The following is a 123,489-nucleotide window of genomic DNA, read 5'->3' on the forward strand; positions in this document are numbered from 1 at the left end:
CCAGTAATCCCACTTCTAGGAATATATCCCAAGAAACCAGAAACACCAATCAGAAAGAATCTATGCACCCCTATGTTCATAGCAGCACAATTTATCATAGCTAATATTTGGAAACAACCTAAGTGCCCATCAGCAGATGAGTGGATTAAAAAACTATGGTACATCTACACAATGGAATACTACACCGCTATAAAAAAAAAAAAAAAAAAGAAGAAACTTTTACCATTTGCAACAGCATGGATGGAACTGGAGAGCATTTTGCTAAGCAAAATAAACCAGTTGGAGAAAGATAAATATCACATGATCTAATTCATATTTGGGATATAATGATCAACATAATTTGATGAACAAGAATAGATCCAGAGCCCTGGCCAGTGTGGCTCAGTGGATAAAGTGCTGGCCTGCAGACTGAAGAGTCCTAGGTTCGAAATCCTGTCAGGGCACATGCCTGGGTTGCAGGCTCGATTCCAGTAGGGGGTGTGCAGTAGGCAGCTGATCAGTGATTCTCTCTAATTATTGATGTTTCTATCTCTCACTCTCCCTTCCTCTCAGAAATCAATAAAAATATATTTTAAAAAAATAGATCCAGAGACAAAAGGCAGGGGATGGGGGGTTTAGAGAGCAACCAAAGGTTTTGTATGCATGCATATTAGCATAACCAATGGACACAGACATGGAATAGTGAGGGCTTGCCCGGGGTGGGAATGGCTGCAGGGGGGCAGGGGTTTTAATGGAGGGGGAGGGGAGAGAAGGAGACAAACCATGTTTCCCCGAAAATAAGACATCCTCCGAAAATAAGACCTACTTACAGGTTTCCTTCTGAGTGAAATATAAGGCATCCCCCCCATAATAAGGCCCCCCCAGGCTAAACATGAGAGATTTGGTCCACTGATTCTGAAAGAAATGGAGTCACAAGAAATTCAGCAGGAAATTCAGGAATTGGATTGTTATGATGATGTTCCAAAAGATGATGACATGATTGTCATTGAATAAATGAGTAAATTCTTGATACTGTAGGATTCACAGTTTGTCTGGTTTGTGTTGACAACTACCGTACTACCGTACCATATACAGGTAATAAATTTCCTTTATTTTCATTTAACAATAGATGTGTACCGTATTCTTCTTCATGGAAAAATAAGACATCCCCTGAAAATAAGACCTAGCACATCTTTGGGAGAAAAAAATTAATATAAGACACTGTCTTATTTCCAGGGAAACAGGGTATGTAAAACTTTAGACAATAAATAAATAAATAAGCTCTTCCTTCTCAAAAGATTGCCTAGTTTTTCCCCACAATGTTTATTATTACAAAACAGAAAAGAAAAACCCTATACATCTTAAAGATGTACTTACTGGACCCATTCAAGCTCAAAACTAAAAAATGTCTCACCTACTATCTTCAGAGTAGATATTTTGGTTCATTTTAATTGCTGGATCCTCACTACACAGAAAGCTAAGTAGATTTACTAAGAGGCTAAATAAACATGGATCTCAGAAGATAAGGAAAATATTTTCTTCTTACTGCCATATATGATTTTTTTCTGATGTTACAGCTACCAATCCAAATATTTCTGAATCATGTATGCATTCCACAAATTTTTTAAATGCTCTAACATCTTGCTAAACAACATATATTCTTTGAATCAGCAACATCAGCATCATCTGGGAGCTTATTTGAAATGCAAAATCCCAAGCCCAACCCAAACCTACAGAACCTGCATTTTTCACAAGATTCCCAAGAGATTCAAATACACAGTAATATCTGAGAAACACTACTATAAGGTATATTTAGTCACACCCTTGCCTTCTTGTGCCTGTAGGGTGCATGTACATAATATGAAATCTAGCAACTATAGTACACTATAACTTGAGGAACCAAGAAATTAATATTATGGACTCAGAAAACAAAATTCTTGCCCATCTCTTATCTCTGTCCCATTAATCCAAATATCAAGATTGCATTTAAACTCATTGACTTATACATAAAAGATGCCAGAAAAATATCTGATCCGTTCTTCTGATCACATTGAAACTGTCTGGATATTTAGACATGGGTTTGATGGTACACAATGAAAAGATTAAAAATCAGAACTTGCTTGAAGTCATTTACATAAATGCTAGCACGATTTCCATCAAATAAGGATTCAGGACAATATGGAGGCCAACACACGACCAGTGCCCAGTAAATATCCGCACGTTAAGTGATAATTAGGCTAAAGTTACAGACTAAGTTTGTTTCTATGGCTAGAACACTTGGACAAGCAGAGTATGTTCAGGCTTATCTACCCCACATTTAGCACACTCCCCTTCTTGGCATTTCTCTCATTTCCTCGAAAAGCCTTTTCTGGAGAAACTTCAGATCAGAAGCCAAAGAAAATTCAGCTCAATTTGCCCTGCTCCCCGTGGAGCTCCCCGTGACTGAAAGCTTTCATTCCCTACTCTCCCACATTAATTCTGGCCATGCCACCATCAGCGTTTCTCTGGGTTTCATGATGAGAAAGCAGCGAACTTGCTGGGCTAGTCTAGACTAAGTTAGCAGACTGTTATTTTCATGGGCACTCATTTTGTTTTGCTTTACTTGTTGTTATAATTGTTTTGTGTTAGTGTACTCTACTGATAAAAACAACAACATATAGCCAAAACTAGTTTGGCTCAATGGATAGAGCGTTGGCCTGTGGACTGAAAGGTCCCGGGTTCGATTCCGGCCAAGGGCATGTACCTTGGTTGCAGGCACATCCTCAGTAGGAGGTGTGCAAGAGGCAGCTGATGGATGATTCTCTTTCATCGATGTTTCTAACTCTCTATCCCTCTCTCTTCCTCTCTGTTAAAAATCAATAAAATATATTTAAAAAAAAAAAACAACAATAACATATAACCTTAGTTGTATAAAGGTATGGTCAAATTTACAAATATAAGATTTAGAAATATAGAGTCCTCAACATCTTACCACCCCAGCCCTTGCCCTTTACTTGTTCTTTGCAAATTCTCCTTCCACACCCACGGCTTTTATATTTTTTTTTCTTGTACACTGAGGTCTATGTCTACTGAACAGATGACCTTGCCTCCTACTCCATAGAGAAGTTTGAGATTTGAAGGGGAGAACCCTTTCAGTTTCTGACCCACTCCAGCTTCTATACATCCCTGTCTTAACTTCCTTTCTCCTAGCTTGTCATATCCCATTTCCAGTTCCAGATGCATCTCTTTACTTGGACTCTTGATCCCTTTGGTGGTGGGTTGAATAGTGGCCCTTAAAAAGATATGTCCACATCTTAAGTCCTGTAACTATGGATGTTGCCTTATTTGGAAAAAGGGTCTTCAAAGATGTGATGAACTTAAGGATCTTGAGATTATTATGGATTATCCACATGGGCCCTAAATTCAATAACAAGTGTCCTTGTAAGAGAAAGGCAGAGGGAGATTTGAAACACAGAAGAAGAGCAGACATAAACACACAGAGGACAAGGCAATCTGAAGACGGTGCCAAAGGCTGAAGTGATGGGGCCACATATCAGAGAATGCCATGAAAAGCCAACACCCACCAGAAGATGAAAGAATCATATTCAGGCTCTCTCCACCACCCCCAGGCTCCAGAAAGAGGCAGCGCTGTTAATACCTCGATTTCAGACTTCTGGCTTCCAAGACTATGAAAGAAAACATTTCTATTGTTTTAAGCCACAAAGTGTTTGCTAATGTATTATGGCAGGGGTCCTCAAACTTTTTAAAGTGGGGGCCAGATCATGGTCCCTCAGAGAGCTGGAGGGCCGGACTATATTAACTACTAATTCCTACTGTAACACCTCGGCTGCGCTCACTGCCCAAAAAACCTGGCGGGCCGGATCAGACTCCTCTGCCGGCCGCATGTGGCCCGCGGGCCGTAGTTTGAAGACCCCTGTATTATGGCAACCATAGGAAATCAATATACAGTACCTACCTTAGCAAAGGAAGATCTTTCTCACATATTTATTTATTTATTTATTTGTTTGTTTGTTTATTTTTTGAGAGCGCTAGGTCCAATGATCACCAGCTGCCCAAGTACCAAAAAATTATGCTTCCGAAATGTCTTGATGTCATTTCTGCATGTAGAGCAATCAAGCTGCTCTATGTGTGCCACTCACTACAGAAGCCCTTTTTTCTCCTATATTTTTAATCTTTCTACTGCCACTTTTCCCTTCACCATTCATCCTTGGAACTTTCTGCCATCTTAAACACACACACACACACACACACACACACACGTATATAAATATATAGATAAATAGATATATATAGTAAATTTAAGCACTAAAAAACAAACAAACAAAAACTCACACTATGTGTAATGATCGACAACACAAAGAACACGAGTCCAGTCTGTGGCCTTCAAGCTGTGCGGGCTGTGCTAGATGGCACAGGATGAGCATGGCACCTCTTCCTGTTGCACCAATTTTACAGAATGGTAAGTAACTTAAGACATTTTAAATTAAAGTAAGCAAGTATTATAAGTTATAGTGTAAATGTTACATTAACATTGAAGGCAAGGTGTTCAAAGAAAATTGGAGCATGACTTGGACCACATTGGGCTAAAGTGTTAACTTCCCAAGGTGGACAGGTTTAGTGTTTGTGTTCTCTAGCTTGGAGGGCCCTTTAGTGAAAAAGTTTCAGAAGTGATGGTAGAGAGTGTATTCACTGTGGGTAATAAAATGGAACTCATGATATAGACAGCACTTGCTGGGAGGCAGGGACTCTGCATAAAAGGTGTGTGTCACCTAAGTCAACAAAACCCAAAATAGATTTGCGATAATTCTTTATGAAAGAGAGAGATTCACCATAGAATTCTTTTAAATATCAAATTCTATGACATTTAAAATACAGCTCATATATAAACATATGATCACATAATTTTTCATAAATCAGAATATTTTTATGCTTTTTGATTTCCAATCAAGTTTAGAGCAATGATGACAATTCAGAGACCAAAGTCTGTACTTTGCCTGCACACTTGCTTCTAAGCTGTAGAGAATTGTCATACAAACTAGAAAAGATGTTGAGCCCTAAAGTTTCTATAAATCCTAAGTTGAAACAGAGATTAGGTAAATTTTAACAATGGTTGACCCTAGTTATACAGAACAAAATACTTTTTTTTAAAAATTATCAAGGTTTGTCTACCACAGAAGCTTTTAAAAATATATTGATTTCAGAGAGGAAGGGAGGGAGAGAGAGAGAGAAACATCAATGATGAGAGAAAATCATCAATAGGTTGCCTCCTGTACTCCACACACCCCCACCCCCTGCAACTAGGGATAGAGCCCACAACATGGGCATGTACCCTGACTGGAAATCAAACTGTGACCTCCTATTTCATAGGTCAATGCTCAATCACTGAGCTACACTGGCTGGGCTATAGAAGCCTTTTGAAAGTTCTTTTTGCTAAAGGAAGAAACTGTCAAAACATGCTACAAGAGATCAACTGGAATCTCTACCTGCCACCTGGGAGTCCATTTGGAGATACATTTATGTGCAAGTGTATGGGTATAGATTTTATGTGTGTGTCAGTTATTATGTATAGCTAGCAAATAACTTCTCTCTTTTATGGCACTTCCTGAACCACCAGATAATAATTAAGTAGCTACAAGAGTTAGAAAACCAAGGCAATCTAAAAACACAGGGTGGAAACTGCTGGAAAATTATAAGTTGCTCAAAAGACTATCCTGGGTCGATGCAAGAGGAAAACCTGAGAACATTTTCTTTAAAAGAAACAATAAAAGGAAACAGAGCATGCAACTTCAGAGCTCAACTTGTGCCTAATCTCTTTGTGTGGGATTTTTTCATTCCAACACGGAGCTCCCAAGACAAGCACACAATAATCCCTAAATCATGCTCATCTTCTGGGGATAGTATGTAATAGACACAGCCTTCCTCAAGGAGACATGCAGGTCAGGTCACAACACAATGCGTATCTCCCATCCTGCAAATCTAAAGTGTTTAGACACATAATATCTAGTGAAAATGGACCCTAATGGCCACCTTGCTGAAAAGCAAGGATGCAGATGTAACAAGAGAACATGTGGCTTAGGGAATGTGAAGGAGGAAAGGGACTCTCATAACTGCTTGGAAATTATACAGACTTTGTGTGTGGTTCATTTTCCTTTTTACTGGGTGGCAGGCACCACCTTCTTTGCCCATGATCATGACCTCACTGAGGAAGTTCAGGTGCCTGGTTCTCATAGACACAGCATTTGAGCCCACCAAATTGTCAAGTCCCTGCTCTAGCAACGTCAGAAACTATTTTTGTGGCCAACATGGTATCTGAAGGGCACCTCAGATTTCTATTCCTATTTTCATTCTACATCTTTGGGTGATAAAATCTGTAATACTCTGTATGGTAGACAATACTGTCTTTGAAAAAAGAGTATTTACATTATCTCTTTCAGCACATTAATCTTCTGTAGATTGTCTGACATCTATTTTATCTTTTTACTTGTTATGTGCATTTTAAAGTAATTTCAGAACCCAAAAGGAGGAAGACAACGTTATCACTGTTGTGCCCTACCTTAGAGCAAAGACAAAGAACTGATAGAAACTTACACTCCCAGGCCCTAGGTGTTAATAGCAGCCAATCTGTATATTCTGGAAATCCTCTCCATGTGGTATGTATTTGAAGCTGTAAGGTGCAAGTGCTGGAGAAAACCCAGCTCTTTTCTCAGTGAAATGACCTGTTATTCTGTGGAAAGAAAGGAGGTGTTTCTCTGACCACCATTACACCTGCTATGCTTTGCTGAAACTCAAACCACCCTCCCCACCTTACCCCCACCTCGCACACCTGGGAGCTGGCTAGCAAAAACACAGTTGGGTTGGGTGTGGGGGAAGAGTTAAAATATAACCATCTTGGTTCCTAGTTAAATAGCTCTTGCAAATGTCAATGGTTTTCTATGCATAACTGAATTGGGGTCTAACTATACGGTAGAAGTATCCAAAACCTTGGGCTTTAATTGACACACACACACACACACACTTAGACACAAATTTAGAGCTATTTGGCAAGGTATTTTGTTTTTAACATTAGTGACATGCAGCCTAACAGTGTTCTTACTGTAGTCCTGCCCGAAAGTGATCGCCTTTCTGTACTTTTCTATGACAAATTTATTTTCCCTATATGCTTTTGTTGGCTAGCAGCTCTGGCATGACTTGACTGACAATGAGCCAGAAGATCTGAGTTTGGGGAAAATGCACAGCTCTCAAGCCTTGGCACATGGCAGATAAGTGTAGAGCAAATGCTAGGCATTCAGGCACAGCCCTGTGTGTTGGCCTCCTAAGCTCACCAAAGAACACTATAGACATCGGAAGAACATAACATACCACACAACTTGGGAACACAATGTGTGTGTGTGTGTGTGTGTGTGTGTGTGTGTGTGTGCACGAGCGCATTTCAACGTTAAAACAATGAAGCAATTACTAATGCTTCCATTAGCTTTGATAGGTAAGCAATGAGTCATATGTTACAGGTTTTCTATAGTCCATATAATTGCTATCCTGCAGAAGCTGAGAAAGAGTCCCTTTTCTCTATGAAGTGAGAAGGCAGACAATCACTATCAGTCAAAGGATGAAAGTGGTAAGGATTAAAAAAGTTTATCCTGAACCCTGGATAACGAAGGTATTACCAACAAATTCTTCAAAGAAGAACATATATGTAATCTGAGATGGCAATCTAATTAGGGTATTAGCATTTGAAATTGATCTTTTAATCTAATACTGTAGAAATTAATCACAAACAATGCAGGAAAGATAAGCACTAAATAACAAGTGATATCAAAATATTTTAGTATACATGACCTAGAAAAGAGATTCAAGGATTTCCAGTTCAATTAACAAAAGTGAACATGGGCATGCACGCATACACACATGAAATTTGTGTGTGTGTGTGTGTGTGTGTGTTTGTGTGTGTGTGTGTGTGTGTGTGTGTGTGTGTATTTACTCTTATTCTAGAATAGAGTTGTCTTCATCAGAATCTGAGTAGGTTTATTCAAAAGATGAATAGGTTTGATATCTGGCATGTAATTAAGCCCATCACTGCACCCATAAGGCAATGATTTGTAACACTTTTCTAGACCACAATTATCTGAGAATAGCAAAATGCTAAAAGTTCTTCCCAGAAAAACAAATATACACACCAAATTTTACACAGAATTTCAGAGTTCACAGACCGCCATAAAACCTTGCATTAGGTATTATTGGGTACATAAAAAAAACAACAACCTCAAATGGAAAAGCCTAAATTGATGTTACTTAACTCAAAATTCTTTGGGTCAACAATTTAGGTGAGACCCAGCTGAGCAGTTCCCCCTCCCCTACCTCTTAGATGAGCCATAGGACAATTATTTGTGTTGCTTCTGAGTGCTGGCTCCTAGAGGCTAGGACACCTTGGCTCATTTTCATGTGGTTTATCATCATTTGTCATCTTCAAGCAAGTTGCCTGAACTTATTCTCATGGTGGAGAGAGGTGTCCAAGAGAAAGTTGAAATTCTCAAACCTCCTCAGGCCTATTTCTCATAATTGGTGCTACTATCTCATTCTTTTGACAAAAGCAGCTCACAAGTTCAGCCCAGATTCAAGATGCTCAGAAATAGACTTTATCTCTTGATATGAGATGTTATAAGCATATTGCAAAGCTTGTTATTATGATAGATAGAGAACTGGGACCAATATTTCAATCAATTTATCATATTTATCATGAACCCAGCTTGGCAATTTTCTGCATTAAAAGGGGTTAATGTAGTAAATGTAGTAATAGGGGTTAAAAGTAAAAGCAGGAGCTATTGTCACTGTAATATACAAGTACAGAACTCAATAATTGTTTGAAATTCCAGAAACTGTCTTCATGCCAGGTCCAGAGCTCACAGAATACCTTTCCTAGTGGCAAGCAAGAAATTTTCAGTGTGGTGTGGTTGTGTGGTGTGTGTTATTTCTGAAAGATACGTTAGAAAATAAATATGCTCCACATTGCTGAAAGTTCTCACTTTGCTATTAATTATTGAAACAGGACATCATGGATCACACACATATTTAGTGGGTGAATGTTAGCAATATTGATGGACTAGCTGAGTAAAGAGGCACTGGATATTCTAATTGTCTGCGTCAGATGTTATGCCCAACTGGACTGAAGTGGTATCGGACTCCAAGTCTTTCATGCATGTCATCATTCTTTGGGGGATCTTACAGTGAATAACACTAACATATCTCACTAGCCAGAATGCTAGAAGTCAATATTTCCATAAATCTTAGGAAAACTTCAGGACAACTGAAATGTCAAATAGGAAATATTGAACTCATAATGTACCTTGAGTGTGTGATGATTCAACCGGTGATTGGCATGGCATCACTAGCTGTCAATAGGTCTGAATATGGTTATATTTTCCTCCCCCAAACAGAAGAGGGGGAAAAAATAACTGACTTTAGGAAATTGAGTAAATAAACTAAAAATAGTTAACTGAATTTAGCAAAATGTAAATCCTTCATTCAGGTACATTTAGTTTACATCAAGTCTCACTTTGCCATTACCAAAGGTTTAGCAAGTTAGAACAGTATATATGTCTAGTTAGAAGAGATCTTCTTTGGTATTCCAATGCTCTAATTCTTCATACTTTTTTTTTTCAATTATAAGCTATTTGGTGCAATGGCTGAATCCACTTGAATGAATTCTCCATCTCATCTCAAATCCCTCACTATAATCCTGTATTGGTTTCTGTTGCTGCAATAACTAATTACCACAGGTTTTGGTGGCTTAAAACAACACAAATTTATTATTTTATAGTTCTGGGGGTCAGATTCTGAAATGTGTCTCATTGGGTTAAAATCAAAATGTCAGTGAACTGCATTCCTTTCAGGGAGCTCTAAGCTAGACTCATTATCTTGCCTCTTTGAAGCTTCTCCCAGCTGCCTACATTTCTTGGCTTGTGGCCTCCTTCCATCTTCAGAGCTAACAATGGTTGGCTGTCTTTCTCTTATCAAACTACTCTGATACTGATTCTTCTTCTATCTCCCACTTTCACTTTTAAGAATCCCTGTGCTTACATCGGACCACCCAGATAATTCCAAATAATCTCCCAATTTCAAAATAAACTGATTAGGAACCTTAAATCTGTCTTCCACCTTAATCCTCTTTGCCACATAACATAACATATTCACAGGTTCCTGATTAGGACATGGATGTTATGGGGAGCCATAATTCTGCCTCTCACCCACTCCTTTTCTCAGGCTACATTAGATATTGATGCCTAGCAGTGTGAGCTAATTCTTCCCAAGAGAGGCTTTGTAGCTCATGCTTATGATATCAAGGAGAGTTTCTTTATGATGGCAAATCATATCTTTCCAATGCAGATTCTAGAAATATCAACTATATCATGATTGAAATGTAAATATATATATATATATATATATATATATATATATATATATCATGGTTTTCAACTATAAGAAGGATCATTTGAAAGAATATAATTGGAATAGTTTATATGTTTTTTATAAAGCACATATTACTGATAAACTATATATATAGTTTCTATATTATTGGTCAACTAAACTATATTATTGATAAGCTATATTCCATTAGAAAAAAACTGTCTCCATTAAGAAATGTTCTCTTAAAAACGATGTGGCATTTTTTAGCTATTCCCATTCAATGCACCATAGTTAATTGATAAATTCCTTGATTTACGTACTACAAATCCTCTGTAAATCTGCTTCTTGTTTTTACCTCTTTCTTTATCTGCAAAGTCTATGACAGTAATTGCTGCCTATTTTGAGGCAATAATCGATATCTTGGTTTAATTTTTTTCAAATTACTAAATTAAATTTAGCAAGATTAATTAGGTTTAGTTCTCAACTTATAATAAACTGCTACGAAAATGATCCTGCTACTCTTGCAAGCATGAGGATTATTTCTGGCCTGTGATCTAATTCTTGATCCTCTTAGAGAACAGCAAGCATAATCTAGTCCCATAGATAATAAATATCCTAGGATAAAGGCAGGCGCTCTAAAGCCTGAGAAAAAGGAAGAATGAATTATCAAATAAGAAGTTAGAAAAGAAAAGAAAATCTAGGAAGTAAGGAGAGCATAGCAATTGCAAATAAATGAGAGAGGATATTGATTTCCTTGGGATCTAAAAAGTAGTTATATAGTGGCTGCCTTGTTTTTTCACTAGGTTTGCCTTAATTTAAAATATTGGTATAAAGTAGCATAATGTGGTATTGAAAGCCCAAGGAAATATGAGAATAAATTAAAGCCAATTTGAAAGTAGAGTCATTATGTGAAGCAAAAGGTTTTTGTTGTTGTTGGGCTTTTTTGCTGATATTCCATTAGAAAAACTATGTCTCCATTAAGAAATGTTCACTCAAAAATGATGTGGCGTTTTTTTCGCTATTCCCATTACAAGTAGAAATTTGGGAGGAAAACACAAACAGTCATGAGTGTGGACAGTAACTATATTTATATAAGTCACGGGTGGTCTTCTAGTTTGTTCAGTGTCTCCTCCTCAAGTGAGTTCTGATCAAAGAGGAGAACTTTCCATGTGCTGAGCCATTTGAGTTTCCCCAGCCATGCCTTCTTTCATCCCACTCTTTTCACCCAGAATATCTTTCCCACTTTTTCTTCAGAATAATTCTGACTCCACCTTTAATCCTGAATTTAGGCATCACTGTTTCTGAAAGGCACTCCCTGGCAGCAATCCACCTATAAAGCTGTGCTCCCTTTCATCACTACACGTGCCTAATTGTGGTAGAAAGAACTGTCCCCTTGTCCTCACACCATCCCCCAACTCAGTCTTCCTTCTCCTTGAAGGTCAGGTCCTCACTGTTTTCATCACTGTTCTCTCACTGTCTGACACACAGTGCGTGATCCATAATTGTGAGTTGAATAATAGGTGATGTTATTTCTTACAATAAATGAAGGAAGAATAGTAGGAAGGGATGGAAGAAGTTTGGGAGAAAAGATACCAAACTATGCCCAACCATAAAGGTTTTCCGTGTCTATAAGAGAAGTGCTATTTCTCACCATCCATGTTTTATAAAAGAGGCATTTATTGACAGACCTTGACCATTCTCAGCATAATCCATTTTCACAAAATAGCACAGATCATACGGTGCTCTTCGGTGTGATTCATGAATAATTCCACTCAATCACTAGCAAGCAAGCAGTATGGCTGTGTGAAGAAAAATCTTTGAAAGACAATTAATTTGCTTCTACCAGCGAGAGATGGAATAAGCAGAGATGTGGTCTCTCCTGCTTTTGATAAGGCATTTTGATTGTTTCACATGACAGAGTTAAAATCATTTAGAAAAGTAGGCTTTGGACCACATGTATATTAAAGAAGTGAATAATTGTATAGCTTCAAAGAGCATTTATCAGTGAAACATTATTAATTTGGAGAAACCTTCCTACCTGTCTGTCATAGGGATAAACCCTACATTTCTTATCTTTACTAATGTCCAGAGTGAAGAAATTAAAAATATAGAGTTGTTTGTATTCCATTAAAAAGGAAGAATTTTTACCATTTGCAACAGCATGGATGGACCTGGTGAGCATTATGCTAAGTGAAATAAGCCAGTCAGAGAAAGATAAATATCACATGATCTCACTCATTTGTGGAATATAATGAACAACATAAACTAATGAACAAAAAATAGATCCAAAGAAGCATTGAACGGACCATCAAACCTCAGAGGGAAGGTGGGGGTGGAGGGGCAGGGGAGGAAAGAGATCAACTAAAGGACTTGTGTGCATGCATATAAGCCTAACCAATGGACATGGACACTAGGGGGGTGAGAGTATGTACTGTGGGGTGGCGATGGCCAGGGAGAGGTCAATGGGGAAAAGGGAGACATATGTAATACTTTAAACAATAAATAATTTTTTTTAAAAATGAACATCAAGTGCCCTCAGCAGCCCCAGATCTGTCTGTTGCTTCAACAGTGTTTGGACGGAACAGACCCAGGTTCTCTCCTTCTCCCAGCCTCCAGCCACTCTCATGCGTCTTATCCAGTCACTACCTTCAGGAACACTTCCAGGACCAGCCAACACACCCGTTTTTTGTTTGTTGTTTGTTTGTTTTTTCTACCTTAACTCCTTCTTGCCAAACAGCCATGAGCTCCCAAATTCCTCAGAATTATTCCACCGAGGTGGAGGCATCGGTCAACCGCCTGGCCAGCCTGCAGTGCGGGCCCCCCACACCTACCTCTCTCTGGGCTTCTGTTTCCACCAGGACCATGTGGCTCTGGAGGGTGGGAGCCACTTCTTCCCCGAGTTGGCGGAGAAGCCCGAGGGCTCCGAGCCTCTCTTGAAGCTGCACAACAAGCACGATGGCCGCTTTCTCTTCCAGGACGTGCTGAAGCCCCAGGACGAGTGGGCAAATCTCAGGCCCCATGGAAGCCGCCCTGGCCTTGGACAGGAACCTGGACCAGGCCCTTTTGGAGCTGCAGGGCCTGGGTTCAACCCTCGCAGACCCTCATCTCTGTGACCTCCTGGAAAGCCACACCTGACTAACATCCGCAGGCTGGGGGGCCCCCAGTGAATCTGGGTGAGTATCTCTTTGAAAGGCTCACTCTCACCCTGGCTGGTTTGGTTCAGTGGATAGAGCGTCCACCTGGGGACTGAAGGGTCCTGGGTTCAATTCCATGCAGGAGCACATACCTGGGTTGTGGGCTCGATTCCTATAAGGGGATGTGCAAGAGGCAGTCAATCTATGATTCTCTCTCATCATTGATGTTTCTATCTCTCCCTTCCTCTCTGAAATCATATATATACACATATATATATATTTATTTTTTATTTTAAAGAAAAAGAAAGAAAGGCTCGCCCGAGCTTTGGAGCCCAGAGGTCTTTGAGGGGCCCCTCTGCATTCCCTGGTGTCTGGCTTTTACCTGAGCCTCTTCCCAAAACTACTGGCCATTCTTTTAACCACCCTGAAGCCCTCTCCCATGCATTGGACCAAATTAAGCAATAAAGCTTTTTACATTAAAAAAAAAAAAAAAAAAATCAGCCCTAGCCGGTTGCTCAGTGGTTAGAGCACTGGCAAAGCATCCCAGGTTCAATTGTGGTCAAGGGCATGTACCTCGGTTACAGGATCCTCCCTGGCCCAGGCCCTGTTTGGGGGGGGGCGGGGGGGAGGGAGTGGCATGCAGGAGGCAGCCAGTCAATGTGTTTCTCTCACATCAAAGTTTCTCTTCGTCTTTTCCTCTCTCTAAAAGATCAATGAAAAAAAATCCTCAGGTGAGGATTAACAAAACAAAACAAAAACAAAAAAAATGAACATCAAATGACTTTGATGAAATGGGTGAATTTCCTATAAAACAAGATGAAAAATGTAAAGACAAAAAGTATGTGTTTAGAAACCAAAATAAATAATTCGTGTGCAGAATAAAGTACAATTGACAGGTAAAGTACAAAATGAAACAATGGGAGGTAAGGGGCAAGGCGAGATTTGACCTTGAGCAGAATGAGTTAGCAACATAATACCCTAAATCGGGCATTGTTTTGCTGCACAGGGACCATCTGGCAGTGCTAGAGATGTTTTTGACAATCATGTTGGGGAGGGTGGGACTGGCAGCTAATGGATTGGAGCCAGGAATAGTATTATTCATCTTACATAAAACAAAACTCCACAACAAAGCATTATCTGACCCAAATTTTCAATAGTGCTAAAGTTGAGAAACAAAAAAATGAAAAACGTATATGATATAAGACTGCATTAAAACGAACAATGATAAACATTTAAAAGTTTCCCCTCAACAATGTTCTGTACCAAATTCTTTTTTGGGGTCCTGCTTAGGGAATTACCCTTCAGGTCCTAAAGGGTAATTTCTAAAGTTTAAAAAGTGTAGGCTGTGAATGATTGGGAATAGATTCTGATTACTTTTGTGAGGAAACTTTTACTCTGTCTCTCACCTATTTAAAAGATCTGGAAATAATTGAAGCTGAGTTCTGCACCTTGAGTTACCATAAAGAAAAGCTAATTATTCCTAGATTTAAAATGCTCGCAATACACTGCCTGATAAACAGGCTAAAAAAAGAAAACTGAATTAAGTTTAAGTTGAATTTCCTGGAAAATTGAGAAATCGGTCCTCAATTATGTACTAAAAGAAAATCTCTAAAAGTTAAAACACATAGAAAAATATCAAATGCACTGAAAATACAAATACCACAAAACTCTAAATGAATGAGCCAAAAATCTTACATTACCAACATCAAACCATCCCAAAGGCTCAACATGTTTTAATAATATGCATTTTATAGTTAGAAGTGTGGTAAAAATGAAGAATGAGGGATTCCAAATCAAAATAAACAAATCTTCAAGTCACTTTAGAGTAGACAACGGTTAGAAAAGGGATAAGGCGCTGGAAATGAAGTTAGAAGTGATCATTTTAAATAGTGGGAAATGACAAGCAAGTTTTTGTGGTGAGAAGAGTTTATTTTCTTGAAGCCACATTGAACAAAACGACACAGTGGAATCGTTTTGTGTGGTCCTGTTCGTATTTCCATTGGATAGGCACCATGCTGATTCCACCATATGTTTTGCAGCCAAATATGACAAAATGTGACTTTAAGCAAAAATATGTATAATATACTGTTTATTATTTAAATTTAAAAACAAGTATTACATTCAGAATAAGAACCACACACTAGTTAAGCATTTTAAATACACCCTAAGTATGTATGGTCATAGCTTCAGTCTAAACGTTTTCTAAATGTCCTTTGATGAAAAAAAAAATTTGAATTTATAATATTACTTTGTTTATTTATCTGCTCTATAACACACAAATGTGGCAAATTCTACTTTGATGCTGTATCATCCAACAACTAAAAGGGCTACCTTGTATTACTGTAATATGATTTGATTTGGAAATGGAGGAAAATGTGAAATGTCTTCAGACAATTCTCTTTACCTCATAGCCAGTGGTTTTAACCTTTTCCCCAACAAAATCTTTTCCCAGAGTTTTATTTCCTGACCTAGGCAGTGAGGAGAAACAAGATCCAGTTGTGTCAAATCTTGATTCGGAATTAAAAACAGTCAGCATTATCTAAATCAATGTGTTTCTCAATTCTGAAAAATTATCTGTTCATATACAGAAATTGCCAGTTCTCTCTATCCCTCCCCCAAACCTCTTAAAGCCTCTTCTGGAGCTCCTTGTGAAGCAAATATTAGATCTCATTTTAATTTTTAAATTAAAAATGAATTAATTTTCAATTAAAATTATGTTTCTAAACCCTCTTTCTTACTTTTTTCCTTGCCTTTCTTCATTAACCCTCCTGCTACATTCTTATTATTTCCTCAGATCTTTCAGTTCACTAATTCTTTCTTCAGTTGTGTCTAACATACAATTTAACCTATCCTATGTTTTATATTTTCAATAACTATATTTTCCATTTCCAGGACTTCTTTAGTTGTTTTTCAAATACATCTTTTCTTTATTGATAGTATATTTTACAAAATTTTATTCTTTCTTTAATGCCATTATTTAATTTTCTTGTAAAAGTTTAATTGGTGATTCTTTTTAAATTTTTACTGACCATTTAAATCATGGAAGAACAAAAATCCAGCCAATATCTGGATTGTGCTGTTGTGGGACTTTGCCCCTTCCCTTCAAATATATACCTGTAATGAATAAAATAGTACATATGCTGAAACAAAATCAAATAGCTGAGATAAATTTAAAAAGAGAGATATGCAGCTGCTAGAAATGAAGAAGGAATTTGAAGAGTAGTATTATGGGTTAACTTGTGTCCTTCCTTATATCTGTCCCATTATTATATTTTGGAAGCACATAATTTTCAAAATTCATACATTTAAGTCCTAACCCAGTACCTCAGAATGTGATTCGGGAAAAGATTAATTGCACATATGATTAATTAAGTTAGGATAAGGTCATACTGGAGTAGGGTGGGGCCCTAATCCAATATGCTGTTATCTTTATAAGAAGGGGAAGTTTGGACATAGACACATGCATGCAGTAGGACATCATGTGAAGATGAAGGCAGAGATTGGTGTGATTTACTTCCAGCTTTTGAGATACTCTCATTGTCTTTGACTTTACAAGTTTGATTATAATATATCTTGGTGTTGATCTCTTTGGATTTATCCCATTTGGAATTCACTGAGTTTCTTGGAAATTTATCTTCTTCTTGTTCTTCAAATTTTGGAGGTTGTCAGCCATTATTTCTTCAAATAATGTCTCCTTCCCTTTCTCTTTTTTCCTTTTGGGGCTCCTACAATGTGTAAGTTGATCTACTTGATAGTGTTCATAGGTCACTTCAGCTCTATTCATTTTTCTCCAATTTATTTTCTTAATTTCAATTGCCCTTTTTCAAAGTTGGCTGAATCTTTTTTTTTTTTTTTTTTTTTGCCTATTCAAAACTACCTTTGAATCCCCCGAATAAATTTTTCATGTTATTTTTTGTACTTTTCAACTCTCCAAATTTTTGGCTTATTTGGGGGCTTTCTATATTTTTATTGGTATTTCCTTTTTTTTCTTTTTCCACACATTGTTTTCTTGACTTTTCCACATCCTCTTTTAGTTCTTTAAGAATTTTTATGATCATCACCTTAAACTCCTTATCTAGTAGATCTTCCCTCTGGTCTTGTTCAAGGATAGTCTCCACTGATTTGTTTCTTTCCTTTGAATGGGCAGTAATTCCTTGTTTTTTTATGTCTTGAGGTTGTTTTTTTTTTTTGTTGAAAAATGAATATTTGAATCTAATATCTCTTGAAATCAGATTTTTCCCCTTCTTCAAGGGTTTAGTGGTTTTTGTTTTTGTTTTGTTTTCATTGTTGTAGATTATTTCCTTGCTGAGGATAAGCCTGAAGTATAAATGTAAGGTCTTCAGAGGTCTGTTTTGAGCCTGGTCCTTTCCCTAGGCATGTGCAATGACTTCCTAAATTTTCCCAGATATGCAGCTGCTTTTGAATGTCCCAGTCTGTATTGTCTGGCTCCCAAAAGAGGAAAACGAAGGTGGAGAGGGCATAATAAAAAGGGAGTGCCAGCTCATCAAATCCCCTGAAAGTCACTTGAGCCGGTGCGAGAGAGGCTTGAAATAATGAAGGGTGGTGGTCAACAATGGCCAGCGACTCTATGTCTGTATTCCATGATCAGACACAGATGTTTAATATTTGAAGGACAGAGTCCTTAATGCCCATTCTGGATCCTGCAAGCTGTTCCAGGATCACATACACAGCTGCCTGCATTGGGCTAGGGAGTAGGAGATGAAGCAACTGTACTGTGCTTAGAGTTGAAATTTATTGAAATTAACTGTAATTTAGTGGCCAACCCTTCCTCTGGAAGCTGCAAGACTTCAATAAACTCTAAAATTCTAAAATGGTTTCAGTTGACAGATTCTGCCAGTGTGATTGCTATCTAGGTGAGAAGACAAATATTTGGTGCTTCCTTTTTCAGCATTTCCCCAGAATCATCCTCCCAGTTACACATTTTTAAGAAAGAGAATCTGCAAATATCTGTATTGCTGTGAACTGAGGTGTTTTCTTTTTATTAAAGTAAAATTTTTTTTAAAAAAAGTTAACCTAACCACCCACCTGTTTCTACTTGGAAGAAATTCTAGAGTGCAAATGCATTTATATGGAGTACTGCTTCATGACATCATCAAGAAACCATGTGTGACCTCACATCATTCCTAAAACATACAAATATTATTCCTAATGATGCCAAAATTTTGTGATTCAAGATGTGGAGTGAAAGGGGAGAGAAATGAGATCTTTATGTAAGAGAAACAACGCATGCACATGAAATCTGGACACTAAAAGAGCTGAAGGTCTTATTATATCTTGGAGCACAAATGAAATGTAATTTAATCACTCCTTCCCGCCTCCCTCCCTTGGTTTCTCCCTCCCTTCCTCCCTCCCTCCCTCCCTCCCTTCCTTCCTTCCTTCCTTCCTTCCTTCCTTCCTTCCTTCCTTCCTTCCTTCCTTCCTTCCTTCCTTCCTTCCTCAACAAATATTTATTGTGTGCCATTATATCCCAACACTGTCCTAGACATTAAATATACAACAGCAAACAAAAAGACAGAAATGCCTTTCTCATAGAGCTTGCATTCAGTCAGACGGAAAAAAAAAAAATAGTAGGTACAACAAATAAATTACACACTGTGTTCAAAGACGATAAGAGCTATGGAGAAACTATAAAGCAGAGAAAGGGAATAAGGAGTTTCAGGGTGGGGAAAAGTGCTCTTATTTCTTCTTTAGTGTTTAGGGAAGCCCTCCCCATAGAAAATAATCTTATATGTTTAAATCATAGTTATGTCAGTCAGTAGTCAAACCTTTCTTTCAATCAGTTAATATGCAATACCCAAATTAGCCTAACTTTCTCCACCTGGAGATTCTTTTGATCTTTTTTCCTTATTAAATTAAAATGTACCAAAATTCTGTGCTTGTTGCTTAGTGAGTCAGGCAGTTTGATGTACAAAGACCTGAATAAATAGCCCTCACTCCCACCCCAAGGTGTATGCAATTATTAGAGTGATTCTTTAAGGACTTGTAAAAATGCCAAAATAGTGCCACAGAAAACACGTCAAATAAAGATTTAAGTTTGCTTTATGAAAAAAAAAAAAGTGTTTAACGAGAGTTTATGGGGTTTTATAAAAACACCTTAACACCTTACAGACCTAAGGGGAAAAAGCTCTATTTAAGTATCATGCACCAATAGCAGACCACCCAATGCCGATGACTAGAAGCCTCAAACAGACCCATCCTTGGGAGCCTATGTGGAGACCCTAATTTTATGGTCATTTTAATTGTATTTGGGTTATTACCTCATGCCCCAGCAAACACCTACAGTATTTAATAAAAATGAGTGCAGAACACTGTTCTAGTTAAAGTATGTATTAACCAAAATCATAAACTGAGTATGCTTCACCATAAATTACCTGGGTGTTTAGTGTTTCTTTGCCTTTAAGTTCTATTTATTTTTCTTCTAACATGGTAGGCTTCACTATAAACAAAATCAATGTTAAGTGACTTAGCATTTAGACAGACTCTTCTATCTCTAGCTCATACATCTGCATATTCATCTGCCCTACATGTTATAAAGTAATAAGCACAGCTAATCAACCCTCCAGGTAGTCAAAAGAATGATTATAAAAGACACTGGGGCCAAAAGGCAAGCAAACCTGGAAAAGAAAAGGGAAGCACCTTGTTTTGTATTTGCCTAGAGTCTAGGTGTAGCGCTACTCTTCACATCAAAGTTAATTCACAAAAACTCGTGGCCTTTCTCTGCAGAACAAAAGGAAATGTCTTGAAAAGAAAAACTCAACTCCTTCATTCTGCATTTGTCTAGAGTCTAAAAAATAGATTCTTAAAATCTTCCTTCAGTACTCTGCAGAAAAAGGTTCCCAGATGAGGACAACACACAAAATTATAACTGATGTTCTTTACCACCACCATGGCCTATCTAGATATTCCAGCATAACTCCCCCCAGTTACCAAGTTTGTAGCTTCTATTTCCTTAACTAGTCATTCCCATAATCCATTACTTTCAGATCTTCAAAGTTTTCTCCCTGCAACATGACTCTGAAGGAGTTTTTATTGAAGTCCCCCCAAATCTCCTAACTGACAAAATGCTGGTCTCTTTTCAGTCCTCAGCGGACTTGACTTTTCTGTAATTTCTACCTTCTAGAGTAGGGGTGTTGAACTCAATCAGAGAAGGGGCCAAAATCTAAAATCCAGCCTAAATCGCGGGCCGAATGGTTTACTGAACAGTCATAAACTGACAATGTCATAAACTGACAGCGGAGTGCAGTGATGACAGCACGGTGCGGGCCACATTGCAAGGCCTGGCGGGCTGGATTTGGCACGCGGGCCGTGTGTTTGACACATGTGTTCTAGAGCATGTCTTCCTCCATGAGACCCTTTCCTCCTTGAGCACACCATCACCACCCTGGTTCCCACCCTTCAGCCTTCAAGCCCCTTCTCAGTCTCCTAATTATCTCAATATACCTTTCTACAAAACACTAATCATAAAGGGGAAATAGTAACTTTAAGGGCAGGAGTCTTGCAGATACCCTTCTTAACCAAGCGAACAAAAGTAACATCACCTGGCCCTAGCCGGTTTGGCTCAGTGGATAGAGAGTTGGCCTGGGAACCAAAGGGTCCCGGGTTTGATTCTGGTCAAGGGCATGTACCTCGGTTGCAAGCTCCCTTCTGGCACAGGTCCTGGTCAGGGCTTGTGCAGGAGGCAACCAATCGATGTGTTTCTCTCACATCGATGTATTTTCTTTGTCTTTCCCTCTCTCTTCTACTCTCCCTAAAAATCAATGGGAAAATATCCTCAGGTGAGTATTAACAACAACAACAAAAAAATTAACATCACCTGTACCGAGACAAATCTATATCATCTACCTCCTGATATGATGCATTGAGGGTATTACATCATTTTTATGGTATTCTTGCAAAAAAATGCATAATTCAACATGCATGTTTCAACATGAGGAAGTAGCAGACAAACCCAAACAAATCAAAAGACATTCTACAAAAATAACAGGCCAGAACTCTTCAAAAGCATCAAGGTCACGAGCAACAAAGAAAATGCAAAGAACTGTCCCAGATTAGAGAAAACGAAAGTGTTATGCCAATTAAATGCAGTGCAGAATCTTAGATTAGATCCTGGGCCATAAAAAATACGTTAGTGGGACAAATGGCAAAATAAGAATGAAGTTTGTAGATTAGTTAATAATATTGTTTCAGTGTTAATTTCCTGGTTTTGATTATTGTACTGTGGTTATAACATGTTTCATATTTGGGGAAGCTGAGTAAAGGCCATATGGAAACTCTATGATTTTGGTAACTTTTTTGAAAGACTGAAATTATTTCAAAATAAAAAGTTAAAATTAACAGGTGTGATATGTAATATAAAAATAAGTATATATTTTGGTCTGTGTCCCTGTTTCCTCACTTAAAGCTGTAAAACACTTGGAATTTTCAGAAGTGAAGTATCTTTCTGAATGCTAGTGAGATGACTGGTGGCTCGGGGCTCCTGAGTAGTCTCAGGATAGGGGCCAGGGAAACCAACCAGGTGAGGAGAGGGTTGGAACATTCAGCCTCAGCTCCCAGACCTCTGGGGAGGGGAGAAGGGCTGAAGGCTGATTAACCACTAATGGCCAATCATTTAATCAATCATGCCTACAGAAGAAAACCTCCATTAAAAAATGCTAACCACAGAGAGAGGTTCAGAGAGTTTCGAGGTTGCTGAAAACATAAAACTGCCCAGAGGTGGGGCGCCCAGAGGACATGGAGGCTCCACACCGCTTCCCTCAGACCTATGTACCTCCTCCATCTGGCTATTATTCCTGGGTTGTATCCTTTGATAATGAACCAGTGATCTAAGTTAAGCAGTTCCCTGAAATCTGTGAGTCATTCTAGCAAATTATCAAACCTGAGGTGAGGATTGTGGGAATCTGTGACTGAGAGCCATTCAGCCTGAAGCATGGGAATCAACCTGGACTTGCAATCAGCAGCGGAAGGGGGCGGGGGCAGTCTTGTGGGTCAGAGCCCTTAACCTGTGAGGTCTGCACAAACTCCAGGTACTTAATGTCATACTGAATTATAGGACACCCAGTTATTACCCAGAGGGTTGGGCAATTGCTTGGTGTGGAAAACCCACAGGTTTTGGTGTCAGAAGTGGTGTGAGTAGAGGAAACCGTTTTTTCCTTTAATAGGTTAATGGTTATGTCAAACATATACTTCTTTATGTAGACACTATGCTATTTATCTCTAATAGAATTGGCTATCTGTCTCATAGAATATGTCCAGAAAATATTTCTTTCACATAATACTTAAGTAGATCACTGGCAATAGGGATCTCTGAGTTACCAATGGTATCTTGTGGTCACAACCTTAGACCTATATATAAAATGTCCTGAAATAATATTAAACATTTTCTGGGGTGGGCAGTGGGATGATACAAGTAGAGACAAAGAAACATTTACCTAGCAATGGTAAGACAAAAGACTGGACAGAAGGAGGGGTGTGGCAAGGGAATGGTTTGATCTAAGAGAGAATGGATGAGGATTTAAATTCTGTCTGGCAGTAGGGAGGAAAGGGAGAATTGAAGAAACTCACATTTTAAAGTTCAGGATTTGGCATTTGAAAAGCAAGGAAGGAGCCACAGATGCTAGTTATCATGGAAAACAGTAGCATCTTGATAGAAATGAAGAATTTGGGAGGGCCATATGATGAACCCAGTTTTGGCCCTGCTGAACTTTAAGTAGTGACAGAACATTTGGAGATAAGAGGCTGGAACCCAGAAAAGAGATTCAAGCTGGAAGTACATTTGAGTGTCACCAGCAAAATGTTAATTGCTGAAATCATTAGAATGTATGCTCTCTTTGATGGAGAAATCTCAACAAAGAAAATCAGAGAAATGGGGGTTGCGGAGAGGTGTCTAGAAATACTTCTCATACTTTTATACCCCATCATTAGCAAAAAAAAATGTGACCAATTTAGTTTGAAAATTATAGCAGACAACTAATGAATGGTACCTGCCTCTCAATGATTCTCCATCTCTGGGAATGGCTTATGGTAATAGGGGTGGGGTCCAATATCCATGCTACTACCTACCCTTCAACTCTCCAATGCGCTCTCTCTCTCTCTCTCTCTCTCTCTCTCTCTCTCTCTCTCTCTCTCTCTCTCTCTCTCTTTCCCTTCCCCCCACCTCCGAATTTAAAACTTGGAATGCATACACATTGTGAGTAGGCATCACATAATCACAGTACTGGTATGGTACAGCCCCATAGGAAAGGTTAACCAAGTCCTATTTCTAAGATTCCTGAAGCTTAATCCCTAAAGTTTGGTTTTAAATTCTCCATAATACACCAGTCTGTTTTCCAACAACTGCTATCACTCCTGTTTCTGCTTTAAGGTACTTGGAGTCAGTTTCCATTGCTATAAACAGAAGACTTAGTACCACTGTCTTAGTCCCTCTGGCTGCTATAACAAAATAGCAGAGACTGGATGTTTCACAAACAACAGAAATATATTTCCCATGGATCTCCATCCTAAGATGGAGGTGCTGGCAGACTTGGTGTCTGGTGAGGGCCCACTTCCTGGGTCAGCCCTAGGGACCTTGTCATCTTCCGAAGACTCTCTTCCAAACACCGTCACTTGAGGGATTAGGTTTCAACGTGTGAATTTGGGAAGGGACATAAACACCATAACCACCACAAATAAATAATAGTCCTGCTCAAGCTAGTACGGATATGAATTGCTTAGGCATCTTCTTTTTTTTTTTTTAATATATTTTATTGATTTTGTACAGAGAGGAAGGGAGAGAGATAGAGAGCTAGAAACATCGATGAGAGAGAGTCATCGATCAGCTGCCTCTTGCACACCCCCTACTGGGGATGTGCCTGCAACCATGTACATGCCCTTGACCGGAATCGAACCCGGGTTCCTTTAGTCCCCAAGCCAACGCTCTATCCATTGAGTCAAACCGGTTTCGGCTGCTTAGGCATCTTCTTAAATGCAGATTCTGATTCACTGGGCCTGGGGTGGAGCCTGGGACTCTCCATGGCTACCAGATATCATGGCTACTAGCCTGGAGACATACCTGAATCGGCAAAGGCATTATGTCGCTCTGCCCTCAAGGAATGCATAGTCTGGTGAGGCAGACAAGCCATGTGCACGTGAAATAAATAATTCAGGTGTCACTGCACAGCAGAGTAACCTGAGGGACTAGCCTTGGCTCTGTTTCAAACCATTGTGCTTAACCTTGCAAATCACTGAATTAAATTGGACGACAGTTTTTGCATCTGTAGAATGAGAGTGGCAAGATGACTAGCACATCTCTCTCAACTAGTAAATTCTGTCCATTATTATGGTCAAAGTTAATTACACAAATGGGTGCAACATCGACTTACATGACTGTCCATTATACAAGAGAGGGGGTGGGGGAAGGTCTGGAAGTCTTTGAGTTCATGGCTAATCCTAACTTTTCCTCGTTATCCTTTCCTGTATTTTTCTACTACCAACAGGTATATTTTCATAAGAAACCCCAAGTCTAGCCGGGACCGGTTTGACTCAGTGGATAGAGCGTCGGCCTGCAACCTGAAAGGTCCCGGGTTCAATTCCGGTTAAGAGCATGTACCTTGGTTGCGGGCACATCCCCGGTAGGGGGTGTGCAGGAGGCAGCTGATCAATGATTCTCTCTCATCGATGTTTCTAACTCTCTATCCCTCTCTCTTCCTCTCTGTGAAAAATCAATAAAATATAAAATAAAATAAAAAGAAACCCAAGTCTATGAAAGACAGTGTCTGTCCCTGTTAATCTCTGACTATCCCAACCCCACCGCAATGCTCCTCACCTGAGTGTTGAGCTAGGGATGGCTCAGTCAGTCAATAAGTCAGAAACTTCCTTCTCATTAGTGAGCAGAATCTGGAAGCAGTTTGTCCAGTGTTTCTGGAGGTGAGTTGAGACCCCTGGGAATTGAACTGCTTTTGATCTGATTGGCCTTCTGCCCAGCTTCTGGTTTTCACCCTAGCTCCTGCTGGATAGGAACCCAGCCCTGAAACCCAGCCAAAAAAGCTCACTTAATTCTTGCAAGCCCAGGAGACAGACCCTGCTATGGTGCTATCACCACTACCATCCCAATCACCAGCTACTGGGTCGTTCCCTTTGGCCCCGAGAGACCTCCCAGGACTACAGCTCAGATCACAGCTCAAATAATGGGATACCCTGCAAAACTTGAGAAATTCTCCCCCGGGCCTGAGTCCTTAGCCTGCCAAAAGCCTTTTACAAGTGACTTCTTTACATTCACAAGTAGACTAGAAACACAGCAATGCATGTTGCAGGTTAATTCCTCGTATTGATAAAATAACAGCTGAAGCTGAAGAGGTGAAGTGTATTTGCTATGGAATTTTAGTTTGATTACACACTTTAGTATGTATCTATGCTTTCATTATGAATGAACTGTGACCATATAACATCTTCAGGACTTGGTTTCCTCATCTGCAAAGGGATTGAAAACTCTCAAGTCTTTTCAATTAAAATGTGAGATAAATTTTTTTACCAAGCAGTGAGATTCTCCCATTGTGTTCATACTACAAAGTACGGCCATGATCTCACACTAATTTGTGGTTAGTTGTGCGTGTGAGTTTTTCCCCTGTGAGGTCATTGAAGACAAGGGTTTTGTTTTACTTGCAGCTGAGTATCTTGTGCTGTGATCCACTCACAGAAGGCTCCAGCAAGCACTGGCTGAACTGCACACATTAATAACTTAGTCACAACACAACACCACAAATACTCCACACTTGAGCAAAATATGCAAAGTTTTCTTTATAATTCTGAACAACCCTTTACATCCTGAAAAAGTCAGTTTTTTAGATAAAAATAGTCATGTTGACAGGGGGGTGGAGAAGGCAATGGAGGGGGGGGGTGAGGAACATCTGTAATACTTCCAATACTAAAGATAATTTTAAAAAATAGTCATGTCAAAATTCATCAGCAAAACCTTTAGTTCCTTTGGTGATTTGATAGCAGAAAATGGGGGGAGGGGGTTTTATTATACAGATGAAGATAGCCCAGCTTCTCCAGAAAGAACCCAGGGCAGATCACAACGTGCCAGAAGAGGCAGGAACTGGGAGCTCCGCCTAGTTGATGCTCAGAAGCCCTGATGCCACACCACCAAAGACAGAATGCCCATGAGAACCTGGATGTTGGGAAGGAGGCACCAGAGAAGCACCAGAACATCAGCATAGATGGCACTGGGCTCATGGAGGAGCTGGAGCTAGGCCAGAGTCACTCTCCTCCTGACAAATTGGCCTCGGAGATTCCTTGGATCACTTTAAGAACACTTTGTAAAATATGTAAATCTTGTTTCTCTTATAACCCCTAGTAAAGAAATAGTGGTCTGAGAGCCTAGCAGAAGAGAGAGTTGTTAAAAGATAATGTTCAGCAAAAGGTAAAATCATAGCTCTCATACAGCTATAAAAAACTAGCCAGTTTGGCTCAGTGGGTAGAGCGTCAGCCTGCAGACTCAAGAGTCCCAGGTTTGATTCCAGTCAAGGGCATGTACATTGGTTGGGGGCACATACCCAGTGGGGAGTGTGCAGGAGGCAGCTGATCGATGTTTCTCTCTCACCGATGTTTCTAACTCTCTATCCCTCTCTCTTTCTCTCTGTAAAAATCAATAGAATGTTTTGTGGGTTAAAGAATTTTTTAAAATCATAAATAAGTGAATCGGGCCGATGTTGTAACCAGTTCAAAGGAAAAGTCAAATCAGCACAAATGTATAAGGAGTAAAGGAACACTGAGATGAACCGCACACGGGACAAGACTAGTTTATCCACATGGAAGATGTAAACTAAAATCACTACTAGCTGGGACACTTTGTATGGACCTGCCACTTACAGAGAGCTGTAAGCAACTCAAAGACAAGGAGTGGGGCTGGAATCTGCTCACCTGGACAGGTGTGCTATAGAGGAGGAACAGTTTCCACTGAAACACTCATTGTTTTCTAGTTTACTTCACCCTCAGTCCTATTGGATCGCTAAGCTAACAGACATTTATCAATATTTCATCATGCTTTGACAGCAAATTGCTGTCATTTCATAGTTGGAATAGCTCCTGGTGTCTAAGATGCTGACATTCCAAAGTGCCCATTAAAAAAGAACCATTTTTTATGTCCCAAATCTACATGTGACAGGGCACACCTTCTGCTTTTGAAATTCCTAAGAACTGGACATTCTCTACTCTGTGCAGAAATGGGCCATGAGGCTTTTCCTTATAAACAAAGCCACGTTATTATTTCCTCCAAGGATAATACTGACTGTGCTCACATACCCAGGCGAGTATTCGGTAGGAACCTGGGCTTCTGTGTCATGAAATGCAGAAGGTAAGTGGGGCCTGAGACGGCTTGCAGGCTGGCCTTACCTATTACCAGGCTTCACACCTGAAGTCATTCCTCCAGAGGTGCCGGGGCTTGCACAGCTCTAGCTCTCCTCTCAGAGGTGTCTCTGACCTGTTACTGCAATTGCCCAACTGCTAGAAGCACACGTTGATCCCTGAGAGTGAGACCTAGAGAAGAAGGCAGAGCCAAGTTAGGTAGCCAACTCTCGAAGCCATCCTCCCTGGAAGCACGCAGCCAACGATCTTGCCCCCTGCGATCCCCTCACACGCACCACCCTGGTGGTCTCCCCTGGTTTTCCCATCTCAACCCAGGTGCTGAGCAGCCTTTGCTCACTTATCTACCTTGTTCTATGGTGCTTCATCCCCTCCTCTGCTCAGGGAGCTCCACCTGGCTCCCTCCTACCCCAGGCCACTCTCTCTTCTCATGAATGTTCCAGGCAGCTGGCAGCTTTATTCAGCATCTAAACACTCATGTAATCTTGAGCAAGCCTGCTGTGAGAAGGGATTAGGATCCCCTTTGCTGAGCAGAAAGGAGGAGGTGGATTCTGGAGGGCCAGGCACGCCAAAAACTACCAATTGGCTGCCTGGACCATAAAAGCAGTTCAGCCTGGCCTTTGGTGAATGTCTCATTTTTTTTTTTTTTTTTTTTTTTTTTTTTAAGCAGAATGGTATCCCGATGGACCCACCCGGGTTAAGTTAGCTGCAACATATACATCCCAATAGCTGAATGAATTGACCTGTTGTATGGGGTTATTTAGTATTGTTCATCTAAATACTGGAGAATGTCTGTCAAATACAATGGTTTCCGTGGTAGCTCCGTTGACGTTAAACTGTTCTGACAGTAAGTAGGCAACAGGTTCAGCAAAGTCTAAAGGAAAATCCTGGTTTGTGTTCATAAAACCATGCCATCAGCTTGGAGAAGGGCGCATACTCTATTCACTGTGCCTTGCAGTGTTCTCCCCAGTTATTTAACGGCTGTATTGTTATATACGAGTGAGCTCCGATGCCAGATTAGGACACAACTCTATGTAACACATTTAGAATTGGAACTTACCCTCCCCACTACAAACTCAGAGTTATAGAGCTTACATCATACATTCATGTGAGAGGTATTTATTGAGTGCATCATTGTTCTATGAGCTGGAGATACGAAGCTGAATAAGATAGGTCTCTGTCCTGGAAGAACTGAAGATGCAGCAGAGAAGTAAACAATGCACATGAGTATGGCAACATTTTCACATGGTTGACTTGTGCCTATCAGCCACTGTCTATTCCTGGGGTCTAGGTTTCCTGAAAATGTACTAACTTAAGTAGAAATTAAATTCTGTAGTAGCATTATGACACAGGTGGTCTTATGGGAGCACTAAAAAATGATCTTGTCAGAAAATAAAATCACCATAAAAGTCATATTATTTTGTTTCTACTTCTGGTATATTTTTTTAATTTAAATAATAAAAGTAGCACATGCTTACTGTAAAAAAAAAAAAAAAATCCACGATCCCATCATTTTTTTGGTGGGAAGAATTTGCATAATTGAATACTTATGAAAAAGGTCAAACTCCATTGATTCATTCATCTATATTGAAGCTGACTGATACTACCTACTCTACCATCTTGGCTCTGCCCTCCCATTTTTTTGTTCCTGAATAAAGAGAATAATAATGGTCAGTAGTAGATTATACTTAAACTCATTCCTCATTTAATTAAAGCTAGTTGGGGGGGAAAGGGTTTGCCAAAGGGCAGTGGCCTTTGTTTTGTATTACTTAAGCTTTTAGAGATAATAATAGAGTTAACAGACCCCAATTTATTAATAGTAAATGACCTGAGTCTATTGACTACAAAGAGGTCACCATATGAATCTAAAACTGAGATAGACCACTTCTTTTTTCAAAATATATTTTATTGACTTCAGAGAGGAAGGGAAAGAGAGAGAGAGAGAGAGAGAGAGAGAGAGAGAGAGAGAGAGAGAGAGAGAGAGAGAGAGAGAGAGAGAGAAACATCAATGATGAGATGATGAGAGAGAATCATTGATCAGCTGCCTCCTGCAAGCCCCACATGGGAGCTTGAGCCCACAACCTGGGCATGTGCCTTGACTGGAAATCAAACTGTGACCTCCTGGTTCATAGGTTGATGCTCAACCATTGAGCCACTTTGGCTGAGCTAGACAACTTCTTACACTGGGTGGGAATTAGTACCATTATGGTTCCTTTCAAAGAGGTCTTTCTGGGACAACACTTTCCCTACATTCATATTCATTATTAGTGCTGTCACTTCAACCTTAAGTCTTCCCATGATGTCCTGGTTCATAGGTCGATGCTCAACCACTGAGCCATGCTGGCCGGACCAATTAAGTATCTTAGTGGCATATTTACTAAAGCACTTAATCTACTCCTTGGAGGTGAAAAGATCAAGTGCATCCTGGTTAAAGAGCAGAGTCTTGCTGAGACAGGAGCAAGGCTGCCACTGGCTGGAGTCCACAGACTCACCCTGTGGCTTTACTGATAACCTCAACCTGTCAAACTTAAAATTTATCACCAGGCATTCTGAATTAGAACCTGAGACATTTCATCAATACCTGTCAATCCACACCCAGCAAAGAAAGCAATGCAATGTCAAGCTTGGGGTCTACTTTAATGAGCTGGCCATAAAGCTGTCACAGGTTGTTTTTTTCTTAGCTTCCCTCTTTCACTACTGCCCAAGCCAAATTCAACCGAACACACAGGGTTCAACAGAATCACTCTGAATTGAGAGAAATCCCCACACCCACCTGCGTAACCTATTAGAGAACTGGCTGGCCAATAAGGCCCCGGTGTATTTGACTGTTACATAAAGAGATTAAACTAAATGGTTTTTTAGAGCTAACATTCCATAATTCTATTTCACGTCATTCTTTGGGTAACTGGTAGCATGAAGAATCCTGATTTCCAACTTTTGCCTCAAGGAAATGTGATTTCTTTTGTCCAGAATACAATCTCTATGCTACAAAAAAAAATCTGAAGGTACCTCTTTGAGCTTTACTCCTTTAGGGTGGTATTTAAAGAATGAAACCAGGAATGGGTGCTATTTAAAGGAGCAGTCATTTTAAAAGAGAATAAAAGCTATAATTTAGAATGGAATTGTTTTTAATGAAATAATGCCACATAGAAAGGCATTATCTTTTAACCTATCTTTGAAGGTATAAATGCCACCCCCCGTAGCCCTGTGTTGTAAATGGCCTCGCCAAAGAAGGGGGCTCTGTAAACTAACTGCTTTTATTTTGGTTAAGATGTTTAAAAAAGAAAAGAAAAGCCTAGTTCTTCTGCAAAGGACCTGGAAATGTACTACCTACAGGGAACTGTATCAGAATAAAACCACATTAAGCTTCACTGTGGGACACATAATTACTAATCATATAATTATTAGGCGTGTTGTGATTTCCACCACTTCCAGTGCACACAACAGAAAGAAGATTAAAATGTTCTTAAACGCTGGCCTGTGAAGCTGAAACGAAATGAAGTGTCGAGGCCAGATATTCATTCCGGCTTTCTCTATAAACAACACAAAGAATAACACATTCCATCAATCATTTCTGGGCCAGGCAAAAGAGAGGTAGTCCACAAGAAATCCGGTGTTAGACCAAGGTTCCAATGGGGAGAAGGAGTGGGTTGAAAGAACGGATTCTTTAACCGAGTGAAGTGACAACGTTTCATGTAAAAAGGACAGAATCGTTTAGCCAAATCGTGCAGAAGCAACTGTATACCTTCTCCATGAAGCACCCCACTCTTAGGCTGCAGGAGGATTAAACCAGTTATTTCTAAGTTTCTTCAAGTCTTTCTCTTTTTTTTTTTTTTTTCAGTGATTCCTGGAACTTTCAAAGACTTATCCAAATGAAACACATGCCCAGTTTGAAGGCAAATCTACCACAGAAAAAGCCTCCTTTCACACCTAGTTCTATCTCACCTCAGTCAGTTTATTCAAGATTCTGGCCTTTCAGGTTTCTGAGCTCAAATTTTCATTTCAACTACTCCACCTCCTCGAAATACCTAATGGACTATTAAAGAATTGGCAAAGCGTAAAAGAAATATTTCATAACTGGTATTTTTATTTTGGTTAGAAAAATTCACAGGTTATTTTAATTCACTGTTATAGTTCGCAGCCCATTTTAGAAGAGCAGTTGGGACTGGGATTTTTTTTTGTGTGTGTGTGTGTGGGGGGGGGCCTGTTTCTCTAGACTACCTGCAAATTATTAAAAATGCATCCCCAATTGGGCCCATGGTTAATTACTATTCTCTGCATAATCCATCTGTGAGGACTTGGTATGAAATATATTGTATTCCCCATTTTTCTTGTGTTCCCAGGTTATCTGGTCCCTTTGCTTCAGTTGATCTTGACCTAATTTTCATAAAAATAAACACGATGGTGTTAGAGTTCACAACCTTTGGGCTTCACGGTTGCTCGTGTGGACAAAGTTCTGTAGAGCATGGGAGTTCTAAAATGTGACTTGTGTGTGCGCGTCCCCCATTGCTTCCTTAATGGAGAAGGCATTTAAATCAAGTAATCCTGAATTGAGTGAGACTCTTCTTCGGAAACATGCTGAAGTCTTATTTACTATATCTTTACCATTGAGCAGCAATGCATTAGTGTTTGCTTAGTAGGAGGGCTCCATCTGCTACATGCACACTTGATCCTAAACTTCTAAGACTCAGAATACACACAAGAAGAGAAGGCAAAGCCGGTTAACAGAGGTAGTCTGAGAATTTATCAATTATTAATTGTGCCCCACCTCAGATTAAGTTAAAGTCCTAATGGGGGCATAAGTTTAATTTTAGATATGAAAACCCAAGAATCCATATTAAGTAAGCCTATTCATTGGCATCTGATAAAAACAAACAAACAAACAAAAAAAACTAGTGGAGCCCTGGCCAGTGTTGCTCTGGACACCAAAAGGTGGCAGGTACAATTCCGTCAGGGCACATACCAAAAGGTCGCAGGTTCCATCCCCGATTGGGCGTGTACGGGAGATGACAGATCCATGTTTCTCTTTCATCTCTCTCTCTCTCTCTCTCTCTCTCTCTCTCTCTCTCTCTCTCTCTCTCTCTCTTTCTCTCTCTCTCTCTCTCTCTCTCTCTCTCAAAAACAAAAAAAGAAAGAAACTATTAGAAATAAGGAAAGAGTACTACATTGAGAGTAAGAAGATCTGGGTCTTACTACCTCTGGTTTCAGTTTCATCTGTCTTGTGGGGCTGATACCAGCCTTATCTACCTGACAAGTTGCTGTAAGCATCTCAATGGGGATATGGGCCTTTGTGCTGTTTGCAAACAATAAAGGACTTTACAAAGTCCTTGAATAATTCATCTTCCTGTTATGTGTTCAGAAAATGGAATACATTTTCAAACAAAAATTCTACTAAAATGTTTCAAAAGGGACTGAAAAAGTCCCCCTTAAAATTATCTACTGTTCTTCTCAGAAACAGAAAAAAAGGGTTAGCCCGGTAGCAGCAGCCCAGGGAATCAGACCACAGAGAGTTCGACATCTGGCGTCAGGGGGGGCACTGAAAATACTTGAATCTTTCTAAGGAAGTTTGGGTAAAAGAGATCCACAATTTTCCACAAGACCTAATTTCAATTTAATTACTGATTTTTTAACTACAAAGCAGCCAAATATTCACACCAGCAGAGCTATTTATTGGCCACCCCGGGGCACTTGTCCTTAGATTGGCCCCTTCTTGCACTTTACAATGCCTTTGGACACCTGTAAAATTCCGAAGGCAAAAGAAAACATCTGCTCACACCCCTGCTTTTATGCCCCTGGGACCTATGAGCCAATGTTATTATTAATTTATTAATAATTATTATATTATCATGGTAGGATTCAGATTAGACCACATATACATGGCAACGGCAAATTGAATGGGTGAAGTATTATTTTAATTACAATAGGATTATAGTAATTCATTTATGATTTATTGCTAACCCAAAGAAGGGACCCTAAATGTCTAAGTGCCTGAGGCCCAGAGTTACTTAGAAAGGCCAAAATAATTAAACACAAGCCTCAGTATGAAGTAGAAACAATAGTTGAAGAAGCAGTTTGGAGATAACATCAGTTTCTCTAAGAAAGAGTGTTGGTTGGGGTGCTGAGCACACAATGCAATATACAGATGATGTATTATAAAATTGTGTTGTGAAAAGACTCGGGGGAAAGAGATGCCTTGCTCTTTACAAGGCTCAATTTAAATTAAATCACATCCATTTCTTTTCAAGCAAAGTTGTAAAGTTACAAAATAGTCATGCACCCTTCTCTAAGAAGTTACAGAGAGAAATATAAGTAAATACTTTTCTTCGTATTGACCAAGAAAATCTTTCCTCCATTCTACCTTATCCCTCTATCCCTCCCACCACTCTTCCTTCTTTCTTTCTCCTTTTCTGAAAGGCAACAGGCTTAATCTATAAAGAAATAAGAAACAATATAGCCTGGTCAAATTCTCATACTTCTTTATCTTTGTGTCAGCACCCTGCCCCATTCCCCTCTCTTAATGGTAATGATGTGGGGAGAGAAGGTTTTATTTGATTGGGTCAAAGGTGAGAATCCCAGGACAATATTGTCCTTTTACTAGTCTTTGGTATGACAGAAAACATAAAACAAGAGGCCACATACCTGTCTTATCCACACATACCATCAGCATCGGTAGGTATTCCACCACAGCCTTGGGCAGTCCATTCTGACAAGCATGCTGGCCCACAACCACTCCTGTGTCCTGAGACTCAGCTTGCTTTGATTGCTCACCCATTCCTTGTATTTTCCTCTTATCTACTGTTTGTAAATAGAAATCAGCTAAATCTGATATTTCATAACGTCTACATGAATCTTTCTGATGCTATAGTACCATTCAGTTATTTCTATGTGGTATCCAATACTGGATGATGTGATAGATTGAAGATAGACAGGTATCTAAAGTTACTTCAGAATAAATATTCAACAGGTGGCTCAGTTGGTTGGAGCATCATCTTGTGCACTGGAAAGTCGCAGGATCGATTCCTGGTTGGGGCACATATGGGAGATGTGACCAATAGATGTTCTCTCTCTCTCTCTCTCTCTCTCTCTCTCTCTCTCTCTCTCTCTCTCTCTCTCTCTCTCCTTTCCCATCTCCTCCTATTTAATATCAATAAAAAGTAAAATAAAATGTGGTACCATTTCATTATGGTGATAATTCCTTTTATAATCATTTTTACTATGAACTATTTCAATAACGTTTTTAAAATGTAGAGACTAAAACTCTGGGTATATACTACTTATCTTAAGAAATAAAACATTACAAATATATCAATAATTGACCTCATTTCTCAATTCTTCTAATCTATGGTGATTACCCCTGAACCCCAAGGTAATCACCATACTAAATTTGGTGGTATTTACTCACTTGGGGTGAATTATCAAGGTTACTTTCTCAGGACAAGATAAAAGGGCTAGTCTTCTATGAATCTTTGGATTTAATTATTCCCTTTGTGCCTCTAAACAGAATTTATAAAGTGGCAAGGCTAATGATATCAAAATTAGGTACTCTTCTTCTATTAAATCAAAAGGGAAAATATGCCATTTTAAGGCCACTCCAACTGTGAAATGTAACATCCTATAAAAAAACAAAAACAAAAAAAAAAACCTAGGATATTTAGAAACATAGGGAGAGAAAACTGTATAGATGTGGAAAGAATTCAAGATATGAGTTTGAACAATATGACGGACTATACATACTAGTAAAAACCCTCTTGCTAGATCAACTGGAAATGCTAGGGAAAATTACACAGACTTTTTAAAAATTCACAGCTAAGTGCAGATAAGAGAAAAATACCCAGAGGCCAGGAATAATGAAGTGACTGAAAACTAAATTGCCAAAAGAGTAGGCTACCCTGTGTTTGCCTCAATGGCAGGTGGTGAGCAGTGGTTGAGATCTAAAGAGTTTGGTTTTAAAGGACTGCAAAGGATAAGGGATGAGAACTTGACTCCTGCAAGGTGAAGAACTGAAACTCAGATCACAGCATAAAACTGGAAGGACTAAGCTCTCAGTTTGGGGAAGAGGAGGTAATTTGCCCACCAGTAAAAGACAATAGACAACATGGAAATCCGTTTACTAGTATTTGCACTTGGCCTCTGAGTGGGGAAAATAAATCCCTTGAGAATTCATAATACGACCTGCACAACACAGAGGATAGAATTTATATTACATGTGTTCTAGGAAGCCACAGTGAAGAAATTACAAAGAACTAAATCCTAAGCCAGGGATCCCCATTGAGTGTACAGAGAAGTAAACCCAAAACTAACTTGGAAGAACATTCTTAACCCAGGCTGCACAGAAATTTTATAGATAAAGCCCTACTGCAGATAAGCTCATAATCGAAGATTTAAAACAGAACAGAAAACAATCTATACTAGGTGGATTCAGCAGCCAAAAACAGCAGATGGAAACACCCAAAAAATTAACACAATAGAAATATCTGATAGGAACTACTAAAAATTTATGACTAAAAGAATTATCACATAATTTAACTTATTCTTCCAAAATTCTGATTACTACAAATTCTACATTCCTTAACATGCATAAAAATAAAATATGAGTAAGCAGCTGTTAAGGGAAAGATTAATAACTGTATTTGGAAGGAAAACCAGAAATAGGAAACATTGAATTATTTGCCACTGAATTACTTTGGCATCACATAATAATATAAAGTTGTGAATTCACTTACTGGTTAGCTGCTATAGGGAAACATGGCCTTCTTCTGGAAATGTGTAAATTGAGGCTCTTTCCTCAAAAGTACTTGCAAAAACATTGATGTAGAGCAAGCAACTACCTAGAGAAGATCTGCGGGATGTTGGCCGATACGTCAAAGCTAACATAGTGGCTTGAATGTGGGAGACATGGCGGTGAAGAAAAATGTTATACTCATCTTCTAATTGTTCCTATATTTAATTATTTGTAATGGTTTATAAATTAATGATCAATATATTCACCATTATCTCTTTACCTAATTTATTCTTCCGAGGCCCCATATTATAGACAGCATGGTTTCAATACCTATTTGTTGATTATCATGAACCTAAACTTAAACTTTCTGCTCTAGCACATGTATGCAGAAAATGAATTCTATTTTATATTTCCAGTCATTTATTGGTGTTTCCATTGCCACGTTCCTATCTGATCCTGGTTTTTTCATTTAGCCATCAAAAATTTTAGTGAAGCTTACAACGTACCCAGTACTGCTGTTCTAGAGGCAACAGCATTAAGGTGGTTTCAGGACCTTTCTTCATTGCCTCCAGTGCTTCCTGTTGCAGTGGAGTATCTTTGATTGATTTAACCGTCTTAAAACATGTATCACTCACCTACCTGTTCAAAACACTTCAATGTTTCCCTAAAAGATACAGCCCAAAGATTTTATCTTGATATTATAAAGCCCTCTAAAATCTGGCCTGAAATGACCTTTCTAAAATTTCTCTCACCTCTCTCCTACTCATTTATTTGCATTGGTTTGGGAGGCAGTATCTCCCAAATAAGCCACATAGGTTTCTTTCTCTCAGAGGGTCAAATGGAGAGAAGAGGAGAGAAGAAGAGAGGGGAAGGGAGGGGAGGGGAGGAGAAGGGAAGGGAGATCATTTCAGGCCAGCTATTTCTAGAGCAAATTGAGAATTGTTCCTCTAAATAACCCATGGGTCAAAGAGAAGCATTCTTTTTTTTTTTTTTTTTAATATATTTTTATTGATTTCAGAGAAGAAGGAAGAGGGAGAGAGAGAGATAGAAATATCTATGATGAGAGAGAATCATTGATGGGCTGCCTCCTGCAAGTCCCCACACTGGGGATTGAGCCCACAACCTAGGCATGTGCTTAACAGGAATCGAATCTGGGACCTTTTAGTTCACAGGCCGACGCTCTATCCACTGGGCCAAACTGGCTAGGGCAAAGAGAAACATTCTAATAGAAATTAGGAAACATTCTAACTGAATGATAATGATTAAGTATGTCTCAAATCATACAGGATCAATAAGAGCTGTACTTAGAGGAAAATTTATAGCTTTAAGTGCATGTTTTAGAGAAAAAGCATGATGAAGATTATTAATCTGAACATTCATCTCAAAAACTTTAAAAAATTAAATAAATTAAGCCCAAAGAAAATAATAAAGAACAAAAATTGGAAAACACACACACACACACAAATATATGCAATAGAAAGGATAAATAAAGCCAAAAGTTGGTTCTTAGAAAAGATAACAGAATTGGCAAGTTTCTGCTGAGACTAATGAAGAGGAAAAAAAGAGATATCATGAATGAACAATATCAGGATGATGAGAAATCTAACACTATAGGTTCTACAGACATTATAAAATGATCATATGAATTATTCTATACCAAAAATTTTTTAAATGTAAACAAAATGGATAAACTGTAACAACAACAACAAAAAATACAAATTGCCAAAACTTACAAAGGAGGAAGTATAAAAATATGAATATCTTTCCATCTGCTTCGAATTAGAAATTAAACCTATAATTATGTCTTCACAGTGAATCTCATTTATTTTAATCTCACACAAATTCTTCCAGGAAATATAAAAACAAAAAGCTTTCCCATTTGTTTTATAAATCCAAAGTAATTCCACTGCAAAAACATGATAAGGGCAGTACAAAGAGGTAATGTCATAGGCCAATCTCACTAATGATGCAAAACCATATAGTTCATGTAGATGAAAAATTTCTCCACTAATTTTCAGCAAACCAAACCCAATAAGTCATAAAAAAGGATAATGCCTATAACAAAATTGAATTTGTCCCAGGAATGACAATTCACTTAATATTTAAAAATCAACCAAAATAATTCAAAAACAATAATAAAATAAAGAAGGAAATCATATGGTTATTATAGGTGCAAGAAAAGCTTTTTATATACTCAATATTCACTCATGATTTAAAAACAACAAAAAAATGGTAAACTAGAAATAGAAGGGACTAACATAAGTTCTACTAAGTAAGGGTCCCTCTCTCCTGCTCCTGTGTGATCCTATTGGGATAAAAAAATAAGATAAGTATGATTGCTCTCAGTGTTTTATTTAACACCTCGGACTTCTGTAGGGCTTAGCTAATCCAATGAGGAAAGAAAGTAAACAAAGGGTGTAAGGAAAAGAAGAGAAGAAATAAATAGCCACCATTTAGAGATATAAGAAATCTAAAAGAATCTACAGAAAAAAATATTCTAATTAAGAGGAAAATTAGAAAGTTTATGGATATAAAATCAAAATACAAAAATCAATATTATTTCCACTAACCAAAACAAACATTTTTAAAAGTATCTACAAATATATAAAAACCTAATATGCAAAGTGTCCCTTAGGGAGTTCAACCGACTGGGAGTTACACCACTCGCTATGACCTGCCCTGACCACCAGGGGGTGGCGCAGAACAAAGGAAGGCCCCAGTAGGCAGCTGGGGAAAGAAGGCCCTGGACAACAGCTGGCAGCTGCTAGGGACCCTACCCATGCATGAATTTCATGCACTGGGCCTCTAGTTGTTCATAATAGCATTAAAAATATCATATTCTTAGGAATAAATCTATAAAAGATGTACAAGATGTCTCCCTAAAAAATTATAAAACATTACTGAGAGACATTAAAGACTCAAATACATGGAGTCTTCTGCAAATTAGAAGACTCAATATTGTAAGAGTCAGTTCTCAAATCAATCTATAGATTCAAAGTAACCCCAATAAAAATTCTATTTAGTGTATAAATGTGTATATATAACCTGATCAGCTGAATTTAAAATGTATATAGTAATGGAAAAGGCCAAAAATAGTTGAGACACTTTAAAAAGAACAAGCTGGGATAACTTGATCTGCCTGATGTCAAAATGTATTGCAAATAAAGACATTATAGTCCTGATGCAAGAAAAGACAAACTGAATTGAGCAGAGAGCTAAAAAACACATCATACACATAGGGATGCTTGATTTGAAAGAAAGGAGAAAGGTGGCATTGCAGAGCACTGAGAAAAGATGGTCTTAACAGATGGGTAAATTAGATATCCACATAGAGAAGGAAAAAATAAAATGTAACTCCTATCATCTAAGGTGGATTGTATACCTAAAATCTGTACAACAAAGCAAATACAGTTTTTATAAAATAAGAGAATATCTTCATAATGTTCTGGATGAAAAAGTTTTCTTAGCAGACAAGAAACACTAAACATCATGTAAAAGATTAATAAATTGGTTTACATTAAAAAATAAGAATCTCTGTCCATTAAAAAAAACACATTTTTAAGAGAATGAATAGGCAAGCCATACAGTGGGATAGTTAAAATACCACTGCCAACGGGTTTATATCCAAAATATATGAAGCACTTTTATAAATGAATATAAAAAATAAAGACAAAATTTTTAAATGAACAATACTACCTATAATACTTCACCCAAATTGCCAATAAAAATATGAAAAGTGAAAAAATACAAAAAGTAGCTTGAATTCATTAATTATTAAAAACAGGAAAATTTAAACTATAATAGATAACACTACATCATTAAAATAGCTAAAATTTAAAAGCAGCAAAACTAAAGACTGGTGAGTGTTTAGAGCAGCAGCGACCCTTAAGTCCTGCTGTTGAACTGTGAATGGGTGCATCTACTTTAGAGAGTGATTTGGCATTATCTACAAAAAATGAGTACACATATATCCCTTGAATGAGGTATTTGGCTCTTACATACATCTCTAACAGAAATACACATGTAATATGAGTCAAAAGATTGGTACTAGATTTCATAACAGCATTCTTTTTTTTTTTTTTTAAATCAATCTTTATTGTTCATATTATTACAAAGGTTCCTCATTTCTTCCCCCCTCCACCAGATTCCCACCCCACCCTCCGCCCCCTCCCCATCCCCCATTGTCCTCATCCATAGGTGCACAGTTTATGTTCAGTCTCTTCCTCCCTCCCTTTCCCTGATAGTAAATCCCTTTTCAGATAGTAAATCTGTTACTTAGCATTTTCTCATATCAACAACACCTCCACATGCCCAATGATACACTTCACACAAAAGACATTTCCAAATAGGTCAACCAGCCTCATTCAGGCCCCACCCAAGGCACCCACAGATCAACATCCCAGTGCTACACTAACTCAACACATCCAGATCCAAGCCCTCATCACCTGACTCAGTAGACCCTCAAGTTCCCGCAAAAGTTTCCAGCCATGTCTGAGAGGCAGCCGTGGGGCAGGGGCAGGCGAGGAGCGAGCTGTTCCAGGCCTGGCTGCTCCGGGCCTGGCCTCTGTTGCTCTGGTTCATTCCACAACCAGCTGCTCCGGGTCTGGTCACTGCCGCTCCCAACCTAGTTGCTCTGGACTTGGCTGTTGCTGCTCCAGGCCTGGCCACACCTGACCCAGCTGCTCTGGGCCCGGTTGCTCCGGGCCCAGCCACTCCGGGCCTGGCCGCTCCCAGCCTGGCAGCCGCTGCTCCGGGCCTGGCTGCTCCCAGCCTGGCAGCTGCTGCTCCTGGCCTGGCCACACCAGACCCGGCTGCTCCGGGCCTGGCCGCTCCCAGCCTGGCAGCCGCTGCTCCGGGACTGGCCGTTCCCAGCCTGGCAGCCATAACAGCATTCTTTATAATATCCTCAAACTGAAAATTCCAACAACCAACAATAGTAGATTGAAAAAATGATGGCATATAGAATACTATGTATACAATAAAAATGAAAAAACTATAGCTACATGCAGTAACATGGACACATATTACAAAAATCATGCTGAGTAAAAGAAAACCAACACAAAGGAAAATATATTACACTACATTTGTATGTACATATGTGAAACATAGGTGAAACTTAGTTATACCATTTAACCATGGGTAGAAGCTAATGTTGGAGAGGAGGAAAGGAATACTGGTTTAGATGGGACAGAAAGAGGGCTTTTAAGGTACTGAGGTGTTCTAATCTTTGGCATGTATAATACATGGGTGTCCATTCTGGCCTAATTCAATGAGATGGTGCTTGGTGTACTTCACTGTGTACGTATTATGCTTCACGCACACATACACACACTTAAATAGGAAAGAGGCCAACAAAGTTGGCCAAAGATTACAGTCGATAGAACTCAGGTATTCATATAATTTCTATACTATTGACTTACTTCCTCTTAGCTTGCAAATAATAGATGAAATTTTTCACATACAGAACTTTCTATTAAAATAATATTCCCTCTGATCATATTCACTAGCTACACAAAGAATATATGCAAAATGAAATTTATTAAAAACAGAAACTGTGCTTACACTATATTGTTTCTTCATGCCACTAGCATATTTCATGCTTTGGTTCACATTGTCTTTAAATGGATTATAATATGAATAACACTGTTTCAAAGACTTCTTCAGTTTGAAAAAAAAAAAAAAAAAAGGCTTCCTTATTTTGAACCCAAAAGTAATTAGATGTAAGACAAGCACAAACTGGACTCAAAGGAATCAAACTGTGTTCCTACTAAGGATGATTTTGTTTAAACACACAGCGTGCCATGTTGCAAGAATACAAATATTTTTGTAATGGCCATTTGAGAGCCTTATTTGGAGCTGTGTATGATTTCTGATAGTCTTGCTTATAAGTGGATTATTCTAAGAATTTCATTTATTATCTGAATCTCTGGAATGGAGGAGGAACCTGGAACGATGGAAACAAATTGGGTGGACATTTTTATGTCTCACAAGCATCACTAGACACGGTCAGGAGTGTATGCTCACTTCCTACTTCCAGGACTGAGGGTGTGTCTTAAAGGACTTAAAGGGATGCTCAGCATCTATGTCAGCTTGCAACATTTAGAAAGTTTTATCAGGTACCCCCTTTTTTTTTTTTTTTTTTTTTTTGTAAGATTGAAAAGTGCAAGATATAGAGTTTTGACATTTTGCATGGGTTCAAAAGGAAAAACAATGTTGTTAATCTGGCTCCCTTTCCTTGTAACAAAATTTAGAAATTCCTTCTGTTTTGTGTGGTAAAATTCTATGTGATTGCTATTATAGTGAAGTTTTCCAAGGTTGCCATATATGCATTAGAGTTCCAGATTCTTGCGTGAAGAGGGAAAAACAACCATTTCTTCCCTAGAGATTTCTCAGATCGATCTGCATGTTCCCAAGACAAAATACTAACTATAATACTAGGTACTTTTTATTGAATAGGGGCTATTTGCCAGGCACTGGGCTAAGTGCTTACATTTATTTTCTCCCATTATCCTCTGAGGTGTACTGCTATTAGCATTTCTGGTTTGCAGATGAGGATGCAGAGGCTTAGAAAGGTTGTGTGTGTCAGATATTGCTTATTATTTATCTAATGTCTATTCTCCCTTCTTCTGTGCATAGAGAATATATATATTTTTTAATTATTTTTGTAGCCCTGACCGGTTTGGCTCAGTGAATAAAGCGTTGGCCTGCAGAGTAAAAGGTCCCAGGTTCAATTCCGGTCAAGGGCATGTACCTTGGTTTTGGGCATGTCCCCAGTAGGGAGTGTGCAGAAGGCAGCTGATCCATGTTTCTCTCTCATCGATGTTTCTAGCTCTCTATCCCTATCCCTTCCTCTCTGTAAAAACTCAATAAAATATATATATATATACGTATTTTAAATATTTTTGTACAATGATGATGTGCTTAGCCCTAGAAAATAGTACTTGTGCTTTGGCCCAGTAGCTCAGTTGGTTAGAGCATCATCCTCATAGCCAAAGTTGTGGGTTTAATCTTCGGTCAGGGCATATACAAGAATCAGCCAATGAATGAGTCAATATGTGGAACAAGTCAGTTTCCTCTCTCCTCTCTCTCTATCTCTCTCAAAATCAATTAAAATATTTAAAATAAAATATTTGCATGAGGCATCAATCAGCTCCCTGATTTCCTAAACTTACCTCCCTTTCAGGTAGAGATATTCATGTGACCATAGAGATATAAGGATGCCGAAGAATCTGGGAAAATTTTCCCTTTCTGATAAAGGACATGTTAGTATTCTCCCTTCTCTCTGAGTGCCAATGTCATAGCTGGAACTATCTTTTGATCATGAGAGAATGACTTACATTTCCTCAGAAAGCCTATTAGTAAGCTGCTGGGCCAATAAGGCAACCATGGATCTTCAAACCTTTTAATAAACAAAAACAAATTTGTCATTGTGGTAGGGATTTCTATTATTCATAGCAAAATGTAACCCTGACACAGAGATTTTCTGAAAGTGAGATATAAGATGTGAAAGTATGTCAATGCAAGAGCTTATAAATGAAAAGCAATGCCTATTATGTTGAGAATTATAATAATGCAAATGTAGAAAATAAGATTGACTCCTGTCTTCAAGAGTTAGCAATAGACACAGTATAACATTAATCTGTTAATATAGAAATGGCAGGTTACGTAAATGCTGAGGAGATCTAGAATAAAAGGACAAAATATACAGATTAAAATCAGCTACGTATAGGCATTCAAGGGAGTGACTTTTTAATATATTTTTATTTATTTCATAAAGGAAGGGGAGAGGGAAAGATAAAAACATCAATGATGAGAGAGAATCATTGATCGGCGGCCCCCTGTACATCCCCCAGTGGGGATCAAGCACACAACCAGGACATGGACCCTGACTTGGAATCGAACCATGACCTCCTGGTTCATAGATGGATGCTCAGCCATTGAGCCACACCAGCCAGGCAAGGGAGTGACTTTTGAGCTAGTTCTGCTCAGGAAAATATTATCAATTAGTAGAATATAGTGACAAGACTAAAGGCCTGTAGATATAAAGAAGTAAAAATAAGAATGAGGGTGCATAAAACAGACTAGCATATTTGCTTGGCTAGAGCAAAAAATCTGAGAATAACTTTGAAAAGGTATTACAAGAGGCAGGAAAGAAGTATGGCTCTGAAGGGCTGTCAAAGGACTTTGGGTTCATATATTTGGTAAATTTATACAGGAAATATAGAATTAGTATACATATTTACAGGAAGTTATATGATGAAACATTGTTCATATACCTTTATTTAATATAAACTAAAGAGCAAGGATCTTTCCTGCAATTGGCCTAGAATGATGTGAATTGGGTGAAACTAAAAGTGATAATTAATGTGGAATCTGCAGGACTTGAGGTTACTGAGTATGAAAAGATGAGAGAAGTAAAAATTACACCAGTTAAACAACTGACAATTTCAAGAAAAAAAAATTACAAACTTTTTCTTAGCAGATCAGTTGACTTAAAAAAGAAAAAAACTTGAGAAGTAGGCTCCTTAAATATCATATTTGTCACAGAATACTACCTTAAAAAAATATGCAATATCTTAAAAAAAAATAGTAAAAATCCCTTTGCTTTGTCGTTGGTAAACACCTAAGTATAACAATAGTTGGATGGAGCATTATCATTCATTCTCCTTTTATTGAGAATACCCTCGATTACATGTCTTCATATCCATCTAACATGTGATTCTTATAAATGTTAACAGTTGAAAACAAACAGCTGGCTGAACTCTCTGCTTCAGTCTTTTGGATAGCTTGCTTCTCGGTGAGTGATCAGTATTTTGATACTGCCGTAGTAACAACAGGAAATGATCTGTTAAAATCTGGATGGCCAACTACTGATCAATGCCAGGGTAAAGAGGAGAGCTAGTCTCAGAATAAAGTCTATAAAAACAGTTTGGGGAACTATTTCCAGGACCACAGGGGAGAAGAATCGTTAATTTGCTCTCAACATCGGAAAAGCAAATGCCTAGTGGAAGAACATTTTAGGGTGATCACAGAACAGCATCAATGGGAAGCTGACGGCCAAAATGCAGTACTTAAAAAGACTGCCATGGTAAACGCTAGGGCTTCAATTACACATGATGTGAAATACCATTTTCTGAAAGAAGAATTCACTTAGAAAAAGATTTCATAAGCAGGTAGAACTCTCTTAAAATTGGTCTAGATAATAGTACTAAAAAATAATTTTAACTTTTCATTTGGCCATTGGTTATAGACTTTTTGTTAGATTTATAATTGGGGAGATCTAATTAATTACCTTTGGATTTGTCCTGATATAATAAATCATTATCATGGATAATGAATAAATGAATCCTCCCTCAAGGATTTCTTCTTCATCATCTTCCTCTTTCATTTTTTTCTTTTTTTTTTTAAATATATTTTATTGATTTTGTACAGAGAGGAAGGGAGAGAGATAGAGAGTTAGAAACATGGATGAGAGAGAGTCATCAATCAGCTGCCTCTTGCACACCCCCTACTGGGGATATGCCCGCAACCAAGGTACATGCCCTTGACCGGAATCGAACCCGGGATCCTTCAGTCCCCAAGCCGACGCTCTATCTATTGAGCCAAACCGGCCTCGGCCATCTTCCTCTTTCTAAGGCTTTCGGGACAGCACTGCATGGAAACAGACATGACTAAACAGCAGACCACAATGCCGTGTAGAAGGCTGGTTGGTACACAGCCTTCCCAGCAAACATTTCCAAACACCGTACTCTACAACAGCGATTTTCCACTTTATCTCATGGCACACATAAACTAATTACCAACATTTTGTATTTTTTTATCTGACCAAAAAAATAGGTCTAGTTTTGATTCACTCACACTAATCGGCCATTGTTGTGTTGGCAATGTCATTTTTATTACTATTTGATATTCCAAGGGAAAAGAGATCAGTGTCCTTGACTAAATAGTCAGCTATTGAATGTTTCAAAATTCTTTTGGCACACCAGTTGTGTCTGCCAAGGCACACTGGTTAAAAATCGCTGCTCAAGAGCATCACAGAAGTGGGGAATGCCAGAACATTGTGGACAAAAGAAGATAATCTTGATTTAAAAGATGCACAAAGCAAAAGTGTCCAGATAGAATCACAACTATAACACATTACTTCCCTGATGCTTTAATATAACATAGTTTTGCAAATTTAATCATTTTAAAAAGGTACCTGAATAAACCATTTATCAATAATTCAATAAAAAATAATAGATAAGCCATTTTATTAAGAAGTTTATAGTAACAATTTTCTGAAACACTGGAAACATATCAAATATTTGTATTTGAGTCATAAAACTTAGTTGTTTTTTAATCCTCACCTGAGGATATGATTTTCTTGATTTGAGAGAGAGAGAGACATTGATCTGTTGCCTCCTATATGAGCCCTGAATGGGATCAAACCCATAGGGACAACGCTCTAACCAAATAAGCCACCTCACCTGGGTAACTCATAAAAATTTATACTCATTAAATTTATACTGTTGTGTATTAATCTGTACTAAGTTAGTAGTCATAACGGCTAAAAGAACAGAAGGCATTGTGTCTAAAATTATTTTTCAAGATTTGTCCGTGTTTTAATTGTTGGAACCTTTTAAACAATAAATATATAAAATGTCACTTGATACCAAACATACAAATCATCTGTTTCAAATTAACTGTTGTTACTTACATATAAACAATGATAGTTTGGATTCAAGAACAGGCATGAAAAGTGAATAACTAGCTGATATTACAATATTCTTTCCAAAATTCCACCTCCTTCACAATGTGTATTTTGCTTCACCTCTAATTTCCTGGACAGAAAGTCAATTCTCTTCTCCTCTACACTTCTACTCAGCAATTTGAGATACTACCACTCTAATTTCTCATTTGGTTGTTTAGAGAACTATTATTTCCCCTAGTAGTGTTGTAAGCAACTAGCAAGCAAGGTCCACATGAGACTTATCTTATTTTATTTATTACATCTAATTCAACACACAGTATTTATTAGTTTGCTGTTTTTTTTAAGAGTTGCCTATTATGCCGGATCAGTAAGGCTCAGTGATTTGACCCCCAGCCAAGGAGTGCACAGGAGGCAACCAATCGATCGATTTTTTTTTTTCTTTCTCTCCCCACTCCTTTCCCTTCCACTCTCTCTAAAATAATCAATGGGGGGAAAAATATCCTTGAAGATTAACAACAAAAATTAGTTTAGTTGCCCTGGCCGGTTTGGCTCAATGGACAGAGTGTCGGCCTGTGTGAGGACTGAAGAGTCCCAGGTTCGATTCCGGCCAAGGGTATATGCCTAGGTTGCAGACTCCATCCCCAGTAGGGGGTGTGCAGGAGGCAGCCTATCAATGATTCCCTCTCATCACTGATGTTTCTTTCCTCTCTCCCTCTCCCTTCCTCTCTGAAATCAATAAAAATATAATTTAAAAAATTAGTTGTCTATTAGTGTTCAATAAACTTTTAAAATTCCAGTTTTATGCAGTTTCTTGTGACAATACTTCCTCAGCTAATAAACTGATTTAAAAGGTGTTTTATACTTAGATTAAATGTAAAATTTAAAAATTCAAATCTTATAAATGCTTTTAATACTAAAAAATGTATATTCATTACAAATGAATCAATGAATTTGTTGTTGTTTCATTAACTGTTAAAATGGCTTTTTAATCTTTGTTTTTAATTCTCAAATCCTATACAGTAAGAAAAAAATTTATCCATATTGTTGTATGCATTAATTGTTCATTCATTTTTATTGCTCAGTAGTATTCCACTGTATGGATATACCACAATATTTCTATTATCCTGTTGATCAATATTGTGCTATTTTCAGTTTTGAGATATTAAAAATAAACCTACTATGAATATTCATGTACAAGTCTTTATATAAACATATGCTTTCTTTTCTTTTGGGTAAATAACTAGGAATGGAATGGCTGGGTCACATAATTAGATGCATGTTTAAGAAACTACCAAACTGTTTTCCAAAATGGTTATGCATTACATCCTCCCCAGCAGTGTGGGGTCCAGTTCCTATCTTTGCCAACCGTTGTAATTGTCTTTTTAATTGCAGCACTTTTAGTGGCTATGAAATAGTATCTCATTATGGTTTTAATTTGCATTTCACTAATGTCCAATTAACTTCAGCACTTTTCACACGCTCGTTTATGTCATATGTATTCCGTGGTGAAGTGACTGTTCAAATTATTTGTTCACTTTTAACTGAATTGTTTTCTTACTGTTGAGTTGTAAGAGTTCTTTATTCTAAATACAAATCCTTTGTCAGATAATCAGTACTTTCAAAATAGAAATGCAACAGTTTCAGATAATTATGCTTTGTTATTATACCACATAGTCTATCGGTACTTTAAATAATCCTTATAGTAAGGGCAAGTATTATCTCTGTAATCCTCAGGTACCAAGTTTTCCCAAGTCTAATATTTAAGACTTTAATCTCTCCAGTAATGCAAGAACCACCATGGAATTTTTCCCAAGCAAGAGTCAATCTGGGGAAGTTCTTTGGCTAAACACCATCCTAAAAGTAATAGATATAGAAAAACAGTATGCAAAATAAAATCTCATTTTAAACCATGGACAGAAAACATATTTAAGCCCCTCTAATATCTCTTTTTTTAAATATATTTTTTATTGATTTCAGAGAGAGAAAAAGAGAAATATCAATGATGAGAGAGATTCACCAATTGGCTGCCTCCTACACGCCCCATACTAGGGATCGAGCACTCAACCCAGGCATGTGTCCTGACTGGGAATCAAACCATGACCTCCTGGTTCTTAGGTCGATGCTCAACCACTGAATCACACCGGCCAGGCAGCTCCTCTAATATCTTTTTTATTTCTTCCTCTAATATCTTTTTATATATAAAGAATAATTTCATATGTGAAAAAATATTTCCTTGATACATATTTATCCCTTGGAACGTGTAAGTGTCAAGACACAAATCTGAAACTAACTCATATAGCAGCACTAGAATTAGGATAACAGCAGATTATACTGGCAATCTCTGACATGGTTTCAGGATATAGACAATCCTAGGGTTACAAGTATTTCATGGAAGTAATTATGACACAATTGACAATATTCCCAAATCAGAACACTTTATAATAAGCTTATTTGACAGTTTTTTAAAAGGCCCAGTATTAAAAGAATAAGCTTCCTCTGGAGTTAAAAACAAGGAATAATTTTGGCTCATTAAAGATAGTATCTATTGATAAAACTTACGCTTATTCTCAAACATGAAGTAAAATTATTACTCTAATGCATGATCATTATATGAAATAATCACTTGGTTAGTAAAATATTATGTATATTCTAAAATTTTCAGTTCAACTAGTTTTCTTTTAGAATGAGGAAACATTTAATGATTGGCTTCAAATTCTTTTTATTTTTTAATTTTTTAAATTATTTTAGAGAGAGGAAGGGGAAGAGAAAGAAAGAGAGAAAGGGAGAAAAAAAACACACATTGATGTGAGAAATATCAATCAGCTGCCTCCTGTAGGATCATACCTACAGCCTGGGTATGTGCCCCGACTGGGAATCAAACCTGCAACCTTTTGGTGTATGGGACAATGCTCCAATACCAGCCAGGGCACAAATTCATTTTAAATATAAAATATGTGAGTGTTATTATATGATAAAGAAAATAAAGATAGTATGACCCAAATTTTATTTTTTAAAGCTAATATAAAATACTTTTCAAAGCATACAAAAATTGTGAAACAACTGAGGATTTTTCAATAAAGATATATTTACTGACCAGAGAAAACAAAGGTATGTTTAATGACTTCTGTTTCCAGGTCACCTTATTGAACGATACATCATGAAATCAATAGTTGTACATCTAGGAAATTTACCAATGGAGCTCTCTTCCACTGGTGTATATATTTTAATTTGTCTCATGTGGGTGTCTCTTCCATTTTGGTGATTGGCTAGAACAGCAATCTGTATCATGAATGTGCGAGTTGGCTTCTTATGGTTATCAGTTAAGGGAACATGAATCCAGCCACTTGGTTCCACCAATTCAAGTTGCTGCCAGGAAAAGAAAAGTCAGATTAGGTTTGCACCCAATGAACATAACTTACTATAATGAATACATTCTAAAGTTGACTTATCTGTGGATGGTGTCAGGTGGGTATTAGACCTATCAAGGTGATGATGTAAGTTATACAAATGCCACTATGCTGTATACCCGGAACTAATATAATATTGTATGTCAACTGTAATTGAAAAATTACAAATTTAAAAATAGAATAAAAAATAAAGTTAAGTTAAAATTAACCTCTTGCTCATTGAGAAAATGACAGTATGATAATAACCATTATCAGTACTGGAAACATTTACCATGTTCTATTTCTATAGTTGCTAAGCACATTACATGTACCATCTTAGTAGGCAGTCTTAGTGTTAGAATTAGACATGTGTAAATGTATACATCCAATGGAAGGTAAAAGCAGGAAAATAATCTAACATGCTTCTGACATTTTATTTCAAAAAATATGCCTAATACATCCAAAATCATACAACAATCAAAATCTATATAAATTATAAGAATACTAAGAGAAAATCAGTTATTAAATAAGCATCAAACAAAGCTTTCTTTCTTGGGGATAGTAAGTGATTTATCTAGTCTTAATGATGATCTAAACCTAAAATCTAGATTTTTAATGTTTTTTAATAAGAAATTACAGATTAATTTTTTTAATTTAAATTTTCTTTTAAACAAGAGTCCAAACTGTCCTTACTTCACAAGGAAAGGAAAACCATAAGTCAAGAGGTAAACCAATGTTTCTAAGTTTTCCTAAAGTACTTTTAAAACATATTGATATTTTAATTGCTTAATTAAATGGTACAAATGAACTACAGATGCATTACAAAAAAATATAGGTTTATCTTATCAAGACAGTCAAATGGCAATGAGTGTCAAAAACTCTAACTCGGGGTTCTGTGAGTTACTCTAGAAAAACAATTAAATAAATGCCATGATAACTTCCTTTTTCTTTTTTTTCTTCTTCTTTTATCTTCTTTCATTCTTTTTCTTTCTCTTCTCTTTCCTTCTTTATTCTTTCTTTGCATTTTTTTTTTTTTTTAAGAAAGAGGGTGGGTAGAGATGGGGCAAGAGAACCGTAATGGTATTTAATACTAAATTATTTCCCCCTTTTATTAGTAACTACAAAATATAAGAATAATTAAATTTATACTCCCATGGCATTTTGGTCAGTGACATTTTATAAACTTCCACTAGAACTAACTCAAAATGAGTACATCAGAAACCAGATATATCTGGTTTCTATCACTAACCTTTTATTCATTCAGGCCACAAATACTTATTAAGCACTTAAAATGTTCAAGATATTGTTCTAAGTACAGTTAAGCATACAAAGCATGAACCCAAAGCATATTTCAAATCTTTCAAAAAAAGCTTATAAGCATACAAACATCTATGGCTTCATTCAGGTTCTTCTTGCATAAAGTAAAGGGATTGGACAAGTTATCCAATATCCCTTCCAGCTCTGACATTCAATGAGTCTGATTAAAAGAAGAACGATGTAGTAGGAAGATACCCACATCATTCCCCCAAATCTGTGACCTATGAATATGTTAACATAGAAAAGGGACCCCGCAGGTGCAATTAAGGTAAAGATCTTGGGATGGAAAGATTCCCTGGACTACCTGGGTAGGCCCAAAGAAATCAAAAGGGTCTTTAAAAGAGGAAGGCAAGAGAGACAGAGATGTGATGAAGAAGTAACGGTAGGAGTTATACAACCACAAGCCAAGGAATGTGGGCAGCCTCCAGAAGCTGGAAAAGGCAATAAACAATTCTCCTAAAAAATCTCCAGAAAAGATTGTACCTTGTTGACACCACGATTTTAATCCACTAGACCCACTTTGGACTTCTCACTTCCAGATGTACGATAATAAATTTGTGTTGTTTTAAGCCACTAAGTGTATGGTATCTAACTGGTTATAGCAGAAATAGGAAACTACTATAATAGATATACATGGGAATTTAGAGGAGGGAGAAAGCACTTCTGGTTGAAATAATCTATTCTCCAAGTAAATGTACATAAATCTCAATAATGAGCAAAAAATGAAACCAAGATTCTAAATTCAGCTCCTTACTAATGTAATGTTTTTGACAAATTTAACCATTATTTCTGAGATACAATGTTATTTTTAGAGTATTTTAAACACTTTAGTGTTCAAAAAGCTATATTAAGATTTTATAACATATATAACTTTTGGCATGATATATTCAGAATTATGAATGTAGTAAATTATTCAATAAATGCAATTAATAAACTATTTCTTCCAAACATAAAATAAAGTTTATTGATCTCAATCATTAAAAGTACTATACATTACAAAGTATATATAGCTGTTAATGCCTCTCAGATGGTTTCACCATCAACTATATTGCCTGGTAGTCATAAACACCAATTCATGTGTCTACTTCACTTCTATTGTGCCCAGTTTGAATTCTCAGAGTCATCTCTATAAAGTTATTATTCTTTTTTTATTAAAGTTTACTATTCTGATACTGCCATATTTAAACTTATTACATAGATTTAAAACCTTACATGCCTATAAATTTAAATTTTTGAAAATGATTAAAAGATTAAGATATTTTATGCAAAAAAATTTTTTTTTAAATATTTTCAACAGAAAATTAACAAAAAGCAAAATTTTGCCACAATAACTTTCTTTTTTCCCCTTCCATTTCTGGTTGAACGTCAATAAATGAAAATCGCATCACCACTAAAATATACTTCTTTATTCCTCTTGTTCTTTCTGCCATCTCCCCCTTTTGGCTCCTTTCTCCATATAGTCACTCATTTGAAAAGTTGTTATTTTTTAATTTTTCACCTGCTAGTTACCTATATCCCATTACAATCTGAATTTTTCCCTACCGCTGAAACCAATCTTGTCAAAGTCACCTGTGACCTCTCATTTTGCCATATCAATTCTTTACTACAGCTTTATTCTGGATTTTCCTCATCTAATAATGTGCCTAAGCAATATCTATTTGTATTTAAAATTTTTAAGGCTTTTAAAGCTTTATGTAATATTATAGTTTAAACATAGTTTTGTGTACAAAAAGATATAACATGGTTTACTAAAGAGAATTTTGTTAATGACAGAAAATAAATGGTAGTTCTGTAAAGACATAGATTTAAAGACTCAAGTTAATAATATTAATGCTAAGGCAATACGATACCTGAAATTCTCCTACATAATTGTATCCAGACCCATGACTTCAGGCACCTCAAATGGATGTATGCTGGTAATTTAAAATTTTATATCTCCTTTTAAGAGGCAACTTCTTTTTCTTAATCCTCACCCGAGAATATTTTTTCAATTCATTTTTAGAGAGAGTGGAAGGGAGGGAGGGAGGAGAGAAACATCGGGGAGAGAGAGACACATTGATTGCTTGCCCTCCGAGTCTTCCCCAACTTGGGCAAGGTTCTGTGACCTTGACTGGGAATCTAACCCGTGCCTGTTAAGTTTCCAGGCAGATGCTCTAACCACTTAGTAAAAGTGGCCAGGGAAAGAGGCAACTTCGGAAGGTACAAACAAGGGAACAGCACAGCCCTGGAATTAATGCTCATCCCTGCTTGCCTCTCCAGTCTTATCTTGAGTGGTCTTTCATCTAATTTCAGTTATATAATCTGCAATAATGCAAAAATAAATTTATACTATGAAGGAAACTGACTCTGAAAATATTCCAAAGATTAGAGATGACAAAGAGATATTAACTGTATTTCATTTTTTTAAAAATGGGTCATCTGTTGTGTGTGTCTGCAAAAAATTTTTTTTATTGAATAATTAACTGAAATTAAATTAATTGCTTGAAAAATATAAGAAAATAAGAGATAGAAAATAAGAAATTTGGTAACTCGATAAAGGAGGTACTACAGCTAATAAATGTGAAGTCAGAAGAGAGAACAGAGAATAAAAATATGAAAGAACATAACAGAACCTCCCAGAACTGAAAGACAAGTGTCTCCTCATTGATGGGATCCACTGAGCACCCAGCACATGAAGGAAACATTACACACACACACACCACACACAAGCAGTTATGGCATAGCATCATGAAATTTCTAAACATCAAGGATAAAGAGATTATAAATGCTTCTATAAACAATAATAGGTGACATGCAAAGCATCAAAAACAAAGTGTTCCTTAACATTTACACTAAAAACTATGAGGCAATGGAGAATGTGCTTAAAATTGATGAAAAATTTCTTCCAAACTAGAATTCCATACCCAGCCAAATCATCCCTCGAGGGTGAGATTAAAATTAAGTTTTCAGTCATGCAAGGCTTCAACAATTTTACCTCCCATGTGGAGTATGCATTCCACCAAAATAGGAAGTAAATCAAAAAAGATAAAGACCTGGGATCTAGAAAACAAGAGATCAACCAGCCGAAACCGGTTTGGCTCAGTGGTAGAGCGTCAGTCTGCGGACTGAAAGGTCCCAGGTTCGATTCCGGTCAAGGGCATGTACATTGGTTGCGGGCACATCCCCGGTAGGGGGTGTGCAAGAGGCAGCTGGTCAATGTTTCTCTCTCATCAACGTTTCTAGCTCTCTATCCCTCTCTCCTCCTCTCTGTAAAAAATCAATAAAATATATTTTAAAAAAAAAAAAACCCTACTGCTTATCTATTAAAAAGAGAGAGAGAGAGAGAGAGAGAGAGAGAGAGAGAGAGAGAGAGAGAGATCTATCAAAGAGAAGGTGAAAGAAACTCCTAGGATGATGTTGAAGGGGTATCTTAAGAAGACAGCTGTTAGTTAGTCCAGGTCTTCTGAGAAACCAAGACATAAGTAGATATACCAGATATTTATAAAGGCAAATGTCTTTGACAGAAAAGGGGAGAGAGCCAGGGAAGGCTGAAAGAGCTGTCAGATAGTGATGCAGGGCTGAGCCCAGGGGAAGGGGACAGGGAAGGAAAGAAGGCTGGGTGGATCATGTTAGATTGCACTGCAGTTCCAGGGAAAGTTGGGCAAGGCTCTCAGGGACTGCTGGAGCCCAGGCTGCCTGTCAGGATTCCAGAGTCCCCGGGAGTGGGCCTGGTTTATTACAATACCCTGCTGTACTCTCTCAATGGCTGGTGGAAGGCCTGGTCTTGGCACTGTGGTGATGGATTTCAGAGAGCACTGGGGCCATCAGTAAGTAACTCCTATGGAACACACTTCTAAGAGGAACATTCTCATGGCCATCTATGGTAGCTTTGCAATGTGTTACCTTGGCCTAACCTAAACTACATTTCTCAGGGTTCCCTTTCTCACATGTTTCTGGTGAGATGGGACATGAAATATTTTCATACATGATTAGGAGGGCACAAGTGAAGTAGCAGCCATTTTGTTTTTCACACTCAAGTTGAGGTTAGGAGCTCTTGTTGATCACACATGTTGTCACTTTCTGCTGGCCCACTTCGCTGTCATGGGACAACAGCGGGGCCCACAGATTCAACCTCCCACATTATGACATGAAAACAGCTTTGCAGATTTATTTAAGCAATTCCTACTTGTGTAAGGTATTACATACTGCCACCCACCCTCCCACTACACACATATATACAAACAATTCTGTCCCAGGTCAGAATACATACTAGAAGCAACCAATCAATGTTTCTCATTTTCTCTCTCTCCCTCTCTCTTCCCCCCCCCCCCCCAACTCTTCTTCCTTCTCTCCTTCTCTTCCTCCCTCTAAAAAAATCAATTAAAACATATCCTAATAAAGATGGAATATGTTAATTGATCCTCATGTCATCGCAAAGATGGCAGCAACTGCAGCCAATAAGGAGGGAATATGCTAATTGACGGTCACACCCTCAAAGATGGCAGCGCCCACAGCCACAAGAGGTGGCGCTCAGTCCCCTCAGCCCCCCTGGGGCAGCAGGTGTGCGGCAAGGCTGAGCCCGCCCCCCGGCAGGCACAACCGCTCCACCCACCTGCCTCCAGAGTCCTCCAGTCCCCTCAGCCCTGGGCCGGAACAAGGCACAGGCAAGCCTCAGATGGTGACTGCCCAGCCGCCCAGGGCCACCCAAGGCTCAGGTAATCAGGGCTGGCCAAGGCTTGCACTGCAGGCAGTGGCAGCAGCAGAGATGTGATGGGGCATCGTCGCCTTACCCTGATCGCTGAGTCGCCTCCTGCCCCTGAGGGGGGGGTAAGCCAGGCTGTGGGGATCCCCCCTCCAATGTGTGAATTTTCATGCACTGAGCCTCTAGTTTTAAAATAAAGGGAAAAAATGTGGATCCAAGAGAGTATATGTGGCTGCTTCAAAGGGTATTTTATAGATCTGTCAGAGAATTTAGATAACTGATAACAATTTTTTTAATTAAGCAGGAAAATGAGGCAACCACTAATTCCAGAAAAATAATATTAGGTCTAAAAAGGAAATTTAAGCATAGAACATGACATGAATCAGCTATAAACAACATGTGGTCATAATTATGAAAATGTGCATAATAATTTCAGCAAATACCACAAAAAACTCTACTAGTAAGATGAAGAGAAGGAAAGTATCTACACTAATAAAAGAGAAACATGCAAACTGACTGTGACTCCGCTACACCCACCAGCCACGCCCACGATCCAATCAGGAGCAAGTATGCAAATTAACCCAACTAAGATGGAGGTGGCTATGGAGCTGGAGCAAGCAGGAGGCTTGGGTTGCCCCTGGCGATAGAAGAAGCCAAGCTTCCCACCTGCCCTGGCCAGCCCTGGCCTCCACTCAAGGCTACAAAGCTTCAATTATAAGAAGATAAATAAATCCCAGATACCTGCTTCCAGCTAGCCCTGGCCTCTGCTCAAGGAGGCGCTGAAAAGAAAAAAAGGAGGGGCTGGGAGCTTGAGTCACTAGGGGATGATCAGGCCAGGATGGGATGGCAGTTGTGGATGATCAGGCTGGTGGGGGTCGGGGCCATTGGAGGTAAGCAGGGGGGCCAGTTGGGGGCAAGCAGACTATCAGTGGGGGTCAGTTGGAGGTGATCAGGACAGCAGGGGCGGCAGTTTGGAGTAAGCAGGCCAGCAGGGGGTAGTTGGGGGCAAATAGGCCAGTGGGGAGGGGATGTGGGGGCGAGTAGACCAGTTGGGGGTGGGAGGGCATTTGGGGGTGAGAAAGCTGGCAGGCAGAGTGGTCAGGGGCAATCAGGCAGGCAGGCAGATGAGCAGTTAGGAGCCAGCAGTCCCTGATTTCGAGAGGGATATCCGACTGCCGGTTTAGACCCAATCCCTGTAAACGGGCAGCAGGACATTCTTTGAGGGAGTCCCAGACTGGAGAGGGTGCAGGCCAGGCTGAGGGACACTCTTTCCCATGTGTACAAATTTCTATACTAGTAAGATGAAGAGAAGGAAAAGTACATTAGAGAATAAATGAGGTTACAGAGCTAAGTCCTAATGTTTCACAGTAAGATATCATTAGATCATGTCTTTAAATATACATACACCTTATTTAGAATTCTACATTTCTATTAAAGATATCTATGTACATATGTTATTTAGAAATTAAAGCAAAGAAGGCTAAAATAACTAAGAAGATTGCTCCCAAAAAGCAAGATGGGGATGTTAGATAGAGAAAGAAGTGCTATTGTTATAAATGCTATTGCAGTCCTTTTGGACTTTTAACCTATGTGCATGTTTTATTGTATAAAAGTATATTTAAAACCTTAAAAATTAAACTTCAAAAGATTATAAAAATATTTTTTAAAACTAAGGAAATTACCACAAAAAGTTAGCATGGTGGTTACTTCTATGGGATATGGAAAGGATTGTGACAGGTAAGGAAAGAGGGTATAGTCCCAGCTTCTGGGATGCTCATAAAGTTCTATTTCTTACATTAAAAAGTTATATACACATATAAACTGTATTTGAGTGTTTTATGGACTTTGGGGAGGCGGGAGTGCTAAGTATACACACACACACACACACACACACACACACACACACACACAAATTGCAGAATCTCCAGCACACAGCTGCAGAACTTTTCATGCTATAAATGAGGTGTAGCTTTTCCCAAGTCACTGATATTCCAGGTAAATTATGATTTGCTATTAAATTGGCTCTAAAATATGTTTTTATTGATTTTAAAGAGAGAAAGGGAGAAGGAAAGAGAGAGAAACATCAATGAGAGACAAACATCGATCAGCTTCTTCCTGCACACCTCCTACTAGGGATCAAGCCTGCAACCTGGGCATGTGCCCTGATCAGGAATCGAACCTGCAACCTCTAAGTACATGGGATGATGCTCAACCAACTGAGCCATACTGTCCATGGCAAAATACATTTGTTTTAATCATCCCAACACCATATCCCTAACTCATAGATGAGCAACCTTAAATTCAGAGAGGTTATATAATATGTTGAGGGTTACCTAGCCAGTGCAGGATTAAGTTAGGATTTGAAAATAATTTCCAACCAAAACCCTGAACATCAAAGTAATAAAGTAGTCTTCAAGTATGTCTGCCTGAAATAAAAATAAAACAAGAATATATTCTGATATCATAAAAAGTGAATAAACATCAGAAATTCAAAAAGCTATAATCCTGCATATGCTTTAAAGACAGATGGTACTCTGAAGAGGATTGGGAAGAATCTCATGAACCTCATTGTTTCCTATTAGTTATGGGCCTAGATGTAAAGCATGACAATAACACACAAGTGCTTGTTACAAGTCCAGACAGAGGTGAAAACCCTGTTATAATAAAAATTACCCTGTTATATTAAAAATTAAAAGCAAACATCTCTGGTATTCTCAAAAACAAGTTTTCAAAACAGCTGAACTAACTACCACCTCCACCACCCCCCCCCCCCCCCAGCAAACACACACATTCTGCTTGCAAGATCTGTGATTGCCATCGGTCCCATAACTCATATTTATAATAAATTTTGTTTGTAAAAGTACAAAAAGCCACCTCATAATTTACTTTCAGTGTTTCTACAAATCTAAAACATCTGTCTAGAATAGTTAAGGTGGAATTATACAAAATGAATATTTTGGGAGTAAGAAGTAGTGAAATGTATTTAATATGAATTTTTAAAGTACTAAACTAGCTCCACTACTTATTACATAGATGTTGTGAAGTTTGACTTCACCTTGATTTAAATTACTATCATTTTGAGAAAAATGTTAACGTGTTTCCTCAAACTGCAATCAATGACAACTGAGTAGGAAAGTAAAGACATTCATTCCTGTCCTATTCACAAGCACCAGTGGACAGCCCGGTGGGGAAATGGCAGTGTGCCAAGCTGCCCTGTGAGCAATTAGGCTTCCTGACAATCAGAAGACGCAGGCGTCTTTGGCCCTTATAAAACTAGCAAGCTGAGGAACTGATGCCTTTCCTTCCCTTTCCTGGAGGCACAGGCCAGATAAAACTTGTTTAGATGACAATCTTTTCCATCCATAGGACTAAAAGAAAAGTTAAGACTAATAAAAAGCAAACTGAGGAGAATCATGTGAGAGATTAGCAAGTATCACTGCCTACTGGACCTATTGACTAAATGTAGTAACTGGTCCCACATAGATAGTAATCTCATTCTAATAATCAGAAGAAACAATAATTAAAAGATTGATATAACAATTATGAAATGTAAAAGTGCTTTTAATCAAGAAACTCAGAGTAAAATTCAGAAGCAAACAAACCTGAAATTATCTCTCAATGAAAAATAGTTCAAATGGGTAAAAACTAGTTTCAGCAAAAATGTGTATAACTTCTATGTGGAAATTTTCTAAGAAAAAAAACACAAATGATGTTGAATGATTCAAATAAACCTTAAAGGAGACTGGGCAACAACTTCCATTTCTCAAATTTAAACCTGAAATTCTCTATAATCTGGTAAATGCTTTCTCTTCTTGATGTTTTACAAGTTTGAGTGAAAGGTTCAGACTGCCAACACACTGGACTACATTTTGCAAGTATGCTGTGTGTCTAATATGATATCCAACAGCATAATAAGAATTAAAAATGAATAAAGTAAATAAGGTTAAAAATTTATGTAAGGATCTATAATATACTCTCTAATACATTCCTTGATTAACTAGGTAGGGCCAACTGAAAAAATTTACTAATGCAATATTAAGAAGCCATATTCAGATACATATTTAAGTATCTGAATTTCAAGTGAAAAACAGGACAATTTTATGACATTTTTATATTCACCTAGCCAAGATACACTTCACTTCATAAATAAAATATGTGAATTAATCCTCCAAATATCTCATTATTATCTCAATACTTTGAAATTTCATTTACAGTTTTTAATTATTTTATAGTCCATAAACATATAAGCCCTTTTTCTACTTCTTAATGTGCCAGTGACAATCATATAATATACACCTATGACAACTGAGACTATAAACAGAAATCCTTACAAATTTAAAATATAAGGACCAACAAATGTTTCTCTACACTCAGAAAACACAGAGTCTTTATTCCAGAAGGAACTTTCGGTAAAAAAATGATGTGTGAACAGCAGACACTGATGTTCACACAAGCACACTGCAGACAACCCAGCAGGCGGTTTTCTGTTTTTTTTGGATTATGCTCTGGAGGTGCTGGCACAATGGAATTTCAATACCATAATTGCTTATTTCTCTGTGTATCTTTAAAATAGCAGGTAAAGAAAAAAAAAATCAACTACAAAAATAACAAAACAAAATGTTTTTAATTCTTTTCAAAGGATGTAATTTATAACCATTACACAAATAGAGAAGAAGCACAAAAGGGGGGGAAAGAGAAATAAAGTAATGTTCCAAAGGTTCAGTTTACAAGGACCTCACACTAAGGTTTTTTTTTCTTCTCTCTGCAACCCTTACTAGAAACAGTATTATTTGCTAAAAATGCACTAGCTGCCAAGAGCCATGGTCCATCTAAAGCAAAATGCTTAAGATGGAAACAGAGTGTTAGTACAGAAAAAAGGGCACGATTCAGTGTACAGATTTCTGTGAAACCTACTTTAAAAAGAATAAAGTCTTGATTTGGATATCTTTTTGACTGAAAAATAATAGCAAAAATCTATAATATATGTAGCACTGTATTGAAACAATAAGTTGTAATCCAATTTAAAACTTTCTAATTAAACTTTTTTTTTTTTTTTTTTTTTTTTTTGTAAATCATTGGGAATTCAACACTAGTCTTGGTTCACATGATAGAACAATGGGAAAATTTTCCGAGTGGTTGAACACTAACCCTGACAAGTGTGGAGAGCCAACTACAATACATTATATGGTAGCATAACCTGCCACCCACGTTGCTGAGAGAACAGCTTTCAAACACATGCACTGAGCTGTAAAACCACAAAATCCCTTATTACACATTGTCTTTCTTACTCTAGGTGAAATATACCATCAATTCTTTCCGTTATAAATCTTTTTTTATTACTATTTTTGAAGCCCACTTAACAGTTTGTCTTTTTCTTACAAGATAAAAGATGCTTTAAAAAATGCAACAGCAATGTTATCATCCTTCTACTGTATTACAATGATATCTGCTGCACAATTTCTCTAGCTCACTTTTGGTGACTCATATCCCCCAAATGAGTTTTAAGCTAAAGTTATTTTTTTTCCCTTTAAAAGACCAAGCCCTAATAATGGTTCACTAAATTTGTTAAAGCATTTGAAAACATTTGCTTTCTTTAAGAAAGACTAATATACTGCTCTGGGGGTTCTTTAATAAAATATATGGATTGGAGGGAGGGGGAGAGAGAGAGAGAGAGAGAGAAATTATGTTGTCTCTGTCTCTTCCAATATTTCTCCCTTCCTCCACTCTGGCACAATCCAAACCTCAACCAACCAACCAACCAACTAACAAACAGCCATTTTTAGGTTCAAGAATATAATGGTGTTTCAGACAACATTTGTCATATATTGGTAAATGAAGCAAAAATGCAGGACAGCAAACAAGCTTCATCCTCATTAGAGCACTATGCTCTGTCAAAGTTGTTACCTTTCAAAAAACAGCTCACTGCAATAATGACTACCGAACCTATACAAAGGGGTTTGAGATACAGAACAAGAAGGGTGAAAATATAATGAACCAAAAGACACTACTTTTACAGAGATTCAAATACAATACTTTTTAGAGATTCAAGATGTTTAGAATAATTTCTAAAGCTATGTATTTTCCTCTAACATTTTGCCTAATTAATTTCCCTCCAAAATTTTTCCTCCTATATTTTACATTTCCCTCCCCCCAACTTCCGCCCACCAAGACCCACCTCCACCCACAGTCTGCTAACCCCATCATAGCATTCCAGGATAGTTACAGGACATAACAGTTTCTTCTGGGGTTTTCACTTGCAAAGTTGTTGGCAAAGAGAATTTTATATGTGTTTCTATTATACCAACAAGGTCAATTATTGTTGAATACTGGTCTTTCTGCCTGATGGCTTGGTGAATTATTCAAATGGGACCTTTCCTAACCTATAACTGAACTCAACCAATTAACCTCAGAACCCAACAATGCTGGTATCTAATGGGATTTTTAAGTTAATCCTAACAGACCAAAGTAACGTCATTTCCTCCAAATTGGTGGTATATTATTTGATAGAAACTTTGTATTTTTCTCAAATTGAATTTGTACATTATGGCTTATGGAAGTTGACCATAAAAATGTTTAAGCTTTCTAAAACCAATAATCAGCTATTATGCTTTATATTTGCCTATTTGGTTTATACAACTAAATAAAGAATATGCGAAGTAATGACTACATATTGTACCAGCTGGGTACTGGAAATATTGATATAAATTATATTGAATATAAACTATAATTGAAAATAAATTTTGAAAAATTTTTAAAAAATAATTTTTTAGTGGGGAGCTGGGATGGCTAAGGGAATCCTGTAATTGCTATATCCAGTGTTCTTATCAAGATGTCTCACCCTAACAGGTTTAGCTCAGTGGATAGTGTTGGCCTGCGGACTCGAAGGTCCCAGGTTCGATTTTGGTCAAGGGCATGTACTTTGGTTTCGGGCACATACCCAGTGGGAAGTGTGCAGGAGGCAGCTGATCGAAGTCTCTCTCTCATTAATGTTTGTGGTTCTCTATCCCTCTCCCTTACTCTCTGTAAAAAAAAATAATAAAATATATATATATTTTTAAAAAGATAAATCCAGGGGTGCAGAAAGTGCTGTTACTCTCCCCAAAATTAATGTGGGAATAAATTTGTATTTTACTTTAAATATTTAAAATATATTCATATTGTCAAATATCATTTATTTTCAAAAACACAAAAGATAATTTGCTATTACTGAGTGTTGACTATGCATCAGGCAATATGAATAAGTGCAAACTTTATCCTACTTGTCTCAGGAATCCAATGAATGCGCATTGTTATACCTATTCTGTGTATGAGGAACTTTAAGTTTCAAAGGGACTAGATGTGTTCCAAAATTTCACACAGCTAACAAGTGGCAAAGCTGAGGTTTAAAACCAGATCTGTCTACTTTGCTAAATTGTAGTCTTTCAACATCGCTTGGCCTAAAAAATATGAGATAATTCCCAATCATCTCCAAGTATTATAAATAATTGGATCATAGAGTATAGCCAAGTTTCAAAACCATTCTATCCTATATAATAAAAGGCTAATATGCAACTCGTCCCCTCAACAGGGAGTTCGACTAGGGACAGGGCCGTCCAACCGCCCATGGCCCCTGCCCCTAGCCAGCCCCACCCCCGATTGGCCCCTCCACTCAGCTGGCCCAGCTCAATCAGGCCTGATCAGGGCAGGCCAGCCTGACCCCATCTGTGCATGAATTGGTGCACCAGGCCTCTAGTAAAAGAATATTATCCAATTATTTACCAAGAAACAACTAGGAGGAGATGAATAAATGAATAGGGGTGCTTTGATAGCCATATAATTGTATCAACACTAAAGTTTTATTATTAGTAAGACAATACTCCAGTTTTTTTCTTATCAATTCTAACTGAAATGGGCTCTTACATATATGGTCTTTCATACACAGGCCTGTACCCGCTCACACACACACAAACTCATCCAAACTGTCACATACAATGCTGTTTCTTTTTTTTTTTAACTTAAATTCTTTATTAAAATATTACATGTCTCCTTTTTCCCCCATTGACCTCTCCCCAGGTGCTCCCACTCCCAGCCCCTCCAGCACATGCCCTCATCCCCTACTGTCTGTGTCCATTGGTTATGCTTATATACATGACCCCCCTCCCCCTCCCTACCTTCTCTCTGAGGTTTGATGGTTTGTTCAATGCTTCTATGTCTCTGGTTCTATTTTTGTTCATCAGTTTATGTTGTTCATTATATTCTAAAAATGAATAAGATCATGTGATATTTATCTTTCTCCAATTGTACTCTCAGTTTCTAAGCTAAGAACATTGTCTATTATTCCAGGCCACAATGAAATGAAAAGCTATCTTAATACTATAGGTATCAAGGCACATAATTTTTTTGCAAAGAAGGATTTTTAATATATATATATATATATATATATATATATATATATATATATATATATATATATATAATTGATTTCAGAGAGGAAAGGAGAGGCGGGGAGAGAGAGAGAGAGAGAGAGAGAGAGAGAGAGAGAGAGAGATCAATGATGAGAGAGAGTCATTGATCAGTTGCCCCTGCAACCTTGATCCCCTTCCAGGCATGTGCCATGACTGGGAATGGAACTGTGACCTCCTGGTTCATAGGTCAATGCTAAACCAATGAGCCACACTGGATGGGCACAAAGAAGGATTTTAAAAATAAGTTGAATAACTTCATATAGTAATATTTTAAAACTATTTGATCTAGTGACCCAACTTAACATATATTCTAGCAAAAACTATATTGTGATTACCTCTGTTTCTGCTTTACAAATTTCAAACAGAAGCCATTGGTTCAATTGTTAGGCCAAAGTGTCATAAAAGCAAATGCCTATTAACAAGAGCATTTCTAAAACTCAATTGCTACTCTCAACTTCCTGCTATGAGAGTCTTCAGAATGGCTAGGGTGACTCTTGGGGTTCATTCACTGCTTAGTGGAAATGTTTATAGAAATATTTATACAATTAGGATAGAGCTTTTTTGGAAAATATTTGCTGGGCTAAATGTCATGGCAGTTAAGATGTACATAAATAACATATTTTTTTAAAGTCCATTTATACCCCCCATTCTACAAAATTATTACTATTAATATTGTGTTAGTGTAAAAAAATATATCCTATAGAGAAAGTCGTAGGGCTCAATAGTAGAATTCAAAGTCATCAATATTAAGTCAGCTTTGCTTGTATTGTAAATAAATCTAATCAAAATAAATACCATAAGCACAAAAATATTTCAAAATCAAAGTAAGTATCCAAGTTAGTAAACTATTACCTTAGCCAATAAAGAGAGATCTGATATTTTTACACAGTTGGTGAACATGTGATCAAATGGATTTTATGCTATTAATGGGGTCATATAAGAAAGATTAAAATTGCCCTTCCAAAAGTCACAAAATAATAATACCACTGATACTGTAGTTTCAAAGTATTAAATCCATATATTTAATTCAATGCTAATGAAAATTTCATTAAAATAAAAAACAAATGACTAGAAAACCCACATAAGATGTATGCTCTGTCCAACTTTGGACAACTAATATTGAAATGCCAAATATCAACATCAACTTTTTAAAAAACCACTTCATGCTTAGATCTAGCAGTATGGAATTGAATCCAAGACAACTATCTACTATCTGTTACCAGAACATGCCTTAATAAAGATAAGACATATTTATCTAGCACAGTCTGACCTCTTACAGTCATGTATGAATAAGGATGAAGCAAGCAGCCACAAAACTAAAGGAAAAAAATAAGTATGGAAGGACATAAACTCACATTGCCTGGAAAACCTACTGTGTATTTGGCATATTACAGATGTTTTTATATACATTATCTCATTTAATCTTCACAACCACCCAATACTGCAATTCTTGTTTTTTTTAAGTAAATAAACAGAGGCTCAGAAATAACAGAGAAATTTGCCCTGTGTAGCAAAATAAAGAATTGATAATATCAAGATTCCAACTCTGATCTGACAGACTCCAAAACCCACAATTAGAGCAGCATGTGGCAAAGATAATCTAGAAGCATGTTCCTTCCTCTGGCGTAGGTCTCATCCTTCTGTCCCACTTTGAATACAATATTTAAAACTCAGATTGCAGATTATGAAACAGACTGGGTTTTTGCCCCATAAGCCAAGGTTAGAGAACTCAGCGTACAATGGTGAGTACAACATGACTCTAGGGGAATAGCAGCAAGTTTCAAATGACTACAACTTCAGGTTAAATGGAGTTCAATGAGTCATGATAATTCTATGCCACAGATAATCCTGAACTTAGTAAACAGAAACTTTTCAAATTTGAATTCCATATCTGCATCAGATAATCCTATCAACACAAAGCAACTCTTCATACAAAGTAAGTTTTTTAAAGCCAGAAACACCTCCAGTGCCTTTCACTAATTTTCTCAGAGAAAGAAGATTTTAAAATGGATATAACTAACATTTAACAACTAGGTTTTACAAACTAGCTGAAAATAATTCTGACTTTTTATCCTTTTATTACCTTAAATGGGAAGCAGCTACCTTATATACTAAAGTAGAAGAGTGAAGGCAGGCAGAGATTTTTCATTTCTCGGTTTGTTCTTATTCCCTAAAGTGCCACAGATCACCTTTGGGCCATGATAAGAGGCAAGTTATGAGTCTCCTAGATTCTCCCAAGGTAAATTAAAATCCTATAAGCTTCTTCAGGATTTCTGATACCTTAGGGCCGAGCGCTCACAGACACAGTTCACAGCCATGGGGTTTGATGCAGAGATGCTGCCTGTAGTTTCCAGGATACGTACTGCCTCTTTATAACGCTCTGCAAGAAAGATCCTGAACCCGATTTTTGCTTTTCACACTTTTTCCTAAAAGTAAAAACCCTTTTTTAGTTTCTTTCAGTTAGTGAAAATAGGTATTGAGGTAGGTCTTTCTTGAAAGTAACGTGACATAACACGTAGTTTTGAAAAGTGAGGAAGACCTGTATTTTTTCCTTTTTTAAGACTTTACACTTTAGCAGTCTTAGATTCCCAGCAAAATTAAGAGGAAGGTACAGAGATTTCCCATATACTTTCTGCCCCACACAAGCAGTGCCTCCCCCCTTATCAACACTGGTCCCCCAGAGTGGTGCATTTGTTACAACTGATGAACCTACATGATATCACCCAAAGCCCAGGGTTTACATTAGGGTTCACTCTTGGCGTTGTATATTTTTAGTTTTGGACCAGTATATATTGGCATGTACCATTACAGTATCATACAGAGTATTTCCAATAACCTAAATACTCTCTGTGCTCTGCCTATTCATTCCTGCCAACCACCCCTAACTCCTGGCCATCCCTGATGTAAACTGTCTTCTTAGTTCTGCCATTTCCAGAATTTCACATAATTGGAATTATACAGTATATGGCCTTTTCAGATTGGCTTCTTTCACTTAGTAATATGCATTATGGTTTTTCCGTGTCTTTCCATAGCTTGACAGCTCATCTTTTTAGTAGAAAACAACGACCGTTGTCTGGATGTACCAAATTTTTATGTCAAAAGCATTAGCATAACAAATATCAATCAATTTTCAGTAGAATGCATGTAAAAAGTAAACAATTTTAAAATACATTTCAAAAATCTGTAGTCACTCTATCCCCTGTAGTTCACAGGCTCATCTCCCCAGCTACACACTTCAATTTTTCTTAATAATGGGAAGAAATGTTTTGGTAACTTGCAATTTAATGTGATCTTAAGGGGGAAAATGATGATATATTAATTACATGTTGATTCCCACTGACTTCCTATGTGACACTGGACAGCTCACTTATCCTCTCTGTCTCATTTGTAAAATAATCAGCTTGAATTTGATTAGAAGTTGCTAACTGGTGGCCCTTGGCCACATTTAGCCTGTAGACATACCATAATAGTCAAGTATGTTTTAAAAATTGGGAAATTTAACATTCAAATCTAGATTTCTGATTTCCCTTTAAAAAGTATAATTGGCAACAATGGACCTACATTCCCATGTGCAACCAAGGCTCAAAATGAATAGTAGCTGTCCCTTGGAGAAGATATGAACTCATGGTATCACCATTAATTCTGAAGCTTCTTTAAGCTCTAACGTTCTCACATTGAGTTAGCCATATAGCAAACAGTTCACTTAACCTAAGTATCAGCTTTATTTGAATAAAGGGATGGTAATTACACCAACTTTGGAGAGACAAAATGAAAGAGTGAGTAGTGCTTGCTTAGCACAATGGCATTCCTGAAGAAAGTGCTTAATAAACAATAGAGGCAATAACGAACCCAAGTAATGGTGAACACAATAACTCAAATATAGTTCTACGATGGCCCACCGACTCTAAATCAAAATTGATATGCTGATTCTTCTCTTCCACAACTTTGCTACCATCAAAAAAGAACATCAACTATTTGTCTCTCATCTTTGGACATTACTCTTCTTCACTTACCACATATAAAATAAGAGACTAAGAAAAAAAAAAAAATGAAGGTTCTGAGTGGACTCACTTCTAATAAGATATACTTTAAAATTATGATACAATTTTTCAACAGGTGGTTTTCAGCAAGACTTGCTGTATCTCTTTCTACTGCCACTACTGTTCTGATCAGGGGCCATTTTAGCTGCCAAGAATAAAGATTCACTCACCCTAACTGGTTTGACTCAGTGGATAGAGCGTCGGCCTGTGGATTGAAGGGTCCCAGGTTCAATTCTGGTCAAGGGCATGTACCTTGGCTGCGGGCACACACCCACTGGGGGGTGTGCAGGAGGCAGCTTCAGTTTGGCCCGGCTGGTGTTGTTCAGTGGTTGAGCATCAACCTACGACCCAGGAGGCTGCAATTTCAATTCCTGGTCAGGTCCACTGAGCCAAACCGGGCCCGGCCATTTGTTTTTTATTTTAATGAAATTTTCATTAGCATTGAATTAAATATATGGATTTAATACTTTGATACTACATTTCCTGGTCAGGTCACAGGTTCCGAACCATATACCTGACTAGCCAATGAAAAGCCCTCCATCTAAAAAGATTCCAAAAATCAGTGACAAAACTAATCTCATTAGCTTAACCTTTCTCTCGATCCTCACCACAATGTTCCTTAACTTTCTATTCCATTTCTAATTAATGGCAACATTCAAACAGCTGCCAAGCCTCTGAAGGTTTCTAGATGTTCCCTCCTACCTACTTGAACCCCCAGCCCATACTTCAATTATACCTCAAGTACAATCAGTCACAAATCTTTTGATTCTCCTTCATATGCATCGTTTTCTCTAGAACCCAACTTAGTTAAAATCCTCATCATTTTCACCTGGATATTACCTACCTGGTCTTCACATTGTCCTAGGCCCAGAATTCCCACGATTAAATTTTACCAATGGCTTCCTCATTTAAAGTCTAAACTCCCTAGAAGTTTGACAATAAGCACATTCTGACTTTTGCCTATATATATTTCACAGCAACAATTATATATTTATTTCCTCCAAGAATGTAAGCTCCTTATATGCAAAGGCCATATTACCATCACAATAAATGTGCTAAGTGAATAAATATTTCGCTGGTCTTTCTTGCCACTCCCTCCCACCCACCCATCTTCCAGGCATAGTTAACCACTCACTGTCTGTCATCATGCCACACTCTCAGGCTTCCACGCCTGCCTGTGCTCTGTGCCCCCTTTTAGATGCCTCCACTTCATTATCCACCTGAGCAGGCTTTACATTTGTCCTTAAGATTCAGCTGAACCATCAACTCTTTCAGAAAAACTTTTTCTCTAATATTCCATGTGTTCCCATAGCCACCAGTATTTACTAGTGTAATTGTTGATATTTATTCACCTGCCTTAAGGGCAGAAATGGTGACTGTCTTTTTCCCCGGTTCCTAACACAGTGTCAGGCACTTAGTAGGCCCTAAATAAATATTTGCCATCTGTCTTGTATGATAATGCCAGACTACATCTCTTTACAAATCTGTAGTCTAAGTTTGTGGTCTAAAAGAACCACAAAGATACAGAAATATTTCTCTTTTAAAAATATATACACCGAAACCAGTTTGGATAGAGCGTTGGCCTGCAGACTGAAGGGTCCAGGGTTTGATTCCGGTCAGGGGCATGTACCTTGGTTGCGGGCACATCCCCAGTAGGGGGTGTACAGGAGGCAAGCTGATCAATGTTTCCCTGTCATCGATGTTTCTAACTCTATCCCTCTCCCTTTCTCTCTGTAAAAAATCAATAAAGTATATTTTTTAGAAAAATACATATATATATGTGTATTTATATATAGTATCGTATATATATAATACCATATATATATGATACTGTTTTGCAAAATAATTTAGTTTTAAAAGAAAATATAACCCATATCTTACTTATCTCAACTCTATTTTGGAAATAATATGTATATAATTAAGAATAATTTTTAATTGCATATGCTACTTTTAAGAGAGGGATAAGAGAGAATAATATTTGTGGCCTAAAAATTATGTGTATCACACCAAAACATTCTCTATTCATTTCAAAGATATTCTAAAGTTAGTTATGAAAACTAATCTTTTTAAAATCCTCACCCAAGGATAGGTTTGTTTTTTTAATTATTATTTAGTTTTAGAAAGGGAGTGGGAGAGAGAAAAACATTGATTATAAGAGAGAAACATTGATCAGTTGTTTCCCATACACGCCCTGACTGGAAGTCCAACACATAATCTTTTTTGGTGTACAGGACAATGTTCCAACCAACTGAGCACCTGGCCAGGGCTATAAAAACTAATTTTTAAAATTACTTTCTTTTAGCTACATTCAATAAAAACCATTTTTTCCAAAGATTCAATAAATTAAACACTCAAACCAATATATGTTTGTGGATACTACCTAAATCATCCCACTTTATATCAAGTTGTTTAAAATAGGCCCCTCATAAGAATGTAAATTTTAAGATCAATTCATAGAGTCAGAGCCTTTGTCTACATCTTCTTATTCTACCACACACATTAATGGAACTCAAATTATAATAGTAAATGTTATTTTAATAGAAGAGCTGACTTATTAACCACTTCTGTCAAAGTACCAAATATGGACTCCCATAGCCAGGCCACTGATCTATTACACAAGGTAGAGAGCCAAAAGGCTTGTCTGCATGAAAGAAAGGAAAAATATCATTACAACTCTCTTAACATTGAAGACTTGGCCAAGACACTTCTTTTTTAAAAATCACTTGGTAACAGCTCTATTATCTGAAGATGAAAACAAGGTTTAAAATTCAGTTAAGTGTTCAATCTTGCCCTCCATCAATATTTTATCCTTTTGTGGCAAAAGGATAAACTTTGATGACAAATTTTAGAAGCATAATGCTAACAATGAACCAAAGGACAAGATTCACATATGCTGAAAATATCTGCTTAACTTTACTTGTTTTTCACAGAACTGTATAGAAATAATTTTGAGAGCTGTACTATATGTCTAATAAACCATTTTAGATTTATATTTAAGTACAAATATTTCTACTATAGTTTTTAAAAAGAAAATACAGCCAGTTCTCAGTATCTGGGAGTTCTATGTCTGTAGATTAAACCAACTGTGATTGAAACACTTGGGGGGTGCGGGCGGCGGGAGGGGGAGCCGGAATGTTACCCTATTGCTAACATGTATAACATGTACTATGTAGTGAGGCCTAGGATGGTTGCTTCTATACTGAACATGTACAGCATTTCTGCCTTGTCATTACTCCCTAAGCAACACAGTGATAGCTATTTACATTGTATTAAGTATTATATGTATTATAGAGATGATATAAAGTATACAGGAGAATTATATGCATAACCAACGGACACAGACAATAGTGTAGTGAAAGCCTGGGGCTGGGAGGAAGATGATTAAGGGGGTTGGGGAAATTGAGGGACTTCTTCAAAACTATCAACAATAAAAATTTTAAAAATAAAATATACAGGAAGATGCACATAGGTTATATGCAAATACTGTATCATCCTATATAATAAAAGCCTAATATGCAAAATGACCAAATGGCAGAATGACCAGTGGAACGACCCGTAGCTATGATGCACACTGACCACCAGGGGGCAGACCCTCAACCCAGGAGTTGCCCCTAGCCCACAGGCCCCAAGCCAGCCAAGGTGGGTGCCAGTGGTCCTTCCTACCCCCATTCGCCCCACCAGTCACCCTGCAGATCGGCCCTGATTGCCGGCCAGGCCTAGGGACCCTACCCATGCACAAATTTTATGCAGCGGGCCTCTAGTTTTATATAACAGACTTGAGCATCTGTGTATTAGGGGTTGGGGATGGGGAGAGATGACTGTAACTAATCAGCAAATTGATAAGGACTTTAAGTTTTATTGGTCTTTAGCTAGGGATGTTCTCTAAAATGTTAAAATGGTCACATATACGATATAGTATGATTTGATTCCTCAATTTGAATAAAAAAATAATTTCCTTCGCACATATTTTCTCTTCTGAGAGCAAAGGAAAAGAACATTAAACCAAAACATAATGCTAACACGTAAAGGTTTAAAAACTTAAAAAGCATGTACATCTTAATTTGAAAACTTCTCTTGAATACATGAACATAACTTCCTGCTTAAAAGTAACACACTTGAAATAAAGTATTCTAAAAAGACAATGACATTAAGATTCATGTTAAATGAGTGTTAAATATCACTTCTATTTAGAAATAGTCTCGTGTAAAAGCAATAAATTATAAACATAAAATATTCTTAGATTGTTTGTTTACAATTTGTATAGGATAGATAATTTTGAGAGAGATAAGAAGTAGAATGAACAGCATAATTAAATTAAGCTTTCGTGACAAAAATGTTCTATTTGGCCAAAGCCATTAAGCAGAGATTATAAACTTCACTTCCATTTTAAGTCCCTTCTCATGTCTAGAGGTTAACAAATGCATTCTAAAATAGTAAAGGAAGTGCCTCATCTCTTCAGAGGGATTTTCAACAAAGGTAACAAAGATCTAGATATAAAGTCATGCTTCAACACTGAAATGAAGGAAAACATATGATAGAGAGAGTCATTTTTGGATAAATAAGATAGCCATTAGCTTTTTTCACTCTGAACTAAAAATTCTTTATTTACTACTCAAACCAATAATAAAATTACAGAAGATAGGTTTTTAGAGCGTTTCAAGTAAACAAATCCATAATTTCTAGTAAAAAAGGAAAACTTATTAAAACACTCTAATACATACTACACCCTCGAGTGGGCAAGTATCCATGGAAAAATATAAAGATTTAGTTTGATTTTCCACTCAGTTAAATCAGTCCTATAACTAATAAAATTATGGTTCTCAAACCTCAAATTTCACATTATTTTAATCACTGACTATCTGAGTTAGAAGTACAGATTTTTTAAAATAGCAATTTAGATCTTACAGAGCAGTAATGTAAGAAATAAAATCACAATCTGCTTATATATTCCCTTAAAAAACAAAGTGCTTTGAGATTCTTATTTCTTCAACTTATAAAGTGAAAAAAGATAAACAGAGTAAATCCCGTATAAAGATGTATAATTAAAAGATGAAGTACATTTATATCATGAATTGCAAAGGTAGCACTAATATTTTAAAGCAAAATATAAGAATTATGGTTCCTTAGTGAGAACTGTGGCAGAAAAGCAGTATGTTCATTAAGTTTTTCAGGAAAACAACTTACATTATCACCTGGTAATATTTAGTATTACTGGTCTCATGGGGCTATGTGGTCACTACACAGAAATATAAACACACTTGGTATAAAATTAAGACACTACCTAAAAGAGCCCTTATTCTATATGGCTAATGTTTTGGCACTTAAATGATATAATAGAAGCAAAAACTAGATTAAAAGTATTCCACAATGGCCCAAATGTCAAAGTTTCTCCAGTTTACAACAGAATACAAAACATATATTTAACACATAAATATAGAAATCATGTGTGAAGGTGTGCATTTCCAAAATGTATCAAGGAATTTTTGATAAAAAAAATATATATACATATATATATATTCTCTAGGAAAAACTAGTACAACGAAGAACTGCTTCAGGTCTTGAACTTATTAACTAAGAAGTGAGACTAGTAATTAAAGGACAACAGTGACATCTAGTGAACATTTCAAATATATACCACATATATCTTGAATCAAAACTTTATTTCCAGTGTTTCACATATTTCAACCTGCCTGAGCAATTATATGACAAATCTTTCGTTTTAAACCAATATAAGGCAATTCTGATCCCAAACGACTTCTCAATACGATGACCCATTCATGTGATTAATACAAGTAAAGACAGGGTCTTAATATAAACAAGTCAAGTAAGAGTCCAGGCCAACAAGTTAACTGGAAGTATTTCAAAAATCACAGGTGCTTCCCAGATCCCCCAGAACCAATGAATTTAAAGCTTTTAATGATTATTTGAGTTCAATGATTTTTCTGACAGGAAAGAATGCTAACTCAACTGGCTGGTTTAATTAGCATATTATACTTTTATTATTATAGATTTACTAGAGGCCCAGTGCATGAAAATTCGTGCACTGGAGTAGGGGGGACAAGGGGGAGGGAAGGGAGGGAGAAGGGGAGTGTCCCTCAGCCCAGCCTATCCCCTCTCATAGTCTGGGAGCCCTTAAGGGGATGTCCTACTGTGGGACGATTATGAAAAGGCACCGCCTTCATCACCCCGCTGTAGCTACTGGCCCCTTGCTTCTTAGCGTTGGCCCCACCCCCTACCCACTTTTGGGTGAGGGGCGACCTGGGGCCAGGCCGGCTGGGGGAGGGGCAGCGGGAGGTTGAGGCACAGCAGGTCACAGCCTGTCCAGCCTCTGTGGAGGCATGGTGCCGGGACTGGGAGGCCTCTCCTGCCCTAGGCCCTCGAAGCCACTGTGGCTTTGTTCGGATGGATGTCTGGAAGACATCTGGTCTAATTAGCATACTATCCTTTTATTAGTATAGATTATTGTATTATTTTCCATACAAATGACTGTTTCTCTACTTTTGCCCACCCCTAAATTAACATTTTAATCTCTCTGAATATCAAACATGACTATCTTCTAAAGAGTCTGATTGATACATACATATTTTTAAAACATACATACCCGAATTTCTTGAAGGTTATGGAAATTATTTCCTACTCTGACTGAAATCTTGCTTGGAGTATAGCTTTCATCAGATTTGTAATCCGCATAAATACATAATGTCTTCACCGTTGTTTTTCTTCTAAAAAGCAATAAAATAAAAACATGATCTTTATCTTATGGAAAGATTATATCCAAAACATCTTATCTTCTTATTTTAAAAATCACTGTTTGCTAAAATGATTATCTAAATAAAAAGTTTTGAGGTTCTTTACTTTTAACAATGATAAAAATGAAAAACATGTAAAAAACATAGAACATAGATACACATTTTGCTTATATAGACAGGCATTGCTTATCTAGAGCAAAGTCAAGAACAAGATGTGAGCAAAGAAGAAACAGTTAAGCCAAAATAGAATCATACAAAAACGATTTGAAAATGATAATTTTGGTGGTGTGGAACTATGGGAGATATTTTTCTTCTTTATCTACCAGGTGTACCGGTTAATAATGTAGATTTTGTAATCAAAGAAAACATGATAATTTCAAGAGAAACATCAAAAGTGCTTTATCCAAAGTAATGTCCATCACTAGCTATGCATTTCCCCCATCTTTCAGGTAATTTATGGATACTGTCCCTATAAAATGTGTCTTGTTTTGAGGCAAACCATTCAGAGACCCAATTTTCCACTTTTTCATTTGTTTTGAAGTGCTGTTCAGAAAATGCATGTGCCATCGATCTGAACAAGTGGTCATCTGAAGGAGCAAGGTCTGGTGAATATGGTGGGTGGGTTAATACTTCCCAGGAAACATCTTTTAACGTGTCTTTTACAGGTTTTGAAGTATTTGATGGTGCGTCATCATGAAGCAAAATTACTTTGCCATGTCTTCTGGCACATTCTGGTCATTACACGATCAAAGCATGGTTCAAATTATTTGTTGTTGGTAGCGATCAGTATTAACGGTTTCACCTGGTTTTAGAAGCTCATAATACAACACACCTTCCTGATCCCACCAAACACAGAGCGTTGTCTTCTTTCCGAAGCGATTTGGCCTTGCAGTCAATGTGGATGGTTGACCTGGATCAATCAATGATTTTGTGAGTTTGGGATTCTCAAAATAAATCCACTTTTCATTGCCAGTCACTTTCTTTCATGCAGTTGAAGCAACATTTTACTGATCACTTTCAGTTTTCCATTTGTCTTTTGTTCAGTTGATATGGCACCCATTTTCCTTCCTTTAAAATATTTCCCATTGCTTGTAAATGATCAGAAATTGTTTGCTGAGCAACATTTAATCTTTCTGCAAGTTGTTTTTGAGTTTGACAGGTATTTTCATCCATTAATGCTTGTAATTGTTAGTCTTCAAACTTTTTCAATTAACCTGAATGTTCTTTGTTTTTTACATCGAAATCATCACTTTTAAAGTGTTTAAACCAGCATTCAAAAGTATCTTGAGATTGAGAATGTTCACCATAAGCTTTGGAAGTATACGATAACTTTCAGTAGCACTTTTCTTCAAAATGAAGAACTAATGAATTAAAACTTCCCACAAATGCTCTTCTTTGGCATGAAATTCAACATTTTTTAATTTTTATTTAAACATTTTTAAGTGTATTATTAACACCTTCATAAAATTTGACATATGATGTTTTGAAGCTTGCTGTCAATACAACAAAACAGTATACATATCAAATTGCATATATATCAACATAAGTGTAACGCCATCTATTGAAAAAAATCCACATTATTAACTGGTACATCTGGTATGTGGTTTTAAAAAAATTTTTTAACAATAAGCATTTGTTATTTTGGTCCTTAAAAAAAAATTTAGACCATTTTAAACATCAACACACACACACACACACACACACACACACACACACACACCAAGAAGTCCATTTAAATGTGCTTTAAAAGTTAAGTTCTGGTATAAACTGGCACTAACTTAACAACAATGAGCTCCTTGAACAGAAGCAGTCTGTGTCAAAAGTCAACCTATAAAAACAGCAGGGGATCTGTAACTCTTAGTGAGGGACCAAACTTCTGTAGACCAAGCTATTATTCATCAGAAAGGAATGGGGAAAGTTAAGGACTTTCCTGCAAATAATAAAGACAGATGAAGATGTAAAATGCTAACTACCCAGGAACTGCTGACAGGATAAATACCATTACCAGGTTTTAAAAAGAGGCCAGAGGTATCAAACGGACATCTTTCTGTTTCTGCAGAGCCAGGAAGGAGATATGAGAGGAAGCAAAGGAAGAAAGGAAAATTCTGAAGGGCACACAAAAGACTTTCTCTCTGATGAGCCATAAGGAGGCAGTAAAAGGTCTTTCTTAGACAGAAAGATCTATATCATGAAGATTATTCTTAAGGACTTCTTTCTAAAAAAATGAAAACAGATCTAAAGGACCAAGCTTTTTAATCAGAGTAATTTTATCTCCAAGTTATAAAATACAGGACAATTTAGGCACTGGAACCTATAAGATAATTAGGGTGAGGTTAGAAAGACAAAGAATAACAATAACACTAATCACTGTAAAAACAACAGCTACAGCAGCAAATAGCCAGTGAATACTCTATCCAGCCCAGAAGTAATGGCTTAAGTGTATTAACTCATGTACTCCTCAACTTTGTGATATGGGAGCTATTATCACCTTCATTTCATTGATTTAAAAAGATAAAATAATACTCAGGTTAATAATACGTTAAAGTCGAAAAGCTAGTAGGTAAGAATTGTAGGAGTTCAAACGTGTGTCTGTCTGCCTCACTTGATCTTAAACTATCACCTTCCTACTAGTACGTAACAAATTGTACTTAGCTTATTCAACAGTCATTGATGATAATTATAGTATTATGCAGGTATTTACACTTCTTTAAATTTTATCTACACCATGGGATGTTATCCTAAGGCCCATGTATCTCCACAAATCATATGTATAATCTATGCTATATACATTGATTCATTAAATTTGCAAAGGAAATTGTGACCTCACCAAAGTTTAAAGTTATTGCTCTAAAAAGTATCAGTAAAGCCTTTTTAAATTATTTATAAACTAGAGGCCCGGTGCACAACATTTGTGCACTTGGGGGGCCCCTCAGTCCAGTCCGGGAACCCTCGGTGATGTCCAACTGATGTCCCACAGGGAGCAGGCCCGGGCTATCAGTCGGACAGGACATCCTTAGTACTGCCACGGAGGTGGGAGAGGCTCCTGCCATCGCATCTGCACTTGCCAGTCGTGAACCCAACTTCTGGCTGACCACCAGGGGGCAGCTCCTGCATTGAGCGTCTGCCCCCTGCTGGTCAGTGCGTGTCATAGTAACCAGTCATTCAGCCATTCAGTCCATTTGCATATTAGCCTTTTATCATATAGGATAGGATTTATTTCATGGTGAATTTAAAATAGCAGTGCATGTGGGAAGGTTAAATACATAGATTATGAGAAGTACTACCAGCTACTCAAACTGCTTAAATCATCAATGTAGTAATAATCACCAAAAACTAAATGCTTTCTATACTCTAGGCATCCTGCTAAACTCTTAGGATAAGGTATTATAGGAAGGGAGAAGGCACAGGGTAACACTTACTCATTTCTGATGACATAAGTAATTCCCAGACTCTCTCTCTTCCCTCACCCACTACTTTCTTTCTGCTGAGAAAGAGCTGCTGGCAGGCAGTAAACATTTAATAGGGACAGGCTCTACCTGGTCTATTACTTTCTTAACTGGACGGGTAAGTCTGTGTAATTCTAGATTCAATATTAGGAAAACACTTGACTGCAGATATAAACCCCTTTCTCTTATAAAACTTTGTCAGTTTTATAAAAATGATGTTTCAGTCTCCACCTGCTATAACTCTTGAATAATTTCCCAACTAACTTAGAACCCATGAAATTTCAACAGAAGAGATTAGTGACAAACACTCCTAGTGATTAACAGCCCCTTTTCCTTTTTATCTTCATAACATCTGGCTAAAAGGCATTATTCCCCTACTCGCCTGATCTCGCCCCCAACTGCCCTCCCGTCAGCCTGATCACCCCTAACTGCCTCTACCAGCCTGATCACCCTAACTGCCCTCCCCTGCTGGCCTGATCTCACCCCCAACTGCCCTCCCGTGCTGGTCAATTTGGTTCTGATTGGTTGGTTACTATGCCAGTCAGTGTCAAAAGCTCCGCCTCCTAGGCAGCCATTGGCTCCTCACAGTTCACCCAGATTTGGTTCTGACTGGTCGGTTTCTATGCCAGTCAGTGTCTCCAGGCCTATTTCCAGGCCTGATCAGAAAGGTGTGGCTGATTGGCAGTCTCCATGGAGAAAGAGAGGCAAGAGCTGATCAACACCTGCCATGAAGGCTGCGGATCAGACCCTGCCTCTCTCTGGGCCTGATCTGCAGCCCCCTCAGCAGTCAGTGCTGGGTTGCAGCGCCCACAGCGGCAGCAGTCAGTGCTGGGTCACTACGGCAACCCAGCACTGACTGTAGGACTGACCTCCAGTGTTCAGTCGAGCTTTCAGTTGTTACAGACCCTAGGTTTTTATATATTAGGATTAGGATATATATATATATATATATATATATATATATATATATATATATATATATATGCATGTATACCCACACACACATATTCTATATAATAGAGGCAATATGCAAATTAACCCTCACGCCATCACAAGATGGCTGCACCCACAGAGGAGGTGGGGTTCCCATAACGAGTGATCAACAGGGACTTGAGGCTGCATGGCACCAAGCCAGGGCAAGGGACCTGAAGCTGCACCCCCTACTCAGGAGGGCTCAATGGGGGATCTCAGGTCACATCCTCCCCCTCTGTCCCCAACCCCACCTGGCAGGGCAAGACAGAGGGCCCCAACCCTGGTGCCGGGCTGGGGGACCTCAGGTCATACCCTTCGCCCCAGGCCAGGGAACCTGAAGCTGCAACTCTGCCCCAGGGGACTTCAGGCTGTGCCCCCTACCCTGGCACTGACCCGGGGGACATCAGGCTGCGCACCCCGCCTGGCAGGGCTTGACGGCAGATCTCAAGGCATGCCCCTCAACCTGATGTTGGGTGGAGTACCTCAGGCCACGCCCTTCACCCCAAACCGAGGGACATGAGGCTGAGCCCCCTGCCCTGAGGGACCTCAGGCCGCACCCCCTGCCCTGGGCCAGAGGACCTGACAGTGTGCCAGGGGACTTGAGGGGGCTTGATGGGATACCTGAGGCTGTGCTTCCCACCTGCTGGGGCTTGACAGAGGTGGGGCTGGCCGAGTCTGGATCTCGCCCAATGGGAGTGGGGCTGGCCAAGTCTGGGTCTCACACGACTTCAAGGTGCACGCAGGTGGGCGGGGACTTGACTTTGTGTCCCACAGTGCACCCCGATTCTGACAGGAGAAAGATTTTCATATACATTTTACTAATTTTCTTTCATCTCTGACACTTCTATTGTAGTGAAAGGGCAAATAACAATATTAAAATATTTCCACTAATTAGTTCCCTTTTAATGTGTACAAATTTTGTGCACTGGGCCACTAGTTTTAACAATAAATGAATAAAAAATAAAAGTTCTATTACTAGCCTGGCTGATATGGCTCAGCTGGGTGAGCGTCATTCCCATGAACCAGGAGGTCACAATTCAATTTCCAGTCAGGGCATATGCTGGGGTTGCAGGCTCAATCCCCAGGAAGGGGTGTACAGGAGGCAGCTGACTAATGTTTCTTTCTTTCTCCCTCTCCCCTTCTCTCTCTGAAATCAATAAAAACATATTAAAGAAGAAAAAATAGTTCTGTTACTATTAGAAGTTCTCATTCCTGTTATGCACCGATTGCAGTTAAGGTACTGGTCTCATTTCCACATCTAGGAATTTTACACAGAGCCAGATTGTGTATTCTATATAACTATACTATATTGAGTAACTACAAACTCTTGAGGTTCAAGGTATAAAGTCAAATAACAAAATAGAATGGTGCTAAAACCAAAAATTTGGATCCCTAGAGTAGGGATCATCAGCAAACTACACACAGACTAAACAGGGCCTGCCACTTATTTTTATAAATAAACTTATATTGCCCTAACTAGGTTGGTTCAGTGGATAGAGTATAGGCCTGCAGACTGAAGGGTCCCAGATTCAAGTGGGGGGTGTGCAGGAGGCAGCTGATCGATGTTTCTCTCATTGATGTTTCTCTCTATCCCTTTCTCTTCCTTTCTGTAAAAAAGGAATAAAATACATTTAAAAATAAATTAATAAACTTATATTGAAATAAAGCAATACCTACTCGTTTACATACTGTCCACAGTTGCTTTTGCACTATAATAGCAAACTTGAGCAGCTGGAAGAACCTAAAATATGATTTGCAAGGCCTAAAACACTACTGTTACTATCATAACCAGCTAGTTAATATTGATAATGGAAGGAAAGCAAAGGGGAAGCCAGACATTATAAGCATGGTCCCCTGGGCAGCTTTACACTGCCCAGGGACATCAGTCCATTCTCTGCAAATCATGGAGGAAGGGCCCCAACAAAGGGGGAGATGGGCACATGCACTGTGAAGGTGGTGTGACATAGTGAAAGTCCTTGTCAGTCTAACCTGGGGAAAAGATAACTGGCTACAGGGGCAGAGCCATTGCAAGCACATGAGATCCTGAAGAGTTAATTGGATAAGTTCCCAGTTATAATCCCCAGACAAATAAACTTTCTCTCTCTCATGCTCCAGCTCCCTTGCACTCTCTTGCTCCCTGACCCACCCCCAACTGTATATTAACCTGCCATGTGGTCTAAGCAGCCTCACAGTCCATGGCCATGGGGATCTCACACACAATGGACTGCAGCTGGAAACACAAGCTAAGCCAGCCAGTTGCTAAATTGGTCTGTGCTTTAATATGGAGCGAAGACTCTGGGCAGTGGCCTTAACTCTTGCCCTGCTGACGAATTTTTCCATGAGAGATGGAGGGAGATAGAATCCTGGAAGGGAACTCCCTTAATTTTACATCATCAATAAAGCTTCCCACAATACCTCATCCTCTCATGGGGGGCCTCAGAAAATTCTGGTTCAGGCGTCACCCCAACAACTCCACTTCTACTAACAACAGGTGAGGAAACAGAGGGCATCCACTGATAACACTACTATTTTATTATAAAAAGTTTGCTACCCCCACCTTAGAGTAAAGGGTGCTCTAGATTCCCTATAAAGAAGCTTAAAAATCAAGTCTCAAAAAAGTCAAATTGATTTTTAACTAACTTAACTGCGTGCTAGAACAAAGTTCAATCCTCTTTAAAAACAAAGAAACAAATTAACAACAAAAAAAAGACCAGCACTCACCAACATCCAATAAAAAATTTACCACAAAGAACCAGAAAAATGTGAACCATAATAAGGAAAAATCAGTCAATAAAGGCCAATATAAATATAAGAAGATAAAAGATAATGGAATTTAAAAAATAAGGACTTAAAAATACAAATATCTACCTATATGTGTAAAATAAACCATCTCAAAGCTTAGTGCCTTTAAAAAATAGTCATTACTTTCTCTATGAATCTGACTTTGGGCAGAAGGGAAGGCTCCACAGAGCGTCGGGGGTGGCAACCCGACTTGAGATCTGAAGAACCTGCTTCCAAGATGGCTCATTAATACGGCTGGCAAGCTGATGCTGGTTCTCAGCTGAGCCTTGGGCTTTGGCTCATTTCTTTACGGGCTTCTTCATTTGATGTGGGTTTTCTCACAGCATGGTAGATGGACACCATGTGAGAGGATAACATAAAAGAGAACAAGGAAGAATTTGTATTGCTTTTTATGACCCAACCTCAGAAATAACATCATACTCTTAGGCAAGAAATCCACCAAGACCCAACCAGTTTCAGGGGGAGACACATTGATGCCATCTCTTGAATAGACAAAGTTGTAGGTGAGCATGTGCAATAGGTAATAATGTTGCGAGCACTCTGGAAAATATAGTCTGCCATAAAACTGTTTAAAGAATTGAAAGAAAACATGAAAATGGGAAGAGACAAAATATATTTTAAAAACCAAATAGAATTTCTGGATATGAAAAAGAAATCTGAAATAAGAAATTTATCAAATGGGATTAATAGCAGTTTAATCATTGCAGAGATAGTGAATATAATGATATAAATATAGAAACTCTCCAAAGAGAAGAATAGAAAATAAAAAGTTTTCATCCCTCATTAAAATGTATAGAAAATCAGTGGTCTATCAGACAGTATAAAGCAGACTAATATGTAACTGAAGTCGCATACCCATGATAAAGCTTAGTTTATAAATAAGGAACAGTAAGGGATTAACAACAATCTATATAAAAGCCTAAGCGACGTCACAACCGAACAGACAACCAAACAGGCTGCATGGGGAAGCCAGGCTGGCAGAGGCGTTTGTGTGGGGCAACCAAACGACTGAACAGCAGGCTGCGTGGGGCAATCAGGCTGGCAGAGGGGGTGGGCGGGGGCAGTTGGTGGCAATCAGGCCGGCAGGCAGAGGCAGTGAGGGGTGATCAGGCTGGCAGAGGGGGCAGTTAGAACCAATCAGGCAGGCAGGTGAGCGGTAAGAAGCCAGCAGTCCAGGATTGTGAGAGGGATGTCTGACTGCCAATTTAGGTCCGACTGGCAGTCAGACATCCGCCGAGGGGTCCGATTGGAGACCTCCCCCCACCATGCATGAATTTTGTGCACCAGGCCTCTAGTAACTAATAATGAAATAGAACAATTATAACCAATCAATGAAATATGACACCAAAGCCACAAGGAACATAAATAATTGGAGTTTATAAAAGTTAAAAACTTTTGTAAAAAGGCAACGCACAGAATGGGATAAAACATTTAAAAATCGTATTTGATAAGGGATTAATATCCAGAATAAAGAATTCCTAAAACTCAAAAGCAAGAAAATAAACAAAAAAACAGTTCAAAAATGGGCAAAGAACTTGAATAGACATTACTCCAAAGATGATGTCAAATGGCCAAAATTGATAAATATAAAAAATAAACATACAAAGCCCTGACCTGTTGCTCAGTGGTTAGAACATCAGCTTACAGACCAAAGGGTCACAGGTTCAATTCCAAGTCAAGGGCACATGCCTCAGTTGCAGGTTTGATCTGGCCCTGGTCAGTGCACATGCGATGTGTCTCTCTCAAGCCCATGTTTCTCCCTCTCTCCCCCTCCTTTCTCCCTTCCACTATCTCTAAAAAATAAATGGGGGGAAAATATTCTTGGGTGAGTAATTTTAAAGAAGTTAAAAATTAAAAAGAATAAACAAACAGAAAAGTATAACAGTGGTGATCAGAGGTTGGGTAAAGAAAAGTATAGGGAGTTATGGTTTCAGTCTGGGATAATGAAAAGTTCTAGACATGGTAACAGTTGTAAAACAATGAGACTGTACTTACCGCTACTAAACTATAGGCTTAAAAGTGATAAATGGTATGTGTATTTTACAATAAAAGCAATTATTAAAATTGACCATCTCAACAGACCAAAGAAGAGAAATCATATGGTCATATAATTAGAGAAACAGCATCTGAGAAAATCTAATAGTATTCATTTAAAAAAAGTGTAAGTACACTAAGAGTGGAAGGGAACTTCATCAACCTGCTAACCTAAAGGGTTATATTAGTTTCTGGCTAGTAAGGATAAACAATCCTCATCAGGAAGCTGGAGGTATCCCCAAAGGCCTAGGAATTGAAGAAGTAAATGATGAATGTATCCTCATCAAGAGAGTTGCAGGTGAATCACCCACAGCAGCATTAAGTGACTGTGGAAGCAGATTCTCTCAACCACAAAAGCGTGCATAAGATACAGTTAGCTTTAAACATATAGTCACATACAGGAAACTCCAATGCTAGATCACCAAGAGAGAATTGGCAATTACGGATTTTCCTTCTCCACTTCCATACTAGCAGGCCTAAAGAGTTCAGAAATTAGTTAAGAATATAGGAGAAGCCCTGGCCAATGTGATTCAGTTGGTTGAGTGTTGTCCCATGCACTGAAAGGTTGCTGGTTCAATACCCAGTCAGGGCATATACCCAGCTTGCAGGTTCTATCCCTAGTCGGAATGCAATGGATTGATGTTTCCCTCTCCCCCTCTCTCCTTTTCTCCCTTCTCTTCTCCCTCAAGTCAATAAAAACATTTTTTACCCCCAAAATGAACATGGGAAAAGGTAAATAAGTGAGGTAGGGAAAGATAAGCAAACCATACTTTTCTTATGCCATTTACAACAGACTCAACTTTAGGTAAAAAAAAGAAAGCTTACTAGAAACTAAAGTAAGTTTGAAGCTTTCATTCAGCTAGGGCTGAATGTTTTCATTTTAAATCTACCTTTTGCTATTTTAAATGAACAGAGAACTGTGTGTTACCCAAAATGTCATACCAGCTCCTTATTGAGTTCTCACCCAGGCCAACAAAAAAGCTTGCCCCTGATTTAAAGCAGCAATGTGATCTAAAAGAAAATGCTACTTTGTAATTGTGCATTACAAGTCCACCTTGACACATTAATAAGAACTATTTCTAAAATCTCATTCAACTAGCTGAGAAACTACTACAAGAAATAAGAGTTGCTTATTTTCTCTGTTTTCTCTGTAAAGGGGAGAATATCTAAGGAGTTAAATATTTTGTTTTATCTTAACAAAATATAAAGTCCAAATTGAACTTCTTTCAAGCTTACATGTAACACTTTTTTTTAATACAGAAAGTCCTTTCTTTAGTGCATAATCTATAAATATAAAAGCCTAAGCAACCAAATGACTGCTCGACCAGTAGTTATGAGGCTCACTGACCACCAGGGGGCTGATGCTCAACACAGGAGCTGCCCCCTGGTGATCAGTGTGCTCCCACAGTGGGAGCGCTGCTCAGCTGACCATTGGGCACCAGACGCTCAGCACCACTAATCTTACCTAATAATAGATAAACATGTAAGTTGACTGTACCTCCACTATGCCCACAGCCAATCAGAGTGAGTATGCAAATTAACCCAACCAAGATTGTGGTTAATTTGCATATGTAGGCGCCCAGCAGACTGGGTCCCCGGAACTTTCTCGGCCCCAGATCACTCCGAGGTAGGCCCCATATGGGCCCTGAGCAACCTGGGAAGGGCCTGAGCAACAGGACTCCTGGGCAGGGCAGGGCCGGGCCTACAATCAGAGCCAAGGGGGCAGGGCCAGACCCGGTGATGGGAGGGATCTGGGGGGCCCCTGTCCAGGCCCCAAGCCTCAGCCAGAGGCTTTTAACCTGGGCAGGGGTGGAGCCGGCGACCAGAGTGTCCCTCTCACATTGATGCTTCTCTCTTTCTCCCTCTCTCTTCACACTCTAAAAACCAATGGAAACATAATCTCAGGTGAGGATAAAAAGAAAGAAATGCATATCCGATGAAAGACACATCTTGAAAATGCCTAAAGAAAGTTGTCATTTTTTTATGGTGAAGGGACTAGAGTCCATGTTGATGAATACACCTTGGTGGCTGTGGTGGCTGGCAGTGGTGATGGGGCTGGTGCCTTCCCCTGATCAGCCCGGTCGTTTCCCACAAAGGGAGGCCAGACTGCAGCTTAGGCCCACTCCCTGTTAAGCTGTCAGTGGGACATTTCCTGAGGGCTCCTAGTATGTGAGAGGGGGCAGGCTGGGCTGAGGGGATTCCCACCTTCCAGTGCACGAATTTCATTCACCGGGCCCCTAGTCATCAGTAAATGCAAATTAAAACCATGAGATATCACCTCAAACCTGTCACAATGGCTATCATCAATAAATCAACAAAAAAGGGTTGGTATAGATGTGGAAAAAAAGGGAACGCTTGTGCGCCGTTGGTGGGAATGCAGATTGGTACAGCCATTGTGGAAAGCAGTGTGGCGTTATTTTAAAAATATATAAATGGCCGAAACCGGTTTGGCTCAGTGGTAAAGCGTCCGTCTGCGGACTGAAAGGTCCTGGGTTTGATTCCGGTCAAGGGCATGTACATTGGTTGCGGGCACATCCCCGGTAGGGGGTGTGCAAGAGGCAGCTGGTCGATGTTTCTCTCTCATCGACATTTCTAGCTCTCTATCCCTCTCTCCTCCTCTCTGTAAAAAATCAATAAAATATATTAAAATAAATAAATTAATTAATTAAATAAAATATAAAAATGGAACTGCCTTATGACCCAGTTATTCCACTACTGGGAATATATCTGAAGAAACTGGAACACTGATTTGAAAGCATATATGCACCCCTATGCTCAGTGCAGCGTTATTTACAACTAGTGGCCTGGTACACAAAATTCATGCATGGGGGTGTGTCCCATAGCCCAGCCTGAACCCTCTCTAATCTGGGACTCCTCGAGGGATGTCTGAAACAGGCATTTGGACATCCCCATCGCAATCTGGGTCTGCTGACTCCTAACCGCTCACCTGCCTGCCTGCCTGATTGCTCCTAACCACTCTGCCTGCAGGCCTTCTCTCCTCCCCGCTTCCCCACTTGCTGGCCTAATCACTCCCAACTGCCCCTCCCCCCACCGGCCTGCTTACCCCCAACTGCCCTCCCCCACTGGCCTGATCACCCCTAACTGCCTCTGCCTCTGTCCTGCCACCATGGCTTTGTCCGGAAGGACATCTGGAAGGTCTCCCGGAAGGTTTCCCGGGCTAATTAGCATATTACCTTTTTATTAGTATAGAAGATAACCAAGATTTGGAAGCAGCCAAACTGCCCATTGGTAGGTGAGTAGATAAAAAAGCTGTGGTAAATTTACACAGTGAAATACTACTCGGCTGTAAAAAAAAAAAAAAAAAAAAAAAAGGAAATCATACCTTTTGCAACAGCACAGATGGACACTGAGAGTATTATGAAATAAGCCAGTCAGAGAAAGACAAATACCATATTATTTCACTTATAGATGGAATATAATGGACAAAATACATTACAAACAAAATAGAAAGAGACTCATAGATAGAACAGACTGGGTGAAAAATGTGAAAAGATTAAGAGGGGGGGAAAAATCCAACTCACGGACAGTATGGTGATTACCAAAGGAAAAGGTAAAAGAGGATAAAGGGAGGATGAGTGGTGATGGAAGGAGACTTGACTTTGTTTGGTATTACAGAACTGTATACTTGAAACCTACATAATTTTATTAACCAACATCACTGCAATAAATTCAAGAAAAATTTTTTTTTATTTTATTACCTGAATTGGATGTTTACTAAATGAGGCTGGGAGCCATCTGATTGCCAATAAGTTTCTAGATTGTCATCTCGTAATTGATCCACTCCAAATCCTAAAACACCACAAGTGACAATAAATTCTCATGGTAAAGAAAGAACTGTATATTTAAAATATAAAATAACTATATATATATACATACATACATATATATATATATACACACACATATATACTGAGTGGCCAGAGTATTATGATCTCTGAATGCCTAATAATCTGGCCACTCTGTATATCCTATAAAATAAAAGGCTAATATGCAAATTGTCCCCTCGATCAGGAGTTCAACCAGCAGGCAGGCCAGCCAACTGCCCATGTCCCCTCCCGCTCTGGCCAGGTTGACTGGACCCCACCCATGCACAAATTCATGCACTGGGCCTCTAACACACACACACACACACACACACACACACACACACACACAGACACACACACACACACACTCTGAGTGGCCAGATTATTATGCATTCAGAGATCATAATCAAGCCACGAGGTGCGAGTGTGTGTGTGTGTGTGTGTGTGTGTGTGTGTGTGTGTATATATATCTGTCTAGAAAGTTTGATAAACAGGATGGTTTAAATCAAGCACGTCAAACTCGATGCCCATGGGCTGCATGTGGCCCACAACAAATATTTTTGTGGTATGTAAGAAACATTTTTTAAAAAAATTTTGTAACTTGCCAAAATTGGTTTGGCTCAGTGGTAGAGCGACGGTCTGCAGACTGAAAGGTCCCAGGTTCAATTCCGGTCAAGGGCATGTACATTGGTTGCGCACGTCCCCGGTAGGGGGTGTGCAAGAGGCAACTGGTCGATGTTTCTCTCTCATCAACGTTTCTAGCTCTCTCTCTCTCTCCCTTCCTCTCTGTAAAAAATCAATAAAATATATATTTTTTTAAAAATTTTGTAACTTAATTTTTATAATATCCTGTTATACATAATTGTTAAGAACTACAACGTTTGCTAATGACTGATTACTATAATTGTGTTGCATTCGTTTCCCTTATATGACTTATGTGCGGGCACACTATTTCTCTCCACTAATACTAGCAGCGAATATTTTAACAGCCAATTGCCATGTCATTAGTCTTGGGCTGACTTGTTTGGTATGAGCTTCAGGAAATATTTCGCTTTTGGAGAACAAGAAAAATAACTTTATTTGAGTTATGATTATTAATTAGTGCAGTTATTCAGTGTCTGATAAGTTAATGTTCAAGAAAAAATATTAAATTTTATTAAGTTATTGTATTATTTTATGTTAATGGTTACTCATTTATTTCAGCCCTTTGAATTCAGCATGTCTCTACCAAAATAAACCCACATTTCTATGAAAATTGAAGCTTTTGTGTGTGTTTTTTGCAGCCCACATAAACAAACCTTGTTTATTTGGCCCATGTTAGCTTTTGAGTTTGACATGCTTAGTTTAAATGCTTCCAAAAAACAAGTAATATAAAAAAGAGAGTGGGAGACAAGCATAATTTGCAATATGACATCAAAGAAAATGGTATAATAGCATCCACAAATTTTTGAGAGAAAAAGACTGACATTCAAGTTTTCTCTCGACCAAGAGTAAAATAAAGTTACTTTGGGATAGGTAATCATTCAAAAAATGTATCACCCACTTATCCCAAAAAACTTAATCATAGCAGAGATAGGGGAGGATAAAGAGACTTCATGACATATGCAGAAATTCAAGTGGGTAGTAATAACGCAATTGGGAAGAAATATATAACAGATGAAAACTCAAATTATTTTAGAATTAAAATAAAGTATATAGACAAAAAGAATATTAAAGTCAGTCCAGAATAGAATAAAAGTGTACTGGTTAAGTAGTTATTATAAACAGCTTTTTTGTTTTGTTTTACCTGGTTTGCAAGATGAGAGTGACCAAACAGCTTGTGACCCAATCTCCCGTACTGTTCCAGTCCTTTCCAACTGCTTAGGGTCAGCACCAGGAGGTGTCTTGTTTGGTGTGGTCATTTTAAAAATATTCTATGTAGAAAAAAAGAATATTCACATTATACCAGGACCTGAATTTTTTTCAAAAGGTAAAAATAAACATTTAATAGCAAAATGGATCACTCATAGACCCTTGATAATAATCACCTTATTCTCAAAATGCAGTTAACATAACCACTGTACTTTTTAAAATCTTGGGAATTCAGCTTCTAAAATATATTATGTGCCAAGCAGCAGAGCACAGGAGGCAAAGGGGCACAGAATTAGGAATTAGGGTTTTAGCTTCAGCCCCTTCTTTAGCCTACACATTGGAAGGTCTGGACTTTATTTCCTCTCCCGTCAAAGAGGTTGACTTGATTTATAATTCCATAGCGTTATACAGTACTATTCTTCTATGAGTAAAATTTCTTAATTCAAATGACTTTTTCCCCCCTAGAAAACTCAGATAGAAATGCTCTTATTCCCGAAAAATGTGAATATGGGTCTCCATTTTAAATAGTCCATTAAATGATGCAGAGAAAAATCACATTTCCCCACTAGTTGTCAAAAGCTCCATTTAGCCGAGACCGGTTTGACTCAGTGGATAGAGCCCGCCTGCTAACTGAAAGGTCCCAGGTTCAATTCTGGTCTTGATTGCAGGAGGCAGCTGATCGATGTTTCTCTCTCATTGATGTTTCTCTCTATTCCTCTCAATTCCTCTCTGTAAAAAGTCAATAAAATATATATTTTTAAAAAAGCTCCATTTATATTTTCTATTACCATAGAAGATAAAGTCAGAAAAATGGCTTCAAGGTCTGGTTTAACTGGCAAATTCTAAACCAAAAATTTACTTCATCTTTCACATCTTTTGCTAATCTTGTTATATCTATGCAAACATGAAAAAAAAGAACTTTTTTCAGAATGAACGGTATATAAAACTGCCTCAAAAATTCGAAGTTACAGCTACTGAATATCATTATACATGCTATTATAAATCTGGAACAATAGTTTCACATACTATCTCCTTGATACCTTGTATTTTATCTCAGTTGTTCCCTAATCCCCACAACAGCACTTACTCACTAAATAGTAGAGCCACTGGTCTGTAAAATTCGTAAAGGCCTAAAACTTAAATTTTCAATTTACTGAATGAATAAATGAATGGATATATATATATATACACACACATATATATACACATATATATATATTCAATATACAGTGAAGTACTTGCCACGTACAAGTTAAGTAAGGTCTAAGGTGAGACAATTAAACCTCTGACCATTATTACAAGCTGAATAATGTTGGGGGGAAAAAAGAATATCCACATTATACCAGGCCCTGAATATTTTTTCCCACAAGCTGAATTACAAGCTGTGTCCAAAAATGTCAAATTGTAAAAAATTAAAAAAAAATTTTTTTTTAAATTAAAAGGCCCATTTCGCTGCTTAGAGATTAATTCAACTGCCGGACTTGGTACTGGACGCCACCAAGTGGATAAAACACGGAGTTCAGATGAGACGGGGTTCCTGCCCGTACAGTCCAGAAGGAAATGAATCCAAAGGACCATCAGCATCTGGACCAGACTCTTCTGGTCCTGCTTGACATCTGTGCTAGAAGGGCTAAAACGGGCAACGGCTAAACGCTCCATTCATTCCTGACCCACCGGCCTTGAAACTGGGCGCGGAAAAAAAAAATAAAATAAAGACTGAGGATGGAGAAGAGAACGCATGTGCTTAGGGTAGAACCATTTTCCCCGTCAAAAGCTCGTGCACTTACGGCTTGCAGGCCGCGTACGCTGCAGGTCAAGTTCCTATGATTCCCCGCAGCAGAGCCGCACCACTCCCACTCGGCTTCTCGGGATCGCCCGGCTTCCCGGTGACGTCTTGTTGGCGTCGCGTCGCAATGACGTCACGCCTCCCCGTCGCGCCCGGCGCTCTCTGTCGCGTGCGCGCACTGCGTCGCTGAGGCCTGCGCGAGGCGCGGCTGGGCACCGCCATTTTGGCCGGAGGCCGTAGGAACACGTTGTGGACCGGAGAAGTGACAGCAATCGCGGGTTCGGCGTGTGCGCTCCCCCCCTCCGCAAGGGGGTCGTTATCTCCCGGTAAGTAAGTAGCCCCGAGGGGTTTGGCCAGGAGCCGCCCTCCGCCACGATTTAAAAGACTGTGGAACCTTGGGTTAGGCCTCCGGCGGCGGCGCGTGGCAGCCGGCGAGGGCATGGCGCGTGGGGCTCCCGACCCAGCTGGTCATCTGGTTCTCGGCCGCTGTGGCCCGCCAACCCCGCCGGCGGCGGCGGCGAGGATAGCCCCCGCTAGAGGCCGTCTCAGCGACCCAACCCTCCCCGCTCCCAGCCCCCTGTGCCCGCTGCTCCCCGAGCGCGGAGCCTTCTGTAGGGGAGGGCGCCTCCAGGATCTACGGCGCCCGCCGTCACCTCCCCTCTTCTTCCCCGGGCACAGGAAAGTGGGCATATTTCCACACGTGCGTGCTTGGTGTCGGGGAGTCGTAGGCTTGTCTCCCACCGTTGGGTGACTGTGGGATGAGTCAGTGGCCTCTTGCTGCTGTGAAGTGGAGTTATTCCTCGTCCCCTCCTCCCAGTCTTGATAGAAACGATGGCCAGGCAGCCGCTCTGCTTTTCTCATAGAACAGCGTGCACCAGGCTTTCGGTGGGATGGCCCCAGCTAATCTCCCCGTTAAACGCCTTGAGCTGTTTTTTTTGTTTTGTTTTGTTTTGTTTTGTTTTTTGGTGCGCTTTTACAGCATCGGGCGCTTTTCCCCTTAGTGACTATTCCCTCTGCCCCCTTAGTCAGGGGCAGTGTCTTCACTCCTTGAGAGCAGGGGTGGTGTCTTAACTCAAAACGCCTTTATCTTTGTTTTTTGTTTTTCCTTCCAAGAGGTTCGTACATGGTAGTCACTGCGGGCAAAGCCCCTCCACCTCTGAGTAGGCTAACAGACATTGGCCTGTTTTTGCTGTGTATGGTTACGTAGATGACTGTCAAGACGATGTTTTGTTTTTCTGTTATCCTCTTCCACAGGACTGCTAACTAGGCATTGATGACAGTGGCGTTGGTGTTGCAGTCCTCGGACCATTAGTCCCTTATCCTGGGGATATCCATTCTGTCCAGCTACCGGACAGTAATGCTTTGTCAATATTAACCAAGGTTCTCTTAACCTGTGTTTGAACCAAAAGGGTTTCTTTTATTTTAGTTAAAAACCTTGTTCTCCCTATTTAAAATAAATAAATAAATCTCTTAGGAAGATCGTTTAATTGTTGTGGGGAAAAGAAAGCAATATTAATTTAGTGTCTCTTCTAAATGTCTTCAATTTAAGACCCTGAAATCAGTTGTGTACCACTCCCAACTTAGATGTTTTATAAGACTAATAATCCGCAGTAATCATAGGTTAGACTACTTCGTGCGATATTAAGCAACACTTAACAGTGATCTTTAAATGCTTTCACACAGTATTATGCCGAAACCGGTTTGGCTCAGTGGATAGAGCGTCAGCCTGCGGACTGAAGGGTCCCGGGTTCTATTCCTATCAAGGGCATGTACCTTGGTTGTGGGCATATCCCCAGTAGGGGGTGTGCAAGAGGCAGCTAATGGATGACTCTCATCGATATTTCTATCTCTCTATCTCTCTCCCTTCCTCTCTAAAAAAAAAAAAAAAAAAAATCAATAAATATATATTTTTTTAAAAAGAGTAATGGTTGGTGAATGAGGTATTTGTAATGGAGACTGGAGAGATTGCAGTTGGTAAAGGTGATGTCAAGGGTTTGACAAAAGAATGAGTGGCTGAAGGAGGGTGAAAAACCAGATCGTTGGAGGAGAGGGGTTTATTAACTGAGGGGACAGGCTATTAATAGGTGATTCATCTATGAACATATATTGAACCAAGAATTATGACAGGAGTTGTAAAAGAGGGTGAAAGTTAGCCAAGGTCTGAAATCTTCAAAGCGCGGGGGCAAATGATCTGATGGTCAGTAAATGACAAAATGCAAAAGATGAAACTTTTAGTGAGAAGGAAGAGATAATAATAATAGCCTGGTAGGAGCATAATTTCTTTTTTCTTTTTTTAATATATTTTATTGGTTTTTTACAGAGAGGAGGAGAGAGGTATAGAGAGCTAGAAAGTCGATGAGAGAGAAACATCTACCAGCTGCCTCTTGCACACCCTATACCGGGGATGTGCCTGCAACCAATGTACATGCCCTTGACCGGAATCAAACCCAGGACCTTTCAGTCCACAGACGGACGCTCTACCACTGAGCCAAACCGGTTTCGGCAGGAGCATAATTTCTTATTCTCCTCCATGTATAATGATATTGAAGTGTGTGAGAAATACTCGAGAGATCTACAAGGAGCCAGTCTGTCAAAAAATAGAGGATTGAGGATCACAGTCATAAAAAACCAACAGAATGTCTGTCAATAAAATAGTCTTGGCCTCAGGTTCTTTCATTATTTATTGGAAAACTGGTGTATTAAGGCACTTTTGGGACTTATTTTCTTTAAATCACAAGTCTAAGAAAATTAAGTTCAATTAAAGTCTATCACTAGCCCAGTATTGTAAAAGATTTTTAAGTTTACTTTGACCTTAGCTACATAAATCGGCACTGTTAAATATCCAGACTTATAAAAGCTTTAAAAGTGAATACAGTCTATACTTAGTTACTTTGTTTCCTTTTCTTTTCAATGCTCTTAGTATAAAATTCATCTTGTGCATATTGCAGATTCCCAGATAAATGCAGTTTTTACTTTTTCTACTTTACCAACACAATGGTCAGAATCTTAGAAATTGTCATTTTTATCAATAGAGTCATTATTGTCAGATGGATAGTTTTATTCATGTATTACTACATGAAGTAATGCTTTGTTTGAGAGAGGAAGTAAACATCTTTATCATGCGTATTACCCTGTTTCCCCGAAAATAAGACAGTGTCTTTTATTAATTTTTGCTCCCAAAGATGTGCTAGGTCTTATTTTCAGGCGATGTCTTATTTTTCCATGAAGAAGAATACGGTACACATCTATTGTTAAATGAAAATAAAGGAAATTTATTACCAGTATACGGTACGGTAGTATAGTAGTTGTCAACACAAACTAGACAAACTGTGAATCCTACAGTATCAAGAATTTACTCATTTATTCAATGACAATCATGTCATCATCTTCTGGAGCATCATCATAACAATCCAATTCCTGAATTTCCTGCTGAATTTCTTGTGACTCCATTTCTTTCAGAATCAGTGGACCACATCTCTCATGTTTAGCCTGGGGGGCCTTATTTTTGGGGGGATGCCTTATATTTCACTCAGAAGGAAACCTGTAAGTAGGACTTATTTTCAGAGGATGTCTTATTTTCGGGGAAACACGGTAGTTGTCATGTCAGGTTTTTTTATTCTGCATTCATTCATTGGTCTATATTCATATACTGGTAACAGTACTAATTACCCAGGCCTTATATCATGTTTTTCCTTCTGCTCTTTTTTCAGCTTTCCTAGCTGTTACTATTTTTTTCATAAGAGCTCTAAATTTGGTTTGTTTGGTTAATTTTCTCTCCTCCCCTCCCCACTTGAGATTGGATTAAATGTATAAATTCGGGGAAGGTTGAAATCTCTAGTGTTACTATTCTCTATGTAAAATTTCATTCTGTTTGTTGAGTCTTTTATGTTTTTTAATGGTATTTTAAAAGTTGCCTCACATTTGTATGTGTCTTGTAAGGTTGATTTCTAGATCATTTCTTTTTTTGTGACAATGAAAGATGGTATTTTTTCACTTAATTCCAGGTAATCATATCAGAATATAGGGATAATATATGTCCTCCTATCTAACTTCTTTCAATTTTAAATTCTTAATTGTTTAAAGCACATGTGTCAAACACAAGGCCCGCGGGCCAAATCCAGCCCGCCAGGCCTTGCAATGTGGCCCGCACCGCGCTGTCATCACTGCACTCCGCTGTCAGTTTATGACATTGTCAGTTTATGACTGTTCAGTAAACCATTCAGCCCGTGATTTAGGCTGGATTTTAGATTTTGGCCCCTTCTCTGATTGAGTTCGACACCCTTAGTTTAAAGTATTATATATAAGTCTCCTTTTACCCCATTGACCTCTCCCCAGCCACTCCTACCCCCCCAGCACAAGCCCTCACCCGCACCCCTCCTGTCTCTGTCCTTTGGTATGCTCATATGCATGTATACAAGTCCTTTGGTTGATCTCTCCTATCTAACTTTTATGCCTGACTTATTTCTCAATTAATTGCATTGATTATGTCATAATTTTGTTAATTTCTCTTTAACAGAAGAGCTGGATAGTCCTAGCTAGAATTATGGCAGATAAATTAACAAGAATTGCTATTGTCAACCATGACAAATGTAAACCTAAGAAATGTCGGCAAGAATGCAAAAAGAGTTGCCCTGTGGTTCGAATGGGTAAGCTATTCCATGGATCATTTAAAGATAAGAGATTTAAAAGGAATAAGTTGGCTTCGTAGTTGTCTAGACTTTTGCCATTAGTTTCTTTGAAATGTAAAGACACCAGATTTTGTTCTGAATTTTTTGTTTTATGACTATATGATTCTGTTTCTTTTAAATTATAGGATAGTGTATTAGTATCAGTATTTTTAAACATTTATTGAATATAAAGTCAAACCAGAGTTTAAGTTACTGATATTCTTACTGTTCTACAAAATCCTGTAATCACTTTAAGTCATGGAGAAAGGATTGCCAAATGTTTGTATTTGATAATATTCTCACTTTAAAGAGCTTAAAAAGAATCCCTATTCACGCCGAAACCGGTTTGGCTCAGTGGATAGAGCATTGGCCTGCAGATTACCGGTCAAGGGCATGTACCTTGGTTGCGGGCACATCCCCAGTAGGGGGTGTGCACGAGGCAGCTTATCAATGACTCTCTCTCAACGATGCTTCTAACTCTCTATCCCTCTCTCTTCCTCTCTGTAAAAAGTCAATAAAAATATATTAAAAAAGAATCGCTGTTCATGAGGTTTTGCTATATTTTCAAGATAAAATAAATTTACAGCAATTCAGAATTGATGAATTGTTTGTAATCTTTACAACTGTTAAAATAATTGAACTTAGGCTTATTGAATCTTAAAGGACTTTAGATATCATAGATATTGATTCCTAGATCATAGTCTACCATGCTGTTCAGAAATTCTATTATTAATAGTCTTGTTTATATGCCAAGTTTAATTTTGTCTGTATATTAGATGACTACTTAACTTTTTAGAATTTCACTGAGCTAGCTAACATTTCATTCCTTTCTCTGGTATACTGGTACATTACCATTTGCAAGGCATATTTTGTGAATTAAATATTTAGGTCAGTCAGCTTAAAAATAAAACTTTTAGGATCTGCCACAATTCTACCAGCATATTTTCTTCCCCTGTACTAAACTAAACAAAATAAATATGTTAGTCATCTCCCTCTTGCCTCATAAACATATTTTTCTTTTGCCAGGAAAACTATGCATTGAGGTTACACCCCAGAGCAAAATAGCTTGGATTTCTGAAACTCTTTGTATTGGTTGTGGTATTTGTATTAAGGTAAGTGATATTTTATTTACCAGGTCAAATTTATAACCTAAAAATGAAATCTGAAAATTCTGAATATATTATAATTGTTTTAAAGAGGCAAAATATAAAGCATTGAGTAATGAATATAAATTTTGTACTTATATCAATAATCAAATATTATTTCTTTGTAATTAGGCCAGATTTTTATTTAAAAGTTATCCTCACCATACTCAATTTTGTAAAGCCATTTCCAACCAAAATTAATTTTTTTCCTCACCTTTTTATGAGAAGAATATTCTTCACCAGAACTTTTTGGGAATATGAATACTAAAAATATGAGTTATATAACATACATTTTTTTTCAAGTCTATATAACTTTAAATTTGCAACTTATGGGCATGGGGGAGTTAATCCTCACCGGAGGATATTTTTCCACTGATTTTTAGAGAGAGTGGAAGGGGGAGATAAAGGGAAACATCAACATTGGTCTTGAGAGAGTCTCATTGATTGGTTGCCTCCTGCACATGCCGTGACCAGGACCCTTCAGTCCGAAAGCCAACGCTCTATCCATTGAGCAAACTGGCTAGAGCTAAATTTGCAACTTTTAAATAGAAGGGCATATGGCCAAAATTTTTCAGCTTAACCTAATCTTTTAAGTGCTTTTTTTGCTGTAGTTGTACATTCTTCTCTTGTTGAATTTACTCTATTAGTATAATTTTTCAAAATACCCCAAATTAGATTTTGTTACATTAAAAGTTTGATTAAGGTTTTGACTTACAAATGATGAATTTCCAACTTAAATTCATGAAAGATATTTAGGAGCCAGTTCACAAAGTTCTTAATTTAGTTGTTTTTATTTGTATATCGTGTGCATTTTAGAAAGGACCTTTACCAGAGTATGGATACCACCCTGTTACTTATTCTAATAAGCTTATGTGTACTTTGCATTGGCTTCCAGAAATAAAATACCTGAAAACATTTTCCCATATTTTGAAAATATAAGCAGGAAATATTTCTTCCAGCAAATATTTACTAATCTTTTATATACCTATGTTCTCTGGTGCTAGAAATCTGATTTTGAGTAATATATTTTTAATTGTAGAAAGAAAGAGCTTTATTTTCTTTTTTTCACTGCTGTAGGAAAATGATTTGGGGTATGCACTTCAGTGGCTGAAAAGATAATAATGTGATGAGTCTGTTTTGGGAGTGAGGATAGTATATACCTGAAAATTAAGATGCTTATAATGCAGTTCATATATGAACAGTGTGGATTTGTTTTCCCTTGTAGATTTAGAGAAGTTTAAATTACTTTTAGCCTCTAAATATTTTATGTACGTTGATGGAATAAAAAGAATTCTATAAATGAAGGTAACTTGATTGGCAGAAAATATCTCATGTGAAGAATTAATAGTTTTGTTTAGACAGTAGTAATTACTTATTTAGAGAACAAAAGTTTTATTTGTTTAATTACCTATGTTTTTTAAACATAAAAGTAAAACTCACTGAAATTTTTCTATACATACTTTGAATTGGTCCCTGAGCTCACTGAACAGTTCTGCTAAACAAATCTCAAATGTGATTATACTCATGGATGTACCTTTTTCAAGTTATATGTACTTCTGATAAGTTTCTCTAGCCACATTACCACTCTTTTTATATATTGATTTCAGAGAGGAAAGGAGGGTGAGAGAGACATAGAAACATCAATGATGAGAATCGTTGGTCGGCTGCCTCTTACACACTCCACACTGGGGATTGGGAATGTGCCCTGATGGGGAATCAGACCCTGAACTTCCAGTTCATAGGTTGACATTCAACCACTGAGCCATGCAGGCCGTGGCACATTACCACTCTTAAATGAACCTCTAGTTCTTGCCATTCTTGTTTCATAGACATTTATCTGATTACTAGTCAACTATTATTTGAATAAGTTTTTCTGTAAGTTTTTTTTTTTTGTTTCATGTGAATTTACTCAGTTGGAATAAGAAACATCTTTTTTATATGGGATAGTTAAAAATCACAGCAGAGCTGAAACCGGTTTGGCGCAATGGATAGAGCGTCTGCTTGGGAACTGAAAGGTCCCAGGTTCGATTCCGGTCAGGGGCATGTGCCTTGGTTGCGGGCATATCCCCGGTGGGGGGTGGGCAGGGGGCGGCTGATCGATGACTCTCATCGATGTTGCTGACTCTCTCTCTCTCTCCCTTCCTCTCTGTACAAAATCAATAAAATATATTTTTTTTAAAAAATCACAGCAGAAAGACATTAATCCTTGTTCTATCCAAATGTAATGCCAGCTGTTGTTGGGACATAAATAGACCCAAAAGGTACAATCCATGACCTTAAAGGACTTAAGGTAGAAATGGATGCATACAAAGACAAGAAGAAGGAAGTAGAGGGAAGGAATCTGTCATAAGCTGAATATGTAGTTGTATAGTGCTCAATAACCATGCTTTATCTTGCCTTTTGGCCTTCTTTTATCTAATGATGTAAATAAATGCACACAGAACTTCCAAGTTCCATGAAGTTTTTCAATAAGTATTAAATGAACATTAAATGTCTAAGATTATGGCATTCACTAAGTGTAATGCAAAATTAGTTGATACAGTTTTTGCCTTCTAGAAACTTTTAAGTAAATAAAAGGAAATGAAAAATATTTTACATCTTTGTGCAACTCCATGTTCAGAAGATTGCTTATAAAAACCTCTTAATCTCTCCATTTTACTTAAGTGTTTACTTCCAAAAATTAACAAAAAATTAATTCTTTACTTTAAATAACAGAAATGCCCCTTTGTCGCCTTATCAATTGTTAACTTACCAAGCAACTTGGAAAAAGAAACAACACATCGATATTGTGCCAATGCCTTCAAACTTCACAGGTATATTTTCAAGTCAACATTCCTCTTTACTTCGGTGAAAAGTAAAATGCATTTGGAATTTTCAGAGATATGCAAAACTGGGGGAAAACTATTACCCATGCACTAAGGAGAAATACAATATTGTAACATCATGTGAAATCATATTATATATATCAGTTGTTTATTCTGGCCAGCATTAGAGTTACCTGGTCTTTTTAAAGCTAATGCCCAGATTTCAGCCCAGTTGATTAACATTCTATCTCTGGATGAAAAGTCTGGACCTCAGTAAGTTGTAAAAGCTCCAAGATGATTCTAATATAACTGGGGTTGAGAATCGCTATTATTAATAAACCTGTATTCCCAAAAAAACTTTTAAGGAAACTTGTCCTTGATTTTATTTATCTATTAATTTCATGATCAACAGAGAATATTACTCTGAACTTGGACATATATTATTAAATTACAGGAGTCCTTTGAGGTGTTTTATCTGCTAAACACTGATATTTTTAATCTGGAAGTCTAGATTTAACTAATAAAAAGGTATTTCTCAACCTGCCAGCTTTAAGGGGCCTCTTGCAGCAGGGAGAATGAAGTGGAATATTTCTGGTTGATGTGGCACTTCTCTCCTTGTAAGTAAGTGGCAGGAAAACAACAAAAACAACAGTGTGAGGTTGCACCTGCTATAATATTTTTTACCAAAGCATTTTTTTACATTAAAACTGAGCCTTATATGCAAAGAATAATTGTTACTTTAGTACAGACTTTGAATAAATAAAAGTTGGAGTAATATTGCCATAGATGCATATCTAACAATTAACAGTTTTAAGTTAATCTTGGCTGGGGGGTTTTCTAATAGCCAATAATACCTGGCATATATCTCTTAGCTTAATGGATGTCTGTGGAGTGCAAGTATATTAAAGTATATCATTCTGATATTATGTAGCTTTTTCTGAGTTTTATTATTTTTGTATACTTTTGACAGGTTACCTATCCCTCGTCCAGGTGAAGTTTTGGGATTAGTTGGAACTAATGGTATTGGGAAGTCAACCGCTTTAAAAATTTTAGCAGGAAAGCAAAAGCCAAACCTCGGAAAGTATGATGTATGTATTACCATCTTATAAAAAATGGATATCTTGGGTTGGTTTTGTGAGACTGAGAGTATTTATATCATTTTTTGTTTTGCTTTTGTTAATCCTTACCCAAGGATATTTTTCAATTGATTTTTAGAGAGAGTGGAAGGAAGTGGGGGAGACAGAGAAAGAGAAACATTTATTTGAGATAGATACATTTAATTGGTTGCCTCCCACATGCACCCGACCAGGACCAGGGATTGAGCCTGCAACTGAGGTACATGCCCTTGACCAAAATCAAGTCTGGTACTCTTCATTCCTCTGACTAACCAATGTTCTATCCACTAAGGCAAACCGTCCAGGGCTGTGCCTTTTTTTTTTTTTTTTTTTTTTCCTCTCAAAATTATTTGTGGAATTAATGGTAAGAAACTATACATAGGTGAAACTCCTTCATTTTTTAATTAAAATTTGTTGGTGCTACTTACCTGATTATTCTGAGTTCTATTAAACTGTTATGAGTTGGTATACCTTGATTTGAAATTAAATCCTCAGTATTAAGATTAAGTTAGAAGCCAAAAGTATTCTATTTGGATACATGTTCTATTTTGTATAACAGTCATCCTCATTGCAATTGTATTAAATTAAATTCAGGTAATTATATATATATTTCTAGGATCCACCGGATTGGCAAGAAATTTTGACTTACTTCCGTGGATCTGAATTGCAAAATTACTTTACCAAGATTCTAGAAGATGACCTCAAAGCTATTATCAAGCCTCAGTATGTAGACCAGATTCCCAAAGCTGCAAAGGTCAGTTGCTTTTTAGGAGGAATTTATACTTTATAGCTATTGATGGAGGTATAAAATATATATCAAATTAAAGCAAAGATTGAAGGGATTTTAACATTGAATTTAATTTTAATATTGGAGGAAAACAGTAATGACTGTTTTTATCCATATTATGACAGGGGACAGTAGGGTCTATTTTGGACCGAAAGGATGAAACAAAGACACAAACAATTGTATGTCAACAGCTTGGTAAGTGTTTATTTTGTGTATGTGTTTGAATAGGCCCTAAACTTAAATTATAAAACAAATGTCTTTATATGGATTATTGAAATACATGGGGAAATCTCTGGTAGTTGTCATCTTTACTTTTTATTTTGCACAATTTTCAACTGAAATAGTCAAACTCAGAATGACCTACATTATAAATTTTACTTAGCAGAGGTGAAATAAAACTTACGTTAAACACAATGCCTCTATGTTCTTTGTAGATTTAACCCATCTAAAAGAACGAAATGTGGAAGATCTTTCAGGAGGAGAGTTGCAGAGATTTGCTTGTGCCGTCGTTTGCATACAGAAAGCTGACATGTAGGTTAATTTACACCTTTTATAGATCTCAATCCTTACTTTAGAGCTTTTATTTGGAAGGCTGTAATAAAACAGTGGTTTTGAGAGAAACAATACAAGCATTATCTAAGATTCTCATTTTGAGGTAAGAAGCTGAAGCAATTGTGCATCCACTGCCCATTCTCCCTGTTCTTCCTGCAGGGGTGGGGGATACTCATTTATTTAGATAAATACTTTACAAATTGATGGGGTCCAGAGCTTTTTACTCTGAAGTAAGTTGTTTATTATTTAAACTTTCTTTGTACATAATAAGAATATTTTTTAAGGCTTAATTAAGCTCTCCAACAAAGCCAGCAAGTTTTTTATAAATACCGCAAGTAAAATAGAAGGTCTTTTAGATAACTTTGAATCAGGATGGCATGGTATGTGAGAGTAAAAAGGCCAGTTTCCTTCCTACCTTCCAGTGCCTCTCTTCTTCCCAATACTTCCTGCTCCATGTTCCACGTTTTTGCTCTGGCATCCAAAGCAGGCTAGCTCTCTAAAGTAGTCTATAATTCTGTGCACTGCCCTCCACTTCAGAAACTATTTGCTTAATGCAACTGACTTAAGCTATTTAAAAGAAAAGCTTTCCGTATTACTTTGGACTACATCAGAATATTTTTCATAAGCAGGTAACAATTTGTAAGGTAGCCTAATCTGGGAGTGTCTCCTCATGTTCGGCTTTTCTTAATTTCTTTTCTTCTGAAGAAAATACAGAAGTTTTTACCATTACAGGGTAGACTCCTCAATAGAATAAGGGATTTTTTGTTGTTGCCAAACATAAACTGTATTATAGTACTTTAAAATAACATGCAAGATAGAATTATGTCATACTTCTCTTTCAAATTACTTTTGCTTTTCTTTTTCATAGTTTCATGTTTGATGAACCTTCTAGTTACCTAGATGTCAAGCAGCGTTTAAAGGCTGCTATTACTATCCGATCTCTAATAAATCCAGATAGGTAAGTACAGATTTGCCATGTGCCTGTGTTATTTTGTTTGGGGAGTTTTACAGATTTCTAAAGACTGAACACTGGGGCCACCAATGTCATATACATGTGCATGTTTTCCATGTTGATTATTTGGAGCTACCATTTGAATTTACCTTCCTCTAACTAGAACATAGGTTCTTAATATAAGATTTATTTACTACTAAGCCTATTTCCTGGGAACTATGAATACTCTGAAATGATTGGCAAATTCTGGTACAAATAAATGGGTTTCTGTGAAGCAGATCCTTAGCTCTTACCACATCTTCAAATGAATATGTCACTCAGACACACACAAAACTTAGAACATTGGTATCAACAGAATAATTCCAGTTCTTCGTGGTGTTACTGAGCACAAGAGAATTCTGAGCCTCTACTAAATAATAATAACACCCTATATATATGGGGTGCTTTTGTAGTTTGAAGAGTTTCTGAATCCATTATCTCATTTGAGCCTCATAGTAATCTTCTAAGTTAGAATATAATATTTCAAATATCAGTGATAAAGAAACAAACTTAGTTGGGCCAAATAGCAGCTATAGTTTTTACCTTGTACATAGGCCTTACTCTTTGGGGAATGCAGGAGTATAAAATATAGTCCCAGTATTCAAGGACTTCACAGCCTGGTAAAATACATAAGCAATCAAATCAAGTTTGAAACCCTAGCCCTTTTTTTAAAATGTATTTATATCTCTTATTATACTGAAATGAAAGTCTTAGACAATCTACCTTCACACATTTTTTTTTTTTTAAATATCAAGTAATGGCCTAACCATAATGAAAAGATTAGTGATTTATAACCAACTGACATGTATCTCAATTTGTAAATATTTCGCCAAATCACTACAGTTAGAAATTATCAGACCACAGAATCTTCATTGTAAAAGGATAACATTTCAAAGCAAATTATACTGATAAAGTGAAGAAAATGGTTGAGTTAGACATTTGCACATATGTGCCAGGTCTTTGGTATAGGGTTAAAATAATCTCTCTAGTGATAAATTGACAAAAAGTTAAATGAAGTATATCTGTATCCTGAGATTCTACATGTCAAATCACATGTTCAGTCTTCCTGAAGTAATGTTTTTTCATACCATTCTTGTATTCTAAAATTAGGTTGTAGCTTCTAGCCATATTTTGCTATTTTTATTCTAATTGAAATAAAAAATTAATTTCTTTAATCAAACTAGTTACATTCTAAGTGCTGGGCCTTCCATGTAGTTAATTACTACCATATGGGACAACAGAGATAGAACATTTCCATAATCAGGGAAGTTCTACTGGATAATGCTGTTTAAAAACCTACCATTTCCCCCAATGCCAATTAACATAAGTCCAAATTCTTCATCATTCAACAACTTTATTAAATATCTGTTTGATGCATAACACACAAGTAAAGATCCTAGAGATTCAGATTGCAGCCTGTCTTTAGAGTGTTTGGGACAAGTAATAGGGTACTCAGAAAGTGCAAGAATTAGATCAGAGTGACGAAGGTTAAAGAATGAGGTAACAAACAACTATAAGGGTGTTTCTCAGAAGTTAGGATTTGAGACTGTAGAAGGGACTTCCAACAAGTGAGGATTTAGGCAGGAGATGTTTTACAAGATAGAATACCCCTGAAACACACACAAATTGAAAAGTGGATTGTTTAGTAAATAATGAAAGGTCCATTTTTTCAGTGTGTCCTATATATAAATGAAGTAAAAAATAGTAGCTTCAGTTTTAGAAGGTCTTAAAAGAGAAGTCTAATTATGTCATTTGTTTCTTTGGAAACTGAGAGCCATATCTGGGGACCTGAAGAAAGTGAGATTTGTCTTTCCCAGCTACATTGGAAATTCTCAGATTCAGGATTCTGTCTGTTATTCTCTATGTATCCCTTACCACAGCCAGCATGGGACAAGTAGAAAGGTTGAATGTGTAAGGGGAATAGCATACTAATCAGTTAGGGTGCATCTAATTTAAATCTATTCATTGTTCTGCTTTGTAAAGTTTATTTAAAATGTTTATTAGTAAAGTACATTTATTACAACATAAACTATTTAATATTAACTTTTTTCTTTTTGTTTAGGATACCAATTTGAAATAGGAATATCGCTATGTCATATTTAAATAAATATTTTACTTTTGTTTAATATGGTCGTTATACATAATTTTTTAAAAATATCTCTTATCCTGAAATTTACACTGTGTTTTAAAAAAAAGTTACATAGAAGTTATTATTAAATATAATTTTAATGTTATGTCTATATATTGTTACATCTTAAATCTATATTTTCAGATATATCATTGTGGTGGAACATGATCTAAGTGTATTAGATTATCTCTCTGACTTCATCTGCTGTTTATATGGCGTACCAAGTGCATACGGTGTTGTCACTATGCCTTTTAGTGTAAGAGAAGGTAACTTGCAAAAGTATATTCACAATGCTGTATTCTCTGTACTCTAATGCTTAAGAAAATGAACTATTGTTGATATTAAGTCGCTGTAATATGATTTATCTAAAACACTAGTCTCATGGAATTTAATCACATAACAGAATATATGATATATATGGTTATATTCATCAGTTATAATACAGAACATCTTTTTGGAGAATTTTTTGTTGGGGTGGATAGAAAGAAATTTGGCAGAATAGTTTTACTATTTATTTGCTGTATTAAAAGTTTCTTGTGTATATTAGCTTCTATAGAAACTTTTTTAATTTATCATCTTCAACTTCATCTGTGACAGGCCAATACCAATAGTGAAACTCTTAAAATTCATTTCGTGCTTAGCTTGTTTCACATGTATGTTGTCTATCCTAAGTTTGTAGAACTAGGGCTGCCTAAAAGTCTAATACGATAGTTTAGTAAATATATATTACAGTTTAGTAACTGACTATCTATAAGCCTAGTAAAATAGCTTGTGAGTATATTTTTATATATTCCTTCTACTTTCAGGAAAGAGGGACTCTCTGCCTCTCTTTTCCATGCTCCTCCCTATCTAAGCAAGTTAGACAAAAGTAAAAACTAGCCTACCACTCAGTGGCTCCTGAAACAATGTCTGTGCACTCTCCATCTGGTATGCCTTTTCCTTTTCATTCCTGTTCTATTTCCTTTTGCTGCTTTTTATTTTCCTTTCTATTTCTTCTCTTTGCCTCTGCCTTCAGCTGACAACCTAGAACACCGAAAAGGACTACTTAATCCATATTTTGAAAATAGAGCATAGTCTATAAGTGATAGTTTTTGAGATACCTAAGACACTTTTGGAAAAAGAAATTTGCATTATACATTTTGCATAAAAAGGCAGCGGTGGCTTTTTTTGTTTGATAAAAATATATAAATATTTTTTAAAATATATTTTTATTGATTTCAGAGAGAAAGGGAGAGAGAGAAATATCAATAATGAGAATCACTAATGAGCTGCTTCCTGTATACCCCCCACTGAGGACCGAGCCTGCCAACTGCGCATATTCCCTGACCAGAAATCAAACCATGACCTCTTGGTTCATAAGTCAATGCTCAACCACTGAGCCACACCAGGCTAGGCTTAGTTTAAGATATGGGGAAGGATTTGTTATCACTTCTTAAACTTTGAGATAAATAACATATTTAAAGGAAAAAATTGTGAGATTACTCAGTTTTCTTTCTAATCATTTTAAAGAGATGATATCAGAAGTTATTCTTTGTTTTATTTGCCTTAGTTGGCCAATATTTATTGATTACCTACTGTATACCACATAGTAGTAGTAGTTCTACAATCATGTTGAAAATTCTGTGGATAATCACTTGTCAGTTCTGTTTATGAATGAATACCTTGTGTAAAGGTTTTGTCACTGAAAAAAAAGTCACTGGTGAGGTTTTTAATGTGCCTTATCTGTTAAAACAATTCAAATAGTAAACCACTTAATCTTTCTGCTTTCCTTTAATAAACAAATTAATGCAATGTATATAACTCTTTAAACTGTAAAAGCGATAAGAGAAACATTGCAGTAGGAATATAAAGGTTGATTTATTAATGTTTTGCTCAAAGTCTCTTATTACCCTGGATCTTACTTTCCTTACATTGTAAATTATGCACTTGGACTAAATGTTCACTAAAGTTCCTTTCCTTCAAGTTTATGTTTTTATTTAATTTTTGGTTTTACTTTTTTTAACCTTACATAAAGATTTTTTTTAAATGCTACTTTTGGCAAAATCAGTGTATCTCTTCATTTGTTCTGTTCGCAAATATTTATTGAACACTCCTATGTTTTAGGCTGAGCTTATAGACCCCGATATGGCTCTCAGTTGCAGATGAAACAAATAATATTCTTAGACTCTCTTTCGAGACCTTCCAAAACTTCAACCAAGCTTTCTGTTACTTCTCCTTATATATAGGAAACACTAAAAAAGAGTGTTTTGTTTTTTTTGTCTCCCAAATAATCCACTTTTTTATTTCTGTGTCTGCCATTATGGATCTTAACAACTTCATTATGGAGGGATTCTCAATGTATAATGTTAGTTTATTTCCAGTTTTTATATCTTTTTTTTTTTTTTTTTTAATTTCAGAGAGAGGAAAAAAGAGAGGGATACCATCAATGACGAGAGAATCGTTGATTGGCTGCCTCCCACATAACCCCTATTGGGGATCGAGCCTGAAGCCTGAGCATGTGCCCTGACCAACCAGGAATGAAACTGTGACCTCCTCGTTCATGGTCGACACTCAGCCACTGAACCACACTGGCCAGGCTTTAAAACCTTTTAGATAATGGTGTTTAACTTTGTATAATGAAGCAAAAAAGTGTCAAATGAAGTTCATTATTATCAAATGTCTTAGAAACCTACAAAAATAATTAGGGGATAAATGCAGTAAATTATAACTTCAATGCGTAATTATAGCTCATGTGAAAATGAATACTCATATTTTAAACTGTTTATTTAAAAAATTATTCCCCAGCCTGGGTGGCGTGGTTCAGTGGTTAAACATCAACCTATGAACCAGGAGGTTGTGGTTCGATTCCCACTTGAGGCACATGCCCAGGGTGCTGGCTTGGTCCTCCATAGGGGGCGTGCAGGAGGCAGCTGATCAGTGATTCTCTCTCATCATTTATGTTCCTATCTCAGCCTCTTCCTACCTATAAAAATATTTAATTAAAAATAAAAGAACTTGTTGCTTTTTTAAAGAAGTTATTCCCCAAACTCTTTTATGTCAATCTATGAAAATATTCCACTTTTACTAGTCATTTTTAGAGAAAAATTAGAATTTGCGAGTTAAAAATGAGCAGCAGAAATGGCATTGTATGCTTTTGCATTAAACCTGCTGGGGGGATATCTTATAAAATCACATCGTAATGTAAGGATGTGCTTTGTATGTATGTATAATAGATACATAAAACCCTGTGTTGTCACTGCATGTTATCATAAATCCACAGAAATTTAAAGCCTGTGCTTACAGTGATCCCAAGAGAGCCTGAAGTTTGAGCTCTTCTGTAGTAATTTCTTGTTGTAGAGAAAGTTTAATTTTTAATTGATCTTTACTAATCTATTGTCAATGATTTTTCAATAGGCATAAACATTTTTTTGGATGGTTACGTTCCAACAGAAAATTTGAGATTCAGAGATGCATCACTTGTTTTTAAAGTGGCTGAGACAGCAAATGAAGAAGAAGTTAAAAAAATGTGTATGTATAAATATCCCGGAATGAGAAAAAAGATGGGAGAGTTTGAGCTAGCAATTGTAGCTGGAGAGTTTACAGATTCTGAAATCATGGTGATGTTGGGGGAAAATGGTAAGTTTTTCTAATTTTATGATATGTGAACAATCAAGTTCATATTATTTTGTCTGACAACCTTCAGTAAAAATAAGATTTTTTAAAATCTAGTTTCTCGGATACTGACTAGACAGGAAACAATATTTGCAATTCACAAGCAATCATGTTTTAAATGTCCTTGCACTCATTCTTTTGGAGATATTTTAAATCCAAACTAGTCTACCTTTGTAAATAGTTCTATTACCAGCACTTTTTAATATTATATTACCATCATAAATACAATTATGAGATGAATTTGAGTACCAAATATTTGATATTGCTTTCATGATTTTTAAAAAAAACATACTTATCTATAATAATAAAAGTATAATATGGTAATTAGACCAGACATCATTCCTTTTGGACAAAGCTGCAGTGGGCAACAGCGACATCAGGGGTTCAGGGCCAAGGCCCTTGCACGAATTTTGTGCATCAGACCTCTAGTAGCTTATAAAACTGTGGAATAAAAATTTTGAACTAGGTATTTCATGTAAATTCTTTTTATAATGATGGTATAAATCATAACAATACTATTTTATCTTAATAAATTGTTTGCATTGACATTTTAGTTATTTTTTTTTTTTTTGGATTTCTTTTTTTTTTTAATCAATCTTTATTGTTCATATTATTACAAAGGTTAGTTAAATATTTTTTTAAAAGTAGCCAAAGTCTAATACTTTGTAGGCCTATCATTTATTAAAATGGTCATTATTAATTTTAACTAGTTTATATTCCTCCTAATTAGTTTAGAGAAGTGGTTCTCAACCTTTCTAATGCCATGACCCTTTAATACAGTTCCTCATGTTGTGGTAACTCCCAACCATAAAATTATTTTTGTTGCTACTTCATAACTGTAATTTTGCTACTGTTATGAACTGTTAATGTAAAATTTTTTTTTCTGGTTTTAGGTGACCCTGCTAGCGGTTCCCAACTGTGTAACCCCACAGGTTGAGAACTGCTACTACAGAGCCTAAGACCATCTGAAAGCACAGATATTTACATTACGATTCATAACAGTACCAAATTATAGTTATGAAGTAGCAACGAAATAATTTTATGGTTGGAGGTCACCACAACGTGAGAAACTGTATTAAAGGGTTGTGGCATTAGAAAGGTTGAGAACCACTGGTTTAGAGTTATATTTGAAAGGTGAATCATGAAAGTTTAAGTATTTTTGTATGACCTTCAGAATTCAGTAGTGTCCATGCCTATATTTAAACTAATTTCTCAAGTAAAACCCAGTAATACATAGCGATTTACACTAAATATGGAGCATCTTTCAAGTCAATTTGTTGTATGTTGTGTTGCCAGGTACCGGTAAAACGACATTTATCAGAATGCTTGCTGGAAGACTGAAACCTGACGAAGGAGGTACTGTTGTAATCTTGATTCCTTTTACTCAGTTCTACATAGTAAACTTTAAAGATCAGGGCAGTTTTCAGTGTGTTTTTTATTTGTATTATTTTGCAGGAGAAGTACCAGTTCTAAACGTCAGTTATAAGCCACAGAAAATCAGTCCCAAGTCAACTGTGAGTTATTCTGTTATTTGGTTATTAAAGAAAAGTTATATATATATAATGTTCGTCTTTTCTATAACAAATTTATAATTAATTTCTGTACAGTTTTATCAAAAGTCCAGCCAGCATGGCTCAGTGGTTGAGTGTCGATCTGTGAATGAGGTCATAGTTTGATTCCCAATCAGGGCACATGCCCTAATTGCAGGCTTGATTCTTAGTAGGGGGGCATGTAGGAGGCAACCAATCAATGGTTCTCTTATCATTGATATGTCTGTCTCTCTCCTTCTCCCTTCCTCTCTAAAATCAATAAACACACACACACACACACACACACACACACACACACACACACACACACATATATATATATATATATATATATTTTTTTTTTTTTTTTTTTTTTTTTTTTTTTTTTAGTGTCTAGAGAAGGTATTAAGACTAGTCGTTGATTCATTTCCACTAAGAAAATGCTTTTAAAAATCTAATAGGCAGCTTTTTCCAAAATGAACCTTTAAAAACCTAATTGTTTTGTGCTGCAAATAGCACAATCAAGAAACTGAAAAGACCTCTCGTAGTATGGAATAAACTATTTGCAAATCATTTATCTCAAATATATAAAGAACTTTTTTTTAATATATATTTTATTGAGTTTTTACAGAGAGAGAGGGATAGAGAGTTAGAAACATCGATGAGAGAGAAACATTGACCAGCTGCCTCTTGCACACCTCCTACTGGGGATGTGCTCACAACCAAGGTACATGCCCTTGACCGGAATCGAACCCGGGACCCTTCAGTCCGCAGGCTGACGCTCTATCCACTGAGCCAAACCGGTTTCAGCTATAAAGAACTTTTAAAACTCAATTTAAAAATAGGCAACAGATTTGAATAGACATTTTTCCAAAGAAGATATATAAATGCTCAATAAGCATATTAAAAGATGCGCAGCATCATTATTCATTAGGGAAATGCAAATCTAAACCACGATGTAATAACCACTTCATACCCACTGGGATGACTTAAATTAAAAAAAAAAAAAAGTATTGGTTAGATATGAATCTCATACGTTGCTGGTGGGAATGTATAATGGTACAGCCATTTTGAAAAACAATTTAGCACTTCCTCAAACAATTAAACATAGTTACATGCGAAGCAACACTTTCACTCCTAGATATATCCCCAAGAGAAATGAAGGCTGTCTCAACACAAAAATTTGCACACAAATACATTATTCTTAATAGCCAAAATGTGGGAAATAACCCAAATGTCCATCAGCTGATGAACAGAATAAACACTGTGTATATCCATAAAATTTAATGTATTCACCCATAAAAGGAAATAAAGTACTAATACATGTTGCAATATGGATGAACCTTGAAAAGTTTAAGTTAATCTTCTCTAGTTTCTGCAGGTGTTATAAGGAATTTCTTGACTTCAGAATCCATACTCAGTACCTCAATACTCACTTAGGTCTATTTGAGCTGGCTTAGGTTTACAATAAAAAATTTTACCATCGATACTTTCTATAAGCTTACCTTTTTTAAAAATATATTTTTTTTATTGATTTCGGAGAGGAGGGGAGGGGAGAGGAGGGAGAGAGAGAGAGAGAGACATCAATGACGAGAATCATTGATCAGCTGCCTTCTGCACACCTGCTACTGGGGATTGAGCTCGCAACCCTGGGGATGTGCCCTGACTGGAAATCGAACATGACCTCCTGGTTCATAGGTCGATGTTCAACCACTGAGCCACAGCAGCTCGGCTAAGCTTACCTTTAAATTCTCAAATTCAGACCTTTCCAGAAATAACAAGCAGTACATCTCAAGATTCATTCCTATCAGTTTGTATTATCTTACTGATTATTCCTATTCTCAATGATTTCTCCCCTGAAACATTCAGCATTTACTTTCAAATTTCAAGATCGCTTTTTTTTTTCATTGTTGGACATGATGGGTTTAATTTAAAATTTTCAGAACATGCCATAGATGACAGATAAGCATGAAAACACTATTGATATCTGTTGGTGGTAAATTGACATAGTTTTGCTCTGGAACTTAACTTTGTTACAATTCGTAATTAGAGTAGTTCTGTACTAAAATAAATTTTCAATATTTATCCATTAAAAACAGGGAAGTGTTCGACAGTTACTACATGAAAAGATACGAGATGCTTACACTCATCCACAATTTGTGACTGATGTAATGAAGCCTCTGCAAATTGAAAACATCATCGATCAAGAGGTACTCTAATTTTTTTTTTTGTTATTTTATTATTTTATTATTTATGTCTCTAAATCATTTGCTAACCTTCTCCAAATAGGTACAGACATTATCTGGTGGTGAACTGCAGCGAGTAGCTTTAGCTCTTTGTTTGGGCAAACCTGCTGATGTCTATTTAATTGATGAACCGTCTGCATATTTGGACTCTGAACAAAGATTGATGGCAGCTCGAGTTATCAAACGGTAATAACCTCATAAAGTATTATTTTCGTTATGTGGCCTGGCATACAACTGTGCTTAATATAGCATTTGAATATTTGATTATATAAAACTATAAAAGATTTTGCAATCATGTGTTTTAGCTTCATACTCCATGCTAAGAAGACAGCCTTTGTTGTGGAACATGACTTCATCATGGCCACCTATCTAGCAGATCGAGTCATTGTTTTTGATGGTGTTCCATCTAAGAACACAGTTGCAAACAGGTAAAACTACTTTCTAAAATATTCAGCCTAATTATAACTTTTAATAATTAGAAAGTTATCTAAAATTAAGCTTATAAATATTACTCATACTATTTTAATTTTTTTTTTTAATTCTCACCTGAGGATATGTTGTTGTGGGGTGTTTTTTTTTAATGATTTTTAGAGAGAGGGGAAGGCAGAGAGAGAGAAACAGTTGGTTGCCTACCATACTCACCCTGACTGGGAATTGAACCCTCTCACTACCTTTTTTGGTATATGGGACGAAGATCCAACCAACTGAGCCACCTGGGGATTCAAACCATTTTAATTTTTAAGAAGGAAAGAGATAGCCAGAAATAGAAATTATACTGTAGCATCTAAGATTTTTCACATGGAATTCTTGATGGGACCCGCAGAATCATTTTCAGACTATTATAGAACTCCACCCAGGGGGATTAGCCCCTCGCCTTTTCATTTTTGTTAACTTTTTACCGTTCCCTTTTTTTCCTATCATTTTCTTCCTTACTGGCTTGAGAAGATTTGTAATGTAGAGAAGGCTAACCTGTAAGGTTTTACTGTAAAACCTTAAATTAGGTTGACCCATATGAAATTACTATATTCAACCATTTCGACCTATAAAAACAGTAATTTTATGTGATTCCAACGTAACATTTTCTGGTGTTAGGGAGGAATGGAGTTGCTATTTTAATTCATTCATGAAATATAAGTAATTTACTAAGCTTCCCAGAATTCCATTCTTTTCATTTTTAAATTCATACATCAACTACTGAAAATTACATATTTCTTTGAGAATTAGGGGCATTTCTTAGGCCATATAAAGCTTATTTATTCAAATATTGATCCTCTTTGTTTTTATACTAGTAAAATGCTTATAAAATGTTCCACATGTATGATGTGATTTAGCATGAATAGCATAGACATTTTAAAAATTCTTTATTACTAAAAACCATTACATTGTACATATTCCCTCCAGTGTCTAATTTCTAACCAAGTCTCTTCTCCCCTAAAAATGTCATGTTTGAAATTCTGTAATTTCCTAGTTAATGATCTTTTGCTTTTCTATAGTACTCCCTAAATATTTTTTCCAGATCAGAAACAAGTTAAACTATGTTTTGCACAAAAATATTATAGCCAAACTATAGAGTCTACGTGAAGATATTTCAGAACATAGAGTTTATCATATGCTGTAGTATACTACTATCCAGATGGCTTATGATTGGAGAATTAGAGGGAACAGTGAATTTAAGGGGTAGAATTTAATCAAAATTGACATTGTTTTTCTTCTAGTCCTCAAACCCTTTTGGCTGGGATGAATAAATTTTTATCTCAACTTGAAATTACATTCAGAAGAGATCCAAACAACTATAGGCCAAGAATAAACAAACTCAATTCCATTAAGGTATGTAGAAAAACTATCTTAAATGTTGGATAACTATAGGCATGTTTCAAATTAAAATCTGTATAATATTTTATTAATTTCCAGAGTCATGTTTTCATATTTTAATACCTGGTGGCATACTTAAGTTTTACGGGCAGCAGTTGTGATGTGGCTGCCATTGCTGCATGAACTCCAGCAGAGCTGTTCATGTCATATGAGTTGTACCCGCTGCTGCACCACGTGTGTTAATTGCTATTTAACTGCCTTCAGAAAGATTACACTAATGCACCAGTGAAACAAGTTTTTAAGAATACCTTAATTAGTTTGTGTGTGTTTTTTCTTTTTGTGCATGCATAGGAGCAACATAATTAAAGCATATAGTTGAAGAGTCTAAATAAGCTCCTTCAATGATCATAAAATTTTAAACAATGGAAAATATTTTGTCAGTTTAATTGGCCCTTTTTCTCTCTTTGTGGTATCTAAAATAATTGTGCCACCTACACTTAATGTAGTCTGTGAAATACCATTTGTTATCAAAAGGCAATAATTTTTTTTTGGTTGCTAAAAATTCATTTTTAAAATGAATTCTAAAAAACCCATTTGTTTTTACATACCCTGCAAAGCCTCTTTAAAATTCTGCTTACATTTAGTGGTCCTCTGACTATCATAATACTTTAGAAACTGTAGAAGTATGTTATACACCATTCCCATAGCAGTCATTAGATTTTATTTTTTGGTCCTCCACTAGCTTTGTGACTTAACCATGAGTTTTTGGAATGCAAAGACAAGGTCATCGTACACATCATGTTGCCTTTAGCCATCTCTGTGTTTTGTTTATGACTGTTACTCACTGGCCAGGAGAATGAGATGACAAATTTTAACTTAAAAGTGAAGTTTCCTCAATTTTGGAAAACATTAGGCAGAAAAGAGGACCTAAATTCTAGAACATTCACTATGCAGAACCTATTTTTCCTAAGAATTTCTGCTGAAGTATTACGAACACGGTGTTTTATTTTTGTGTGTTTCCCCCTCCACCCCCCTTTTTTTTTTTTATTGAATGAACACTGTACTGTCACTTTTTTTTCTTTTTTTTTTTTTGCAGAAATTTCTGGTTTGGTTCTCTCTGCCCACTCATCTCAGTCATACCTTAACCCTAATAAGCGAGCAGCTAGGCTAATAGTTAGATGTATAATATATGGTTCATTACTGGCCAGTCAGTAAAGAGCACTGGGGAAATTTTTTATGTATTTTGTGCACTAGGCAGTTTTCATACCAACAATATGGACCTTTTGTTAAGTCACAAAGCTAGTGTAGGACCAAAAAATAAAATCTAATGACTGCTATGGGAATGGTGTATAACATTTTGTACCAAGAGCTTAAAATGATGAAAATGGAATTTAATAGTTTTCCTGGAAACAGTATTTTTTGTGGCAACTTTATGAGTGTAAATAAGTATTGTATGTGAAGGGCTTGGCTTGATGTGAACCAAGGGAGGTAGGTGTTCTGTAGTAGGAATGGGTAGTAATCTTGCTTTTAAGTCTTGGACCAAGGAGTATCCAGAAGCAGACCTGGTGCTGATTTTTGTTGCTTCTCTATTTTTCAGGATGTAGAACAAAAGAAGAGTGGAAACTACTTTTTCTTGGATGATTAGACTGAATCTGACAATATCGGTAAACCATTTATGAAGAGAAACATTGGGATTTTGTCATATAAAACTTTAATCAGGTTTAATGCCCCACTCCCAAGCCTGAAGTAGAATTTGCTGATTGTAACATAAGCCAGTTGTGTTGTAAATTGTAGTCAGAACCACAAAAAAAAAAACTAAAAAAAACCCCTTTTCTGTTCTTGATAAGGCCCCTTTTGCCTGTAACATTCTAAAATGAACACATTTCAAGCTACATTAATTACCTCCAAACTTTCATGATGTAGAGGAAGATTTTCCTACACACAAGACGTGCTACTATATTCATGTACCAAATGCTGACCAGTGTTGCCCCCTTTTAAAAGTCTTAAGTTTCTGTACTTATATTGTTGCCTTATAAGTATGTTGTACTTATAAGTATGCCAATATAATGAACTGCCCTTATTTTAAAGTTGGTCCAAGTCTCCACTGATGAAATTTGATAAATAAACCTTAGGATTATATTTGTTTCCAGTCTTTGCACTATATTATCAGTGTGTTTAGATCATCTACTATAAACCACCACTGTCAGAAATGCTGTTACCAACTTAATCGTTGCTTACAATTTTTGGTGCTTTTGAATATTTTCGTAAAAATCATTTCAGTATCTCTCCCCCCCCCCCCTCACTGAGAAAACAGCATAATTTCACTTTGATATACTCACACTTAGCATACAATAAGATTCTATTTTCTGTAATTGCTCTCAAGGTAATACCGTGTTTCCCCAAAAATAAGACCTAGCACATGGAAAGATAAGACATCCCCTGAAAATAAGACCTAGCGCAACTTTGGGAGAAAAAATTAATATAAGACACTGTCTTATTTTCTCTAAACATAACTTTATAATCACTAAACAAGATTTAGGAAAAGGCACTGTAAAGAACACTTGCTTCCCAGGCACAAAAATTTCTCAAGTTGGTGCCTAAGCATTTATGTTATTAAGTTTCCACAGATTTCTGATGGGCAGCTAAGAACTGTGAGCCACTTATCGAAAGGCAACATTAATGCAAACACTCCCCAGGTAACAGTACAAAGTATCCCTTGTACTACCAGATACACTCAATTCTAAATTTGGATCTAGAGGCTATTATGTAAATCTATTACACTTTTTTTTTCTTTTTAGTTTTGGATAATGTAAAGCACGAGTTCTAATATTTTATCCAAGTCCTCAGTTTGAGCAATAGAATTTTAATATTTTTATTGATTTCAGAGAGGAAGGGAGGAGGACAGATAGAAATATCAATGATGAATCTAATCAGCTACCTCCTGCAGGCCCCACACTGGGGATAGAGCCTACAACCTGGGCATGTACCCTGACTGGGAATCATACCATGACCTGGTTCATAGGTCAAGGCTCAACCACTGAACCACACCAGCCGGGCATAAGTTATAAAAATTTACCCCAAGTCTCAGTTTGAGCAATAGGAACCTCTAGTGTGAAACTTCTTTCAGTTATGCTTATGACAAATGCAGTGAACTGGAACGACCATACTATAAGTGAGGGAAAGAATTTACTAAATGAATTAATGGAGCAAGCAAACTAGAGAAATTTGAAATTACTGAACAGCTCTAACCCGTTTGGCTCAGTGGATAGACTGGAGAGTCCCTGGTTCGATTCCAGTCAAGGACATGTACCTTGGTTGCGGCATATCCACAGTAGGGAGTGTGCAAGAGGCACCTGATCAGTGTTTCTCTCATTCATGTTTCTAACTATCCCTCTCCCTTCCTCTCTGTAAAAAAATTAATTTTTTTTAAATTATTGAACAGACTTATAGTTACTTGAAACAATAGCTTAGCTTTGATTGATATGCAAATTGGACAAAGTATAACAGGACCCCATTAGGCCTTTTTAAAATTAATATATAAACTAGAAACCCAGTGCTCGGAATTTGTGCATGGGCAGGATCCCTAGGCCTGACTGGCGATCAGGGTCAATCTGTGGGGCAACAGGTGAGGCAATGTGGGAGGGGGGGGGGTGGCCTCTGGTACCCAAATTGGCTGGACAAGCACCGCCTGCTCGCCAGCCCCACTTCTCCCTTCCCCCACCCCGGGGCAATCCAGGGGTGGCACCAGTTCATGCACCAGCCACCCCACCACTACCAGTCACCTCCTCGGTGGGGTGACCAGGGGGACCCTGCTGGCACCCGCCCTGGCTGGCCTGGGGCTTGAAGGCTGGGGGCAGCTTCTGCGTTGAGTCTGCCCCCTGTTGGTCACTGTGTGTCATAGTGACCGGTTGTTCCACCATTCATTTGATTTGCATTATAGGCTTTTATTATATAGGATACATATTTGTGAAAAATTCAGATGTACCAAAATCTATGGAATAAAAAGTTATGATCTCCATATTACCCTCCCAAAGGTTACCAGTGTTAATATGTAAAGGGCTTGTATTGTATATAAATGGGATTATACTAATATATGTAGTGCCTACTTTTAAGGATAGGTTAAATTTGTGGATGATTATTTCAAAAAATTGAATAAAATAAGCCAAAAGCTATTTTTATTTACTGATTCTGTATTGAACTAAAGAACATACAATATGTAAAGAGCACGATTCTACCTATTGCTTATGACAGAATATGTATTACATTTTTCATGCAGATGAAAATTTAAAAATACAGCTGTTACTTAAATTTTTGTGGCAGTAGAAAAGGGCTTACAATTGCTAACGAAAAATTTTTTTCTATAAAATCAGTATTACCAACTCAGAAACACCATCAATGGAGAAGTTAGCTATTTAAAAAAAGACTGTTGAATATGTCCTGATTGGAAGAAATCTCTAGGCAAAAAAGCATGGTGCAACAGAGTTTATATAATACACCATTCAAATGAAAATATACAAAATATTAAAGTACACAAAAGGATACTCAAGCTTAATGCTTCGGGGAAGAATAACTTGATTAAATAGGAAAGGTGATATATAACACCTGTTGCTTTCTGAATTTTATATTTTGTACATATCAATTGTTTAGAAATCATTTTGGTACCTTAAAAGTCCTATCCAGTATCTCTCTTGCTAATAATTCATTGTATAGTTTGGTATGTAGTGTGCCTACAGTATTGAATGAATCTATTTGTCACAGGAAGTAGGAAGACAGGATAACTACTTGGTTCTATAATTTTGTTCATGTTCATTAACATCTAGATATGTGTATGTCAGACTTAACCCAGTGCCTGGTGTAATATGAGCACTCAGTGGTCCAGGCGAGAAATAGTTGTGGAGTCTGAAAGGGCTACATGAAGGAGGTAGCTCCCAGAAAAATATAGTACCTGTAACAATAAATGGTAAAATAATCCATGTAAAACAGAGCACATGTCGGGTCAGAGGCAGAGATCAACATGTGCATTGAAGAGATTAGTAAAAGGATAGACACAGGCAGATTGTAGTGGACTCTCCGTGCTTTCAAGATTTAAGTTAGAGGTTTTTACATTCTCAAAGTATGGACTGAAGAGACAAAGCAAAACCAGTTACAGAAGCAGCTAGAGTTATCAAGATAGCAGTGCTTCAGCTTATAATTTTTTTACCCCATTGTCTTTTAATCTTTTGGAACAATACTTACATTACTTTGCAATCAGTCTGCTGTCTTTGTCTTGGATTGATTCCTTGTATAATTTTGGTTTGTGAGCTGATGTTCAGTGGGGCTTTGTCTTTCCTTCCCAACCTCATACTGCAAGCACCTCCTTCCTTAATTAACTTGATAGGGTAGGCAGTGTGTCCAGCCTCAGATGATTTATAATGGGAGTAAGACACTTGGAACAATCCTCTTTTGTATTTCCCTAGTCTCTCACACCTAGGCATAGTCATGTTGATTCAGCCCTAGTCATGAAATTGAAAGTAGCAGTCTTTTGGGAGGAGGAGGGGTTCTGGAGGCTCTCTTGTTTTTCCAATAAAAGGATATCTGATAACTATCCTTGTGGATGTTGTGCCCATAAAGTGGCGTAAGAAATGCCAAAAATGCTAGTCTGAGGTGTGACCAGCAGCTACTCCTCTCCAAATATCTTAAAGGGAAATAAATCCCTATTTGTTTAAGCTACTATAAGTCAAACAGATTGTTAAAATAATCTTGGCTCCTTGACTGAGGTCTGTCCAAAGGCTTTCAGTTTGCTTCTACCAGGTGACCTAAGTATATTTCAAACTTGGAACCACTTTTTATCTTAGCTTGTAGATTCCTGGACCTCAAACCTAAACAAATGTGATGTCTGTGTTTTGTATTTTCCCTTTAAGAATCTGGAACCCAGGCCAGGAAAGGCTTCTTTATAGTGATTTTATGCTATGCTATTACCATTAGTGCCCGTTTTACTGGGGTGCTCCTGGTTGTAATGTAAATTTGTTTCAGGTCTCAGCATTGCCTGTGCCTATGTCTCCTATCTACACAGCTCTCAGCTAATGAGGGTACCAGTCATGTCTGTCCGATAATTACTAACTCCTAATTTAGAAAGTAACTTACAGAAAGTATGCAACAAGTTACACAGTAACATATTATAGGTAGGTATATAGCATTACTTTTGTTTTCTCCACCTGGAGATCAATACAAAAAAAAAAAAAATTAACTTATGCAGTTAGAAAAAAAATAGCTTACACGTATTTTGTGTGGGAATCAATAGCTTGCCAGTTTAGTTTCATTAGACTATTGAAAGGTATAGGAAGCCTTAAGAACAACACTCTTTGTTTTTTATATTTGCATCTTTAATCTTTACAAGATTTTTCTGTAAATGTAATCGTAGGACTGGTATGTATTTTTAAATGGTTGACTTTGAGCTCTAATGAATTCCTAGATCAAAAAAATATTTAGTATGACATTTTTACCAATGGCGGAGTGCAAGACTCACTTTTGAAAGTTTCTTATTAAGTTAGTGTCTCTGAAGAGAAGTTGTGTTTACTTCTTTTGTAGTATATTTCTCAAACTATCCCTAGATATGTACCTAAAGTTGAATGAAAATATAAAATATTCAAAGTGAAAAAGCAGGCCCTTCCAATTATAGAAACTTCTGGAGAAACTGGAGAAACCCTGGACAGGGCACACTTACTGTGCACCAGTGGTCAGTTCGTCTTACCTACTTACTGTTCCATTTTAACACTCCCAGCTTTCCTCCCCATGCTCTGGTTTCTCTATTGACTCTATTCTCAAAAGACTCACACAGATAAATACTTCCTCCCCCTTTTCCTTTCTTTCTCCCTCTGATCCTTCAAGGTTCTGTGATACTTCACTCACCACCTCAAGCAATCCCTAAAAACTGGCCTCTATGACTAACCAACTTAACTAACCAAGATACTACCTTACCACTTTCTGTCCAACACCTGTAATGAATGAAGCCTTTGCTTCAGGCTCTGCCTACTGGAGAAGCCATTCTAAAACAAAGTACATATTAGTAAGTAGGTTAAAGTACTGACTAGCCATACACTTAGGTGACTTTACTTTCACTTTTCAAAAAACCAAAAACCAACTTTTCAAATGATTTGCCTTATTTTTCTTCAGAACACAAATATTGAATAGTAATTTTAAAAATAAAAGGGCTATTTAATCTAGAAATTACTCTTAGTCTACATTCCCATTTCCAGGCACAGTCAGAAAAAATGACAATACTAGCTTTAAAACCTCTCAGCTAGGTTCAAAATTCAAATCCTACCACTTAAGTTGCAATGAGTTTAATCAAATTACTTGGCCTGTCTCTGTTTTATTACATACTAGAGCCCAGTGCACAAAATTCGTGTTGAGGAAAGGGGGGCTCTCACCCCAACCTGCACCCTCTCCAATCTGGGACCCCTTGGA

The 123,489-nt window shown here is 37.4% G+C and overlaps 2 protein-coding genes across 3 annotated transcripts; one reads left to right on the forward strand and one right to left on the reverse strand.

Annotated features, from left to right (window-relative positions):
- Nucleotides 1-46,834: 46,834 nt before the first annotated feature.
- ANAPC10 (anaphase promoting complex subunit 10) lies at nucleotides 46,835-92,752 on the reverse strand. The gene is made up of 5 exons (XM_084886358.1): nucleotides 92,618-92,752; nucleotides 90,766-90,892; nucleotides 88,872-88,962; nucleotides 75,751-75,871; nucleotides 46,835-50,647 (listed from the first exon to the last, which is right to left on the reverse strand). Exons 2-5 carry the CDS (start codon nucleotides 90,878-90,880, stop codon nucleotides 50,417-50,419), a joined length of 558 nt encoding a protein of 185 aa, XP_084742484.1. The 5' UTR covers nucleotides 90,881-90,892; nucleotides 92,618-92,752; the 3' UTR covers nucleotides 46,835-50,416.
- A 49-nt stretch (nucleotides 92,753-92,801) lies between these two features.
- On the forward strand, nucleotides 92,802-118,188 carry ABCE1 (ATP binding cassette subfamily E member 1). Of its 2 annotated transcripts, none has more exons than XM_084886353.1 (18): nucleotides 92,802-92,942; nucleotides 97,133-97,262; nucleotides 98,310-98,395; nucleotides 101,144-101,241; nucleotides 102,203-102,320; nucleotides 102,964-103,101; nucleotides 103,260-103,329; nucleotides 103,569-103,665; nucleotides 104,555-104,644; nucleotides 106,950-107,071; nucleotides 110,199-110,420; nucleotides 111,753-111,812; nucleotides 111,912-111,970; nucleotides 114,085-114,195; nucleotides 114,275-114,417; nucleotides 114,537-114,659; nucleotides 115,947-116,058; nucleotides 117,641-118,188. In XM_084886353.1, exons 2-18 carry the CDS (start codon nucleotides 97,160-97,162, stop codon nucleotides 117,686-117,688), a joined length of 1,800 nt encoding a protein of 599 aa, XP_084742479.1. In that variant the 5' UTR covers nucleotides 92,802-92,942; nucleotides 97,133-97,159; the 3' UTR covers nucleotides 117,689-118,188. The 2 variants fall into 2 exon arrangements, with proteins under 2 accessions (XP_084742479.1, XP_084742480.1); XM_084886354.1 differs by having other exon boundaries at nucleotides 92,829-92,946.
- Nucleotides 118,189-123,489: the final 5,301 nt, after the last annotated feature.

This window comes from Pipistrellus hanaki (genome assembly GCF_964339955.1).
Source record: "Pipistrellus hanaki genome assembly, chromosome: 5".
Taxonomy (NCBI): domain Eukaryota; kingdom Metazoa; phylum Chordata; class Mammalia; order Chiroptera; family Vespertilionidae; genus Pipistrellus; species Pipistrellus hanaki.

What these genes read in the sequence shown, in the direction of transcription:
- ANAPC10 (XM_084886358.1), bottom strand. Translation starts at nt 90,880, where the DNA reads ATGACCACACCAAACAAGACACCTCCTGGTGCTGACCCTAAGCAGTTG. An exon ending in TTAGTAAACATCCAATTCAG is followed by an intron (nt 75,872 to 88,871) that starts GTAATAAAATAA and finishes ATTGCTTTTTAG; the next exon opens with AAGAAAAACAACGGTGAAGA. An exon ending in ATAACCTTCAAGAAATTCGG is followed by an intron (nt 50,648 to 75,750) that starts GTATGTATGTTT and finishes TTTTCCTGGCAG; the next exon opens with CAACTTGAATTGGTGGAACC.
- ABCE1 (XM_084886353.1), top strand. Translation starts at nt 97,160, where the DNA reads ATGGCAGATAAATTAACAAGAATTGCTATTGTCAACCATGACAAATGT. An exon ending in AATTGTATGTCAACAGCTTG is followed by an intron (nt 103,330 to 103,568) that starts GTAAGTGTTTAT and finishes TGTTCTTTGTAG; the next exon opens with ATTTAACCCATCTAAAAGAA. An exon ending in AAGAACACAGTTGCAAACAG is followed by an intron (nt 114,660 to 115,946) that starts GTAAAACTACTT and finishes TTTTTCTTCTAG; the next exon opens with TCCTCAAACCCTTTTGGCTG.